We start from the raw sequence: 120,111 nt of genomic DNA, 5'->3' as shown, positions 1-120,111 counted from the left end.
AGCAAAATATCTAGATCCTGCTGCTACAATTCTTGACACCTACCTCTTTTCTATTCTTCTCCTTTCCAATTCTCTCATCCTAGAGAGGATACAGTTCCTGAAGACAACAATCCTTGATATCCTTTCTTATAGATCTTGTTACTCTGATAAAGAATTTTTTTTTAATTTTTCCCAGGTGCCATCCGATGAGCTTTACAACATTATCTTCTTGTAACTATATCTGAACCTAGTCCATTTAGTTTTTCAGTCTGGTATTAATAAGTCATGCTCGTCTCTAAATCTTTGATTCTCAGGTAATTCAGAAACACTACAGGCTGTGTTTGGAAAAATAAAACCTCATTTCATATTTAACAAAATAATTATTTTTTCACAAGATCTCTGTACATAAAGATTCATCTTCCTGTAGGTCCTCAAATGCAGTGGTTCCCAACTGTGGCCCGTATACCACTGGTCTGCGGAGTACTTGCTGGTGGGATGTGGAGAGCTATAGTTTTAACTTTGCTCATCTCCATCTGCTAACTCACGTTGAAGGGCAAGTTTAAATTTACCTAACTCTCCATGTAAGTAGTTGCTATCATTGCCACAGAGAAGTTACACAGTAATGTTAATGAGAGTGTTGACATGGTCCCTGAGACTCTCTTTAAGATGCATTCCACACTGTGGAAACTTTAAGAACATCTGTACTAGGATATCTGGAAAACCTTTTGTTTTATTCATTTAGTGCTGCAAAATTCCTTATCCTACTGACATGTTTCTCTCAGTAATAATGTATCATATCTTTGGTACCCAGAAATGTAAGGGTTGCAGTATTGGTGTTGCAGCACACTCTGGTTTTGTTTTTCAGAAACTCCTCCATAGCATTTCAGTTGGGTGGTCTGCCCATCTTGAATTTTTTTTCTGGGGACGAGGACCCAACAGCATCCAACAAGCCTTTAGAGCTCCCCAGATGATGTAAATCTGCAATATGAATCATAGTACTCCAAAGGCCAAACTGTACCCCTTTACTAGAATACATCTTTGTAGCACATAAATTAGAATTTAGGAACTAAATTCTTCTTCATCTGGTATGTGTAGAAGAATTGCCCATTTCAAAGGGTCCTGTGAAGCTTGCAATTGAAGTTGTATATTCTGTTTTGAGGGTTTCCCTAGGTAAAGTACATGTTGGCCAAAAAGATGGATCAGACGAACCCTGAAAGTATGTGTGTTAAGAGCCTCAGCATCCACATTCTCAGCATCCTTTGTGCTCTTGTCCCATTAACTTATACTGAGACTTAACCAATTAGGTTGCTGGTTTCTGACTTTCAACAAACACTAGTGTTTAGGTTTCAGAGTAGCAGCCGTGTTAGTCTGTGTTCGCAAAAGAAAAGGAGGACTTGTGGCACCTTAGAGACTAACAAGCTTTAAGCTTATGCTCAAATAAATTTGTTAGTCTCTAAGGTGCCACAAGTCCTCCTTTTCTTTTTACTAGCGTTTAGAGACCTGAGTGTCTTCAGATACAGTTTTAGGAGCTCTTTCCTCAAGCCAGTGATACAGGCTCTTTATTTCATAGCACATAGTGTTTTTGAAGGATGAGAGTGGATGACTATTTACTCTTAACATTGCAATCATGCTCTGATTTATGTAAATGGAAGCCATTTCAGACTCATTGTTTTAAATCCCAGATCACCTCCTGCCAAAATTAAATGTAATCTCAGAAGAAAAGAGAATCCCATTTTTAAGAGGAGCACCCAGCAATGATAGTTCTGAACTAGTACTAGTGGTATCTTATATTCAGCATTACTACAGATTAATAGTAGTTGTCTTGCTATTGTGTGAAAGGCACACACACACCCCGCCTCCAGGAACAAAGCTCTGTGTTTCTCATTACTATATAAATTTCAGTATTTAGACTGATGCAGAAGATAGAAATAAAAGGAAAAGGTAGTAAATCCACATCTATGTAGATGTACTCATAAAATTCACAACAGGTAAAAGTAATGAGCAGTTACAGCCTGTTCATGACATTTTTGTCTGTGCCAAAATTATACACTGTGCAGTGTTCAGCTTTTGACCTGAAATAGTTAACTTTAGTTTTGTACTTTTAAGTCTGGAAAATACCCTTACACTTAATTTTATATTGGACACTGTATCTTGCAAGCAGTTTTTTAAATGTGGATGTGCATTAACAGTCTACCTAGTCTTCTGACTATTACTATACACCACAAAGGCAGACTTTTTTTTTTATTATGGTGCACTTCAAGAAAAAATAAAGGCATTATTAAAATAAAACTACACTTAACACTGACATTGCTGTGTGCCCATTTTGATTAATTGCCTAGACTGGCATGCCTCAGATGGGAAAGTAGAAATCTTGTAAAGTATGTTATTTGTTCAACAGCAGGGAACATGGAGAGTTAAGAATAAGCATCTTTTGTGCACCAGCACACTTCGAATGTCTGCGTGATGCAAATTAGCTAGTTGCTTGTCTCTTTATTCCTACAACTATAAATGTTTTTTTAATACCATACTTAACCATGGCTTGGTAATATTCTGTCCGGCTGCAGCTGGGATCTGTTGGAGATCCTTTATGTCTAAATAGTCAGCCCAGACAAAGCCCCAGTCCTTGGCAGTGGCCAAGGATTGCAAGGCATAGCCTGGGGGCAGCAGAGCAGAAGTGACTTTAAGCCACCTTTGTGTTCCTCAGAATTGGGCTGGCTGTGCACCATGCTAGGTGCCTGGCTTAAGTTACAGCAGCCTGAGGATCACACTAAGGTTGATTGTCAGGGGTGGCTGGGACATTGGAGTGTGTGTCTGGGGATTCCTTATTTTGGCATTTGGGAGAGGGTTGGCACGGGGTGATTATATGAGTTATTCAGCACCAGGGGACCCCACTGCAGCTTGCGTGGAAGTGAGTCTCCTATGGCTGGGTTTAGAATCCTTCTGCACCAGCAGCACAGCTGAGGATTGAAACCTAAATCAGCCTTTTAGTGTGTGAATATCATGTGCCTGCTGCTGCAAGCCCTCTTGTTGACTTCAGTAGTAGCTGTCATGCAGCTCTTTGGGGGTACAGAGCCCTAATCATTGTCTGTGTTCTTATATCATTCACATCATTGCAGTGCTTGAACCCTGTTGACTCAACCGAAAATAGTTTCCCAAGCTGTTTATGGTCCATGGAGACCTGACTGAACATGGGATGCTCTTCCTTGTTTCTAGTTATTTAATTGCATTAAAAAAGGCTAAAGTAAATTTCCTGATATTATTTTTCCATATAATCAGTTGCTACCATTGGGACTGTCTGTCATGTGAACCCCCATTCCTCCCAATCTCTTTGCTAAAATGTGCTCCCTCCTAACGGGCAAACATTTTGACAGCCTTGTCTTAACCATTTACGTCTAACTTTACTACTGCACCAAAAGTAAATTTGACACTAAAAATGCTGCTATTTCAGTTTTCTGTGACTGTCACAGGGATCGGCAGCCTTTGGCCCGCACCCACGCCACTTCCTGCAGCCCCCATCGGCCTGGAGAGGCGAACCGCAGCCAGTGGGAGCCGTGATCAGCCGAACCTGCGGGCGCTGCAGGTAAACAAACCGTCCCAGCCAGCCAGCAGATTTCCCTGACGGGCCGCGTACCAAAGGTTGCCGATCCCTGGGCTATAATAGGCTTGCAATTCATTTTAAATATAACAAAATGCATTGCTGAAGTCTCTATTTTAGGCATCATCCCATTTCAATTAAGGGCCAAGCAGAAACTTAACATTTTCTCATAAACTTGGTTCATGAAACAGAAAACTGCACTTTGTGGAGTGTGGGGGAGGGGTGAGAAGAGTTTTTGAAGCCAGGGACTCATGAGACTCTTGATTCATAAATCTTGGTTATGGACTCAAAAAAATAAAGTAAGGGAAAAGGTGAAGCTATTGTTCTACCAGCCTATTCTCAATATTTGCTTCCTCATTTATCATTGATTTTGCACACTAAACCATTCTTTAAGGGAAAGCAAGGAGTCTCCATTTTCATTGTATTGAATCTAATCTAAAAGTAATTTCAACATGTCTGTTCTTGAGAAGCTGATACTTTGTGAGGGCCCAATCTGAATGGGTGCTGAGCCTCATCTCCTGTTGACTTTAGCGTCCGCAGTTGCCAGCACAGCAGAGAGCTCCTCAGCATGGAGCCCTTAGCAATTTCACATTTGCTTTAAAGAGATCTTTGCAAGTAAGGAATGCAATAAAAGCGTCAATACTTTAGAAACACATTTCTTCTGCAATGGATTTAATATAAGTAGATAACACTAGAGCTGTGATAACGATAATGAGTAGAACAGTTTGACTTCCATCTTGTTTTATGGACTTAGATGTCTTCCAGGCAGTGCATTACCTGTAATGGTTACATTTCTTTGTTGACAATTACAAACTTACTGGCTGGCTTTTAAAGCAGTAAATGAGCAGCCTCTGCTATTTTGTTTCAGATCACACCTCTTTTTTGTCTTTTCCATGTCAAAACTTATTCCTTAAGGGGACACTATCAAAGTGCAAGTTAGTGGGGAGGTTTTCTTTTTTGTTTTAAGTAGTAACAGGTGCTACACCTACCCCTTAAAACTTTGCAGTCACATTTTCCTAATTATAAAATATTTTCCTGAATGTGTGAAAAAATGCAATAAAAGGGGAAACTGTGAACCTGAGGATGCAAAGTATTTTTTTTCCCACTCTAGTGCTCTTCATTGTTCCAAATCAAACGATTTTTTAAAGGTTATTCCTTTTAGCATGTTGTCTGCCCTCTGACAGGTAGATAGGAAGGGAGTGCATTTCAAATCTAGGTGTGAAAGCACACGCACAATACTTGTGCTTCTCTATACTCAGTGCAGTAAAAATGTAGCCTAAAATATTGATATGGCAATGAGTTACTAAGTAACAAACGGGCTGTAATATTTTCTTATTGGGTTCCAGAGGCAAGACTACTAAATTTTAAATACTGGTGGGTGATTATATAGGCATCTAGACAACCTCAGGCATAGGCCACAGACGCTTTCTTGTTAATGAAAATGTCCAACACAATTTCAAGACCTCTGTAACATTTGACAGTGAATGTAAATACCAAATGGAGTTTAATACTGTTTATATATTCAGAGTAATTATGGCTTGCAAAACTAATATTGATTTTGTATGCCAGCTCTCAATAATTCATTTAACCAGAATTTAAACTCATAAGTGCTGCTTAAGCCTCCTCTGTATAGCAACATGCTGAAATCACATTCCAGTATTAATCCCTTTGCAAGCTACTGCATGTTTATTGTTATGTAAGTGTTGTGAATTGTGCTGTCAACAATTTTTATTGTAACTTTGAATGTCTGTCTCCTCTTTATTGTATTGTACCTTAACGTTGCTTTTCTATAACTATATTTTATAAAGTAAAAAAAAAATCCCAAACCTGCCATTACTCTGTTTGCATTTGTCAGTGTTGTCCTAAGATTAACTGTATGTATTGACATTGAAGACAAAGAAGTTTGAACTTTTTTTTGGTTTTCTACAGTTGTTATGCAACTATTGCATCTTGGCCACTGTACCCATAGGCTAAAATCAAAAAAACTTTCCAGAGGTGGAGATGTCTCTTTAACATGAGATTGAGCAAAAGGATGTGAGTATATATTGGAGCACCGGCTAGACTGGTGGGCACTGAACTCTTTTCTAGTTGCTTATGTCATGCCTTTTACCACTCTGGTACTATGTGACAGTGGCAACTGGTCTGGGAGACAGTGTAGCCTAGTGAAAAGAGTCATGGGCTGGGAGTCAGAAAACCTGTGTTGTATTCGTGGGTTTACTTGACTAGATGTGACACTGTGGGGGCAAGTCACATAATAAACTAGGTATTGTCAGGAAAGAATATGCCATTGTCTGATAGTTAGCAGAGAACTTGTTGAAAGTTTGAGGATAGAGTTCCAGGCAGCGTCGTTTGTGACTAAGTTTAGTGGGAGTAAAGATGTCAAAATCAGGCCTTTACTGGAAGGCTACAACCCTAATTGAGTAATACAGACAGATATGCTTATTTTCCAGCATGTTGGGCTTCTCCCATGGAGGAATTATAATAGTCCATGTAAAATCTAACTTGTTCTGATCTACATGCGATGCATCCTCAGCCAAATTGTGTTCTGACACTTGACTTCATGAATGACCAACGATGTGGTGGGGGCGCAAATGGCTGTCATTTAGGACAGAGTGTGGCCTATTGAGAGTTTTTCCGGCGAGGCAGGGGGTTGCGTAGCAGCACCAGGGCCGGGCGGGCTGTGGCTGCCTCTGCCTCGGAGCAGCCCGAGGAGCCGGGGCTCGGCACCGTATGTGGGGGGAGGGGGGGTTAGTAGGACGGGATCTGGGGGGGGGGTTGGTCGGGGGAGGGGGGTCGGTTGGGGGAAGGGGCGGGGGGGCTGGGGGAGGTGGCCAAGGACGAATGGTCTGGTGGGGGGCTGTGGAGAGAGGCAGAGAGGGGGCCCTTAGGACGCTGTCTGGTTATACAGGGCCCCCCAGGTGTGTGGGGTGGCCACAGGGACCTGGCTCATTCAGGGCAGTGACTGGGACACTTGCTGCCAAAACTGTTGGGAGGGGGAAGGGGAGGGGGGTCGGTCAGGGGAAGGAGGGTCGATTGGGGGAAGGGGCGGGGGGGCTGGGAGAGGTGGCCAAGGACGAATGGTCTGGTGGGGGGCTGTGGAGAGAGGCGGAGAGGAGACCCTTAGGGCGGTGTCCGGTTATACAGCGCCCCCCCAGGTGTGTGGGGTGGCCACAGGGACCTGGCTCGTTCAGGGCAGTGACTGGGACACTTGCTGCCAAAACTGTTTTTTTTGTAAGTTTAGTGATTAAGCAAATAACCCGATTTAAAAACCCCAAGATCCTTCCCCTGCCCTGTGCCTCGGCCCCAGGAAACGAGCTCTAATTCGTCCTGACGAGTGCCCTCTGACTTTAATGTCTGGTAATATTTCATATCCTCCGCATCAACCTGGCCCAGGCTGGTGGAGTCTGAGCTGCTTGGGCTGCTGCTAAATTGTTGCTGAGAAAATGGGGTGAAATCACTGTGGTTTGGGGCATAGGAAGGTTCTGCCTCCTTGTGTTGCATCATAAATGACTGGTGCTGCTCACAATAAATGCTCTCCCAATAGGTTCCCACAATTACTTTTTAATTGGGTAGGGAATTGTCGCTGTTATGGTGAATTATTGAAATGTGTAGCCTCTGGGTGCTACTTTAATTCAGGCAGGATTGTGGCCCTTTTTTTTCTATACCCCCTAGGAAAGCACAGTCTAGAACACAGTGGCATACAGAGACAAGAGGTGAAGGAACTGATCAAATATATACAATGTCTATATATGAACTATATAGACACTCTACACTGATAAAAGGGAATGTGGAGAACATTTAGCACAGGGGTCGGCAACCTTTCAGAAGTGGTGTGCCGAGTCTTCATTTATTCACTCTAATTTAAGGTTTCGCGTGCCCGTCATACATTTTAACATTTTTAGAAGGTCTCTTTCTATAAGTCTATAATATATAACTAAACTGTTATTGTATGTAAAGTAAATAAGGTTTTAAAAATGTTTTAAGAAGCTTCATTTAAAATTAAATGAAAATGCAGAGGCGCCTCCCCTCCCACCCTCCCCGACCGGTGGCCAGGACCCGAGCAGTGTGAATGCCACTGAAAATCAGCTCGCGTGCCACAGGTGGCCTACCCCTGATTTAGCACGTTGTGGTTTTCTAAGTGCTGTATGAATCTGTTGTCTTTCAGAGCTCAGTTGTTTGCTCAGGCCTTTGAGGAAGGGTCTGGGGCGCTGTTCCCTCTAAGCTGGGCGCGCACACACAGATCCTAAACCCCGCGCACACAGCAAAACACCACGCACACAAAAATTGGCACAGAAGAAATTTTTTTGTGCACACGGGCTGTCAAAAATTAGAGGGAAGTTGGTCTCGGATATGGGGAAGTGGTGACTGAAGTGGAATAGAGTTTATGGAGGGTGTGGTATAAGTTTATGGAGGGGATGGTATGATGGCATAGCCTAATTTTGGCAATTAATTGATCTTTGACTATTAGCGGTAAATATGCCCAATGGACTGTGATGGGACACTAGATGTGGTGGGATCTGAGTTACTACAGAGAATTTTTTCCTGGGTGTCTGGCTGGTGAGTCTTGCCCACATGTTCAGGGTTTAGCTGATCGCCATATTTGGGGTCGGGAAGGAATTTTCCTCCAGGGCAGATTGGCAGAGGCCCTGGGGGGTTTTCGCCTTCCTCTGCAGCATGGGGCACGGGTCACTTGCTGGAGGATTCTCTGCACCTTGAAGTCTTTAAACCATGATTTGAGGACTTCAGTAGCTCAGACATGGGTCAGGGGTTTTACAGGAATGGGTGGGTGAGATTCTGTGGCCTGCGTTGTGCAGGAGGTCAGACTAGACGATCATAATGGTCCCTTCTGACCTTAAAGTCTATGATTCTATGAGTGCAATAAAGTGGAGAAGGAAAAAAAATGAAAAGCTGAAATACTACTTCTAACAGCGTTGAGGACGTACGTAAAATACCTGGAATGGGAGTGAGTATAAAGAGCTGAGGAGTGTAGCTCTTTATACAGAGGAGAATATATTGAACACACTAATAACGAGAAAATAACTTATTCATAAAATTCTGCTCTTAAAAAGTTAGACCCAGTGTTCATGTGCTAAAACTTTTACCCACTTGTTCTGCATTTACTGTACTCTCACTGCAAATGAAGTGATGGAGACACACAAAGCAGACTAAATAGCCATTTGCTTTGCAATCACAGTTACAGCCCTTGCAACTGTAAAATTTATATCTATGCATGGAAGACCACAGGCTTCCCTTCCTTAAATTACCTGCCCACTAAGAATTTGGGACTAAACAGATAATTCTTTGTGGCTGCAATTCTATTGACTTTTCAAGACTGATCAAATCTCAGCATACCTGAGCTTGCCTTTCTTAGACAACTTTTTCTGCTTCTTGGGGGGGAACCCTCTTACGTTAAGATAAAACCTTAAAAAATGTATTTTACTATGGTAGTGTCTATTGCCATGGCAGGTAGACATTTTGCTTTATATATCATGAGAATGGAAACTAGGGGCAGAACAAAAAGCAATGGATTATATTAGAGGCAAAATAAATGTATCTTAAGACTTAGTTAACATGGCGAATGTAATCTAAAGAGTCTATATGAAGAGAGATGGTAGCTAACATACGCGACTGGGACAAAGGGAGTCTGGGTGCTCCTAGCTATGCCATCAACTTGATGTATGACTTTCTGTAAATCACTTAAACTTTCTACATCTCAGTTCCCCAATCTGTAAAAGGGGATGTCCCTTACTTTCTATGCTGAGATTAAAATCATTGTTTGCAAAGCATTTTGTGATCCTCAGACAAAAGGTGCTGTCAGTGGCTTTCATTTTCAAGAGTGGCAACTGAGGACAAGTATGGGGTGGGAGAAAGTGGCAGTTTTCTCTCTAGCAGGGTATTTGCTGACTTCAGTGGGGTCGTGTAACGTTTTACCAAGAGCTGAATTTGACTCATCTTTAACACTTGAGTTACATGTAGTCCAATCATGAAAACCACTCTTTCCCCACAGTTTGTATTATTTCTATTTCCCAAATGTCTTACACCACCAAATAAAATAAAATGGAACAGTAAGTAAAGTTCACCATAAATTGGGGCACAGTCTATACTTCAGTGTTAATTAGCATATAATTCAAATAGACTCTGACCCTTTTCCCTTTATAGATAATTCCTGAGAAAGTCTTCAGGTTTAAAATGCTGCTGTATTTTTAGTATGTCATCTTGATAACCCCTTCGTTCCAGCTGGGACTCCTTAAGTAGCTGCACTGGCATCTTTTTATTCTGTATATCGGCATCGTCCACTCTCAAGAAGCATTACAGCTCCTAGGAAGGATGTGAAACCAGTTAGTCTTCATCTGGACATACGATGAACACAGCTGCACTCTGACTGCATAGGCACAAGATCAGCAGTTAGCTTAATGAACAGGGTAATAGCTAGTGAGTGCTGGAAACTTGAACCTACTTATTTAAACAGTTACTGGAACCCACAGAACTGAAAGTGAACGGGGAGTGACGGGAAGGGTTTGCTTTCTACAGGAAATACATACTGATGTAGAACACTCATCAAAACAGTATAACCATGCCAACTTTCAGGGAGTACAGATTTGGCTCCATTAACATAATTGTGGAAGAAAGGAAGCAGGCAAGCAAAGTACAAGTAGGTAACCCTTAGCTCCTCTAAGGGACAAAGTTGGTATAGCAGGCCAGTACTGAAATAGCTGTATTCACAAAGAATGTTTTTATCTTAAACCATCAGTAATATTATCTACTTATTTTTCCTAAATAGATGCACTGTTTATAATTTTTTAAGGTAGTCACTGTGATACACGAAATGACTCCCTGGTCCTTCATGTTCACAAAACAAGAACTAGCTTGGGCCAGCAGCCCCATAGTGTATAGAAAATTAACTCGAAGGTTGAGATTTTTTTCAAAGGAGATGATGGCATTACAGGCCTAGCTCCCTTTGAAAGTCAGGGGGAGCTGGGTTCCTAAGAGTGGTCGGCACATTTAGCAAATCCCAGGCCAACCTGGCTCTGTTGTTCTTCAGCGTGATGGGAGGATGAGACAGTTACTGCCAGCTGAGCAGGAAAGAGAGCAGTTGCCTTGGAATACCTCCCCGGGTCTACTCCATGTTACTGAGCCTGCCTACTGCCAGTCTCTCCCCACGACTGTGATGTTGTTCAGCACTCTGCAGACTCAGGCTACCAGGGGAAACACTGTTTGGACTTTGCAGTACATCAAATGGATACAGAACCTGTCCCTACAAACACTACACAACACTTGGTTTTATGTGTGGTGCTGAGTATTAAACAGCCTAGACACCACAATTACCCTGAGTGGGGGCTGTTCTCTCTTTTCCTGTCAGCACAAAGCAACCTAGAACCTGTAGGTTGCAATGAAGATCCTGTGCCTAGCTCTAGAGACACATTTCTATGCACCCTTTTGTAAGAGACAAGATGGCAACTTAACCCTCACCAAGATGAAGGATCAGACCCCTCCTCTCCCCCATTGCTGTGCTCCCAGGCTCCAGTAAAAACACTTAACCAGATGATGGCAAATAGTCTGGTTGAAGTTCAGTGCTCAAGTAATTTGAGTCCAGGCCCATTGTTCGCAAAATTGGACTGTGCGGAGTTCTAACTCCAGGGGCATATTGCAGCTTCTCATGTATGGCTCCATGTAAGTCATGATGAGAGGCACCACACAGGGCCAGTGCCAGGATCTTAGAATGTGGGTCACATTTCAATAAAATAAATGGAGAGGCTAGGGAATGGGGTGGCGATGATGTCTTTATCCTCATCCGATGAAGTGAGCTGCAGCTCACGAAAGCTGATGCTCAAATAAATTGGTTAGTCTCTAAGGTGCCACAAGTACTCCTTTTCTTTTTGTCTTTATCCTGTAATCGTTGCAGAGGAGGGAATCTTGTCTTCTATTTATTACCAAAGTGATTAGACAGCTTGGCCTCTAAATCAAATACTATGGCCCATTCCCCTGGCGGTGGGAGTGTCCTATAACAGCAAGAAATTGAAGCGAGGCAAATTCAGCTTGGAAATAAGTCCTACCTTTTTAACAGTGAGAGGGATTAACCGCTGGAACACTTTACCGAGGGTCGTGGTCTTTTGGCTAAAAGATTATGCTCTAGGAATTATTTTGGGGAAGTGCTACAGCTGGTATCATGTAGGAGGCCAGTTTCAACGAGGACAAGGGTCCCCTCTGGTATTGGCATCTATGCAAAAGTCTCTGGTCCAAATCAGGCAGTGCAGAGCTTTGACTGTGGGGCTCCTGGCCATTGGGATTCTCATTTGTCATAAGAAAGGGCTGCTCTGGCTCAGAGCCCTACCATCAGGCAAAGGTTCATGGCAGAGCATACCAAGCCTCTATCTGACCTGTCCTTCAGACACCTAAATAAGTGTGAGGCTCAGGGCCTAAGCCCTGCTCCATTCCTCTTCACGTCACTGCTGCCTAGGTGGGGGTAATGTCCAGCTCAGCTTGCTGCCTTGTGAGATGCCCTGAACATGCCCCATAGGTGCCCAGATGCTCTGTGCTTTGTAACTCCTGACTAGGAATTCCCCTCTGTGACCGGGCGTTAGGTGCTACGATGCCTTCATAGAGTTAGCCCTAAATCTTTACTACATAGAGCACGCAAGGGCGCTGACTGGGTTGCACCCCCCCCCACGCCCCACCCCCGGGGACCATAAAATGAGACGGGAGCAAATATACACCGTGACTGCCATCTCTAAACCCACACGTGTGCGTGCCCGGGCCTGCTCACTTTGTCACAGAGCAGCTTTTCAATTTGTTCCCCAAGCCTTCGCTTGCACTGGCTCACCAGGATGATGCTGGGCGTGCCAGACTGGGGGGCAGGCACTACGGAGCAGTGAACTGACGTCAGAGCAGGTTCAGGGGAGGGGGGGGCAAGCGGCCCCGCCCAACTACGTTTTGAACCCAAAGATTAGGGAACCAGAAATTTTCACGTCAGTTCTGTACTGGTAACACCAGCCACAGTAGGTGGCAGCGTGGTCGTGCCCTTGGTCAATGAGTTGGTGTGCCTATTGCCTCCATTGGCAGTAGGTGGCAGCGGTTCACTCAGCATAGCACCTGCCTAGCCCAGCCGCTACATTTAACAATGAGCCATTTTGCCCTTAGTGTTTTGTTCCCTTTGTTTTCATTAATTGCTCTCGCTGGCAGTCAGAGCTTTCACACAAACCCCAACCCCCGCCCGAATGCATAAGTCAGTCCAGGCCCCTCTGTGTGGGTCTGGGTGGCACCAGTAGTGGTTGGCCTGGTTCAAGGAGGCTGGCTCATGCCTTGCCTGGCCCTGGGGGGGAGGTGGAAGCGGGGGGGCAGGTGGGGCTGACCCGCATACTGGGAGGCTGCGAGCATGGAGCTCTGGCTCAGACATTGCTAATGAGCCAGCATTATCTGGCAGCGGTAGCTAGCTGAAAATATTGTCATGCATGTAAGGAGCAAGGTCCCTGCTGTGGAGGCTCCATTTTTTTGGCTCCGGCCTGTGGCAGCAGGACTCAGACGCTTCCTGCAAAAGTGGCTGCAGCTTTTTCCCTTGTGGTCACACATTTCCCACTAGGCATGACCTGCAGATACGTGGAGGAGGGGGAGGTGACATACAACCCCCCCCACTACCATCTCTGACCAGGGCCCCGCCCACCATGCCTGGGTAGGGCTGGGGCAAGGGGGGAAGGTGTTGCTTTGCAACAGGCTGGGGAGAAAAGTTAGGGATTATGCAGCTAGGCACAGTTTTGGTTTTTTTTGCAAGTACAGTGGTCATCCTCTAACAGGGATCCTTGGCTGCCAGGTAACACACTGGGGCTTGGGCTAGGACCCACCCAGCCCCAGTAAGGGTGAGTTGTTTAGCATGTAAAAGCTGACACTGGCTATGATTCACTGGGCTTGCACTGGGGAGGGGCGGGGGGCAGGGCTAGGTGCCAGGCGATCGGGTGCACCCCCACCTCAACATGGCGTTGTCAAGAACAAATTATGCAAACCAACCTCATTTCCTTCTTTGCCAGGGTTACTGAGGGAAAGCTGTACAGGTGTTATAGCATCTGACACACCTACATGCACACTAGAGCCCTATGGTCTCCATGAAATTACTACAAGGTGAATGCATCGTTGCTTGAAAGACCATACTCAGAGTGGCTACCAATGGTTTGCTGTCAACTGGGTGGGTGTGGCTAGTGGGTCTTGCAGCGGGGTCTGGTACTGGCCAACATTTTCATTAATGGCATGGCCTGGCTTGTAGACAGATAAAATTTGCATCTGACAACAAGCTGGGAGGGGTTGCAAGCACTTTGGGGACCAGGACTTGCAGTCAAAATGACCTTGATAAACTGGAGAATGGGGCTGTAACAAGCTGCCAAGCCAATAAAGACAAGTGCAAAGTACTTCCCTTAGGAAGAAAAAAATACAAACTGGGGACTAACTGTAGTACTGCTGAAAACAATCTGGAGGTTATAGTGGTTCACAAATTAAACATGCACCAACAAAATGATGCAGTTGTGAAAAAGATTAGCAAGGTAATTGTTCCCTGCACTTGGCACTGGTGCGGCCTCAGCTGCAGTGTTGTGGCCAATTCTGAGTGCCACAAGGTAGGAAAGATGTGGCCAAATTAGGGAGAGTCTAGGGGAGGGTACCAAAAACGATACAAAGTTTAGAAAAAACCTGACCTATGAGGAAAGGTTAAAAAAAACCTCTGGTCATGTTTAGTCATGCAACAAGAAGATTGATGGGGGGACCTGATAACAGTCACCAAACATGTTAAGGACTGAAACAAAGATGACGATGATCAGTTGTTCTACATGTCGGCTAAAGTTAGGACAAGACATAGTTTAAGCTGCAGTGATGGAAATTTAAATTACATATTGGGAAAAGCTTTTAACTATAAGGGTAGTTAATATCCGGAACAGGCTCCCAAGGGAGCTTGTGGAATCCCCGTCCTTGAAAGTTTTTAAGAACAGGGTCGGACAAACACCTGTCAGGGCTGGTCTAGGTTTAATTGGTCCTGGCACTGTGCAGGGGGCTGGACTAGACAACCACCAGAGGTCCCTTCCATTCCTGAGATAACAGGAAGAGGCTCCTGCCCAACCAGCTGTTAGGGGATGGGAGTCCCCTGCAGAACGTGACCGTGCCTCCTGGAGTCTGGGGCACTCTCAGAGTTTAAGGCTGGTGCTGCAATCCCAGCTAGGGTGGCTAAATGAATTCAGCCCACAGCACAGCTTAGCCATGGTGGGTGTTTTTAAATAGAAGCCTGGCTTTAGGCTGAAATAGTCATAGTTAGGCAGCTAATTGAGTGGTGTGTTGGCTAACAAGTGCTGAGCAGCTGCTACTGACACTATACCCATCTGTTAAGATCCTGGCCCTACTCACTGCAGCTGCTGTGCCGGGAGAGCGAGCTGGAGTGGGCAGGAGCCTCCTGCCACTCACAGTACCAGCAACTCCTTCCAATTCACCCTGTTCTCCCTAGTGAAGGAGCCTCCAACCTGCACCAGACTTTGGATCAGGCCCAAAGTCACAGGCCCGACCACACACCAGAACCCCTCCCTTCCTTCTTCCCACACAGAAGACTCCCCCTTTCTACCCACCAACGCAGAGCCCTCTGACTTCCCCCCAACCCAGTGACCTTCTCTTGTTTCCTTTCCAACACCACCATCTCCTAAGCTGCAGCCCTTCCCCGTACCCACCAACCAGCTACCATTGAGTCCCCGTATCCCCAACAGGCTCATCACAGAGCTGATCAGCTGCCATTCAGGCTCTTATCCACCCACTCCTCCTGCTACCCACCTAGCCTGCCTAACACTCACTCAGCTGGGCTCCCTCCCAGCCTCTCATCTACTCAACCCCCACTTGGCACCTGTCCATCCTTCCTATCTCCCGCCCTCCTTCTCAACAATGACATACCTGGAAAGTTTTCCAAATCCTTGTCCAGGCAGCTGCTGGCCCCGTGAAGTGCTCTAGAGCACACGCACGCACAAACACACACACACACACACTGAATGGGACACCGCTCACTCACCCCCATCCCAGCCAGCACAACAGGGCCCAGGTTTACCATGTTGAGAATCAGGTTAGAATCATAGAATCACAGAATATCAGGGTTGGAAGGAACCTCAGGAGGTCATCTAGTCCAACCCCCTGCTCAAAGCAGGACCAATCCCCAACTAAATCATCCCAGCCAGAGTTTTCTCAAGCCTGACCTTAAAAACCTCTAAGGAAAGAGATTCCACCACCTCCCTAGGTAACGCATTCCAGTGTTTCACCACCCTCCTCGTGAAAAAGTTCTTCCTAATATCCAACCTAAACCTCCCCCACTGCAACTTGAGACCATTACGCCTCGTTCTGTCATCTGCTACCACTGAGAACGGTCTAGATCCATCCTCTTTGGAACCCCCTTTCAGATAGCTGAAAGCCGCTATCAAATCCCCCCTCATTCTTCTCTTCTGCAGACTAAACAATCCCAGTTCCCTCAGCGTCTCCTCATAAGTCATGTGTTCCAGTCCCCTAATCATTTTTGTTGCCCTGCGCTGGACGTTTTCCAATTTTTCCACATCCTTCTTGTAGTGTGGGGCCCAAAACTGGACACAGTACTCCAGATGAGGCCTCACCAATGTCAAATAGAGGGGAACGATCACATCCCTTGATCTGCTGGCAATGCACCTATTTATACAGCCCAAAATGCCATTGGCCTTCTTGGCAACAAGGGCACACTGTTGACTCATATCCAGCTTCTCGTCCACTGTCACCCCTAGGTCCTTTTCTGCAGAACTGCTGCTGAGCCATTTGGTCCCTAGTTTGTAGCAGTGCATGGGATTCTTCCGTCCTAAGTGCAGGACTCTGCACTTGTCCTTGTTGAACCTCATCAGATTTCTTTTGGCCCAATCCTCTAATTTGTCTAGGTCCCTCTGTATCCTATCCCTACCCTCCAGCATATCTACCACTCCTCCCAGTTTAATGTCATCTGCAAACTTGCTGAGGGTGCAATCCACACCATCCTCCAGATCATTTATGAAGATATTGAACAAAACCGGCCCGAGGACCGATCCTTGGGGCACTCCACTTGATACCGGCTGCCAACTAGACATGGAGCCATTGATCACTACCTGTTGAGCCCGACAAGCTAGCCAACTTTCTATCCACCTTGTAGTGCATCCATCCAGCCCATACTTCTTTAACTTGCTGACAAGAATACTGTGGGAGACCGTGTCAAAAGCTTTGCTAAAGTCAAGGAACAACACGTCCACTGCATTCCTCTCATCCACAGAGCCAGTTATCTTGTCATAGAAGGCAATTAGATTAGTCAGGCATGACTTGCCCTTGGTGAATCCATGCTGACTGTTCCTGATCACTTTCCTCTCCTCTAAGTGCTTCAGAATTGATTCCTTGAGGACCTGCTCCATGATTTTTCCAGGGACTGAGGTGAGGCTGACTGGCTTGTAGTTCCCAGGATCCTCCTTCTTCTCTTTTTTAAAGATGGGCAATACATTAGCCTTTTTCCAGTCGTCCGGGACTTCCCCGGACCGCCATGAGTTTTCAAAGATAATGGCCAATGGCTCTGCAATCACATTCACCAACTCCTTTAGCACTCGGCTGCAGCGCATCCGGCCGCATGGTCTTGTGCTCGTCCAGCTTTTCTCAACAATCCTGAACCACTTCTTTCTCCGCAGAGGGCTGGTCACCTCCTCCCCATGCTGTGCTGCCCAGTGCAGTAGTCTCGGAGCTGACCTTGTTCATAAAGACAGAGGCAAAAAAAAGCATTGAGTACATTAGCTTTTTCCACATCTTCTGTCACTAGGTTGGCCTCCCTCATTCAGTAAGGGGCCCACACTTTCCTTGACTTTCTTCTTGTTGCTAACATACCTGAAGAAACCCTTCTTGTTACTCTTAACATCTCTTGCTAGCTGCACGTCCAGGTGTGATTTGGCCTTCCTGATTTCACTCCTGCATGCCCGAGCAATATTTTTATACTCATCCCTGGTCATTTGTCCAATCTTCCACTTCTTATAAGCTTCTTTTTTGTGTTTAAGATCAGCAAGGATTTCACTGTTAAGCCAAGCTGGTCGCCTGCCATATTTACTATTTCTACACATCGGGGTGGTTTGTCCCTTTAACTGCAATAAGAATTCTTTAAAATACAGCCAGCTCTCCTGGACTCCTTTCCCCCTCATGTTATTCTCCCAGGGGATCCTGTCCATCAGTTCCCTGGGGGAGTCAAAGTCTGCTTTTCTGAAGTCCAGGGTCTGTATTCTGCTGCTCTCCTTTCTTCCCTGTGTCAGGATCCTGAACTTGACCATCTCATGGTCACTGCCTCCCAGGTTCCCATCCACTTAGTTGGGATGCATTTAAAAGATGAGTGCACTCACTGGAGTGTGAGACATAGGTGCTGACTTTTGGTTTTGCCTGTGGGTGCCCCATCCCTTCCCCAAGGCCCCGCTCCCAATCTGCCCCACGCCACCTCTTTCTGCCCCTGCTCTGCCCCCTCCCCTTAGGTCTTCTCCCCTGAGCATCTCCTGCCCCCTGCTCACTCCTTTCTGCCCCCCCCGCACCTTGAAGTCGAGGTGTGTGTGTTGGGGGGGCTCAGCCTCCCCCCAAAACTGGCAATTTTCAGCATATTTATAGACTTCTTTTATATTCTGTCATTGAATGTGTCTATCATTGGCATCTTAACAATGTATCATTATTAAAATAGTAATGAAATATATCATTACATTATCATGAATTACAGTATATTAAAAACATTACACTCAGCTACAAGCTGTCTTCACTAACATCCTTGTTTAAAGACATTATGTTCACTCTGGGCTTCACACCTGCTTGGGGCCTGTTTGGGAGCTGAGGCCACTGATGGCTGTGGGAAGAAGGTGGATGGGAGGGCCAAGCAATGGAAAGTCTTTCCCCTCTCCCTGCCCCTTTCTCCTCTCCCTTCCTTTTGCTCTCCCTACCCCTTTCCCTTGTTTCTTCTCTAAGCCCTTGCTCCCCTTCCTGATGTTTCCCCCTTTTTGCTTCCCACTCTGTCCCTTTTCCCATCTCTCTCTGCTCCCCACCTCCTGGTAGCTCTCTCTAGTGCCTGCTCCCACCCACCCACTCAAAGTGGCAGAGGAGGTTCCCGCTCCTTGGGTGGGAAGGTTGCCTAGTAGTTAATGCACAGGCCTTGGGCTCAGGTGTTCTGGCTTTGATTCTCTGCTCTGCCACAGACTCCCTGCTTAGCCTTGAGAAAGTCACCTCTTAGATCCCACCTGCCAAATGGGGCTAATGCTGACCCTGCCTCCTATGCTAAATCCATTCATGGCTGTGATGATGGAGGAAATGGAGATACCGAGGTGGGTAGATTTGGGCTGAATTTCTCCACAGCCAGAGAATGAGAGCCAGCTCCACGGGGGGATAGAAGAGAGAGGGGTTCAGGCCAGCTCCTCACAGAGTAGGGTCAGGGCTTCAGCTCTGCACTTCTGCCACTAGGGTGGCTGGGGCTCCGAGCTGGGGACTTCAGCCCCACATGTTCTGCCAGGATCCAGGGCTTCTCCTCTCCCAGCCCTGCACGGCTCCTACTGGGGTCTGGGGCTTCTCTCCCCCGCAAGCACGTCTCCTGCCAGAGCTTCTCCCCCTCAGCATGGCTCCTGCCGGTGTCTAGGGCTTCTCCTCCCTCCCTTCCCCCTCAGGGAGACTCCTACTGGGGTCCAAGGCTTTTCCTCCCCCTAATCCACTACTGCACCCAGCCCTAGCCTAGCTGGGGTCCCTTGGGTCACCTGGTGCCTGCTGTGGCCAGAGTGGAGCCTGGCTGGCAGGGAGCAACCAGACACGTGGAGGACATGGCCATCAGCCCAAGAGATATGATATGGGGCAGCAGAGGGTGAGGAGGGGCTGGCAGTGCTGCTGCTGAGAGCCCAGCACTCCCGCCCACACCTAATGCTAGGACTTTTTTTTTTTTTTTTTGGTGAGACTCACTCAGCCCTTGCTGGAGCAGGGAGGTGGGAAACAGCTGATCGCATCTGTGCACAGGCTGCCCCTAGGAAACAGCTCAGTTGCCAAGGCACCCACAAAACAGTTGATCCCTGGCTGCCAACAGCTGGTCATCCCAGTGGGTACGGAGCACCCCCTATTTTTTTTCATGGGTGCTCCAGCCCCGGAGCACCCACAGAGTCGGGGCCTATGGTGTGGGTGGGAGGGAGGAAGGAAGGGCAGGAGGGTTGATGGAGAAGCGGTGGAAGGAATGGGGTGGAAGAAGGGCATGCTGAGTTTCCAAGCCACCTCCCTTGGTTTATTTAACCAGGGGAGTGATGAGAAGTTGCACCCATCAGAATCCCCATCCTCCTGGGATGGTGCAGTTGTCACCAAGAGGCAGTCAGGTTGAGTTTGGAATGACTTGGTAAGCCAGCCTCTCTTCCTTGCCCTTTGCCCAGCCTCGGCCCTTCTCTCTGACATGCTCTCCTCTCTCCCCAGGCTGAGAAAATCCAGACCCTTTCTCCAGGATCAAGGGCTCTCAACCTTCTTCTTTCTGAGGCTCCCTCAAAAGGCTATAAAAGCTCCAGGGCCCACCTGTGTCACAACTGGTTTTCTACATATAAAAGCCAGGGCCTGCGTGAGGGGGTAGCAAGCAGGACACACCACAGGAGCCCCTGCAGAGCTACAGTGCTCAGGCTTCAGCCTCAACCCCAGCTAGTGGAATTCAGGGCCCCAGGCTTCAGCCTCATGCAGTGGGGCTTCAGCTGGCCCAGATTGGCAGACCCCCTGAAACCAGCTCACGGCCCCCAGGGGGCCCAGGACCCCTGCTGGAGAACCACTGTCCAAGACCACAAAGCAACACAAAGATGAGAGGGAGCTATGCTTGCATCATTTGTGAGAAAGGTAGCTGGTTACAGGAACACATGTAGCTGCAACTGTGCTAGGTATTTCAAATAGGACCTTGGCTTTCAGACACTGGCAGCTGAGTTCAAAACTTTGACCAGACAGGTCACAGCTGAAGGGACAGGTGCATTGTGGGATTGTTGTTGGAGGAATGTTTGTTGCAATAGGACACAAAATTAAGTATGGACGCATGCCGGGTTGTATCAAACCCAAGGCAAATTTTGCCAGTCAAACTTCCTAGCATAGACTCTGCCTCTCTCTTGGACAGCAGGCTAGGGCTCTAACTCCCCTTTTCTGAATACACAGCTACTCTGGGTTCACTTGTGTTGTGGATATATTCTGAGTGATCATTTTAGATTTTGACCCTTGATTTAAATCTTATAATCAATGCCATGAACACTCTCACATGTTTTCAATCTTTTTTCCTATGGGGCCTGAGGTCACATTAATAGTACTGTTATTTATATTCTTTACCATGGTCCCAGGCTCCATTAGACACACACTTTCACACAGAGTCATGTTTCTCCTATAGATGTTTCTCTAACATAAATGCCCCATTCCTAGGCTACTTGTGGCACCTTAGAGACTAACCAATTTATTTGAGCATAAGCTTTCGTGAGCTACAGCTCACTTCATCGGCTGTAGCTCACTTCAGCGGCTGTAGCTCACAAAAGCTTATGCTCAAATAAATTGGTTGGTCTCTAAGGTGCCACAAGTCCTCCTCCTCTTTTTGCGAATACAGACTAACACGGCTGCTACTCTGAAATCTGATTCCTAGGCTACTCACTGAAGGCACCTACAGTATAAATAATGTGTTCTCACAAATAGGAACTCAGGCTAAAATTTTCCAACTTGGGTTGCTAAAGTCAGGCACCCAAAGCCACATCAGCACCTAAATAAAGATTGGCCTGATGTTCAGAGGTGCTGAGCAGTTGCAACTCTCATTGATTGCAGTGTGTCGGGTCAAAGGATCTTGATTTGGGGGTCTGGTTAAGGGTGGCAGTATGTGTTTAGCTGGCAGACTTCAAACAACCAAGTCTGAAAGTTTTGACCTCTTTGTGCAATTTGATTGGTTAGTGTTTGAACAACACTATGAAAATGTGGTTATGGCTTTCTTAAGGAAACACACAGGTCACTCAGGTACTAGTGTTTAAACCAAGTTTAACTCAGTTCACCTTAGTATTCACATTAATCAAACCTTGCTTTAATTTGCAGGTATTTTCCACAGATACACTCTTTGTAAAGAATTCATGAAGGAAGGGGAGACAAGAAAAGGACCATGGCTTTTTTTAGATACACCAGGAAAGAGTTGTACCATATTCAGCTTCTATTCTTTATACAATTTGGAGAGTAAAGCTTTGGGAACTGTCTACACCATGTATTTACACATATGTTTTAGCCAATATGTTGAGATTAAACAGATTCCAAAACAGTCTCTTTACAGAAGAGGATCAGCTAAGAGGAAACTTCTCCTCTCAGCCCTCCTATTGGAGAGCCTTTAAAGTCTGTTTCCAGAGCTCATTTTCATGGTTTGATTCAAGGGAGATTTACATAACACAGTGGTTTTAATTAAATAGCAAAATGTCAATGCACTGGCTTTTCAACCTTGTAAACAAACAGAAAATAAAATAATCAAACAAGCATGGGAAAAGTTCATATAAGTTTTAAAATTTTAAATACAGAAGTTTAAGACACACAAGCTCTGTATACTTTGGCTACATGATAGAAATTCTGTAATCAAATTGTAAAGATATCAAGTAACTTAAAGGAATTAAATGGGTAATATTTACTTTATAAGCTGAACCAAGACAACAAACTAATCAGTTGGAAGCACAAGGAATATCTGAAAAAGGTACAGAATTAGAATTCCGATAACAACTCAGAGTTCTGACTGAGAATAGTCTGTGTGACAGTTCTCTTTAGGATTGCCACCCATCTGTTTTTTACCCAGACAGTGGAGTTTTTGGCTTGTGTGTCTGGGTGCCATTTACCAGGTGCCCGGTTTTCAGGGATCTGGCAACCCTAAATGGCACCCGAACCAAAAACCTGGTTACTGCGAGGCAGGGGGAGGTGCTGGATCATTAACTCACACCAGCCCCTGCTCAGCCAGGGTTGCTTCCCACCAGCAGGGCAGGTTCCTTGACATGAGCCTGCGAGGAATTGGGGGAGGAGATGGGGGAGAGAAGTGCATGACAGGGGCAGGGCCTTGGGGGGAAAAGGAAGAGAAGGGGTGGGCCTGGGGGAAGAGGCAGAGAAGAAGGCAGGACCTCAGGGGTCCAGTTACCAGGAATTAGAAAGGTACACTGGCAACTCTAATTTTCTTGGGAAATGGAAGATTATACAGGAGTGTTAGAACCTGCAAAGCCCCACTGAGAATGAGGAACTTTTATCTTGAAATGTTAACAAAGAAGTGAAGAAGAGGAAGGACCAAACAAAATGGCAGCAAGCAGGAGACACTAAGGAAACCAGGAAATCCAGCATTAATGTTACAAGAAACGTGAAAGAACACTAGTCTTGCAAACATTAAAACAATAGGAGATAAGTTACGATTATCATTCCAAATGTCCCAAACATTTGAAAGTAAGGAAATCCACAGCTCAGCTCAAACAGCCTCAACTCTGCTCCCAGGGTGATGCTAGCCTCCCTATCTTCCCTTCATACTGGCTTGGTAAGGGTGTTATTTTTGGATCCAGGGCATTTCCCTTGAAGGCTTAGAGAAGTCTATATCCTATGGCCAAGATGTGCAAAAGTTAGTAGTGGTTTTGGCTGCCTTTAATTTTGGACGTCCAACTTGAGACTTCGTAAAGGGGCCTGATTTTCAGAAAGTGCAGAGTACCAGTGCCCACCCTCTGATAATCAGGTGTCAATCTGGGCAACCAAAAATGGGAAATACCTATTCACTGTTGAAAATCCTGGCCACAGGCCACCGTCATCTTACATCTGGAGAATCACTGGACTGTATAATTTGTGGGTCACGCTTTTCAAATATTAACCAGTTCATCACTTTTAAAATTGGCTTCATACATAAATGTGTCTGATAAGAAGTAATATTTTAGCATGTAAAGATGAGGAAAGTAAATTCTGTAGTTTCCTGGTCCAGACTATGGTTCCATTGATACACTAGCACCCTGTCTGAGGACACTTGTGTAATTGGTGGCATAGGCTGTTTGGATGAAATCCTGCCCCCAGTGTTTTGCCATGGACTTCAGTGGGCTAGGATTTCACCCTTTATGAAAATTTATAACAAACTAAATTATAAATGATATTTTTAAAATGTGTCACGTCAGAGTCAGAGCTGGTAGAGTAGCTTATTTGAATTTTACAATTTTACTAAAAGTGCTGTTGACAAAACAAAATATGGAATATAATAAAATTGTATTTTTATTCATGAGTTTTCTCTTCTATATCCAAAGTGGCAAACACTCTGTCATTACCAAAAATTACTTCAGTGTTAACACTGAAAAGTTTAGCACTCCAAAACATTAATATAGTTCACATTTCATATACACAATTTCACAAACATTGTGCTATTAACATATCATTATTAATTTTGTAATGCAACATTTTAAAACATAAGAATTATAATCCATGATCCAAAAATCACATGGCAATTATCACTGAGTCCCATTATTCAAACTCTTTGAGGATGCTTTCGAAATTACAATGTTGGGGAAAGGGCATCAGAGTTAGTTCTTTGAATGTAATAATAATGGGTGAATTCAACTATCATCATACTGATTGGGTAAATGTCACCGCAGGGCATGATGCAGAGATAAAATTTCTACCCACCAGTACTGACAGCTTCTTGGAGCAGCTACTCTTGGAATCCACAAGGGGAGAGGCAATTCTTGATTTAGTCCTAACTAGAGCAGAGGATCTGGTCCAACCAGTAACTATAGATGATCTGATCGATAGAGACCATAAAGTAATTAAATTTAGCATCCTTGTGGAGAGAGGAGGGAGTCAAAAAAAAAACCCATCACAGTAACATTTTAAAAGGGGAACTACACAAGAATGAAGATGCTAGTTAGATGGAAATAATAAAGAGCAGTCACAAGAGTTAAATGCCTGCAAGCAGCATGGAAACTATTTAAAAGCACCGTAATAGAGGCTTGGACTAAATGCATACCCCAAATCAAAAAGAAATGGGAGGACCAAAAGAATAACACCATGGCTAAACAGCAAAGTAATGAAGGCCATTGGAGGCAAAATGGCATCCTTTAAAATTTGGAAGTCTAATCCTAATGAGGAAAATAGGAAGGAGCACAAAGTCTTGCAAGTAAAATATAAAAGTATAAGGCAGCAGGCCAAGAAAGAATTTGAAAAGCAACTTGCTAAAGATGCAAAAATGAACAGGAATTTTTTAAAGTACATCAGAAACAGGAAGCCTGCCAAAAAGGCAGTGGGGTCACTACACATTAAAGGAGCACTCAAAGATGACCAGACCATTTCAGGGAAGTCTAGTGAATCCTTTGCAACAATCTTCACTGCAGAGGATGTGGGGGAAGATACCCACATCAGAAGTATTCTCTTTGTGTGAGAAATCTGAAGTACTGTCCCAAATTGATGTATCAATAGAAGAGGTGTTAAAACAAATTGATCATCTAAACAGTTATAAGTCACCAGGGCCAGACGGTGTTCCCCCAAGTATACTCAGGAACTCAAATATGAAATTTCAGAAACACTAACTATAGTGTGTAAGTGTGGCATGTAGTATGAGAACACCAGATGACTGGAGGAGTAGCAAACGTAAGGCTGATTTTTAAAAGGGGCTCCAGAGGCGATCCTCGCAATTACAGGCCAGAAAGCCTAACTTCAGTACTTCAAATTGGTTAGAAACTATGGTAAAGAACAGAATGATCAGACATATAGACAAAGGTGATTTGTTGGGAAAGAATCAGTATGGCTTTTGTAAAGGGAAATCATGCCTCACCAATCTATTAGAATTCTTTGAGGATGTCAACAAGCATATGGACAAGGGTGATCTGATCAATATAGTGTACTTGGATTTACAGAAAGCCTTTGATACTGTCCCTCACCAAAGGCTGTTAAGGAAACTAAATAGACATGGTGTAAGAAGGAAGGTCTTGTGGATCAGTAACTGCTTGAAAGATAGGAAACAAAGGTCAGTTTTTTCAATGGAGAGAGGTAAACAGTGGGGTCCCCCAAGGATCTGTACTGGGTGGGACCTGTGCTGTTCAGCATATTCATTAATGATATGAAAAAAGGGGTGAACAGTGAAGTTGCAAAGTGTGTCGATGATACAAAATTATTCAAGATAGTTATGTCCAAAGCCAACAGTGAGGAGTTAAAGGGATCTCACAAAACTGGCTGACTGGGCAACAAAATGAGAGATGAAATTCAACATTGCTAAATGAAAAGTAATGCACAGCAGAAAAAATAATCCCAACTCTGCATATATAATGATGGATTCTAAATTAGCTATTACAACCAAATAAGGAGATCTTGGAGTCACCATGCATGGTTCCTTGAAAACTTCCGCTCAGTGAATAGCAGCGATCAGAAAGACTAACAGTATGTTAGGAACTATTAAGAAAGGGATAGAAAATAACAGAAAATTTCATAATGCCACTATATAAATTCATGATGCAACCACAACTTGAGTACTATGTTCAGTTCTGATCACCCCATCTCAAAAGGGATATAATGGAATTGGAAGAGGATCAGAGAAGGGCAACAAATGTGATCCAGGGTATGGAACAACTTCCACAGGAGGAGACGCTAAGGAGGGAAATGATAGAGATCTATAAAATCATGAATGGTATGGAAAAAGTGAATAAGGAAGTGTTATTTATCCTTTCACGCAATATAAAAACTAGAAGTCACCCAATGAAGTTAATAGGCAACAGGTTTAACACAAATCAGAGGAAGTACTTTTTCCACATGCGCATCTAACCTGTTGAACTCACTGCCATGGGATGTTGTGATGACCAAAAGTATAGCTGTGTTGAAAAAAGAACTGGAGAAGTTTATGGAGGACAGGTCCATCAATGGCTATTAGCCAAGATGGTCAGTGACAAAAAACAATCCCATGCTCGGGGCGACCCTAAACCTCTGGCTGCCAGAAGTTCCATCACTCCATAAATGCTCCCGAAGCTCTGGTACTAGTCACTGTCGGGGACAGGATGCTGGGCAAGATGGACCATGGTCTGACCCAGTATGGCAGCTTTTACATTCTTATCTGTTTCTGCGAGGTTTCTTTTAATAGGTTTCTATTAGCCAAACCAAATAATTAAAATACTTAATCAACTCCAGCAGAAGCAGTTAACACTACTTTCATGGAACACATTGGGTACATCGCATCACAGGATTTGGGCCATAAATAACATGATCGCTGATGTTCTTTCCTTTCCTGTATTTTGACAGTAATAAAATATGTGCAGAACAGCCCTACATTATTACATTCATATAATCTTTGGGCTTGCCAAGCTCTCCTCAGCTTAGCTATACTGGCTGCATTGTTCAGCAAAAAACTAGTCACGTGGCATTTACTAAAGATGTGAGAAATAATATATTGCTACTGATTTTATTATTGTTAGTACTGTTATTATTTATTGTTTGCATTGAGGTAGCTCCTAGGAGTGCCAGTCATAGACCAGGACCTCATGAACCACTGTGCTAGGTGTTATACAAACACAGAACAAAAAGATGGACCCGGCTCCCAAAAGCCTACACACTAAGTAGTTTACAATCTCAAATGAATGAAGATGACCAGGGGTGTAACTGCTTGTTGCACAAACAGCTCCTCCCTCTGCAGTTACTGTAGTGCACATAACAGGTTCATTGTGAATGTGACCCCACCCACCTATGCTCCGACGCACGCATTCACCTCCCTGGACAGTGTCTCACACCACTCCGGGTCAGGTTCTCCGCTGTTGTGGAGCAACACCAGTTTACAGCCGTTGAGGCTCTGGCCATTAGATTTCTCCTCTTGAAACATTTAATCCAAATGACATCCTGCCAGTGCACATTCTGAAGGTGTGTGGCTAGGTCAAAGCATTTCACCTGTCTTGACTTATGGATGTTCAGTATATTGGAAGGTGGTATTGCTTACAAGGATAGCACGAGCTGGTTGCTTATCAGTTTCACATATGCATTTGTGTTGGTGTCACCCCAGAGGATTCCTTGAGGCCTTGATACTGGCCTTTTCAGTACAGATGGGCATTAAGTGTGAGGCTTTCTAGCAGAGAAAAGGCTCTATGTAAAATCTGAAATTCTACTAACAATTAGGGGAGTAATTAAAGCAGCAAACACAGAATATCCATATTATTAATTTAAGACTAGAATATAAGTAGTAAAGAACAAGCAAAATGTGAATAAATCAATTGATTAAAACCAATTCTTTTAAATCTTTATTTTTATCCAGGCTGCTTGAAATCAAGGTAAGATCCACAGTGCAAACAGCAGCTTTACCTGTCTACAGCAGAGGTGATAATGGTGCAGCTACAAGCTGGCGGTAATTGAGGTGGATCCCCAGTCTAAGTCTCCCTTGGGGGAGAATTAAAGTTGACTGTGAACTATTTGTAAATAAGCATCTTTAATTTTCAGACCTCAAAGCACTGTACATTACATCTCACAACATCACTGGGGCAAAATGGAGTTAGAGAAGCGGGTTTTGCAGAACAGAGAGCTTAAACTACTAACCAAAGGTAACACAAACTCCGTGCCAGAAATAGAAGCCATGAGTATCCCCAATCCTTTACTCAGCCTAGACCCCTACTGCACACAAACGTGCATCTCTACTTTATGAGAGATACCATGCTACAAACTAAAGGCTAGTCATGCCACCCTTATGAGTTAGTGCTTACCAGAGTCAATAAAAGCTGAGGAATCTAGTCATAAACAGTTACCAAAAAGAAAAGGAGTACTTGTGGCACCTTAGAGACTAACCAATTTATTTGAGCATGAGCTTTCGTGAGCTACAGCTCACTTCATCAGATGCATACTGTGGAAACTGCAGAAGACATTATATACACGCAGAGACCATGAAACAATACCTCCTCCCACCCCACTGTCCTGCTGGTAATAGCTTATCTAAAGTGATCATCAAGTTGGGCCATTTCCAGCACAAATCCAGGTTTTCTCACCCTCCGACCCCCCCCCCCACAAACTCACTCTCCTGATGGTAAATAGCCCATCCAAAGTGACCACTCTCTTCACAATGTGTATGATAATCAAGGTGGGCCATTTCCTGCACAAATCCAGGTTCTCTCACTCCCTCACCCCCCTTCAAAAACCACACACACAAACTCACTCTCCTGCTGGTAATAGCTTATCCAAAGTGACCACTCTCCCTACAATGTGCATGATAATCAAGGTGGGCCATTTCCAGCACAAATTGGAATTCATTTGCAAATTGGATACTATTAATTTAGGCTTAAATAGAGACTGGGAGTGGCTAAGTCATTATGCAAGGTAGCCTATTTCCCCTTGTTTTTTTCTACCCCCCGCCCTCCCCCGACGTTCTGGTTAAACTTGGATTTAAACTTGGACAGTGGTCAGTTTAGATGAGCTATTGCCAGCAGGAGAGTGAGAGTGTGTGTGTGTGTGTGTGTGTGTGTGTGTGTGTGTTCGTTCTCCAGGGGGAGGGGGGGGGTGAGAGAGCCTGGATTTGTGCTGGAAATGGCCCACCTTGATTATCATGCACATTGTAGGCAAGGACTGGCCTGTCTCCCAAGATCTGTGAGAGTGAAGGTTCGTCCTTCAGGATAGGTTGTAGATCCTTGATAATGCGCTAGAGAGGTTTTAGTTGGGGACTGAAGGTGACGGCTAATGGCGTTCTGTTATTTTCTTTGTTAAGCCTGGCCCCCACTAAAACCCCTCCAACGCATTATTAAGGATCTACAACCTATCCTGAAGGATGACCCAACACACTCACAAATCTTGGGAGACAGGCCAGTCCTTGCCTACAGACAGCCCCCCAACCTGAAGCAAATACTCACCAGCAACCACATACCACACAACAGAACCACTAACCCAGAAACCTATCCTTGCAACAAAGCCCGTTGCCAACTGTGCCCACATATCTATTCAGGGGACACCATCACAGGGCCTAATAACATCAGCCACACTATCAGAGGTTCGTTCACCTGCACATCCACCAATGTGATATATGCCACCATATGCCAGCAATGCCCCTCTGCCATGTACATTGGTCAAACTGGACAGTCTCTACGTAAAAGAATAAATGGACACAAATCAGATGTCAAGAATTATAACATTCATAAACCAGTCGGAGAACACTTCAATCTCTCTGGTCACGCGATTACAGACATGAAAGTTGCGATATTACAACAAAAAAAACTTCAAATCCAGACTCCAGCGAGAAACTGTTGAATTGGAATTCATTTGCAAATTGGATACAATTAACTTAGGCTTGAATAGAGACCGGGAGTGGCTAAGTCATTATGCAAGGTAACCTATTTCCCCTTGTTTTTTCCTACCTCCCCCCCCCCCGCCTTCCTCAGACGTTCTTGTTAAACCCTGGATTTGTGCTAGAAATGGCCCACCTTGATTATCATACACATTGTAAGGAGAGTGATCACTTTAGATAAGCCATTACCAGCAGGAGAGTGGGGTGGGGTGAGGTATTTTTTCATGCTTTGTGTGTATAAAAGATCTTCTACACTTTCCACAGTATGCATCCGATGAAGTGAGCTGTAGTTCACGAAAGCTTATGCTCAAATAAATTGGTTAGTCTCTAAGGTGTCACAAGTACTCCTTTTCTTTTTGTGTTATGGGAGTAATGAGATGAAATTATGAAAGGAAAAATTGAGAGACAATCTCAGAGAAAACTTCCTAGAAGTGAAAGTATCCAGCTGTGACAATCTTCCAAAGGTTAGTCACCTGGGATGTTTACATCTAGATTAGATAAAAGACACTAGAAATGTTACTGTGGGGAACAATGTAGGTTAGAGAAACATCTGGACTGAATGACTTAATTGTTTTCTCCATTTCTAACATCTGAGATTTTCAAAGGGAAAACTGTGGTATTCAGGAACAATGGCATCCAGGGTACGTCTAGAGTACTATGTGTGGAGTAAACAAGTAAGGGAGCAACGTGTAGTATGTAAAAAATGCTAGTGCACTGCTGGCAACCTGCCAACATTTTGTCCTATGATTGAACTGGAACAATCACATATTCACAAGACTTATTCTGATGGACAAAGAAATCTGGGTTTGGATGAAAGGCAGACTCCAAAGGAAACCAGCAATTCTAAAAAATGCCTGATATTTGCTAAACATATGTTTTTCTCAGAATTAGAAGAGAAGTGTCTTGTACTTGAGTCTCAATTTTCTTTCCTAATTTCATGCATATTAACTTACACTGCAGGCAACAAAACTTTTCATTTGACCTCATTTCCATTTAACTATTCTGGTTCACAATATTTGTTTGAAAGACAGAACTTTAAAATTATTTTTAAAAGATAGAAAGGACACTCTACTGGCTGCAAGCAACCCAAACTCTCCTCAACTCAGCAAAAGAAACCACTGCCCACGTGCCTGGAGCACATCAGACAACGGACTTGGCATTCCAAAATGTACATGAAAGAGAACAAGAGAAATGGCAGGACGTACTGAGTCACCTCACAGCAGTGCTCTTGGCTCTGGTAGATTGTGAGCTTTGGGTGGTTGAAGAGCATTTGTCAATGCACAAAAGGAAAAGATCTGAGGGAAAGGTCATCTGAAAAAAAGAAACCCAAGCCAGGTCTACATTACAGAGCTATATTGGTATAACTGTGTTGCTCAGGAGTGTGAAAAATCCACACCCCTGTGCAACCTACTTATACCAACCTAAACCCCTACGTAGAGAGTGCTATGTCAGTGAGAGAGCTTCTCCTGCCAACATAGCTACCACTTCTCAAGGAGGTGAATTAACTACGCTCTCCCATCAGCATAGGAGCATCTTCACTACAGAGCTACAGGGGCTCAGTAGTGGTGCTGTAGTGTTGAAGGTGAAGGCAACCCCCCAGGATGCCCTCTGGAAACAAGTCAGCTTAAAGAAATATGAGGATCTTTATATACAGGAGTTAATCTAGGATCACTTCCTTTGGAATCACATCTGTGCCAGAGAGTGGGCTAGCGGGAACAAGGAACTAAACCATGAGACATTAGAGCATGAGACATTTTAGGCATTTCAGATCTTGCTGGAGGGCCATGGGAGAACCCAAAGCCTGCTATAGAAAAGGAATGGTACGCTATATTGCCATTCAAATACCTTGAGTCAGGCTTCAAAAATCACAAAATTGTCTTGGAAGTCATAAGATTTTTTTAAAAATAGTGTTAGATTCTTTTTCTTTGACTTCTGGTTTCTGAATCTGTAGGATCATGTTTTCAAGCTTTTCATTACAGCCATGGGGCATACAATTTTTAAATGAAACATACAATACAAGAAACATACAATTTTTAAATGAAAAAACTTCTTATATAATCACTTGACTCCAGGAGCTGGGGCATTAAGGAAAGACTCTATATTGTGAGAGCTGGCAACACTGGTAGAACCTGCTGGTACTAGATTACAAAGATAATTCAGAAAATTAGACACAGACACAAAGAATGAGGTAGATGAGCTTGATTTTGCCAAACAAAATCCATTAACTATATAAAAATAAAACTTTACACTAGAACAGAAGTGTTGGAAAAAGCTTTCTGGGAAAACAGACAAATGGACCATCCCCTGAGGGATAAACGCACCATACAGAGCCAGCAGCTGCAGTGCAGCTTCTCAGCCATCACTGAAAGAAACCTACAGTTGAGCAATTAGCGGTGATCAGTCTCTCCAGCAAATGCAAAGTCGTTAACTCCTGCAATTATATTAAAAGTCCTATGATATTTGGTGGTGGGTGTTGTCATGCTCCTGTACCAGGTATTGAGTGGCTACAGAGCTTCCTGATACACACCAGATGTGTTCGTCATAAGATCCTTCAACGCTCTGCCAGGCTGCAGATGAGGTTAGCTGAAATGAGGTGTTTTACACACCGCACCACCGAATGGCTGAACAGTAATACAATTTAGCATTTCGTTACATCTCCCTTGTTAAGTTCTACATTCCTGCCGTTTACAATATTTACGCTATCACACTGTCTTTGAAGTTCAGTATGTATCAGTCTGTTAAGTGTCTCTCATTTCAAATTACATGACTTGAACATGAAACAACTTGGTCATCTGGTCGTCCATTAGCTGCAATGATTGGCTGCAGGGCTGTCCCTAGACATTGTGGTGCCTTATGCACTGCCCCCATGGGAGGGGGGGCTGGCATCTCCAAGCCTCCGTGGGGCAGGGACTGTGCCCAAGGTCTGTGGGGGGGGCAGAGCGGGTTGGGGCAGGGTCAATCCACTTCCCGCCGCCCGGTGAGTGCAGGGCCTGCCCGACCCCTGCTGCAGTCCCCCAGGACATAGCTCAGGGGAAGGGGTGGAGTGGGGGCAGGGCTGGGGCAGAGCAGGGGTGGGAAGAGGCAGGATGAGGGTGGAGCAGGGGTGGGAGCTATGAGTAAAGGGTGGAGTGGGCTTGGGGTGGGAGCAGGGGCAGCTTTCCTGGCTGGCTTGGCTGGCTTAGCCGGCCGGGGGATCAGGCTGGCCGCTGGAGCAGCACGCAGCTGCGTAGGGCACCAGGAAATTTGGGGCAATTTGGTGCCCCAAATTTCCTGGTGCCCTACACAGCTGCATAGTTTGCATATGGGTAAGGACAGCCCTGATTGGCTGTGATCAGTCTGGAATCCTTGAGTCACCTTGTTCGGCATCTGCCAGCTGTAGAGTTTGCTCTGTTGATTGTTCTTTCTGAGGAACAAACTGTAGATGCCAACAGTTCCTGTTGAACTCTCCACTGTCAGTCTTGATCACAGATGGTCCGGGCGCTGAATTCTTTTTCTTCATAACAATTGGAACTGTCTATCCCTTTTCTCCATTCAGTTTGACAAACACACTCACCAGGTTCCAGACCCAACAGTTCTCTAACTGAGTGACGTCTGTTGTAAAAGCTCTTTCACCGTTTTTATCCAATTTGGCTACTCTCTTCATATCTGGCCAATTGGGAGAGAAAACTAGTGTTCCAACTTTGGAAAAGAGCCTAAATTATCTTTCTATCAGGAAATCTGCTGGACTAAATCCAAGAGCGGCTGTTGGTGTTGATCCATAACTCAGAAGATAAGGTAATAGCCAAGAAAGTCCTACAGCAGGAGTATCTATCTGCACAGCTCTCTCAGCCTCTCCATTCACTTATGGGTAATGTGGGCTACGAGTAATGTGATCAAAACCCTATTTCATTTGGAATGACTTAAATACTGCTGCAGCAAATTGTGGTCCGTTCTCCATCACTAGTCGTTCGGGAGGTACCAAAGGAGGGAAAATGTGCTTCAGTTTCTCAACAACGTGCAATATGGCTTTCAAACACATCACTGCTATACAGCTGGGAAAACAGCCCCCAACGACCGGGTAATGTCGCCCTCTGAATCCGTGTAAATCTGCAGCTAGTGTCTTTCAAGATCTCTCTGGTAGGTGTGTTTGTACCCCCATAGTTTTCAACATTGGCTCTTCAGTTCATTTGCACTGGATCTCCTTTCAAAAAGTTCAATGTCACCAAATCCCTTCTCGCATTCTTCCCCCTTTCTCACTAGGCCCATCATGACTGCCATGCTACGCCCAAGGAGGCTGTTGATCACATGCTCGCTGAACGCCTAGCTTTTGTCTTCGTAAGTCATTTCTGTGGTGAACTGGCCCATGCAGTTCAGAGTACCTCCAGGGCAAGTCAGAGCTGTGTCAGGTGACTTCAGCTCTTGGAGGGATTGAAGGCAATTGTAAGTCACTTCAGAGTTTGCTTATCCACAGCAGATGTGATCCTAATGAAAGGATCTTACCTTATGAGGGTGACCAGACATCCTGTTTTTAAAGGGACAGTTCTGTATTTAAGCCCTCCTGCAGGTGTCCCGACTTTTTCTTAAAAATGGGCAAATTGTCCTGTATTTTCTGTCTCCGTGCCATCAGTACTGGTGGGTCCTGCTGCTGGCTGGATCCCTGTTCGCCAGCAGTCTGCCCACCAGCAGTGAGTGGGTGGGTCCACTGGCCAACAATGGGGGTGGGTGTGCAAGGCTGGTGATGGGGCAAAGATGCAGCGTGTGGGGCCAGCTGCTCCCCCTGCTGGTCCATCAGCACAGCCCCTGCTGCGTGCTGGCTCTCAGCCAGCAGGGCCCTGCCCTGCATCCCATTTCCGGCCAGCACAGGCTGCGAGCTGCAGTGGTTGGTGAGTTCAGGCAGGCACCAGGTGGCAGCCAGTTCTGTGTCACCTCTGCTGCCCACCCATCAGCCCTTTATGTGCTCCGCCCCACTCCCTGCTTTGCCTCTCCCCACCAGCCCCACTGCTTCTCCATATCCCCTCCGGCAGGATGTATCCCGCTCCCAGCATTGGCAGAGAACCAGCCCCTGTTCTGAGCACTCCGCTCACTAACAGCCTGGATGGCAGGCTCCTTCCTTCCCTCACTGCCTCTCTGGCTAGTCTGGTGCTCCAGGAAACCCCAAGACCCTCCAGCTTCGGGTGCTGGCCAGGAAGAGCCAAGCCCTGCATTACCCAAAGCCCCGCCCAGCACTGGCACAGGGAAGCCTCTCTAAGCTCTGGAGTGGCAGGAGATGAAGCAATTTCCAGCCTGTTCACACCCCGACCCTGCAGGATCCACAGCAGCCTCCAGAGCAGGGGCTTAGCACCCTCTTCATCCGCATCTCCCTCCCCCTGCCCTGGGGCCTGTCCCCGGGGCGCGTGGGGCTGCTCCATCCCCTAGGCACACTCATCTGCTGAGCCACCTCCCTGGCCTGGTTCACTGAAGTTCCTGCAGTCACGTTCCCTGGGCCCTGGTGCACAATGGATCCTTAGGGCTTAACCCCTTCCTGCCCACGCTGTAGACAGGGGACAGGAGGTGGCTGGGTTATGTTGGTGGCCAGCGGCAGCCTGGAGGTGTTAGCTGCCTTTAGATTCTGTGTGGACAGGAAGGGACAAGCTGATTCCAGCCCGGGCCGGGGGAGGGGGGTGGAAAAGAAGAGATGAGCTCTACAAATACACAGGCCAGTTCATCCCTCACCTTTCCCGCCCCTGCCCCTGCAGCAGCTCCTGTCCCTTCCTTCCAACACAGTGCCAAAAGGCTGCTACTGACCACATTCTGGTGCGAATCCTGGCAGAAATCTGGAGATGGGGGACATGTGACCCTACGTGCCCCCTTCCCCCAGTGTGTTGCTTTGGGAAGATGCGGTGACAGGCAGTGTTTCCTCTAATTTTTTACGTCCATGTGCGGAATTAATTTTATGTGCACCAGTGTGGAGGTAATAGTGGACATCACCTTCATGTTGGTGCACATAAAATTCATGTGGTGGGGGTGGGACTGAGGGGTTTGGAGTGTGGGAGGAGGCTTAGGGCTGGGGCAGAGGGTTGAGGTGCAGAGGGGATGAGGGCTCTGGCTGGGGGTGCGGGCGGGGGATCAGGGCTGGGGCAGAGGGTTGGAGTGGGGGGGGGCTCTTTGGTGGGGCCAGGGATGAGGGATTTGGGGTGCAGGCTGCCCTGGGGCTGTAGTGGGGAAAGATGACTCCCCGCCCCAGCCCTTTCTCACCGCAGCAGCTCAGGGCTGGGAGAGAGGCGCCTCTCCCCAGCCGCGGAAGCTCCAGCGGGGCTCGGCTTGGACAGGCTGGGCCCAGGGAGGGGTTCCTCTCCCCAGCAGCTCTGGCAGGCCTGGGCCGAGCTAAAGGAGGGGCTCCTCCCCTGGCCGAGGCAGGTCCATGCTGGGGCTGGCGGGGAGGGGCACCTCTCCCCGCCACAGCCCTGAGGGGGGCTTAATAGGCAACTGTGCAGCCACACAGCTTAGAGGGAACTTAGGTGCCAGGTACTAGGAGAGGCCGGTCTGTCCCAGGGGCCCAACCAGGCACAGAGGGCGGACAGCTTTGGACAGGGAAAGTCAGGTCAATCAGTTATTCCCTGTGTGTGAGAGAGGTGTACAAAAGAGAGAGAGAGAGAGAGAGAAAGAAAATGTCTCTCACCTCTCCCCATGTGTTTGGGGGGGGGAAGGTAGGTTTTGTGTGTGAACCCTAAAGATAAGAAGAATCCAACTACACAGTATTTCTTTTTAACAGGGGCTCAGTCAACTTTATGTTAATTTGAAAGTTTAAACGATTGATTGCCGTTGAACGTGGTTGAATACGAGTAATTTTACCAGGTGTCCTCTATTCATCATAGGGAAATATGGTCACCCTATCTGGAATGCTCTCCCGGGTATGGCCAGGCTTCATTTAAATAAGATATTTTACACAGGGTGCCACCTACTGGCCAAACAGTATAATACAGTTTAGCATTCTATTACAGTTTGGAGGTTTGCTTTAAGTTTCACAAGAACTCATAATTGCTAAAGTCAAACTCAAAACACTTCCTTTAGTTAATAATGGCCATCTCCCATTACTTTCAGTGGGATTTAAACCAAGCTGCTCATCAGTTCCCTGGTCTTTATACAAGGGAATAAGGGTGCTCTAATCCAGTTGTTCTCAACCAGGGGTATGCATACCCTTGGGGGTACACAGAGGTCTTCTAGGAGGGGGTACATCAACTCACCTATTGGCCTAGTTTTACAGCAAGTTACATAAAAAGCACAAGTCAGTACAAACCAAAATTTCATATAGACAATGACTTGTTTATAGGGCTCTATATACTATACACTGAAATGTAAGTACAATATTTATATTCCAATTTATTTTATAATTATATGGTAAAAATGAGAAATTAAGTCATTTTTCAGTAATAATGTACTGTGTCACTTTTGTAGTTTTATGTCTGAATTTGTAAGCAAATGAGGTGAAATGTGGTTTACGCAAAACAAAGACTCCTGAAAGGGGTACAGTAGTTTGGAAAGGTTGAGAGCCATTGTTCTTATCAAGACAGGTGCTGCTCTCTGGCTACATCTACACTGTGAGCTATGAGTGTGATTCACAGCTTGTGTAGATGTACTTGTGCTGGGTCTCATCTCAGCAAGCATGCTAAAAATAATAAACGGGGTGTTTTTTTCAAACCAGTACCTTTCCTATGCACATAGCACTTACCATCTCTGAGGTTCCCCAAGACTGGGAAGAATCTCAGGGAGGTAAAGTCACAAACATATATTACAAAAATGCTATCATGGCCTGTCTGGAGAATGAACAATAATCAGATTTTTTTTTTCATACTCCAAAAGCCACAGCACCTGCAATGGCCAGACCATCAAGGACAGGGCCTCTATCAAATGCCTGGCCAACCTGGAGTGCCTGGCCAACCTGGGGGGGCAAAAAAGAAAGTCGGGATGAGACATTTTCAGACTTCATAGCAGTGTCTTCCCCCCCTTCCCCCCAAATCAAAGCTGGGTAAGAAGTGGAGGCAGTACTGAGGACCCACAGGGAGAAAGAAATGGAGCTCATAAACAAGACTGTGACAGTGGCCGAGGATAGCACTGCAGTAACCAGCGAAAGCATTACCATAGCCAGAGAGAGCTTGGAAATGGACAGGGAGATAGAGACAGTTTATGGAGGCTATATCAAGCCAAAATTCACGGCTTCATCACAGGCTGATGCTAGGACAGCAGGCGCGGCAGCCCTGTGTACTGGGACCCAGCCATGTTCTTCAGCCCCTCAACAATACAATATTGGGACCACCCTGCAACTCCTCCCCGATCTACCCCTGCAGCAGTGGTCCCAGAGGCCATTCTCCTTGTAGAGTCAACCTCTGGACACAGAGGACAGTTGCACTGGGGACCCCAGCACCCCTGATAACTTTGCACTGTGCCACTCAATCCTAGAGGTCCCGTGAACAACAAGAGGCAGAACCGAAGCACGTACTCCCTGGGACTTTCAGGCCCTCCACCCCTTAACTGTTGTTCTGCCCTGCCTTGCATGGTCAATTTTAGCTGCACTATTGTTTTGTTAAATGTACGTTTGACTAAAAGTTGTTTTAGTATTGTTTCTATAACAACTTTATTTTTGGTCTGTTACATTACTGTTGTTTCATAATAAAAAAATTAAAATTCATACATTATGACTCATTATTGCATGAAAGTCAGAAACTCTTAAATAAAGTTAAAATAATGTGCAGAGTTTTTAAAAAGTACTTGAACAAGGCCTCACTTGCATCACCTATAAGCACTGCACACAGTGAACCCAAACCCCCCTCCACGGGCTAATGGCTGATTTTTCAGGGATGAGACTCACAATAGGCATCCCTAACAATATTTCCCCTTGTGTTTCCATTTACAATGGGACATCTGCTGTTCTTACCACTGAGCAAATATTCTCACGAATATTGTGCAGAACACAGTGATATAATGGTTGGCATGTTTTTTTCTGCTGCTTCCAACCTATTACACAAATGGCACCATCTCCCTTTCAGACAGCCAAATGCATACTTGACTATCGTTCTGCAACTACTGAGTCTGCAATTAAAAAGTCCCTTCCCTCAGTCCAGACGGCCTGTGAATGGTACATTAACCAGTAGGGACTAAGTAAGGTCTCCCAGAATAACTGAAGGAACTAGAGACACTTAATTCGAATTTATATGTCCCACCACTAAAACCTGGATCCTCAAAAACCATCAGTACAGCTACATTTCTCACTGGAAATTAATGCTACTTTATATTTGACTTAGCACTTTTTATCCAAGGATCAAAATGTGCTTTAAAATATAGTCTCACTACTCATTTGACAAATAGACATTTTACAGAAGAGGAAACTGAGGTATGGAGAGACTCATCCATCATTGTAGGGAGAGTGGTCACTTTGGATGAGCTATTACCAGCAGGAGAGTGAGTCTGTGTGTGTGTATGGGGGTGAGAAAACCTGGATTTGTGCTGGAAATGGCCCACCTTGATTATCATGCACATTGTAGGGAGAGTGGTCACTTTGGATAAGCTATTACCAGCAGGAGAGTGAGTTTATGTGTGTGGTTTTTGGAGGGGGGTGAGGGGGTGAGAGAACCTGGATTTGTGCAGGAAATGGCCCACCTTGATTATCATACACATTGTGAAGAGAGTTGTCACTTTGGATGGGCTATTACCAGCAGGAGAGTGAGTTTGTGTGTGTGGGGGGGGGGGGGGTGGAGGGTGAGAAAACCTGGATTTGTGCTGGAAATGGCCCAACTTCATGATCACTTTTGATAAGCTATTACCAGCAGGACAGTGGGGTGGGAGGAGGTATTGTTTCATGGTCTCTGTGTGTATATAATGTCTTCTGCAGTTTCCACAGTATGCATCCGATGAAGTGAGCTGTAGCTCACGAAAGCTCATGCTCAAATAAATTGGTTAGTCTCTAAGGTGCCACAAGTACTCCTTTTCTTTTTGCGAATACAGACTAACACGGCTGTTACTCTGAAACCTGTCATCCAAGATTACACAGAAAGGGGAACAGAGCCAGTCCTAATTCCCAGTCCTATGCCTTTCTCACCAAAACCCATCCTTCCTCACTTCTCATTGCTTAGAAAATTTAAGGGTGTGTATTCACATGCTCGAGCAGTAAAAACAACCTACCAAACACAAAAACCCCACTACTACCTTAAAACTCTTACTGATTTATTTTTTAAATAACTGATACAGAGCAGATACATTCAAAAATAAATGGAAACATCTGATTAAAATAGTGCATTAGATATGACAGTTGTGTGACTGCAATCACTTGGCTTTTTTATACACAAGTATTTGACTGTATGGAAAAGATTACAGATTACTGGTCTTGTTCATGCAGTACATGCATTTATGCATGCAGTCCAGTATTTAATAAAGATTATAGTGTAGAGTGTCCTACGTTTTAGACCACTTTCTGTAACTGGTCCATGAACCAATGCTGATCTGTGAAGCACTTACTGGTGGTCTTCAGAAAGCTGGTCACATGTTTATGTCGCCTTATTTCCAGCAGCTAAATTGCATTAATACCTCCCTCATATCACTTCCCCATGTAAACAATTGATACAGATGCCACAATGATATTATTTGATGGTCAATGGGAGGGAAGATGGCCCAGGAGACAATCTCTGCATTCACACTGAATAAGTTTGAGCAAAGTTCTAGGCAATTTGGTGTTTGCAGGAATATGTTTTCAAAGTTTTTTTAAATAGTAAATGTTAGTATCCATTAATTATACACAACAGGCAATGCACACTTTCCCACAGTCTCAATAAGCAGCCTCAGCTCTGATTTGGAGGGATCATCCCTAAGAGTAAGAGGATTAAGTTGACTCTCCATGCACATTCAGTATCCCAGATGAAGAATGCCAGCAAGGATGATGATGATGATTACTGTAGTGCCTAGGAGTCCTAGTCTTAGGATACCAATTAATGCAAATTCTGGTAGCCAGCAGCCCAACAATTCATTTCACATTGGTCTCCCAACCCTTTTCACATTGTAACAATTTCTGTGGGCTACATTCAATTCACTGATTTCAAAATTAATGGCTTTATAGCCCATTATCAGTCCCTGACACCATTTAGAATTTATCTACACTGCAGCTGGAAGCATGCCTCCCAGCCCAGGTAGAGACACACACTCTAGCTCTGCTTGAGCTAGCATGCTAAAAATAGCAGTGTGGACATTGCCGCACAGGACAGCCACCCGAGTATAAGCCCACCCAACTGCTTGGATCTTTACTCAGGTAGCTAGCCCATGCCGCTACATCCACACAGCTATTTTTAGCCTGATAGCTCAAGGAGATCTAGCACACATCTGTCTGTCCATGGGGGCTGGGAGGAACACACTTAGCCGCAGTGTAGACATACCCTCAGTCACCTTCGTTGTGCTATTGGGATAAAATGCAAAGAAAATAAAAATGGTTAATAATATCTTGAAAATAATCAATGGACAAGCCACGTATCTCATTAGGCCTGGCTACCCAAACCATGAATGGGGACTTGAACACCTGTCATTTTAACTTTTAATAGTTTTTACTGAGCTCTGTCAGTGTGATTGGATCTATATAAATACAGAAGGCGGCTTGGCCTTTATTCTAACTGACTTTTTGATTCCATTTTTCAGGTCTATAAAGAACCAGTCCCCTTATGAACATTTTTCTCTTGATTTTTAATGTGCCTCTGGTGTAACCACAAGAGTTTCCCTCTTCCATGCTCAATAGGTTTGCTTACTTTGATTTGTCAAAAACATCTAATACACTTGGCATATTACAATAAAAACATTTTAAAAATTCAGGTGAATTATTTCCAACATTTGCAACCCATCCAAAAAAAATTCTTTCCCTTCAAACATTTCACTGAGACCAGTTTGAGTAACCTGCTCAGGGAAAGCCTGGAAAGACAGGTAGGCCTTGCAGCATGTCTTGGGATGTCAATAAATCGGACCAAGGGGCAGAGGCTGAGGGAAGTCTAGAGTCAACGAGCCATCACAAATGAAATCTGCCACTAACTCCCTCCAGTTCATGGGGTTGAGAACTGTTAGATATTGTATCTCAGTTAATCACAATTAACCGACCTTCCTAACCTGAATAATAGTATTTGAGACATCACCAGAGTGCATACAGAATCATCCCAAAGAACAGGAAGATGGGGATGGTAGAAAAACAAGCAGTAGAAACCAAAGGGAAATTGGAATTAAGTGCTGAAGTATCCACTTACAAGTGTGCATATCTGGGTATTAAGCAACTGAGATGGGTCATTTTTTAATGTTTTTGCAAATCATCAAATTATCAGAATTCTCTATGGGACTGATTCTGATCTCATTTCAAGAGTAACACTACTGAACTCAATGAAGTTATATAGTGCAAAATTGAGTTCAGGACTGAGTCCTACTTGCCTAGACATTTCTAAAGATGGCATACTCAAAGAAGATTCTAGGATTTCCAAGTGTAATTTCCAGAAAGTCTAGGTTTAATGTGATAATCTTCCAGGGACTCCTTTGACTACTCAGTTCGATTAAGCATTTTCCTTTAATTAGAGGAGAAATACTGCGTTGAATATAGATTCAGTGCTCTTTTCTACACAAGAGGCTGTGTTCAATTAAGCCATTTCAGTTAAGGAAGTCAATGCATCAACTGGAGAAGCAGCTGGAGGGCCAGGAGAGAACTACAGTGACAAAAGGAGTAAGATGATAGGATGGGGCACATGGAGTGACAATGAGTGACAAACAAACAGGAGAAATGAAAAACAGAGTAAAATACAGAAGATAAAACCAACAGAAAAGGAAACAGGAGCATGACAGAGAATCCAGTAAAATCTATGGCCACAGATAAAATCTTGTCAGACACAAACAGGAAACAGAACATTCAAACCAGACGATTGAAGTGGCAAGATGAACAGTGAAGCCTCCAATTATTTGACAAATAGCAGGAACACTACAAACAGAACTGAAAAAAAAAGTTAAGGGAAGGAAGAATGGGAAGAGAGAAGTTCTATATCTTGTAACTTTAAGAAAGAAGAAAGGAAGGGATTTGAAGATCCTGGCTGTGTTTGAGTAAGCATGCACTGCCTTAGCAACAGCCAGCTTCAGGAAGAGACTGTCAAGAAGGAAATCAGCATCCTGCTTGCACTGATGGATGCTGTCACGGTAAAAATAAATTTGTTTTAGTAAACTGGAAGGGAAGGGATAAGAAGAATTAAGTGTGCTTCCTTTGCCTTACTACTGGCACATATTTCTCTGTCTGTTAAACAGAATAATATGAAGTCAAAATTAACAGATGATGAAATGCATGAATTCCTTCAAAGTGGTTCAAACAAACTAGGAATTTTCAGTCAAGTAAGTAATGCCAAGAGAACTTGAATGCATGTATGTATGGAAGGCAACACTCCCTCCAGGAGAAAGCAGGAGACCAGCTGGACAGTACAATACCTCAAAATGACTTTGCAGATATGTACTGATCAGCTGTGGTCTGTTCAAAGGATGTCCAGTGTCACATGTGGTTGCCTTAGAGTGTTTCGCTGGAAAGGGGCTAAGACAAGCAACTGGTTTTTGGCTTCCTTATTGTATTCTGGCAAATTCACAGAAATTAGAAATTCCCTTGTATTACAGAATTTTTCAGATATGGATTGATTTTAGTTTCTTCTTTGAAATCTGTGCATTCTAGAATTTCCTCCTTTTCATTCTCTTTGGAATTCTCGACTGAAGAATGCAAGGACTTACATAAGCCCTCTTTTGATATTTCTAGATGCTGATGTTGGATTCTCCTGGTAGGGATCAAAGCTGAAAGCAGCATTTGACTCCTCTGGTCTTGTTCTGTAACTATATATGGAATTGATGGTGATAGTGGTTTTACAACTTCATATTCTTCACCATAAAAAATATTTTTATTTCCATTACCTATGTCCTTTTTACAAACATTTGTATGTTTAGAATCATAGTTCTCATGACTCTTTACTAATAATGCAGTATGGTCTTCAGCAAGAAAGCATGATTCCAAAACACAGATGCCTTCAGGATCTACTGTCCCATCCTCAGATTGTACTTTCTTCAGAGGCGAATTATTCTGTCAGTTAAAAAAAAAAAAAAAAGAGACCCTTGAAACTTACATCAGTACAAAGGAAGATACATTAGAAAGATCTTTTAAAAGAACACCCCCCCCCACACACACACACACACACACTTCAGCTCTGTTCAAGTCTGTATGTTTAAGAAGCCAGTTAATGAAACCTTGATATGCATTTCTCTTGAAATACAGTTTTCCGAAAAGTGACTATGAAAATGGCAGTGTGAAGCTCCACATTTATTGTCTCAATGATTCCATATCAAATTTTCTCAGTTTACTAGTAAAATGACTGTTTTCTAACTGACAAGCCCTGTAAACTCAAACTGTGCCAGGAATCACGCTAGAGTATTTTCATTTTGCATATGATGACCAGTAAATTCTACAGGCAAAATTTTCCCTGAGTTATACCTGCAACCCCATTGTCTTTAAATTACGCTTTTAGTGACATCTGTCCAACTCTATTAGATTTCAGTAAATACTATGCAAATAAATGAAAATGGATCCAGTGGCAAAACTGAAGATATGATACGATAATATGATAGGCACTAAGGAGGAACAGGTCAGTTGGACTCACTCTGCTCTTTATACCATTGGGTGGGGAAGGTGGGGCCTGAGGATAAGCAGGGCACAGACACAGCTCAAAGGACACTGTTGGCCAAAAGATTCCAATCTCAAGCACATGTGCACCAAAAGAAAAATACACGACAGGCACTCAGAGAAGAACCTTGATCTTCCTCCTCCACAGGAAAGCTGAGAGGGGGCCTGGGAAATTAAACACTAAGAACTAAGGGTGACAGAGAAGCACTCTCAGACCCTCTCAGAGACAGGCATACAGACTTCTGCATACCTGTCATCTCCTGTGATGGGTCAGGCTAGAACATTCTTCATGAGTGTTTGTCAGTTTTTGTTAAGTTTATCTTTTATCTTTCTCTGCAACAAAACTTCACAAAAGTATAAACATCTGACAGTTTTAGTAATATGGTTTTGTTTACACTTATTCTGTATGAATTTTGTCTATTAAAAAGGGTAATAAATGCTATAATTTTAAACATGGTACTCTGACTCATATTTTAGGATGTAAACTCTTAAGATATGTTGTAATCTAATGAGAATGGGCGAATTACTTTAGAGATGACTGCCCACTTAACTGGGCAGACAGATGAGCATCTGGAACATAGGTCCCATCACAGGCAGAAACTCATCTCATGCAAGACAAGTTGGGGAAAATGAACTACAGGAGTACAACTTATCATGCTATATTAGAAAGTAGTAAATATAGGTGCCTATGGAGGTATCTATAAAAGAAGGTTACGTTTGGTCAAATTCATCCCTGAGAGAGCATCATTATAATCATCACTGATTTAATTAATCTAGTCCATCATGCTTCAATTGTTTATCAGAAAATTTACTCACATTTACCCACATCACATATTTGTTTTTCTTAACAGCAATCTGATGTTACCTTAAGCACATCAGTAGGCCACTCCACAGCAATGCTCTCTGCAGGATCTGGTATATCAGGCCAGCAAACCTTTTTCAACCTGCAATTCAGAAAGGAGATTTGGCCTTTTGATGTAGGAATTAGATGACTGACATGATGAATGCCATAGGAATACTGTACCAGTACATGAAAGGATTAAATACAGAAAATGTGAATGGTGAACATTTGTCAAGGGAAGTCCTTTCTCTGTATTCATTATCTAATTATTATAATAAGGGGAACTGCTTTCTCTCAAGTCAATTCTCATGGGCTAGAGAAAAACTGTTTAAAAGCAATACCAATGTGTTACCTGGAACCTGAGTTTTTGGTTTAAACCAATGTTTACCATTAAATACAGAAAATAAAGCTGCAATTGTAACTATTCAAGCTACATAAGCCAAGTCTTTATTATGACATGCCTAAATTAGGCTTAGAATGAAGAGTGTCTGGGTTATTTTTTAGAGTATGTCCTCATTGTAAAGTTAACTTAACTCCTCTTGAGTTAATCTAGCTCAAGTGAGAACAGTCGCAGTGCAAAACAATACAGGAACTCCTCACTGTGGTTTTATTAGCAGCTGATGAGTTGTGCTGACTTGAGCTGAATCCAATACCTGAGGCTACAATTCTTGTCACGGATTCTGTGGCAGGACTTGGGCTTTGGCTTCAGGCCCAGGTGGCAGGGCTCAGGCTTCGACTTCAGCTGAAGCCTGAGCCCCACCGCCCTTAACTTAGCTTCACAGGGTGCCCCGTGGCGTGGGGCCCCAGGCAATTGTATTGATGTAGTGAAAACTGCATTACTGTGTGTACGTTTCTGTGATTTATTGTTTATTGCCCATGTCCTCTTCATACCTTTTATTAAAAATACCCATGCCAAAATCATAGCCTTACCAATACCCCCGAGAGGCAAGCCAACTCGAGTGAACGGTTTGTGCATGTGGGTGACATTCGAGTTAACTCGACAGCAAAAATATGCTCTTTGTTTTTTTTAAACTGTAACATAATTATCAGCCTATTTCACAGAAAAGATTGACTGCACTCAGGACACTGTCTCCAAATCAATACTCAGCATTCTGTAGCAGTCAGAAAAAAATTTAAAATTAGAATTTACATGGGAACACAACCTGAACAGTAGGAGCTCCCAGCCAAAATAGGGCAGAGCCAATTCATGTATTTATATATTAAAAAGTGCATAAACCACTTTAATAAACATTAGTAATTAAAATTAGCTTTGTGAATGCTTTAAAGACAAACAGAATTGCTGCCCGTACCAATTATATCCTTGAACTCACAATTATTTACATGTGTGCATAACTTTACTCACATAAGTAGTCCCTTTGAAACCTATGGACTACACATATGAGTAAAGTTATGCAAGTACTTAGATTTTTGCAGGCTTGGGGCCTAGTTTTTCATAAACATATTGAGAGAGAGAGAGACACACACACAAATATAAAAGACAAGAGACTACAACGATGTTGAGGCTATATAAGCTCCATGTTACGGTGGGTACTATGGGTGGAGCTGGCAATGCTACGTACCAACACTACTCGAAGCTTCCTATTATAAGACCCTGTTTTCAATCACTATAACTTTACCAAATTTTAACATTTGGGGGCTGAAATTTTCCACATCAGATGTCTGCCTTCAGCAGATTTTTAAATTTCAGCCTAAACAGCTCAGTCTTTTCTGACAATAAGTTAGGGGAAAATATGTTGTTTTGCAGTGTTAAAAAGTCTTAGGACCATTTCTTTGTGAAGTTCTAGGAATCCTATGCTTTGGAGCAGGGACTGGAAATTTGGCCAGGGGTAGCCTTTACGTCAGGGATATGTTTTTTGCTCTTCGCATGAAAATCTGCCCAAATTTGGCCAAATTGTAACCCTTTAAAAAAAAAAATCAGTTTGCACATGCTCAGTAAAGACTTCTAATGGTTTAGTAGCTAAAGTCTCCAAAGATTTTGTCATCAGTGAGGAGGCACCACACCTCACAGCATCTACATGTGACCAGACTGTGCATGCACTATTCTCACAGAGCAACTGAGCATGTTCCAGCCCAGGACTTCAGGTGCAAAGCCACACTTTCCTTGTAATTCCGCTCCAGGCCAAGGCTGGGACAGGCACCAAATATGACAGTAGGGAGACTCTCTTATGTTAACGGAGGGTGATTAACAAGCAGTACTTAAGTGGGAGAAGGGTGCGAGGATGAGGATGGAATGATCTTGCAGAGAACTGCTGTGCCTAAGGATTCATCTGCCATTGAGTCCTGCACCAAGGTGTAGTGTGCTGCAAAGGTGTGTACCGAACTCCACGTGGCTGCCCTACGTATGTCTGAAGGGAGGCCAGGATTGAAGCCTGCGTTCTCATGGTGTGAGCCCACACCCTGGGGGGGGGGAGGGAGGGAGATGGAGGCCCAATAGTAGGTAGCAGAGTTTAATGCAATCAGAAATCCATTTGGAGATTCTCTGTATGGTGATGACCTGTACCCTAAGTCACTCCGCTACTGCAATAAACAGTCTAGAGGACCTCCTGATTGCTAATGGCCTCTCCAAAACCTAGCAGTTAGTGGGCATGTAAAGACAGAGCAACCTTCCATTGGAGGGTGGAACACACTAATTGCCAGTAAGAGGACTCTCAAAGAGCTGATGGCGAAACCTGATGACTTTAAAGACAGAATGTAATCCAGGATGAAGGTAATTCCCACTGTTGTGCCCAAGACAAGAAACATCTCCACCTGGCTTGGAAACATTGTCCAGCGGAATTCTTCCTGCTGCTGGAGAAAATATCTTGTACAGCCGAAGAACACAACCATTGTAAAGCAGATGCCCATCCAAGTATCACGCACTGAGGTGGAGCGCATGTGGACTGATGCCTGATCTCGCCATTGTACTGGATCAGCAGCAGGGTGACTAGATAGAAAGTGTCAAAAATCAGGACGGGATGGGGGCGTAATAGATTCCTATACAAGAAAAAGCCCCAAATATCAGGACTGTCCCTATAAAATCGGGACATCTTGTCACTCTAGTCAGCAGATTGGGGAAGTTCAGGATGAGAATTGAGGGCAGGATGACATGTGGAGGAGATTGGGAAATCAGAATTGTCTGGTCCAGCAGGGGGCGACCAGAATGTCCATTGTTCTGTCTCATCAGCTCTTGTGCAGCACTCCAGGCAAGAGTGGTCGTGGAGGAAAGGCGTAGTTGAGTTGGTCTGATCAGGAGAGCATTGCCCTAGGAACAATGGCCGAGAGCTCCCCAGGAGCAGTATGTGGTGCATTTGCTTTTCATCTGGGAAGTGAATAGGTCTCTGGTCGGGGTCCCTCATCATGTGAACATGTCATATACCCACTGAGCTGTGAAGTTCCTACCTGACAAGTTGATAGAGCGTCTGATGAGTGAGTCTGTGACTACCTTCTGCATTCCAGGAAGATAGACTGCAGACAGGAGGATCAGGGGACTGATGCACCAGTTTCAGAGATTTGCTGCTTTATATGCAGAGGCGATCAATCTCATTCCCCTTGTTGATATAAAAAACAGTGGTGGCATGGGTGTGCCACTCTGTCCTGGCTGGCTCTGGTATGGCTTCGTTAATCAGTAATGCTATTCTGGCCGATCCCGATGACATTCATTAAAAAATAAGGCATTAATTAAATTTGTGACTGCACTCCTTGGAGGAGAATTGTATATCTCCTGCTCTGTGGTTTTATCCACATTCTGCCATATATTTCGTGTTATGGCAGTCTTCGATGATGACCCAGCACATGCTGTTCCAGAATGGGGATTCAAACCTGAGTTTCCCACACTCCAAGCAAGCATTCTAACTACTGAACTTAAGGTTGCGCAGACAATCTTAGTTCTGACATTTCCTAACTTTTGATTGTCTGACTTTGCAACCTACATGGTCTTTAAATATAGGGTGAGTGTGAGTGAGAGATATAGTTGCAAAAACAAACACTAGTGACGAAATACATCTATTGGCTGCAGTCACAATAATTCTAAACATATGTCTATTTGTTTAATTTTAGCAAATCAGGACATTTTCTTATCTCCATACAGATTTGAGTCTTTAACAAGCCAGCATTGTCTTTAAATAAAAATACTAACCTTTTGTGTGTTAAAATGCATTATTTTCACCTTTAACAAGCACAGAAAAATTTACTCACGTGTGTTTTTTTAGAGTACAGGTTATGCCAAGGATTAATAATAAGAGCATACAAAATCCAAACGGTAATGTTATAAAAATAAAGTCTTCTTCACCTTTAGAGAAAGAACAAGCATTGAAACATTTCTTAGTATATTACACTACAGAGCAAATTTTCACTTTTAGACTATATAATTAAAGCCATCTTAGTAGCACAAGTTATAAAGGCGCTGGTTGTCACATCCTTGACCAACTGACTAAGGTACTGTCTGCCACTGTACAACACATGCTCAGGCCTTATCTATACTACGGGGGAGATCGATCTAAGTTATGCAACTTCAGCTATGTGAATAACGTAGCTGAAGTCGACATACTTAGATCTACTTACCGGAGGGTCCGCACTACGCTATGTTGACGGGAGATGCTCGATGTCTAGTTGGCAGCCAGTATCAAGTTGGTATCAAGCCACAAACAAAACCAGAAAATAATTATTTGGTTCATTTCCTACAAATGTTCAAAATCTGTCATCAAACCGGAGAAGTCTAGGTAGCTTCAGCAAACTGTCTCTGGGCATATCCATTACTCATAATGTTTAGTCCAGTAGTTAGGACACTTGCCTGGATGTTGGAGATCCAAATTTGATTCTCCTTGCTGTAGCAGTAACTTAAACTCAGCATTGCCCACTCCTACATGAGCATCCTAACCACCAGACTACATGCTAATCTGAAGTTGGTTGCTCTCAGTATCTCCTGTTGAAGCTGCTCCACGTGTTATAAATACTTTAATATTCACAGGACCAAAGAAAGAGAGAGTGAGACTGACTCTATATCTTGGTGATCATCTGGGAGGCAGGAGATTTGGATTTAAACCCCTCCTCTGAATCAGGGAGAGAGTACCCCCCCACACACCCAGTAGCTTTTAGCTTTGCGGTTAGACTGCTCACCTGGAATGTGGGAGATCTGAGTTCAAGTCCCTGCTCCAGAGTGGGGATTCAAACCTGAGTCTCCCACCCCAAGCAAGCATTCTAACTACTGAACTAAAGGACAGACACCCTCACCCTGACAGTTTACTGAAGCTGGCCCTGTAAAACTTCTCAAATTTGATTCAATTGCTTTCAGCTGGGAAGAAGTTTTGGGTCAACCAAAAAAACCCATATTTTGGTGAATAATCTATTTGTCCAAAAAAGATTTGCCTAGCTCTAGTCACAACTGCAGAGCTATAGACAGTACTATGTAATGGGCCTTTCCCAGGATCTCAGAACAGCTGCTTACAGTTTTAGCTGCTGCTTTATTCCAGCAGCTGATCCAGTGCCACCCCCGCCCCCCCCCGCACACTACAAAATGAACAGAAAGTCAGATACAGGGGACATGTCTCAGAGTGTTCTGCCAGCAGAAATAAGGAAATGTTGGCATTCATTGTTTCTTCCATTTAACATCTTGATATGACAATTTTAACTTCAATTCATAGCTATCCTATGATCTCCCTAGGAGAAAGATACAAATATAGACAGTAAGAAAATAAGAAAAAGATTTTATATTAACCACCAGTGTGTATTGAGTATCCTACTGGCCAAATTCAATTCAGAGGAAAATGTGGTTGGTTAGCAGGGAGTTGTTCCATATGGGGAGGGGGAAAAAAAAAAAAAAAAGACAACAAGACAATCACAATGCATAAATATTTTGAGCCCAGTTTCTAAGATACACATTTTCCCCTTCTGGTGACATAGTAGGTCCCAGTCCTCTAATTAACAGCACAGAAGCAGACTACTGCATGTGCGCAGAGCGGAGATTCATGTGAGCACAACAGTCTGCCTGTGTATTGTTGCTTGCAGTATTGGGACCTTAGTTTTTAAAACTTTTAATCTTTTGTAGATTTGGCTTACAATGTCTTCCAATGAGCTGAATTAAATTTAAACTATTTTTTTATTTTTCTTTGTTTTGTTCAAAAAGTCAGAGGCAGAGTAGATTGGGATTGGCCTAAGAAATGCCTAAATCAAAAAACTCTGTCTCTTACACAAAAATACTGGAAAAGCAATGACAGTTAACACTGAAAATTACTTACTGAATTTCAAAGTGCTGAAGGTTATCCTGTTTCCATGGGTTCCACCAGCTTTGGTGGCTGCCATGACATGAGCAGTATACTGGGTGTTTGCTTGCAGAGATTTCAGTCTGTATTGCAGAACATCAGAGTTCACAGTTTCATCTTTTCAGTCAAAGATATTATAAATAAAAAAAGATATAGAAATTAAAGAAAAGCAAGCGTTAACCATTACAATTTTACATTTATATAGCACTGTTCACACTGAAAGATCCCCAAATGCTTTAGAGACAAGCTGAAATAAAATATAATCAAAGGGATCATCAGTGTGGAACACTGAAATTTTGTTAAACAGAGCATAACAATACAACATCACAGTTCAGGACAGAAAGTGAATAATTCTATATCCAACTGAAAATTCACTATTGAGTTTAGATAGGTAAAATATAATAACCAGAGCCAATATTTTACCCTTAATAAAAGTACTATGGCATCTCTGTTATTGCAAGCTGTAGAACCTTGGTATTATGTCTGAACTAAAAGACAGCGTTACCATCCCACATTTGTTCAGCACAGCACAGTCCAGTCCACCCTACATACTTAATACCACCATTATATGCCACACCTAGGTGTTTCTTGGATGTCTTCCATTCAAGCAGTGAAACAGCCAAAAAAGTTTTATTTATGAGATCTCACAGAATTACAGAAAAATGGTAGGGCTGAAAATATTTAGACCCATTAACACAAGGCAGGTCAGGCTGAACTGCAGAGAAGAACTTAAAGAACTATCAAAATAATGATCGTTCAAGTTTGTATAATTTTCTTTGTTAGACTATCCACTGTCTAAACATTAATTAGAAATGCAGAATTAAATTGTTGTTAGGGACAAGTGAATCGGTTAAGAAGCTAAGATTTTAAAATATTTGGTAAACTTTATGTTGTATAATTTTCACAATCCTGCAATTTAATTGTTTCTGTGAGAGATTCTGCAGTCTGTCACCGGACCACCCACAAGATGAGAACCCCAGGTCTAAATAATTAAGGATCTGAGACAGAGGTGCCAACTCCAAGGGTGCTCCAAAAAAATTAGTGGATGCTTAGCACCCAACGGCAGGCAAGCTCCTCTTCCGGCCGTGGATCAGCTCTTCTGCGACAGGTAGGAGGCACTGGGATGGAGGAGAAGGAGTGGAAATGGGGCACACTCAGGGGAAAAGGCAGGGCAGGCCTTGGGGGAAGGGGTGGAGTGGTGGCAAGGCCTGTGGCTGAGTGGGGGTTGAGTACCTCCAGGGAAAACCGGAAGCCAGCACCACTACAAAAAAACTTCAAATCCAGACTCCAGCGAGAAACTGCTGAATTGGAATTCATTTGCAAATTGGATACTATTAATTTAGGCTTAAATAGAGACTGGGAGTGGCTAAGTCATTATGCAAGGTAGCCTGTTTCCTCTTGTTTTTTCCTACCCCCCCCCCCCCAGATGTTCTGGTTTAACTTGGATTTTAACTTGAAGAGTGGTCAGTTTGGATGAGCTATTTCCAGCAGGAGAGTGAGTTTGTGTGTGTATGGGGGTGGGGGGATGTGAGAACCTGGATTTATGCAGGAAATAGCCCAGCTTGATTGTCATGCACATTGTGTAAAGAGTTGTCACTTTGGATGGGCTATCACCAGCAGGAGAGTGAATTTGTGTGGGGGGGTGGAGGGTGAGAAAACCTGGATTTGTGCTGGAAATCACTTTAGATAAGCTATTACCAGCAGGACAGTGGGGTGGGAATAGGTATTGTTTCATATTCTCTGTGTATATATAAAGCCTGCTGCAGTCTCCACGATATGCATCTGAGGAAGTGAGCTGTAGCTCACGAAAGCTTATGCTCTAATAAATTGGTTAGTCTCTAAGGTGCCACAAGTCCTCCTTTTCTTTTTGCGAATACAGACTAACACGGCTGCTACTCTGAAAAGAATCATCTTGAAAGCTGAGTGGTCTTCAGAGATGGCATGGCAAAGAGCATACTGCATAAAACCAGACAAGAAATAAGATAGCAAGAATAAGCGTGGAGATGTCTACATCATATAGGAATAGTTGCAACTTCCTCCTTCCATTTACATATTGGCAAGCGTACTATTGGCCCCTACTGTGATTTGGGCATCCAGAAGCAAATGAAGTTCCAATAGGACCCACTGGTTTGAGATTATTTTTTTTTTAAATAAAAGCTAGAATGCCTTAAATGCCTACAGACCAAGAGAGAAGCTTAAAGCAAAAATAAGAAAGAATGCCTAGCAATGGAAATGGACCTTGACACAACAAGCATTTCTGAAATATGGAATGACAAAAAGCAGTGGGATACAGCAGTACCTATCTACAAGACAGGCAGGAAGGACAGGCAATTTCCTACATCCCAAACAAGTGTGTGTACACACACACACACCCATCTGAAGCCAGCCCTGAAAACCTCATCCCAGCCAAAACGTGTGGAGTCAAACTCACTGATAGTTTCCAGTCAATTGAAACTGTGTTTTTTGGTAAATAAACTATGTTAGTTGAGAAAATTTCAAACAACTTTAGTCATCACTATAGTATCTGAATGCCTTCCAGTAGTGCATTAAGCAACATGACTACATCTGTCACATTTTTGTTTGTTTTGGTTTTTTACTGTGTAGACATACTCTTAGATATTCTGGGCCTGGGTTCTACATAATTGAGCCCTTAGCATTATATAATTGCGAAGAGAATGACAGAGAACAGCAAAGCACTTTTGGTGACCATGACAAAGCACACAAATCATAGATAACTCTGCTGCTCCCCCACCTGAAACATAACTATCTGGAAAGTGATCAGTCACCACTTTAGCCTACAAAGAGTGAAATTCTCTCTGGCAAAACTTTCTAGTGTTTTAACTAGCAACAGGTATTGTATGCTGATATCTTCATAAAGTAACAGACATCCTGGGTCAGCACACTGGTGTAACAGAGTGGAGAACTTTTACTTACTTAATTCTTTTCCACCTTCAGGTTTATAAAATATTGTATAGTTAATAATAAAGCCATTTCTTTTATCTTTTGGAATCTTTTTCCATTTTATCATAGCCTCATTTTTCCCCAGATTGTCTGTTTTAGCCACAGGACCAACTGATGGACCTACAAAAAATACAGAAATGTAATAAATGTACATAAAATATTTTAAATGGCACAACTTTACTAATCCGTACAGAGCAGAGATATAAAGGGACAGGTACTATTTACCTAATATACCCTTTATCAGAGATCAGACACTATTCCTAGCTTTTCTCATCTTTTCAGAGATGCCATCTACTTGGGTAATGTTTGCACCTTCTCTCTTGATAATTACTGTGGTGGAGATGGTATGTATCTGAACACCTCACAATCACTAAAGGATTTTATCCTTAACACTCCTGTGAGCTAGGAAACTATTACATCCATTTTACAGATGGGAAACCAAGGCACAGGACAGGTTAAGTGACTTGCCCTAGTCACACAGGAGGTCTGTAAGTGGGGAATTGAACCCAGGATTCCCAAGTCCCAGTTCAACGCTCCATCCACAAGATCAGCCTCCTTACCTATGTAATCAAAACTCTATATGCACAATTCAAAAACTATTTAGCAAGAGCTCTGTATGCTCCAGTCCACTCAAAAGGCATAACATCTCGTCCCTCTCTCAAATCAACCACCACCACCACCAAAGCATCTTAACTATAACTAAATAGCATTCAAAACGAACCAGCAACTGTCCATTCATGAATAAGCCAATACATCGAGGTTTCCTTAACAATTATATGCTCTATTATCATTGTACTGTACCCAGTTCCCTGGAGGCTTCACCAGTCCACAGCCTGAAATCTTGAATCTACCACCAAACTTGGTTCTTACAATTAGCTGTATAATTCAGCCAATTCACATTACAGTTCTACTAAAAACAGTAATCAATGCACAATTTCCGCCCAATGTGAAACGGCAAGATTTTCTACCATTTAAACAAATCTTAATAAGCAGGAACATATATTTTCCATTACACTGTAAAAACAGAGCAAAACTCCAACTTTTCAAACTACTCATTTTAGTCTGTACACCAAAATCACCCTTCCACTGGAAAAAGTAAAATTGAATATAAAAAAATTCAGTAAGTTACATCCTTGAAAAATAGCGTAAACTACGTCTAAATGAGACTGCAATGTTTAAGATTTGGCCCATATTTACAATAATAAAAACAAATTGAATACATTTTGTGGCAGTTTTCTTCTACAATGTTTGTAAAGCACTTTTCTCAAAGTGCTCTACAAACATTACTCAAACCTACAACAACCCTGCAAATTAAGCTCTATACTCATATCACAAAATGGGAAAACTGAGGTACACAGATTAAATTACTTTCCATGAAATACACGGCAAGTCAATACCTGAACTGAAAATAAAAACCAGGAATCCTAACTCACAGTTCTATGCACTAATCACTACTTCCTTCCCTTAGTAACACAGGTCTTAAGCACATAACACAGATGCTATTACAAGATAGAGAGTAATACAGAGGGTTTGACCGTATTGATAGTTTAATATACATACGTCCTTCTTGAACATAAGCTTGTATGGAATGTGGAGTTCCTATTTTATTTCCATAGAGAGGATACACTGAGATATTATAGCATTTGAAAGGTTTAAAGGCACCTGTAAGAAAAAAAAATATTTATCAGATACATGTCCTTCATTTAAGATTTACATAAGGAAAATAAAGTTGTATTTTCCTGCTAGTGTTAGGTGAATTTAGGAATGCTCCATACTGGTATTTTCCCTCAGTTTTTAGGAGTGCAATCTATGCTTATTCTCTTTTATACCCATTGCTGTACTTAAGCATGGAGAGAAAACATAGAATGGACTTTATTTGGCAGCTTTTCTAAAAGCATTTGAGTTCAGACTTATTTTTCACCAGAAATATTTTGACTAAGGAATAATTATACTTTTTCTTATGTAGCAATTTACATGTTCACAGTATCTTACCATCACTTGTATTTGACAAGGCTAATTATTGTAAGTTTATGAGGTAGGACTGAGAACATCGAGTAGCTGATGATCCTTCTGTTCTTTTTCCGAAACGATTTCCATCTTTTTATGTTTATTTCTTATCAAAAAGAAGTATTCTTTAAGATGTAATAAAAGCATTTAAAAGTAACAAGGGAGCTCCTGCTGGCTCCAGCTATGCAGAATGCAGCTGCTCATCTTGTAAATAACTTGACATCAGGACACCTGAACTGAAATCTCTACAGTGGCATCTTATTTCCAGGTATAATTCTTGGCAATTATCGTTCAAACCCCAAAGGTCTAGCAACCAGTTATGTGTGAGGGCATCTCCCGCCCCAAACCCTATTCAGCCAGTTGAAATTCACTGGGAGACACTTACCACTGGAATTAATGTTTGAAAACACTGGACCAGATTGTCTAGTGTAGCCACACTGCCAGCCTAATCTTATCTAAATCTACAACCAGTTTATTCAAGTTAAGTAGGATCACCCCATGATTTATCATCAGTTGTGTAAAGCCAGTGCAGAGGCTCTTGTTCTGTTGCCACTGCCTCTCTCTCTCCTTGGCAAGTTTAGCAGAGAAAAGTGGACATGGCCAGACCCTCAAACTATGTCAATTCTCCACTGCTTTTTCAGCTCATTGAATCCATCGCTGACCACCATAAATTAGAGCAGTCTCATGCTGCTAAAATGGTGCAGGGAGATGTGACTGCACAGAGTAGCACCAGAATCAGGACAATGCCAAGATGAGCTTTAAGCCACCTTTGCATACACAGGCTGACTTGTGCTCTATGTATTTCAGCCATATGCACAGTTCTGCCCCATATGCCTATGGGGTTAGGTCAAATTTAGCCATGTTAGGTTGATTTTAAAATGAATGTGTCTACACAACCAACACCATTCCGTCGACCTAAAGGGCTCTTAAAATCGACTTCTGTAATCCTCCTCAGCAAGGGGAGTAGAGCTAAAATCAACCTTGCTGCGTTGAATTTGGGGTAGTGCAGACGCAAATCGACATTATTGGCCTCCGGGAGGTATCCCAGAGTGCTCCAATGTGACCACTCTGGACAGCACTTTCAACTCCGATGCACTAGCCAGGTACACAGGAAAAGCCCCGGGAAATTTTGAATTTCATTTCCTGTTTGCTCAGCATGGCGAGCTCAGCAGCACAGGTGACCATGCAGTTCCCCCAGAATCGCAAACGAGCTCCAGCATGGACCGAAAGGGAGACACTGGATCTGATTGCTGTATGGGGAGAAGAATCTGTGCAGGCCGAACTCCAATCAAAAAGAAGAAATGCTAATGTATATGCCAAACATCGCACAGGGCCTGGTGGAGAGAGGCTACAACAGGGACACACAGCAGTGCCGCGCGAAAGTTAAGGATCTCGGGCAAGCCTACCAAGAGACAAAGGAGGCAAATGGTCGCTCCGGGTCAGAGCCCCATACATGTCGCTTCGATGATCAGCTGCATGGCATTCTAGGGGGGGACCCTACCACTACCACACCACTGTCTGTGGACACCTTCAAGTGGGGAGTCTCATGCCACAGGGCGGAGGATTTTGTGGAGGAGGAGGAGGAGGAGGAGAATGAGCAGCAGGCAAGCGGTGAATCTGTTCTCCCCGGCAGCCAGGACCTTTTCATCACCCTGGAGCCAATACCCTCCCAAGGCGGGATCCCTAACCCTGAAGCTGGAAAACACAACTCTGGTGAGTTTTAAACAGTACAGGGTTTAAAAGCAATCGTGTTTAATGTCTGATTTGCCCTGAAGAATCGGGATGCATTCGCGACCAGAACAGCTACTGGAAAAGTTTGTTAACGTATCTGAGGATGGAGCGGGAATTCTCCAGGGACATCTCCATGAAGCTCTCCTGGAGGTACTCTGAAAGCCTTTGCAGAAGGTTTCTGGGGAGGGCTGCCTTACTTTGTCCTCCACGATCAGACACTTTACCACGCCAAGCCAGTATCAAGTAGTCTGGAATCATTGCAGCACAAAGCATGGCAGCGAATGGTCCTGGGTTTTGGTCGCATTCAAGCAACATTCGGTCTTTATCTTTCTGTGTTAGCCTCAGGAGAGTGATATCATTCATGGTCACCTGGTTGAAATATGGGAATTTTTGTAAGGGAACAGTAAAAGGACCCTGTTCATGTTGGGTTGTTTGCACTTGGCTAAAAGGGATCATCCTGAAGAATAGCCATGCGGTGGGGGGAGGGGTGAAGGGATCATCCCAGAGAATAGCCACGCGGTGGGGTGGGAGGAGGTGTGTGCTACACATCCACCCAAAAACCGCAGCCCCTCCTTTTAAATGTGAAACCCAACCGTCATTGCTTGCTGTGGGAAAGGATGGCGCTGCAGTTAGAAACGATTTCCACATGTTATGAAGGCGTAAGAAGCCAACCCTGCATACACTAGTTTATACAGTCCTTTAAATGCTTCCATTACAGAAAATAACACAAAACAAAACAGTCAATCAAATGTTAAACAAGCTAAGTGAGTCTTGATTCTTGTTCTGAGGATTGCTACGCTTGGGGTATGAAATTAGGTCGATTTTATAGAAGTCAATTTTTAGAAATTGATTTTATACAGTTGATTGTGTACGTCCCCACTAAGCGCATTAAGTTGGTGGAATGTGTCCTCAATACCGTGGCTAGCATCGACTTACAGAGCAGTGCACCGTGGGTAGCTATCCCACAGTTCCCGCAGTCTCTCCTGCCCATTGGAATTCTGGGTTAAGCTCCCAGTGCCTGATGGGGCAAAAACATTGTCGCAGGTGGTTTTGGGTATATGTCATCAGTCGCCCCTTCCTCCCTCCCTCCCTGAAAGCAATGGCAGACAATCATTTTGCGCCTTTTTTCCTGTTTTACCTGTGCAAACACCATACCACGGCAAGCACGGAGCCCACTCAGCTCACTGCTGCTGTTGTGAGCATGGTAAACGCCTCGTGCATTATCCTGGAGTATGTGCAAAACCAGGCTAAAAGATGTCAGCACGGGGATGACTGTGATGAAGACATGGACACACACATTCCTGAAAGCACGGGCTGTGGCAATTGGGACATCCTGGTGGCAGTGGGGCTGGCTGATATAGTGGAATGCCGATTCTGGGCCTGGCAAACAAGCACAGACTGGTGGGACCGCATAGTGTTGCAGATATGGGATGATTCACAGTGGCTGCAAAACTTTCGCATGCGTAATGCCACTTTCCTTGAACTTTGTGAGTTGCTTTCCTCTGCCCTGAAGTGCAGGAATACCAAGTGGAGAGCTGCCCTGACAGTTGATAAGTGAGTGGCGATAGACCTGTGGAAGCTTGCAACGCCTAACTGCTACCGGTCAGTCGGGAATGAATTTGGAGTGGGCAAGTCTACTGTGGTCAAACTGCTTCTCTGACAAGTCAGTGTTGTCATTTGCTTTTGAAATCTGGAGTACTAGTTTACTGAAAAGAGTTTGCTATTTTTAATTGTGCAATTTTATATAATGGAAATCAGAAAAGGGCCCACTGATCAATTAAGAGATTTCCAATTTCAGTTTACCACCAATGAAGAAATGGATTAAAAACTAAGAAATAATTTTAACAGATAATTTTCTTTTCACTATACTTCCCATATATGTAAAATAAAAGTACAGCAAGATTAGCAAGAATTTCTGTGACCCTTTTTGCACCTACTTCAGTGAAGTAGTAGTTTTAAAAAAATTGATTTAGTTCTCACCTACTGCACACAGTATGAACAATACTGGGGAAAGATTTAAACTGTCTCAAATATATACACTCGACAGACAAATTTCTGTATCTGCAGATAAGGAGCATGAGTTATTCCAGATAAGACGGCCATTAACACGGAAGATTACCCCTTCATATGTTGGTTGTTTTTGAATCTCGATACTATAATACAGTTTAATGTTTTATGAGAATTACATATACCTATAACCAAGCCATGATTGTTTGGGGAAACTGCTCAGCAAAATTATGAAATACACCTCTGTTGAAGGGAAGGATCACATCAGATCTTCAACTACTCTGAAGCCGCCCCTAATGCACTAGGAAACTTCTGAGATTTTTAATGTGGATCGGATGATGTCATATGGCTTTAAGTAGCAGTGTACCAGATGGACCAATAATGATATTTGTTTGTTTCTTCTGGTCTTATTTTCCCCCTGTAGCAGTAGTTTGTACTATATTACTACTTCTCTTTCCTTCTTCTATTTTTTAACCTCTTTGTAATTTTCACTATTTGCAATTTCACTTTTGAAAATCAGGCCATTTAAGCACCTAAACATGAACTTTGGAGCCAAACTTTAGGTCCCAATTTAAAAAATGTTGCCCTTAAATCATAGAAGGATACATTTTCAAGTGCATCTCCTAACGTGCATTAAAAGTACAATCTTGCAATAAGCATGATGTATAAAATTGCAAGAGATAAGAAATTATTTTAGAATTATATGTACAGATTTCAATAAATAAGGCAAATGTTTTTGTAGTTATTTCTTTTTATAAAAGGACCATATGACAAGTTGCATGAGCTCAAACCCAATTAGACAAGTTTGTGAAAAAAATATAAGGTCTTTTAAAATTAGTCGTCCTTCACTTTATAGTGTTGAATCTGCACTAAGACCTTGATCCAGCAGAGAGATTTTCAAAAGCTCCAAGTATACTTAGATGCCCAACTCCTATTGACTTTCAATGTTTTGAAAGTCAATGGGAGTTGAGCACCTTTATGCCTTTGAAAGTCTCCTCCCTCTTCAGTACATGCTTAACCTTAAGCATATGAATAGTCAATGGGACTACTCAGATGCTTAAAGTTAAGCATGTTTAAGAATTTTGATGGATGGGGTCTTATTAATTACTATTTGACAGAATAATGTGAGTTTTATTCTCAGTTTGACTGTCCGGAAATTCATTCTTCTTGATTCTGTTTCCTAAAGTTATTTTGACACTTAGATTAAATAGTTGTACTTTGGGGGTGAAATCCCGGCCTGACTGAAGTCAGTGGGAATTCCCTGGTATTATTGAATTGAAAGCCATCAAAATATTTTTAAATTTCTTTAGAACAGAGACAAGTATACAGACAGCAACAAAACTGCCAAAGCAGTTTACCAGCCTACTGAAAGGAAAAGGGGAAACAGACACTCAAAACTGCTTAAAGAGAATCTTCTCATGCTGAGAATCCTGAATCATCATCACAGGAAGACAAAATATTGCATCAAAGGATTATGCCAAGCAAACATATTGAATGGGAGGAACATTAGCACAGCATTTATGAAAGCAGTTCAAAACAAATGCCTCTACTCAACCTAATACAGTGTTTTCAATGTTAACTTATCATCAATGGATTTCTTTTTATTTTTTATTTTATTTATTTATTTATTTTACAAAGCAGCTTTATTAATCTTCCACTTTTATAAATGTTTCTTTACCTCATTAAAAACACAATATAATGTCAGAGCATATGAAATGAAAGTTGTAGATAGGTCTTCTGATCCTAAAATGTGTCCTGTTTTTCCTCTAACATTCCCAAGTGTTCCAGCAAGGCCTGAAGAGCGATGGGAAAAGCCTTTTAGGGAACCCCAGAGTAGAAGTCTAAATTTTTTTAGAACTCCCATGTGGTGAGGTGGGGAAGACGAGTAGGGTAGGTCAATTGGAACTGCCTCAAGACTACCTCAAGACACTTTTAGTAACTAACATAGGCACCATCTGATGTGCTACTTTCCCATTCACCTCCCAAGCCTAGTCTATTTCTGTGGGGGTGGAAGGGCAGCATGTTGGATTAGTAATACATTGGCTGACAGTTGGACACAGGGATAAAGGTGGGATGGGTGAGATTTAGAGGAAGTAAAAAATTCAAACTAACAAAATATTTGCAGCTTTGATATTTTGCTTGCTTATTGTCTGCCTATTACTGTTTGTCTGTCTTGTCATATTTTCCAGATTTAAGATATGTGAGCAGCGCTGGATTAATGCAGGGGCTTTAGGTGCTGCAGCCCAGGGCCCCAGGCTAATGGGGGCCCCAGCACAGCTCAGGCAGGCTGCGTGCATTCCGTGGCCCCCACACCGTTCCTGGAAGTGGCCGGCTGCTGGCACATCTCTGCAGCACCTGGCGGACGGGAGGCGGTTCCACGCGCTGCCCCCACTCACAGCACCGTCTTTGCAGCTCCCAGCCAACGGGAGCTGCGGGGGAGGAACCTGCGGGTGTGGGCAGTGCATAGACACACACTCTTCCCCTCCCCCCAGGGGAACACAGAGATGTGCCAGCAGCCGGCCACTTCCAGGAGCGGCGTGGGGCCATGGCACGCAGGCAGGCAGCCTGCCTGATCCCTGCTGTGCCACCGGCTGGGAGCCGCTTGTGGTAAGCACCTCCTGGCTGGAGCTTGCACCTCACACCTCCTCCTGCACCCCAACCCCCTGCCCCAGCTCAGAATCCCTTCCTGCACCCAAACTCCCTCCCAGACCTGCACCCCCTTCATGCACCAAACTCCCTCCCAGAGCCCGCACCCCTCACCCTCTCCTGCACTGCAACACTCTGCCCCAGCCTGGAGCCCCTCCTGCACCCAAACTCACTCCCAGAAAGACACTGATGTAACAGCTGTTTTAAGGTAAGGAGTAGGCTATTTTTAATTAAGTTAACTATATTCTACATATTAAGACTGAAATGTAACCACAGAATGGCTTTATGTTATTTAAAAGGCAAGTTTAGTATAGCGTTAATAGCCTTGATGCCATAATTGTGATCATTTTGTTTTAAATTAGGAAAAAGACTTTTACACAGGGACCCCACAATATTTAATAGCCCCAGGCCCACAAGGTAGTTAATCCAGCCCTGTATGTGAGGCAAGGACCATATCTTCCTATATAGAATACTCACAGTGTCATATTGTAGTTCTTGACTTGTGCAATTATTTTTTTAATATTCAATAATTTCCTGTTGCAACGTGTTGCCAAAGAGCTTCAAAAATATGTTCATTTCTCTTTAACGAGAATACAAATTTCTACTCCAAAACTACCTGTCTTCATTTCCCAAGAACTGGAAGACATTCAATTTTGTATTTTCTTGTCGCACTCACCTGATCACACCTAAAGAACTATGTATTTGGTAATTGGCCCTAATAGTACAGAAGTTGAATTTTTATTAAATATCTGTATTTAAAGCTTTTGTTGCTATTTTAAACTACTTGCTAGTAATGTCAATGTTTTGTTTATTTTTTCAAAAGATTACTTAAAATTAAAATTATTTATAAGTCTCTATTTGTTTATATTAGTCAATTTATATGCAAAATAGGTGCTGCTACAAATATTGAATGGAAAGGTTCAAAGGCTACATCCATTTCTGCTTCATGATAACTATTTTGTCCACTGTTTGCTGTCATGTGCCGGTGACTCAGTCTTGTTATCTTACTAAGCAGTGAAAAATAATTGTGTCTGTGTGTCACCATACTTCTGCTAGACACAAAAGAGTATGTTGCCCACACCCCAGAGAAAGATACTACAGTATAACACACAGCCTATGTTAAACATAGAAACAAAATACATTTTCTTGAACAGAAAATCTGTATTCTAGATTTAGGTTAAGTAGTAACTGATGGAGATGTGAAAATTATAAGTTCACGCAAGCATAGTCAACTTACCTTTCTGAGCTGTCCACTTTGTAGTATTTAATATATATTGCCATGATCTACCCAATGGCTCAGTCTCCAATTCCTCATACCATTCAATGACATATCTGCTTACTTCTGAAACTGATGCTTCCCATTCCACAACCATTTGTTCATTTAAAGTAAGTGTCCTCACTGTATCAATCCATTTAAAAGCTGCAAAATAACACTTAAAAATTAACAGAAATAGTTATAAACATTTTAATAGAGCAAACATCCATACTAGTGTACCAATTTAGCAATGAGAGATTCAGATTTTTATCTATAGAACCGTGTTTGACTTAGGAAAAGTCAAACAAGAAATTCAGCTTAATTGTGTAAAGCATTGTTTTATTTATTCATGTACACACACACACACACTATCTGATAACACAGCAAACAATAATGGAATTGTTACAATAAGATCTGAAAGTAGACGGTGCATACGCAAGCAGAGACATGAAGAATTGGAATATATATCCATACAGAGACCTACTTTACATTTTATTGGCTGTAGTAGAACAGAAGCGCAGGTTTTGACTTGTGATTTAATAGGAAATAAGGAATCAATAACAGAGGCCAATTAGTTCAAGACTGACAGTGAAGAAATAGGGAATAATCAACCACAGAAGAGGAACTGAGAGGATGCCAGAGCTGGCAAAGTAGAGGGAGCAAGATGGGGTACAGGGACAAGAGATTAGATCACAACAGGGAAGTCGATGGGAGCACAGCTATAAAAAAAAAAGTAATATTATAGTGGATACAGAAGCGGACAAGGAGACACTCAAGATCAGAAGAGATGTGATCACATCTGCATATACAAGTCAGAAAGCACCTTGCTGTTTTCTGACCACATTGAAATTTGAATATGAGCAACGTTGGGAGGTCAAAGCGGAGGGAACTCTAGTTATCTTGGCATGACAAATGAACACATGAGCAATTCAACAGGATTATCTCAGTATATCTCCCTTAATCATTTCCCTGCCTCTGCAGCGGCCTCAGATTCTGGTGCACCTCAGAATCTCCCATTCTCTGTCTGTGGCGCATAATAGTTGAGCCTTCTGGGGACTGTAAAACTTTGGTCTCATTTCATTTGTTGGGTTTAGTGTGTGGGTGTTGGTGGCCTATAATATACAGCAGGTCAGATTATCTAATCTGGTGGTCTGGCCTTAAAATCTATGATCCTAAGAAAATGACAGAAGAGATCTATGTTTTGTTGGTGTTAATAGGCAGACACACTGTAACAATGTAAAGATAAAGGAGAGTCAAAATAAGACTCTAAAATCATAGAGCTGCGAGGTAAAGGAGGGTTCTTGAACTACTATTTAAAACAAAGTGCAAAGAAAAACAGAACTGTCTGTTTAACATAATAAAACAGTGACTCCTATTAATGGCCTTATAAACAGGAAGCACTATTGCGAATAGGAAAATATATGACAAGCTGAAGTACAATGACATACCAATGCTTTAATACATTCTCTTCCATACCAGAGTATGCTGTTCCATTAGTCTATTGCACTTTTGTTAAATAAAGTAGTGAAACTAGACAATCCTGTACCGATATAGTGATGAGCTAGATGACTTAAAAGAAAACGAGGAGTACTTGTGGCACCTTGGAGACTAAAATTTATTTGGGCATAAGCTTTCGTGGGCTAAAACCCACTTCATCGGACGCATGCAGTGGAAAATACAGTGGGAAGACACATACACACACACACACAAAGAACATGAAAAAAATAGGTGTTGCCATACCAACTGTAACGAGACCAATTAATTAAGGTGGACTATTATCAGCAGGAGAAAAAAAAACTTTTATAGTGATAATCAGGATGGCCCATTTCAAACAGTTGACAAAAAGGTTTTTTTTCTCCTGCTGATAATAGCCCACCTTAATTAATTGGTCTCGTTACAGTTGGTATGGCAACACCCATTTTTTTATGTTGTCTGTGTGTGTGTGTGTGTGTGTATATATCTATCTATCTATCTTCCTACTGTATTTTCCAATGCATCCAATGAAGTAGGTTTTAGCCCACAAAAGCTTATACCCAAATAAATTTGTTAGTCTCTAAGGTGCTACAAGTACTCCTTGTTGGGTTTTTTTGCTGATACAGACTAACACGGCTACCACTCTAGATGACTTAATAGGTCTTCTCCACCTGTAGAATCTAGGACAAAAAAATCTCTACCACAATTTCACTTTCACTGCAACAGTACTTAAGACAGGCAAAATGAATTATCACATGGATACAGAAAAGGTTATTTCAGTGATCCAAGAGAATATCTACCACACCATTTTATAAAACGTACTTTTTTCACCAACAGATGGAATTCTTAGAGTAGCCTCAGGAGATTCTCCAACAGAGTTATATGCAACAAGAGATATCACATAGGCTTCCCCCGTTAAAAGGAGCATGGCCATCTTGTCAGAAGTGTTGTGCGTCATTTTAAAAGAATCATTGTTTTCTGGATAGTACTGTATTTTGTAGCCAAGTAGACACTCAGAAGATGGAAATTCTTTTAACACCTATTAAAAAAATTAATAAAAAGTTGTGTGTGTTTTGTAATACCGATTCTATAATCGAAAGCACATTTAATAAGTATATAAAACATGAATACTGGACACATTGCCAGGACTCCAGAATTTTTCCCTTCTCTACCTCTGGATTATTTTCATGCAAACATATTTCAGTTTTTCAGTAATCTGTTTTCCAGTTTTCCTCATTTGGTTACCCAAAAAAGAGATTCCTGAAAAATATTTGGTGAGCCCATCAGAGGGTCAACATCCAGAATGTTCTTCCAACTACTTCATAACAGAAATTCTACAAACAATTTGAAATGTTTGAGCATGCCAGAGGGTATATTGGATTGCTTTCTGGAGAATTAACTATGTTGCATTCTAAAAACGGATTTTATTGGATTCTAATAAATGTAAAAGCTTAAAAAGTCTGTTAAAATTACAATTGATCAGATAATAGCAGCTGAAAATATTTATACAATGAATATTACTGTTTTTCCATCAAATTTCTTCAAGGAATTCAGTTTTTCGAATATGTTGTTCAACTGAAAACTGCAATACCCAAATTATTCATTTTTCTTGCATTTGACCACTCAAATTAAAATATTTTTAATCACTATTTCAATCAAGATTCTAAAAGCACAATGTTACCATTTAGTTCTTATCTCCAACATAGTCAAGTGGTGATAATTTAATCAAGGAGGTTTCAAAACTGCAAATTAGAATAGAACTGTGAGAAATTATATTAACTAACATTGACTATCATGGCTTAGCAGTCAGTTTTTCCAGATCACGTTGAATATGATGTTGATGGGAACACTGAGCCTTGGGGTGGCTCTGGGGGATCAGATTGTTGCTTTGGTGGGTGTGCATGAAAACTCTGTGGGCATGGGAGGCAGTTACACTTTGTGTAAAATTAATATGGCTAATATAATGTTATGGAGGTTAAACTATATAGAAGGAATGTGCATTTTCCCAGGACGTGTGGAGTGCCTATTGGAGAAGGGGTAAAAGAAATGCAAACAAAACATGGTACTTAATTAAAATCCTATTAGGGCTCCAAAAGGGGCCACAATAGGTTGTGCTTTCCTTTTCAGATCTCTGTGTGTTTTGGAGCAGGAGATGAAAGTGGAAAGTCATCAGAACTCTGGTGGAAGTAAAATGTTTCCCTTTTAAGACAGTGTCTGAGCTGCTAACAGCTTTGGATCCAAAAGCAAGCTAGTAAGCCTCTGTGTAAATGCAAATTACCTAGCTGATGGGCACAAAGGAGCTGCAAATAATGAATACATCTGGTCAGCAAACAAACTACTAGAAGACTCAGATTATGGTCCTCCAGGAAAGGGAGGTGAAAAAACAAGTCAAGCCTGAAAATAAGGGGTGTGTGGGTGGGGGAGATGGGAACAGGGAATGGGGGTAAGGAAATTGGAATCATGTTTTGCTGAAGGGGGAGATGGGAACAGGGAATGGGGGTAAGGAAATTGGAATCATGTTTGCTAAGGCAGGAATGGGAACAGGGACACAGGTGTAAGGCTCTGTGGTGTCAGAGCTGGGAAGGAGGATACCAAGGAAGGGAACTGGAATCATGCTTGCTGGAAGTTCACCCCAATAAACATCGAATTGTTTGCACCTTTGGACTTCGGGTATTGTTGCTCTCTGTTCATGCGAGAAGGACCAGGGAAGTAAGTGGGTGAAGGAATAAGCCCCCTAACAGATGTCAGCAGGGTCATAGAGTAAATCCTGACTGCAAAGTTGTAGTCAACATCGTGTTAGTTAACAGAAAACTTCTGTAGGTTCTGTTCTAGCTTTGTATGGAGTTCATCTGAGCCAGACTTGACAGACCTTTATTTCCTATAACACAGATGACAAAATGCAATTTCTACTGGAAAAGGCAGTTCGGATTTTAACATCATGGGTGTACATACCTTCCACATAAGATGCACATATCTATTTGCAGCTGACGGTGAAGGTTCAATTACTCTCCACAAATCCACTTTTCTTGAGGGAGCTATTAAAACAAAACAATAAAAAGTAGAAAACTTGCTGTTACTTTTTAAAGAAGGTTAACAGCAGTGTTGAAATTTTTTTTCCTTTACTGACCCTTGTATACCTTCTCTCTATGTTGCTATCAGTCTCTTATTTCCATTCTTTATGGTCATTTCTCTCTTCTTTCCTAGCTCTATATTTTTATTTCTTTTAAACAATCCCCTTTTTTCTCCTCCATTCTATATTCCTCACTTTTCAGATCTCTCTATCCTTTTCAGTTTGTCTCCTGTTCTGACCTCCCTCTTCTAGTCATCTTTAATTAAATGTATTTGTTTTCACAATTTCAAAGCCAAACTATGACATCACCCAACTGAAAATATGCTGAAAATAGTCTGCTAGTATTAACTTCTGTGCCAAAAGATTCAAAATTAATCCTGTGAAAAACTATGTTGTAAACCATTAGCCTGCCTTGTTGTTCTGTTTTTCCTATTTTCTCTTCACTCCATTCACTCCAGATTTCTGATCCAACACAAACACATTGAATGGCAATAGCATACTCTGTAAAATCCCATAGATGCGTAAGATTAAATGATGTTCTTCTTTTATTTTGATTCATGGTGAAAACAACTGTTACCTAAAAGTGAAAACATGAACACGAAATATGTTGTCTTTATTAACAAAAAAAAAATAAACCTCAGCAGATGGTTTATCTGCTTAAAAACCTCCAAGACCATATCCATCATGCCTCCCAGATCACCCATCCAGTATGAATAAAAGGGAAAGCTACTTATCTTGTAAATAGTGCTTGTGTGTGTAGCATCCTCATTTCTGGATCTTTGCAATTGTTCCACAAGATCGGCACCAGCTTTTAAGGTTACATTTTACCCTTAATGGCAGTAGTAACGGAGTAGACAGCTTGAGCTAGGCTCTCTGTTGGCCACTGCGCCCTACCCTCTCTGAAGCATCAGTACTGTCCTACAACTGTTTCAGTCATCTCCAACTGCATGGGAACCAAAGGTCCCAGCAATAAGACAATCTAAAGATGATCAACATATGATCAAAATATCTGCACCAATGAAGACAGAAAAAGCATGCACCAAGAGAAACTCCCCCTGAAAAATTATCCTCCAAACTCTGAAGGGAAACAGGTAGATGAGTGGCAGTAATGATTACTTCGAAGAAGAAGAATTATAAGAAGAAGAAGAATTATATATATCACCTACTCTAAAGAGGTCATCAGAAGAAGAATCTCAGTCCAGGAAAGCAGGGAAGTGCCATGATTGTCCCAAAACAAAAATGAGAGCAAAGCTAAAACATGCAGTAACCACAAGGCCGACACCAACAGTGGGAACAGGGTGGATTTTTTTTTTAAATGTATACTAAAAAGGGGTAAGATAACCTCTTAAATCAACATTGAAGATACTGAAGTGTGACAATCAATCAATAAGGAAAGGGGGGAACCACTCAAGTCTCAGCCAACTGAAAAAGAGAAATGCATAAAAAACTTTTGGGGTGGGAGTGGGGAGTTTGGCTACCTCTACGTTGGAGACAAGCTTCAGAGTATGGAGAGTCTGAAATCAAAATTCCCACCTGGAGGCCAAATCCAAGAAATAATGCTTTGTAAATGTGGGGAGAGAGGACCAGAAATCTACGATGGCACCCCTGGTGGCTGCCTTGTCTCTTATTAAGTGAGCCTTGATATGGCTTCTTCCTTTCAGCTCAGCCAAATCATAGCAACACAAAATACAATCAGACATCCCTGAAATGGTCTCCAAAACAAAAAGTTTTATACATTGTCATAAATATAAAGGGAAGGGTAAACACCTTTAAAATCCCTCCTGGCCAGAGGAAAAACCCTTTCACCTGTAAAGGGTTAAGAAGCTAAGATAACCTCACTGGCACCTGACCACAATGACCAATGAGGAGACAAGATACTTTCAAAGCTTGAGGGGGGGGAGAAACAAAGGGTCTGGGTCTGTCTGTGTGATGCTTTTGCCGGGGACAGAACAGGAATGGAGTCTTATAACTTAGTAAGTATTCTAGCTAGATATGCGTTAGATTCTGTTTGTTTAAATGGCTGAGAAAATAAGCTGTGCTGAATGGAATGGATATTCCTGTTTGTGTCTTTTTGTAACTTAAGGTTTTGCCTAGAGGGATTCTCTATGTTTTGAATCTAATTACCCTGTAAGGTATGTACCACCCTGATTTTACAGAGGTGATTCTTTTTTACTTTTTCTTCTATTAAAATTCTTCTTTGAAAAAACTGAATGCTTTTTTCATTGTTCTTAAGATCCAAGGCTTTGGGTCTGTGGTCATCTATGCAAATTGGTGAGGATTTTTATCAAACCTTCCCCAGAAAAAACGGGGTAAGATTTTGGAGGATTTTGGGGGGAAAGACATTTCCAAATGAACTCTTTCCTAATAATAATAATACCGGTGTTAGATGTTTGGTGGTGGCAGCGAAAGTCCAAGGGCAAAGGGTAAAATAGTTTGTACCTTGGGGAAGTTTTAACCTAAGCTAGTAAAAGTAAGCTTAGGAGGTTTTCATGCAGGTCCCCACATCTGTACCCTAGTGTTCAGAGTGGGGAAGGAACCTTGACATGCATCTTCTAAAAATTTGAATTCACTCCAGTTAGAACCCCAAAGACTTAACACTGAGCATATGAAAAAGCACTTCCTGGGGAAGGATATGTGATTATAGGAAGAATGTTGGATGATAGGCTCATTAACAGGTGGAACTTCAACACTACCTTGGAGAAGAATGTCAGTTAAGTCTGCAGTCCCATCTTATTCTTATAAAATCTAGTTAAGGTAGATCCATCAGTAGGGCAACACTCATTGTGCAGACTGAAGCCATTGCAGCCAGGAAAATGACCTTCCACGTAAGAGACTTAAACTCACAGGAACTGGGTGCCTCAAAGAACTTTCTTTTGTCAGCGCTCTCAGGACCAATTCATAACCCTGTGACAAAAGGGTTTGCTTTTTTTTAAATGAAAGGTTTTAAAAGTATCAAGCCATGCAGAGACCTTCAGCTAGTTTGTGATAGGCTCAAATAGCTGCTAAATGTATCTGGAGTTATTTTTATAAGTTGGACTCAGACAGGTGGACAAGCTATTTTTGTGAAGGGAAAGCAGAGGGGCCCACAGCGAACCATTTCCACTTACAATTGTAGATCAGATGGATTGTGAGATGCCAGGAAGACATAAGCCACCTTCTAGAACACACTGCTTACACATTTTTATCCTGCCAGAAGCCAGGCTGTCAGAGAAACATCTCCTACATTTGTTCTAATCTAATCTTGAGTGAACATAATTATTTTATTTGCCAGAAAACAATAGGAAGAAAAACATGTTTCATTGCTGGACTGACTGAGGGTACCTCCACTGAATTTATCCTAGGACAAGTAAGAAGTAGGATGGGCACTGAGACAGAAGGGCAAGAACAATTTACCCTTGACAGTGAAACAGAAGGTCTTATCCATCTCTATTTTCTAAAATTCCAATATCATGCATGCTTATATTACATTTGAGTAAATATTAGTTATTATTAGTGATCTTACATCCTTGCCTTTTGTCATCAGCATTTAAAAGGATCAACATTTATGTCAGTGACAAATGATCTAATATTCTGAAAATAATGATGTAACTTACCGAAGTATTTGAATTTGTATTTCTGTATCGAAGACGACAATTTAAATCTAGTAATGCTGGATCAGGTTTGTCCCACGTTATGTTAAGTAATTGCTTTACACCAGCAATTTTTTCTACTGAAACTATCTTAGGAGGCTTAGTTTTCACTGGAATTAAGAAAAAAAAGCTCTCATACTTTTAAATAGAAAAACATTCTACAACTTGACTTCAATTAAAAGTTTAGAATAGCTTGAGTATGTAAATTCTAGGAAGAGTTCCTTTATTATTCTAAACAATGTTAGTTGTAACCTACTTGCAATATCAATGCATATCACATATATACCAACTGTAATTATGAAAAACTACATATAGGACAGAGATTACATACACAGCTAACTATACTGATTGTAGACTAATTTCTTTCATATGTAAATGTATTGAATTATTGTTTCTATTTATAATGTGAGTACCACATTCTCCTCTCAAAGGCAGAGGACAGAGAAAACAACAGAGCTGCAGTTGAGTCCTATCCAGAGAAATAAGGGAGAACTCAGCTGGAAGACAGTTCGGGGCGACAGGAGTTTGAGGGAAGGGTGGCAGAACTGGAATGGGCAAGTATTGAGAGGAGAGACTAGGCTAGACAACTGCTGCTGATGTAGTGGTAGGTGTCACAGCTGGGAAGTATCCACTGAGGAGGTTGTACCTGTTTTCCTCAGTGTGATCACTTCACAGACAGAATTTTCACATGAACAAAACTGAACTGTAATTGTCAAGAGTCTTTATGTAGACATAAAAATGTGAACTCCATCCTATTCGTATTCTATCCTAGCTAAGCTATGGCAAAGCATAACAGAGGAAGAAGTGGAATCAGGCATGATGGAGGGAGGAAGAGGTACACAACATAATGTTATGGTTGCTTGGTTTTGTATGATATGCATAATGGACTTATTTATTTTAAATGATTCACTAGAAGAATGGCACAGTGGAGTGAGCAATGTAGGGATTCTGGGAAAAGATAAAGCCATTTGTTTACTTAGAGCCAAATCCTAAAATCCTTTTGGATGCTGAATAGCACTTCAAATCATCCAATTTAAGTCAAAGTGCTACTTAATATGCCAGATAGTTGAAGAATCTGACCTTCATTTACTAATCCGTAAAAAAAAAAAAAAAAAAAATCAGTAATTCACACTAGTTCTTACAGTCATTAGTAAATAAATGTACTGCATTACGTATACAACACTGGAAGGGCGTTTAATCACACATTGGTAATGCACTAATGAGGGTAAAGTTTTTCAATACTGATCTATTGCAATATGCTGAAAGAATTGATATGGAAAGGCAAGGAAGCACAACCATAATCAAAAACCTCTTTCAATGAGAGACATACAAGTCTTAAAACAGTTGATGAGCTCTCACCGGACAAATCTGAACATCAGAGAACCACAGTGTTATTTGACACAATTGACGGTTCCTGTTCAGGAGACACTTAACTTAGGGAAGTGTTGAGGTGATTGTGTAGGCAATGTAATAAGAGTCAGACTGACATAGTCTGCATGTATCAGATTATGAAAAGAGCTTTTGCCAATATAATAATCTCTTCAAATATATAAATACATTTTACGTACTACTTACAGTATATATTACACTTTAAGAGGGAACAGCAAGGTAATGTACTTTGATTAATAAAATTTTGTAAATGTTCAAACTAATGCAGATCCAGTTCTGGATTTTGGGTGGAGGATGCATGGGAAGGGTTTGTTTCTTCTTTAAATAGCATGTTCTTGCTGTCAATCCAAGAACACAACTGCTTTGACTCTGCTTTCCCACTGAATCATCCATAGAGCCCCGCGCAGATACAAAATTTGTATCTACATCCAATCTGCAAAAATGATCCATGGATATAAAGCAGATTTGCAAGGTTCTAATCATCCATATTAATGTATTCCACTGCTAATTTTTTAATGGTAGAGGTGCAAAACCAAAGTAAGAGAAAAAGGTGGCGCTTTTTGCGGTATTTCTTTTATATAGGCCAGAATTTTCAAAAATAAGACCTAAACTTTGGTTCGTAAATCCACATTGAGGCACTCCAATAAGTAGCATGATTTTGAAAAGTGCTGAGCACCCAGGATCTACCATTAATTCCAATCTCCTGGATAAGGGTCTCTTTCTCTGCTACTTCTCCTCTGTGCTTGTGCCCTCAAACCAGCAGTCCAACTGTGGACTGCAGACCAAGGCTGAAATCTGACATGTATATCCCCTTGTGCTGTTCCCCTTTCTCCTCCAGGAACACCCCCAGTTGGTAGTGCTGATCCCCTCATGAGGAGCACAATTACTAAAATGAGGACATTTCTGGAAGGGAGAGGTAGCAATACATGCAGGGGCAGATGCCTAGGAGTATAACTTAGGGAAAGTATAGTCAGGGGGGTTAATAATGTGGAGAAGGGATACAGAGGGGCAGATATTGTAGTCTTAGCCAATAAATCAGCTGTGGTCCTGCAGAGTGGGGCACATTTGTGGGGAGGGGCAGCTATATAAGGGTAGAGAAGAAGGGAATATCTGTTTATAAACTTTAAGGAGGTTTATTGGCTTAAGAAGCTGTCAGAAGACACAGCAAAATCAGTGGAAGGCAGCTCCAGATGGGATGTTAGGGCAAATCATACACCAATACAGGTGCATATTGAGGACTCACTCAAATCAGTGCAATGCAACCAACTGAAGAACAATTATTCAAGTGCTAAGACAGAAAAGTATGCTGTATCCTCAATTTGATATTCTATTTTTATTTTTTGTTTGAATGCTTTTCACTTGATTTTTATAAGAAAGTTATTCTGTATAATTAAATGTCAGCATGGTTTTATTTGATCTCTTTTGTTATGTAGTATTTTATCTTTAAGTATTTTACAAAAGTAGTTACCTATTTTATTCATATTTATAGGAACACAATCAGATATGCCTACACCCAAGACATTTTCAGCTTTCACCTGACAACAATCATCTTCAGCAAATGGAATATATGGGGGGAAAAACGAACATGATCCATTGTTGCTTTGACAGGTATCCTCTTGAAATGCATCCATCAAATTTTGATCCCTGTCATCACAAAAAACAAAGAAAATTTAATTTTCAACCCTTTCTTAAATCAAGGACAACTAAAAGAGTTAATGGGCTTAGTTTTAATTAGAGAGACAAGGTGGGTGAGGTGGTAATATTTATTGGACCAACTTCTATTTGAGAGAGAAAGAAGCTTTCGAGACCTGAAGAAGGGCTTTGTGTAAGCTCAAAAGCTTGTCTCTCTTGTCAACAGAAGTTGGTCCAACAAAAATATTACCTCACCAACCTTGTCTCTCTAATATCCTGGGACCAACCCCACTTCATAAAATGTTAGATTCAATTAGCAATTATAGTTTAAAACAAATATTTACTAAATTCCATACAACAAGCTATGTTCTTCTAGTGAACTTCTCTTAAAGGAAGCTTAACTACCAATAAATGCCATTCCCTCAATGTATTGCCCCTGCAAATCCATACTGTAGGATTTTGTTCAAATCTTAGAACCATTTAAAAGCTGTTAACTGTTAAGAAGGCATATGTGCAGCCAGCACAAATCCAAACAGATGTAACTGCAGTGAAAATAGCAACATTCAAGGAGCAGCAGTGAACAGAAGAATCAATTTAATGGGGAATCCCTGAGCCTTGTTAATACCAGGTTAAAATCCCAAGCAGGAATATTGCAGATAGATGTACACATGTAACACCCCTCTTGAAAAGCATTTCATAGCAGGATGCATGAACACAGAAGCATCCTCCATAAGAAAAAGGCAAGAAGCAATGAACTACCACATACATTTCAAATGTGGAAAAAGACAAGCCCGACTGTACCAGTGACAAGATATACCCTGGAAGTAGGAAACAGAGACTTTTTGAAAGAGTTTGTTCCATTTCAGCATACACTTTCCTCATAGATGGTGTGTGTTGTGAGACTAACAAAACCTGTTTCATTTCATCTGACCATAAACAAAATTCTTCATCAACTACAATGCCTCTCAGTCTACCCACTTCCTCTCTCCCAGTCCCAGTCTCCTTGCCCAGCCAGTACCAGTCTTCCCCACCACCTCCACCAGTTCCTTCTGACCAGACCAGGCTTGTTGTCCTAATCTACTCCTTTCCCTCCCACCAGGTCCAGCTCTTGTCCCCTCTGCATTTAAGTGAAGTGGCTTCCTCCTCCATACTGCCTGGGTACCAGCAAGGGAGTCTTTGAGAGCACAGAAGAGAAAGGCTCACTGCCCTTCATTCTAGTGTCCAGTCCCACTTTGGCCCAGAGTGGACAGGAGCAGCAACTACACGTCCAGCTTTGCACTCCTGGGTTGAAGAAGGTTGCATCACTGTGTGAGGGTAACACAGGCACAGCCCAGTTAGGCCAATGGGAGCTGTGAGGGAGGTGCCTGCAGGTGGTGGGAGGGCGCTCAGAGCCCCCTGGACACCCCTCCACCTAGGATCCAGAGGAACATGTCACTGCTTCCTGGGAGCTGTCTGAGGTAAGCGCCACCTGGATCCCTCACCCCAACCCTCAGCATAACCCTGAGCTCCCTCCCACCTCCAAACTCCCTCCCGGAGCCTGCACCCTGCACTCCCATCCACACCCCAAATCCCTGCCCCAGCCCCTTCCCCCATCCTGAACCCCTCATTCCTAGCCCCACCCCAGAACCCACAACCCCAGCCTCAGGCAAGAGCCCACACTCCAAATCCCTCGGCCCCACTCACAGCCTGGAGCCTGCACCCTCAGCCAGAGCTCTCACCCCCTCCCACACCTCAACCCCCTGCCCCAGCCCAGAGCCCCCTCTCACACTCTTCAGCCCCATTCTAGAGCCCACACACCCAGCCAGAGCCCTCACCCCCTCCTGCATCCCAACCCCCTGCCCCAGCGCAAGGGTGTGGGAGAGCAAGTGATGAAGGGGAGGTCGAGTGAGTGGGGGCAAGGCCTCAGAGAAGGGGCAGGGCAGGGGGCGGAGCAAGTTTCTTTCTCAGTTTTCTGCCATTAGAAAGTTGGCAACCCTAAATCCAGTAACAAGTGAGCTGGTGAAACATGCTCAGTCACTTTGTGGGGATAGTGCATGTGCAGTCTGGTCAGCACCAGGAGCTGTGCGGGGATGGAGCGTACTTGGTGAGGATGGACTATTCAAAGATTTTAGCTGCTAACCTCTAACATGTGTATTGAGACTGTGTAAACTGAGATTTTTCAAATCCTTATAATTTGGTCACATTTGGCAGATTTTCACAGGAACAGCAAAAAGTCACATCCCTAATACTATTGTCATCCCTTCTGCCAAATTTTGAGTCCCTGCCCAAAGCGTGGGGACACCAGAGAATCTCAAAGAAAATGACACTAGAATTCTTTTAACATTGCAAAACAATTTATTTTTTCCTAACCTAGTTTTCAGAAAAGGCTGAAATGTTTTCACTGAAATTTTTCATAAAAGATAAAATAATAATAATCAGCCCAAGGCAGACAACTAAATTTCAGCCCAAATGGTTAAAGTTTGTCAAAGTTAGGAGCAACTGAAAATAGGGTATTATGTAAAGTGTTGGGCAACCTTAGTAACAGGTGTTCCTATTAATCTTGCTTATTATATGTTTTCATTAAAATTTTCAGGAAAAAAAAAATCCCAAATCTATCAACACAAAAGCTGGATTTGATGTCAAGGCTGCAAATACAAGAGAAAGGGTGAAATGTCAGGACTGCTTAGAGAAAGCAGATTATTAGGTAAGAAATAATGATTGGTGTCCCTCTATACAAAACCTGAAATTAACAGCCTCAATAGCAGTATCCAGTGCTAGGGGGTGGGGGGCGGGAATTGGCCTAGCTAGCCAAGAAGAAAACAAAGGATGGGCTGGTCAGGATGCAGGGCTGGCTCTACGTTTTTTGCCGCCCCGAGCAGGCAAAAATAAATAAATAAATAAATAAAACCTGACGAATACACTGCCGCTGGAGAGAACAGGAACATCAGAGGGAGCTGCCGCTGAATTGCTGCCGACGGCAAGACTCGAGCTAGAAGAGTTGCTGCTGAATTGCCGCCACAGGAAACAATGGAGAGGAGCTGCCGCTGAACTGATTGCCAATGGAGCTGCTGCCGGAGTGCCGGCCCTTCAGCAGCGCCGCCCCAGGCACCAGCTTGCTTAGCTGGTGCCTAGAGCTGGCCCTGCATATATGGTAAATGCCAGTGTTACCCAGGGTTTTCAGAACCCACAGCAGGGGCAACTGAACTATTTCACTTCAGGCGGTGTCAAGAATAAATCAGTGGGAACACAGCGATTCCATCTGATAAAAGATTAAAGCAAGTAAGTATGCTCTATCTAAAACTCCAGTTTATTAGATTCTAGTATACAGACAGAAGCAATAGATTTAGAACATTCCAGATATTTACCTCAACTCTGGAACGGTATTGAGTAATTAACAGCAGGTAAGCCAGGGCAGTTGCTTACCCACCAGGGAGATAAGGTGTCAGGAAAAATGTCTCTCAAGATGGCTTCAGAGAATTGCTCCAAAGTACACTGTATTAGCTAATCTTTTAAAACTAACTTTTACAAAAACACAGGTCATAATGACCCCTACTAAGTCATTACTTTTTTAAACTTTCAATAAACATTTAATATCAGAGGAGCCGAGACTCAAGGTCTTCCAACCACCAAGATTTTCAGTCTCACTTCTTTACTTTTCTTTCCCCTCTTCCCATTCTGCTTCGCAGAAACTGCCAGTTAGTTTTGACCTTGCAACTAGAAGCCTGCTTTCCAATTAACCCTTAACTATGTGGTGTTCTATTTTCTTAATTCATGGTGGCTGAATGCATATAATATAGTTGCAATTGTCTTAATTATATTCTGGGGTACACACCCCCCTCAAATCCAAGGTAACACCAGCAGAAGACACTTGCTTTTTTTCCTGTCCATCTTTTGGTAGGAGGAATTATATCCACTACACCTGGGTTGGCAGAGAGGTAGGCGAAAAATGTACCTAGTATTGACCAATAATTTTTTCCTTCTTTGTACTTACAGTAAGATCCCCCTGTTATTTGCTTAAGTATGGCAGCTAATACTGAAGTTAGGCTTGTCAGCAATTTCCTGCAATTTTTTTTTTCTTCTGGTTTTAAGGACTCTATTTACTGACCTGAAATCCTATGTAATATAATGAGTGACAGAGATGACAACGTTCTGCCACATCCCTGGGAGACCGTATTGAATTAAGTTTAAGTATCTTTGGAGTACATTGTATTAAATGAATTGTGTATGTATTACTGTGGGCCAGGATTGTGTGTAACCTTTCTAGAGTGGAGATGTGATAGATGTGAGACCTGGAAGTTTAAAAGACAAGCAAAAATGGACTTTTGGGACAACAAGTGTTCAGTGGATTTCCTGGGGAATACTTAGAAAGAAGTTAATGCAAATTCCTAATCTCTGATTATTCAAAAAAACAGCCTTTTGGAGCTACACCCTGATGAGATGGTGATTGGTTGCTGTTTACTTGTTCACAGAGACTGGAAATTAAAGGCTGTAGCTGTATAAAGGATTGGCTGAACTGCCCAGAGGTAAGACAACTATGAACTTATAACCACAAAGAAAACCCAACTGTGGGTTTTGAAGGACTGACACCTACCAAAGCCTGAGGTAGGAGTTAGGGGTGACCTTTGGTAAGGTTTTTAGTATGCATACAGGTTATTTATTGTTTTTCATGTTTCCTCTGTAACACTTTCACCTTAAGAATAAACGTGCTTGCTTTTATAGATTGGTTTAACTTATAACTGCAAGCAATACTCTGGAGAGATAGCAAAGTGCAGATGCTAACGTTTTAGGCAGTCTGGCTTGCTCAGGATATCATAGCTTAGGAAGGGAACTGTGCCGCTTTAAAGATTGCCCAATAAGGAGGTACTGAGATGAAGGTCTCTGTTCTAGAAAGGTGATGGCTAGAAGCCAGAAACCTAAAGCAGGTGATGGACCATGGAGGGGGAATAATGGTACAATTGCTCTGAAACTGTAACATAACCTTTCTTCTATCAGTTGTTAAAAATGATCTCTAGTGGTTTTTCAGTTTTCTCTGCTAATTCTTTACACTTATATCATCCACCTCTGCTCTTTCATTCAGTTTATCGAGGAATTGTTTCACTACTCTCATCAATCCTTTCAACAGAATTCTCCAGACACTCACTGTGAACTGCACTTCTCATTAAAAAAAAATTATATTATATATATAAGCTGCTGTCAATGTCTGTTGCTTCCACGTCCTCTATAAAGTGGTTTCTTTACTTATTTAGTAGTGATCCTACCCATTCTTCTGTTTTTCTCTTAATCTCAAACTTTTTGATTACTAGAGACCGCAATATTAACAGCGTAAAAACTGACTTTTGCTACACCAATGCAATTATCACTGAAGCCAAAAGAAGTTATATGTGCATATCTGAAGGCAGAATTAAGTCTATTGTATTTAATTTTCCAACCATTTGTATTTATCTAACATAAAATATTAAAACAGTTGTAGATTTACCAAAGCAAGTATAAAACTGAATACTAGGAGATTTATATTTGTACTGCATTTATCCTTGATGCCAGCAGTTTTGTTCTTTCATCATTCTACTCAAATCTGCATTTACATTGGATATGTTGATGTTCATTTCTCAGCAACCTCAATTCCAGTTTGAACAGATAGGGTTAGGGCATGGAAATATATTGCATAATGAATACCAGCAAACTGGTAATAATAAATGCATAAACACATATGAAAGACTGCAGAGGAACAATAGGCAGCACTGTTTCATTAGCTGTGCAAAGTGCTAAGAACTAGATAGTTCTGAATTCCAAATTTAGCTTTGCCATTGATTTAATGTGTGCTCTCGTCAAGCCATTTTACCCTTCTGTGTGTTTGCCTATTTTAGGATAGGATAATACTTGACAATCTACCTCCCGGCTGTGTTGAGGGTTAATTAGTTAATGTTTTACAGCAACCTGAAAATGTAAAGTGTGTATTAATGCCAAGTACTGTTACTGCAAATTAAATATGTACAGTTAGTTTAGACTTCAATCATTCCAAAACTTTCTTATGAGAAAGGTATTAGATACTTACTGAATATTAACCTGAGCATATTTTGTTTTTTTAAGATAGGTAACTTTTCTTGCAGTCCATCTGTGAACACAACAGCCATCATAAAAATAAATGCAGGTAATATTTTTTGTCTTGTCTGCAGAGACTGTAAAATGAAATAAAAACAAGGATTCATCTTCAGGAAAATAGCATGTTGTTATAGTACATTTAATTTTTTCTTTTAGTACTTCTAGTCTTCTGTAGATAACTTTTCTTGTCTTAAACTAATGGATTTCCTTCTTTAGTTGAACCAGCAGAACAGTTACTCTTAGTTATGTGGCGAATGAAAACTATCAAGATAAAAAACACTCTCTGCCCAAACCTGGTATAACCAATGATGCAATGTAAACTGCATCTGCTCTGCATCTAACTTCAGTCTAAAGTATTAACCAAACAAGGTCAATTTCAGATTTGGATATTGTCGTGTAGCCAGTTCTCCAGTAGTGGGGGAGAAAAAAGAACAAACGGTTACTCACCTTCTCATAACTGTTGTTCTTTGAGATGTGTTGCTCATATCCATTCCAATTAGGTGCGTGCATGCAACATGCACAGTCGTTGGAAAGTTTTTCCCCCTAGCAGCACCCGTCGGGTCAGCTGTGGAGCCCCCTGGAATGGTGCCTTCATGGCACTCAATATATGACCCTGCCAACCTGGTGCCTCCTCAGTTCCTTCTTGCCGGTTACTCCAACAGAGGGGAAGGCAAGCAGGTTTGGAATAGATATGAGCAACATATCTCAAAGAACAATAGTTACGAGAAGGTGAGTAACTTTTTTCTTTGAGTGATTGCTCATATCGATTCCAATTAGGTGACTCCCAAGCCTTACCTAGGCCGTGAGGTTGGAGTTATGGAATCACTGATTGGAGCACTGCTCTACCAAAAGTTGCATCATCTCTGGCATGTTGGACGATGGTGTAATGAGAGGTGAATGTATGTCCCGAGGACCAAGTTGCTGACCTGCAGATTTCTTGCATCAGGACCTAGGCCAGGAACGCCGCTGATGAGACCTCAGCGCTCGTGAAGCGTGCCATAAGAGATGGGGTTGGTATTTTGGCCAGCTCATAGAACATACGGATGCATGCTGTGATCCAGGAGGATATTCTTTGAGATGAGACCGGGAGTCCTTTCATCTGGTCTGCCACCACTATGAACAACTGGTTCGACTTCCTGGATGGCTTAGTGCGTTCGATTTAAAAAGTTCATGCTCACTGATCATCCAGGAAGTGCAGCCTCTGATCACGGCTACTGGCATGAGGCTTAGAATAAAAAACAGGCAGGAAAATGTCCTGACTAGTGTGGAAGTGTGACACAACCTTAAGAAGAAAGACTGGGTGAGGTCTGAGTTGCACCTTATCCCTGTGGAAAACCATATAAGGTGGGTCTGAGGTAAGGGCCTTTAACTCAGACACTCTCCTTGCTGATGTAATGGTGACCGGAAAGGCTACCTTCCATGACAGATAGAAAAGGGAGCAAGTCACCAGCGCTTCAAATGGGGGCCCCCATTAGCCTGGACAGGACCAGGTTAAAGTCCCACATAGGGACAGGCTGTATGATCTTGTGACGTAGGTGTTCCAGACCCTTGAGGAACTGACCAACTACAGGGTTGGTGAAGATGGAGCATCTAGATGCTCCCAGGTGGAAGGCCGAGATAGCAGCAAGGTGTACCTTTATGGAGGACGCTGCCAGGCCTTGCTGTTTCAGGTGCCTGACAAGGGGGTGTACGACGTTGGTCACACCAAGTAGTAAATCTTTTCCACTTTTCCAGATATGTGGCTCTAGTGGAGGGCTTCCTGCTGCTGAGTGGGCCCTCCCTTACTTGTTCTGAGCACAGAAGCTCCATAGGGTTCAGCCATGAATCTTCCAAGCCATGAGGTGGAGGGACTGCAGGTCAGGGTGACAAAGGCGACCGTGGTCTTGAGCGATCAAGTCAAGGAGGAGAGGCAACATGACCGGAGCATCCACTGACTGTTCCAGGAGTGTGGTGTACCAATGTGGTCGAGGTCACACTGGTCCTACCAGAATTATCTCTGCCCCGTCCCTGCAGACCTTGAGTAGGACCTTGTGAGAGGGAACGGGGGAAAACACGTAGAGCAGGTGGCCTCCCTGGGGTAGCAAGACTGCGTCTGGGATTGAGCCAGAGCTGTGTTTCTGGAAGGAGCAGAACACTGGGCACTTTCTGTTGCTCCCGGTGGCAAACAGATCAACCTGGGGAAACCCCCACCGGAGGCTTGGCTCGAAGGACCGGGGACTGTGGTGCCATCATGGCAATAAGGTCTCTCATGGCCTCAAATGTGTCCGGGATGGATGGCAATTCCACCTCCTCAATTACCTGGCTCAGGGAGTTCAACGGCACTGGACTCGACGGTCCCCCTTGCAGGGCCGAAGTCAACAGTGCCAGCTCCAAAGTCTTTGGCCCTGGGTGCTCCTCTCTGGGATGCGCTCCATTGGCCAGCTCCAAAGGGATGAAATCTCTGAGTCAGAGATCCACTCCTCCCCTGCTGCCAGTGCTGCTTCTGCATCAGGGAACAGGATCCCTCTGGTTTCGATCCTGGGGAGCGGTGGTGCTGCGGGTCTCTGCCAGAGTCCTTCCATGGTGCCTTGTCTACCACTGCTGCCGGGGCACGGCGCACTGTTGAGCTCGGTGCTGGGTCTTGCCACACTGATGTAGGTTGCAGTCTGAGTGCCACCTCCATAAGGAGCTGCTTGAGGCAAAAGTCTCACTCCTTTTTTGTTCTGGGGCAAAACCCTTTACAAATCCTGCATTTGTCCGCTTGATGTGCTTTCCACAGACACTTTAAGCACGTGTTGTAGGGGTTGCCTGTTGGCACGGGCTTGTTGCAGGACTTACATGCCTAAATCCCAGGGGCTTATACCCTGCAAGTCCCCCAAGGAGAAAGCAGTTGGGGTGGAGGGTTGGGATGTGCAGGGCGGCGGCGGCCAGAGAAAGAAGTGACTTTCCCCAGCCCCAGGGCTGCGGCTGTCGGTGAGAGTCCGCCCCCTCCTCCCAGCCCCAGTTTGGGGGCTGCTTCAGTGGGGGAGAGAGGGCACATCCATCGCATTAGAAAGGTAAGACTATTGATATTAAAATATGAGTTGTGTGCTTTTATTTGTAGAACAAAAAAATGTTTTTATTATTAAGATTTTTTTATATAGTGTTTTTATCCAAAGCACTTTATAATAGTTAGCTAACGATACAAACAACATTTGGAAAGGTCATTAAGTGGTCTGCTGAGACCTCAGCAATTTTCAAGTGGTCCTTGAAGAAAAAAAGTTTGAGAACCACTGTTCTAGATTAAAGAGCCCATTATCAAATTTATGTTCCCCATGTAGGTACTTATAGACTGTAAACAAATCCCATTCATCTTTTCTTTGTTAAACTAAGCAGATTGAGTGCTCGCAGTCTTTTACTAATAAGGCATGTTTTTTAATCCTTTAATTGTTCTTATGATTCTTTTCTGAACCTTCTCCAGCTTATCAACATCCTTCTTGAATTGTGGACAACAGAACTAGAAATTGTATTCCAGAAACAGTCACTCAAGTGCCAAATCCAGAGATAATATAACCTCCCTACTCCTACTTGAGATTCCCGTTTACACATCCAAGGATTATATTAGCCCTTTTGGCCATAAAGTTGCACTCAGAGCTCATGTTCAGCTGATGCCAAATCTTTTTCAGATCACTACTTCCCAGGATAGATTTCCCCATCCTGCAAGCATGGCCTGGATTCTTTGTTCCTAGATGTAGGACTTTATATTTGGCTGTATTAAAAGCGATATTGTTTGTGTGCACACAATTACCAAGCAAACCAAATTCCTCTCTATCAGTGACCTGTTTGGAGGCTGCTATTTCTGCAACAGTCTTTGAAAGCACAAGTAAGTTTGTTGACAGACATTTCATATTAAATTGAATAGTAAAAACACTCCAATTGCCCAACAGTCACAGGTTTTATTGAATGTATGTAGCCATCCCAAAACTGATCTGGACATCAGGAAGTTGGTTTCAGAAAAGTAGTTCCAGTCTTAAATAGCACATTTTGTCTTGGGGTGGTCTTTAAAAAGATGGTGAGCAGATTTTCAGAGGTAGTGGGCACCAACAGCTCCCACTGATAGGAAATGCATATATTTATAATACACATTATTCTATGAACAAAATAGAACTGCTCATTAAATAGCCAGTCAAAACACAATGGTTATGGATTACTTTTAATAAACAACAATTAATATATGGACACAGTATTTGCAAGAAGTGCCTTACTGAGTATTTCTCACTAGAGCTCAGCGGAGGATGGATTTTCCATTTCACACAAGATTTTGAGATTTTAAAGTTTGGCTTCATTCTGAATTGGAAAATTTCAAAATTATTTGCAAAAGAAAATTCTGGAAATAAAAATAATTTCAGATTGACTTAAATGTTTCATTTTGACAAAAATTAAATTAATTGTTTTGTTTTGATTTTTATATAACGAACAATACAAAATTTTAAAACAATTCAAAACAAAGTTATTTCAAATGAAAAACCAAAATTTTTTCTGACAAAAATGTTGAAATGTGATGTTTCAATATTGTCAGAACTTTTTCTCATTTTTCTTCACCACCAAATATTGGCAAAATAGACATGATTTTGCAAAGTATTTCAACCAAACTACATATTCCAACAGAAAATGGTTCAGTCAAAGTTTTTCCAACCAGCTGTATTCTTATCTTATCATGTGTGGGTTCCTTTTAACTGTAACTTAATTGTGAAATTCCTGCAACCTTAACTGTGAATTTCCTGCATTAGTAATACTTGGTTTTGGGTTAACAACAACATCCCAGTAATTTTTTTTCTTTTTTTTGCCCTTAAGAAGCTTATCAAATATGTACTCTCAACACTGGCTCCATCTTAATGTACTTTTTGTCTAGGAATATCCAGGAAATGAAGTTATTAATAACTTAATGAATCTACTCTATGGTCATCAACTATTGATATGTACATCAAATTACCTGATTTTATATCTTGTATAGAGTGAAAATCCATTTGGTCTTCAACTAAAGCATCTTCCTCTCTCACATTAACATAGTCTCGATCAGTGAATGGATAAAATAAATAGCATACACTTTGATTTGTTTGGCAAATACCATCACAATCTGTCGCCATAAAAATGGGTCTATTACCAAAAAAAAAAAGCAGAAAGAGGAAAACACTTAAAATCATTCTAAAACACAGAAAAAAAATACTTAGAGGCTATCTTCAACAACTCTTCATTAAAATTCAGTTTGCATCAAGTGTATATTTTCTCTCTAGATATTTTATCTTGACAGCCACAATAAGAAACTCTTCCAACCCTAATCTTCTATGATTCTATTACTTATTCCAAAACATTCTTATGTGTAAGACACATTACTACAAAGTAATCAAATTTGGTGTAGCCAGACAGGATGGTAGGGAGCTTGTTTTAAGTGATTTTCAGTTGAAAGCCTTGGAGGAAAAAAATCATTTATTTATTCCCATAATAGATGCAATGACAAGGAAAGTTTCTTCACTGTACTCCACCAAGATGCCTCCACCCTGACTTTGAAGCACCACATTTAGTTTGAAAAGGTTAGTTAGGTCTCCATATACATTCAGTTTTTGATTTCTTTGGTAAGATTGCAAATAAGGATATAAATGCCAAATTATGATATGAACATCTGCCCATTAAATAGTGGATTAAAAGCATTAATTTATTTCACACAAGAGACTAAAAAGACAACAGAGTAGGACAACTTTACTAATTACAGGCCTCAAGTTAAACTGGTGACCAAAAGGTGACAGTCTCCACCCACCATAGCCGAAGTCCTATACTTACCGCTTTCTAACAAGAGTATATTTTGTTGTAAGGTATGTTTCTTTTCCTGGAATCCAACTGCAAGTAAATTTAACATTGTAATGGTAAATGCAGGAAATATTCCCCGGTGTGCTTGGTGGAACTATAATCAGATAAAAAAAGAGAATTAAACTCTAAGAAAAAAAACATATAATTGAATACTGTACAGAAATAGTATGATCTCAGCCAGTCAGAAGGCTTAGCTTCATGGCAAATTTCAGTAAATTTACAATATGCACATCCCTACGTTGACTCACTACTGCCCTTAGAACTCAAACAAATGTTTTTACCCAAATTAATTCTCAAAAAATATATAACTAAGCATTTTGGTATAGTAAAAAAAAAGCAGGCTTGGAAGTACTTTCAGTAGCAATCTTATCATGGGCCAATAAACACATTGACTTTCAGTCTCCAAGTTTATTTTGCTCAGGATATATATTTGTGATTCTCTCTCTCTCGATATAGATATACAGATATATATATTACTTGCCTCATAAATAAGATGCACCCTCAAGTTTTCTATTGTATTACAAAACCAAACCATAGAACCAGTGATAATGTGATGCAAAGGCAGGGAATTAATTCCCTGCTTAGACTTCCCACAGATGTACTGGGTTGGGGCTGAAGGCCAAATTAGCTGTTTGGAATAAAGGAAGGAAACGCCATGAAAGTTTAGTAGTCAGGGAGAGAAGCAGCCAGTCTCTGAAAAGGCAGAGTTCCTACTGGTTCCTTCTAAGCATCCGACTCCACATCCAGTAATATCACCGATCTAAGGACCTTGCATGAGCCTTTGACTTTGAGGGTTGGGGGAGTTACCTATATCATTTGTCAGCACCTCACACTAAAGAGACCGCTGATTTCCTCCATCTCCTAAAAGCTAGAATACCCCTACCCTAAAAAGGAAACCCACCGTAACCTTTACAGTTGGGAGTCATCTAGGATAATATGAGACTCCAAAGATGTTTCTGTGTCAAAACCAGGCTCCCCATGAGGAAGAGTGGGAGCTGAGTAGGATGAAACTAGTCTCAATGGAACAACCCAACTGAAGTACCCCTCAAACTAAAGCTGCCCTCCCCCACCCAAGATAACAAAAATCAATGGACCTCTCTTTTGTTAAAGTGCTTGTGGCACACTGGACTTCCTGCTTTCTACTCTCCTCTCTAGTGGTGGACTTTACTGCACTGATCCTTGGATCCCAACTTTACTGACGCATTGGCTCCCTCCAGTGCTCAATTTGTAATGAAAGAGGTGCCAAGGCTCAAGCATCTATATGCTGGGGCCCAGGCAACTTTTTTACTTTCATAATTGATGTGGCAAGCCTAGAGGTGCCGGGGCTATGAACTGCCAAGCCTAGAGGTGCCGGGGCTCAGCCCCAGCAAGCTCTGGCACAAATTAAGCACCTGCCCCCTCTCAGCCCTGTGCATGAATCTGTAGACCCTGCCTTAATTCATCCCCATTCACAGGAGCTTTAGACTGAAATGCATGTTTATTCAAAAGGCCATCACTTTCAGACAGCTTATACGGCAATTATAATTTGCTGGACAAGAGAAGCTTACTCAGTATCTTCCCTGGTGATTGTTAGGGTAGGGTAGACTAGATGTAACACTTTAACATCTAAGAGCTTGAATAAAAGCCCATGGAAGTCAAGAACTATGAACATGCATCAGTAAGGGAAGCAGGTACTCCTGTGTCATTTCAGAAAAAACAGGAAAAAATGCTTGCACATACATGTCCTAAAATACAACAAACTAACAAATGGATTAATAATTTTAAAACATTTAAAGGTTGTCCACTACAACTATGAAGGGCATCATTTACATTAGTATCTTTTAAAAACTTTTAATTTCAAAATCACATAATTCTACTTACAACCAGATTTAACTTCGGTGTGAACAAGAAGTTGTTCTTTATCTAGATATTTAATTAAGCATTTCACATGTGCACTTTCATTGGTGAAATTATGGATGGTTACACGAGAAACAGTTTCATTGATAATGTTGTAGTTTTCTTGTGCAATCAAATTCTGATTCAACTTCCAGATAATGTGACTTGCATTTCTGTAAGGCGTATTGTAGTTTCCCAGAGTGCAAAGAAGTTTTAAGGTCGAACCTCTTTCAATTTCAGGAGACTGAGGAGAAATGTAAGCATTTCTCATAGAAATTCTATCTAAAAAAAAAAAAGAGTCAGATAAATCAAACATTTTTTTAAAAAGATAGCTTCATTTACCATTACAGGCTATGGGTATGTCTACACTGTAATTAAACACCCATGGCTGGCCTGTGTCAGCTGACTCAGGATCGCAGGGCTCGGGCCAAGGGGTTGTTTAACTGTAGTGTAGATGTTTGGGCTCTCTGAGACCCCGGGGGGGGGGGGGAGGGGGAGGTCCCAGAACTTAGTCTCCTGAACATCTACACTGAAATTAAAAGTAAAACTAATAAAGTATTTAATTTGTCCATGTATGTAACTGCCTTAGTTGCCACGGGATCATTAGATGATCCTGAATGGGAGAATAAGCAGTTCACATGATAATCCCCATTAAAACGCATTCCTTACCGCAGCACAGCTTGAGAACTCCTGGTGTCAAATTTAAACGGTATCCTACTTCAACTTATTCAAACAAGTGGAGCCCCCTTGTAAGTTAAACTTTATTTTCCCAGATCTCAGTGAACAGTTGTCACTACAATCAGCAACCCAGGTCCTGTATTAAGGTATTTCACCTTTAACGAATGAATTAAATTTCTCACACTAACACAGAAGTGAAAGGAAAAACTTGAAACACCAAACTGAAGTTGCAATAAATACAGAACCATAATACATTGTTGAAATAGTATGTCCACAGTCTGATTCCAGATAATCCTCTTAAATATACTTCCTATCCCTCTTTCTGGCCCTATTTGCCAATTAGGGATTCCCTTATGTGCAAAGCAAAAATTGCAAGGGCACTGAGTGACAGGCTGGAACATACTAGCGCCTCAGAGCCCTGTGGACCAGCATTCAAGATGCATAGGCCCTGACATCACCCACACCCTCAATAATAGTCTAAATACTAAGATGGGTGAACTTGAGTGCCTGGTATTAAATGAGGATATTGAAATAACAGGCATCACAAAAACTTGATCTAACGATGACAATCAATGGGACAACATAATATCAGGGTACAAAATATATAGGAATAACAGAATAGATTGGGCTGGTGGGAGTGTGAAACTGTATGTGAAAGAAAGCATAGTGTCAAATACAGTAAAAATCTAAATGAATCCAACTGTACCACAGAATCTCTACAGCTAGAAATTCCATGCTTGAATAATAAGAGTAGAGCAGCAGAAATATACAACTGACTACCTCATCAAGATGGTGATAGTAATTGTGAAATGCTCAGGGAGATTTAGAAAAACCACAAAAATAGAAAACTCGGTAATAATGTGGGATTTCAACTATCCCCATATTGACTGGACACATCATCTCTGGACAGCATGAAGAGGCAATTAGAGATGAAAATTGGAAGTCAAATCCTGCTGAAGAAAATAGAAAGGAACAAACTCTGGCAAATCAAGTGTAAAAGTATAATTATGCGTCCAAAAAGAATTTGGAGAGCAACTAGCAAATGACTCAAACAGCAAAAAAATTTAAGTACATGAGAAGCAGGAAGCCTACCAATCAGTAGAGCCACTGGACAATCAAGGTGCTAAAGGAGCACTCAAGACAGACCAGGCCATTGAGGAGAAGATAAATTAAATCTTTGCACAGGTATTCACTGCAGATGTTGTGAGGGAGACTCTCCACCCGAGCCATTTTTAAGAGACAAATCTGAGGAACTGTCTCTGACAGAATACACCCCTATAGTCACACCTTACACCTTATTGTAATAATCTCTGGGCAAAGCATGCCTTGCAATGTATCATTTCAAAACCCATAATTTGCTGGTCAGTATTGTCCCAGTAAAATATGTGTGGCAACATTGTATGTGAAGTTATACAATTCCCCTGTATGGTATTATTAACACATGTTCCAAATGTCACAGCCCTGCCCAGATGGAAGTTGGCAAACAGGTCTGTCCTAAACAAAGAAATGGGTACTCTACTTAATTTGAATTTTAGCAGTAAACAGAGTCATCAAGCAGAAAGTGAAATGAAGAAAGTTCCAACAGGTGAAAAAACCAGCAGAGAATATCCATCTACAACCTCTTTGGCTCCTGAGTCTCAGGTGGAAATGTTTTTCAAGAGGGGACCTGAAACTAAAAAGGAGGGACAAACACACCAAGGCATCCCTCTTTCACTCCCCACTTACCTATTGCATTCACTGCACCTGAAGAGAAAAAGGAAGCAGGCGTTAGATTCTGGGGGAAGGGTACAGAACAAAACCATTTGTGATCATTTTATTACAGCTAGCTGAGCCATGCATCCTGCCCCTAGAGGTTGCCATATGTTTCATCTCTCATAATAGGAGAGGTTGGTATCACAGTGTATTATTAAGGTTGTCTGATACTTCCTATTATAATATCCTGTTTCCAGTTGCTTATAATTTTGCCAAACTAACTATTTGGGTTCAAATTTTCCATATAGAAAAAAATAATTTAAGATATATGGGTAATCTTAATTCTGACAATTCCTAACTTTTTAGTGCTTGACTTTGCAACCTCAATAACATTCTTTTAACATAGCTGATATTATAAACAAACACATTACACACACAAAACTCTCCTTCATTAGAATGACCTGTACTATGAATATGAAAATAAGAAGCAGATAGGGTGGCGGTCTAGCACTTTGAACTAGATAATGATCACTTCTTAATCAGTGGAATAGTCAAATTTTGTTCTGAATGTGTGTCATTTCCCTCTATGCTACACACTATTAACCCAGCTCTCCTCTCAAACACAATTTGTTAGGGAAGTTTCAAAAAGAAAATTTCCTTTACTTTTCAGTGGTGTCCTGTACCATGACGCACAAACAACACTAACGTGACTAAAATACAAAGCTTCCAAAACTGCTTTCATATGTAGGTGATCTTTGATTCCTTTTTACTTCTGCACCCCAACAAAGGGAACTCATCTCTTCCATGCTTTTTGCTGTTTTTCTCTAATGCCATATCTTAACCTAAATGTATACATTTACGTAGGTTGAATTGTCTGTTTACTTCTTTTGTTACACAAGTGTCCAAATCAAAGATTTTAAATACTGGTTGCATAGTGATATATCTGATATGCAACTGTTCAGCTGTACCCCTTTCATGGAGTGTTCTGGCTTCTGAAGACATTTGTATATTTCTTGCATGCAACCCAAAGACAAAAAGAGGCAAAATTCCCTTTACACGTGACCTTGTTGCCTGTCTTGTGATAACTTTGCAAAGATTTTAAAGTAATGCATAACAATTTGCATGTGAACTGCCGATATAGCCACTAAAGACTCCATATTTTGCCATATTAGCACTGTTATTTCCTGTTCTAAGGATAAAGGAAAATTGGAATCTCAAATACTATTTTGCACTGAAGACAAATACTAACTCTTTAAATTGTGAACAATATATGAACATTAAGGTTTATTAAATTTGTCTCTGAATAGGGAATATGAGGCTGTCCACCTCTTGCCTTTACATATTAAATACTGTTAGTTCACATTTGTTTAGTTTAAAATTCTCCAAAAATACTGCATCCTGACTGGCTGACAATGAGAAGCTTTGTCATGGCTTTCCAATACAGATGCCCTCCTCTTCCCTAAGGAACAGGGAAAGAATTATCTAACTAATGTGGTTTGTTCTGTGAGTTTATAATGAGACCAAATAAATATAATGCCAGTATTTGCTATCAGCTTTAATAGTAAATTAAGATCAATTACAATATCTGTGATTACTTCATTTGTTGCTCTGTGCTGTACACTACTCCACCAAATACCATTTCCAATTAATTGGGATACAGCTGAACACAATTAGATATTTAGTACATACCTAATTGAAATCCTAGTGTTTTAAATGTACTTTTTCCATTCAGTTACTCTTCAAAAGATAGCAGTTTTTCCTTTTCTTTGGAAAGATTTCTTAAAATAAAAGATAAGTTAGTAATACAGAAGTGTTTCATCCTACCTGCTTTGTAGGTTCTGCAAAGCACAGTAAATATGCAAAGCAAACAGTAGAACATTTTCTTTACAATAAATGGGAGCAGGGAACACTGTAATAGAATAGACATAAAAAGTTATTTATTTCAACTGATAGGGCACCTCCTCCATCTCTCTCAGTGCACCACTACAATAATCCATACATAAAATAAATACAAAGGTAAATTAACATTTATTTATTTTTAAGTCTTTTTTCTAGTTGACTGTATTTCCCAAAGGAGGAAGTCAAATTGATAATGTTTTGCCTTATTGGAATCCCTAATTACTAATTTAGAAACTTCCTCACATCCTCTTACCAACAAACCTCAACTCTGTTCAGAGAATCATACTTCAACAGGAGGGATGTGGTACATGTGTCGCAATATATGCATTAATAAGCATTATGAAATCAGTTACTCTATTGGGTATTATAGGTCAACACTGCAATGTAGTTACTGTATAGTAATAAGCCTAGGATAGGCACTTTTTAGGAAGATATAACTCAAAATAAAATCTCTTAGAAGGGTTTTCTTTTCTTTCTATAAAGGGGTTAGCTCCATCCATTAAGGCCTTAATTCAGCAAAGCACTTTACCATGTGCTAAACATTAAGCATAACCCCCAAACTCCCACCAAAGTCAGTGGAGTCATTTATTTTCATAAGTGCTTTGCTGAAACATAACCCAGATTCTCAGATGAGTTACTGATGGACAGTAAAAGTTTAAGTGTAACATGCTGATAATAATGTCCTTATTTCCATGTTATTTATTTATGCATACACTCAAGTTATCCTGGATTTTAAGAGGCATATGTTATTTCCACTCTCTCCCATGTCAATAATGGACAATTTTTTGCCTTGTCTATTCCCTGTTTACTAAATCCTTTTTTTTATATTTATTTATTATTCATCACTGATGGATCCAATCAGAATCAGGGCCCTGTTGTGGTAGGGGTTATACAAATGCATACAAAGATGTGGGGAGCTCACAATCCAGGGGTTTGTAACCATGCCCATGTGAGTACAGGTCACTGTGGACTGATGCAATTTTAGATGCATATCCACAGAATTTAGCAACAGATCAGTTTTGACTTTTCTCTCCCATTAGAGCTGCAGAGACAGCTCAATTTTATTTCATTGTTGACGCAAAAGAAAAAGATACTAAATAAGTTTCAACCAGTTTCACCTGTGCAAGACCATTTAACACAGTGATACTCAAACTGGAGCTCATGAGATGCAAGTGGCTCTTTTATGTGCGTCTTACAGCTATGCTTTTACTATGTTATTAACCAATTGTAGTTGATAAAATAATAATACTTGCTGTGAGAATAATATATAAAAAATAGTAAATGAAACAATGAATTCACACTACTCTGGTTCTTTTGGGTAATGTTGATGGCTAATTTGGCTCCTGAACCACTGAGGTCTGAGTATCACTGATTCAACATAACATGGTTGCAGACATTAGAGAGTATAATTTGGCCTGCAGAACGTTGCTAGTGGTGATCCACTTGACTCTCTGATGACAGGCTTAGTTTGCAGGGCCAGCAACTAGAGACAAACATTTTTTGCTTGGGGCCATCCACAAATCTGGAAGCTGGGTTGCTTTTCCCTTTTCACATAAATCAAGGCAGCTCCAACCACTCAGCTGCAAGACTGTGACACTCAGATCTGCAGTCAGCAACTCTTCCCCATTAATGGTGGTTGTGTGTTCAACAGGGATTAGGAAAATTATCCATGTTTTATCTGAAAATTTCAATGAAGTCAATGAATAACCAATGAAGTGCTAATTAATAATCCTCTCTCTTTTCCCAATTAACATTCAGGGTGGGTTGGGTTTGTGGACCTTATTGCTCTAAGAAAGGAAAGTTCAGATAAGGCACAGATAACCTATCCATATTGTAATGAGGTCCACAGATTCCTGACAAACTGGAGTTTCATAACAGTGTCCTTTTAGGAGGGGAACTATATACAGTTACATACAGAAGTGAAAGGGGATGACCCTTTCATGACAGTTACTGGGATACTACAGCGAGGAACACCTGTCTACTGAAGGCAGCATCAGATGATGACTGGATATCCAGTTTGTAGAATTTGAAGGTGGTATGAACAGATGACTGCTTTCCAGATTTCCGCGTATGAACATTCTGCCCATGAAGCTGCCACAGTTCTGAGGGACATGAGCTCAGATATTGGAAAGTGGAGTTTTGGATTTTTGACTCACATGTTCCTGAGATACAATATCTAAACAACCTGGATATGGAGGATTTTGAAGCCTCCTTTCCCTGGCACCAATAAAAGCACAAAAAAGCATGTGTCTTTCTGACCCGAGTTGTACCGTGAGATTTCTACAGACATCTAAAGTATGCCCCTATTTCTCCTTTGGATACGATGGAGCTGGGCAGAAGGAATTAAAAATAAATTTCCTGTGCCCTATGGAGCCTGGAGCTAGTCTTTAGAATCAACCCTGTCTTCATACTAAGTACCACTGTGGCTTTATGGAAGGTGCAGTATTGAGGTTCCAGGAAAAGAGCCTCCAATGCAGAAAAGACAGTTACCTTTTCCGTAACTGGTGTTCGAGATGTGTTGCTCATGTCCATTCCATAATAGGTGTGCGCGCTCACCACATGCACCAATGCTGTAAGGTTTTCCCTCAGCAGTATCCTTAGGGAACCGGCTCTGGCGCCCCCTGGAGTTGTGCCAGCATGGCACAGTATAAGGGGCACCAATTCCCCCCACCCTCAGTTCCTTCTTGCCCGAAACTCCGACAGTGGGGAAGGAGGGCGAGTCATGGAATGGACATGAGCAACACATCTCGAAGAACACCAGTTCTGGAAAAGGTAACTTTCTTTTCTTCAAGTGCTTGCTCATGTCCATTCCATATTAGGTGACTCCAAAGCAGTAACCCCGGAGGTGGGTAGGAGTTCACGGATGTGTAGATTGCAACACAGCTCTGCCGAACCCAGTGTCATCCCTGGCCTGCTGAGTGGTGGCACAATGAGTAGTAAACGTGTGGACAGAGGACCATGTTGTGGCTCTATAGATGTCCTGGATAGGCATGTGTGCCAGGAAGGCCGCCAAAGATGACTGTGCTCTCATCTAGTGGGCTCTGACCATCAGCTATGGTGGAACCTCCGCAGGTCGTAGCAGGTCCTTATGCACAAGGTAATCCAATGAGAAATCCTCTGTGAGGACACCAGAAGACCCTTCAACCTATCTGCTGTAGCGATGAAGAGTTGAGTTGATTTACAGAAAGGCTTTGTACGTTCTAAGTAAAAAGCCATGGCCCTACAGACGTCCAGGGCGTGAAGACGCCTCTCTTCACTGGTTTTGTGCGGTTTTGGGACAGAATACTGGGAGGAAGATGTCCTGGTTCATATGGAAAATGGACACTACCTTTGGCAGGAAGGCCAGGTGGGGCCACAAATGAACCTCATCTTTATAGAAGACCATGTACAGCGGTAAGGACAAGGCTTTAATTTCAGAGACCAGTCTCGCTGACATCACCACTACCAGGAACACACCTTCCATGACAGGTGGGACAAGGAGCAGGAACCCAGCTGCTCAAAGGGTGGGCCAGTGAGCCTAGCAAGGACCAAGTTAAGATCCCACTATGGGACAGAAGCCTGTACCTGTGGGAAGAGTATCTCAAGCCCTCTCAAGAATCTGACAGTCATGTCATAGGAAATCATCATCTGTCCTTGGATCAGCAGGTGAAAAGTGGAAATAGCCATGAGATGCACTCTAATGGAAGAGCACGCCATGCCCTGATTCCTCAAATGGAACAGGTAGTCAAGGAGAGCCTATATGGAAGAACACGAGGGAGAGATGCCACATTCAGAACCCCAGCGGGAAAACCTAGTCTATTTGGCCAGGTAAATCAACCTAGTTGAGGGCTTCCTACTCCCCAGGAGGACCTGTTGGACTCCTTCCAAACAGGTCCGCTCCTCCAGGTTCAGCCACACAGCATCCAGGCCGAGAGGTGGAGGGACTTGAGGTCAGAGTGCAGGCTCCTGAGCATGCCAAACCAATGCTGGCGAGCCCCGCTGCGATGATAACAACCACCTGCGCCTTGTCTCTCTCGATCTTTGACAGGACCCTGATGATGAGTGGAATCGGAGGGAACGGATACATCAGGCTCCCTGGCCTCGCCAGGAGGAAGGCATCAGAAAGGGAGCCCTTACTCAGACCTTGCAGAGAACAAAACCGGTGGCATTTCCTGTTCTATCTGGTAGCCAACAGGTCCACTTGGTGAGTTCCCCACCTTTGGGGGATCATGCTACCTCTGGATGGAGCAACCACTCATGGTGAGAGGAGAAGTCCCTGCTGAGCTGGTCTGCCAGGGTATTCTTGACACCGGGGAGGTGACAAACTTCCAGGTGAATTTCATGGTTGATGCACAAGTCCCATAGACGGAGAGCATCCTAACAGAGAACCGACAGCATGCCCCGTCCCCCGACTAAGTCCCGTTTGGGACTAACAAAGAGTTGAGAACTACTGCTAAGGATAAGTATATACAGTTATATTACAGGTTTTCAAAGTTCGCAAGAACAGAGGACGAAACAACACTAGCCGAAGCAGCAGATGTTCCAGCACCATCACTGGTGGCAAGAAGGAACTGAAGGTGTGGGAGCTGGCAGCGCCCCTTATACTGCACCATACGGGCACCACTCCAGGGGGCGCCAGAGCTGGTCCCCTACGGATACTGCTGAGGAAAAACTTCCGGCACCGGTGCATGTGATGAGCACACACACCTAATATGGAATGGACATGAGCAAGCATTCAAAGAAGAAACAGACATGATTGCTATCAAAAATGCCACATTACTTTCTAAACATTAATGAGGCACCTTCAGGAGTGGTTCAAACAGAGGGCCTCACTAGCACTGAGAACCAGGTAAGATCCCATAAAAGAACTTCATGCATTTCAGGAAGTGAATGCTTTCATAAGAAAAACCACTGGATATCTGGATAAGACGAAAGTCTCTACTTGTCTACTCCACTAAGGATGCTAAACAAAGCACCAACTTGACTTTTGAGTCTGAACTGCCAGGCCTAGCCTCAGTCCATATTGAAGGAATGTGAGAATCTGTGGCACCTATGTAGTAGTGGGGGTGAGATCTTTGTCTTGGTACCAATGGGTAAGCCTTAACTTGGTCCTTCAATACGTAGACGATTTAATAAATTGTAGATTTATTTCTGGAAGCTAAAATAGTGGTTATTGGCTCTCTGAATAACCTCTTCAACTTAGGAGGCTCTGGTTAAGCACCAAGCAGCTACATTCAGACTGTCTGGATTCTGATGTATGATTGGCCTTTGTAATATCTACTGCCCAGAAGGAATATGGTATTTGTACCATGTCAAGGAGATCAAAGAACTAAGATCTCCTTAGCCAGAATGAGGCTACCAGAATTACCAGTGCTGTATTGCTATTGGTCTTCATTAGCTTTACGGTGAGGAGAGGACAAGAGAGTGAAAGCATACATGAGTCCCTTTTGATCATCTTTGTAATAAGGCACTTGTTGGCTTTGCTTTATGATCCCATCAGCAAGAGCAGAACATTGAAACTTTGTCCATGTAGGTAGGCAAACACACACATCTGTTGCTAGTCGACCAAATTTCTTTACCAGGAAATGGAACACCTCTGTGTGTAGTTCACATTCTGAATTTATCTAAGTTTTGCCTGATGAGCCAGAAGGCCATTAACATTCCATTTTCCCATGGAAGTGAAGGGAGTGAATTGACTGCTTATTTTTCTCTGCCCAGTCAACAGAAAGTGAGCTTCTCTCTGCAGAACTGTAGACCTTGTTCCCCTTTGTCTGTTGACATATAACATGGCTGGGTGTTGTCTGTCACAATCAGAGCATGAGGGGAATCAAGACATGTGAGTAAAGCCTTGAGAACATATCAGGTTGCCCTAAGCTTAGCCAAATTATGCTGTGCTTGCTCTACTGTTTGGACCAGATCCCTTGTTCCTATGTGAGTGCCTCCAGGCTTGCATCTCTGATCAACATCCTCACTGGTTTGCCTATTCAAAAGGCTGACTTTAATCTACTGGGACTCAATCACCATCTGAATGACTTGAGAATCCTCCTGGCAAGAGATACTTTTGCTGAGGCATAAATAAGAGATAGGTGAGAGAGTTTGTATTATAAGGCATGCAAAGGAATCCACATACTGCAATATTTGGGATAGCAGACACTGCACTGAAATACAAACCAAAAAAAGGTTTTGATTGCGTTTGTAGAAATAGTTAATAAATCTTAAATGTTAGATGGAGGGGAAAGATTTGCAGAAGCTAACAAAACCTACATTTTTGTTGTACTAGTTCAAAGTCTTGCATTAGCACATACCATTGCCTTAAAGAGAGATCTGCAAATGAGGGAGAGAGAAATGGGCTTCAGAGTAACAGCCGTGTTAGTCTGTATTCGCAAAAAGAAAAGGAGTACTTGTGGCACCTTAGAGACTAACCAATTTATTTGAGCATGAGCTTTCGTGAGCTACAGCTCACTTCATCGGATGCATGCCGTGGAAACTTGTAACTTTTTTTGCTTGTTAACGTTCTCCGCTTTTTAGTTTGTTTGTAAATAAGAAATTAAGGTAATCTGCCCTGGAACACACTATAATGACTGGAGAACTTCACAAGAGTCAAGAGAACTAAATCTGAGCAATTGCTTAAAATTCTTGGTTTGTTTTTGTTAACATGTATTTAACTTTAATTACTAATATTTTGGATACAGGATGTCTTTGTTAAAGACATGGCACTCCCTTCAAGTAAAGGGTTAGAGCTCAAAATAAACATTCTTCAAAACCCCCAGAGGTCATTTATCACTTCATGTAATAAACTACTGCATAATGATAGTGGTGTTATCAAACAGTTCTGTTCTACATCAGAGGCTGTCTTTCAATAGTAAGTGGGGTGGTTCCTGTACCATGTGTTCAAATACTATGAAAATAACTTTAGATTCCTTCAATTAGTACTAAATAAATAGGTTTATAAACATTAGAAATGCCTACCTTGTTAAATGTAAAATGTTTTCAAAGAGCTCATTACAATTATCGTGGCACTAATCTGGCAAACATTTATATACATGGGGGGACGATGCCTCTGTGCGATAAGTATGTGTGTAACTGTTTGTATGAAAGAGCTTGATAAGCAGCCAGTATTCAACAACGAAGGCAAGTGTAGCTCTTTTCTACTTTTTGCTCTTGCAAATTCTTAATCACTAACAGCACATACAAAAATGTGGGAAAAATTTGTTCTCAATTTACTGTATTTGCTTTTCCAGTAAATTAAGACTTTTCAGCTAAATATGTACAACAGATTTTTGTATCAACTGGTTAACAGTTAGAATTTTACATCCTTCAACTAAAAGAAACAAAGTTGAATAACCAAATTTCCCCCTGATGTTTTAAGTCATTGAATAACTATATTTAGCGACAAAAAAGCATTAAGAGCTACAACAAGATCAAGAGCTACTTTTATGCCAGATTCAATTGCCAAATTTATAGGAGTAGCTCAAAAATAAGCAGCTATAGGGGTTGTGACAGAGAGATTAATTATAAAATGGAAGGAGCAATGCCACCTGCAGAAGACAGCTTATGTACCTACTGCTCCAGGCATAAAGTGTTAATTGGATTCCCTACCTCAAAAAGCCACCCCAAATAATCAGAAAGTAATGCCTAATGGCCAGCCCAAGGAATTCCAGATGCTTGGTTCTCCCTATGCAGGATATACACAATCCTCACTAAAGTTCTAGGTGTGGAAGAATTTGACCTCCCATACCTTGGAAACAGTTTCAGAAGCATGAATTAAAGAAGTGTATGGAGATTATGAATGTCCACAAAAGTTAGTTTAAGACTTTCAGGAACCCCACGAAATGTGGTAGGTGGATGCTGACACCAAAGATGATGAACCAACTCATGCAGAGGACAGCCTCTGTTGGCAGCATATGCCCTTCTTCATCTGGGAATCAAATTACTCATTCTGCACAGGTCTTTGATTAAAAGTGTTACCGAAAAAAAAAAATGGCCACATGGCTGGTACCTGAACATGGGAACTGCCATAGTGGTCCAAATCCATAGTCCAGTACCCTGCCTCTAAGAATGGCCAGCACTAGGTGCTTCAGAAGAAGGTGCAAACAACTCTGCAGCAGACAGAGGTGGGTTAGTTTCCCCTGCAAAGAAATCCTCTCCAAATCTCTAAAGCTTAAAGACTGCCTTAAGCACTGAAGAATTAAAGTTTAATATCCAATTAAAACTTATTTTTATTATTATAGGCTGGACTGCTAGTACAGTCTATTACTAATGCAGCCTGACACTTTCTATTATAAAACTCTATTTTCAATTGGTTATACCTCTGCCAAACTTCAACTGTTTGGGCTGAAATTTTACATGCTAGTTATCTACCTCAGACCTAATTATTCTGGAAAATTTCAGCCCAAACAGTTTAGCCATTTTTGAGAACTAGGTTAGGGATATGTAATTGTTTTGCACATTAGAAAATTCTTTAGGGATCTTCTTTGAACAGCTCTCGTGTCACCATACTTTGGATCAGGGACTTGAAATTTTGCAGGGAAGTAGCCTTTATATCAGGGATATGCTTTGTGCTGCCCCTGTCAAAATTCTGCCCAACTGGCCTATAGCGAGGAGTAGGGTTGCCAACTTTCTACTTGCACAAAACTGAACACCCTTGCCCCGCCACTTCTCTGAGGCCCCGCTCCATGCTTACTGCATTCCTGCCCCCGCCCAAGTCGCTCACTCTCCCCACCCTCACTCATTTTCACCAGGCTGGCTCAGAGGATTGGGGTGTGGGAAAAATCAGGAAATTTGTTGGGTGTTGAACAAGTATGAGAGTTTGTTTACCTCTTCCAATCTGTGAATAAAAATGAGACATGGAAGGGATGTCGAGAGGTTATCAAGACCAGCCCATTGTGTTGAGGCAGAACCAAGTATACCTGGATCACCAAATAATTCATAGAATATCAGAGTTGGAAGGGACCTCTGGAGGTCATCTAGTCCAACCCCCTGCCCAGAGCAGGACCAATCCCAACTAAATCATCCCAGCCAGGGCTTTGTCAAGCCTGACCTTAAAAACTTCTAAGGAAGGGGATTCCACCTCCTCCCTAGGTAACGCATTCCAGTGTTTCACCACCCTCCTAGTGAAAAAGTTTTTCCTAATATCCAACCTAAATCTCCCCCACTGCAACTTGAGACCATTACTCCTTGTCTTGTCATCTGCTATCACTGAGAATAGTCTAGATTCATCCTCTTTGGATCCACCTTTCAGGTAGTTAAAAGCAGCTATCAAATCCCCCCACTGTCATTCTTCTCTTCCGTAGACTAAACAATCCCAGTTCCCTCAGCCTCTCCTCATAAGTCATGTGCTCCAGACCCCTAATCATTTTTGTTGCCCTTCGCTGGACTCTCTCCAATTTCTCCACATCCTTGTAGTGCGGGGCCCAAAACAGGACACAGTACTCCAGATGAGGCCTCACCAATGTCAAATAGAGGGGAACGATCACGTCCCTCGATCTGCTCTCTATGCCCCTACTTATACATCCCAAAATGCCACTGGCCTTCTTGGCAACAAGGGCACACTGTTGACTCATATCCAGCTTCTCGTCCACTGTCACTCCTAGGTCCTTCTCTGCAGAACTGCTGCCTAGCCATTCGGTCCCTAGTCTGTAGCGGTGCATTGGATTCTTCTGTCCTAAGTGCAGGACTCTGCATTTGTCCTTGTTGAACCTCATCAGATTTCTTTTGGCCCAATCCTCCAATTTGTCTAGGTCCCTCTGTATCCTATCCCTACCCTCCAGCGTATCTACCACTCCTCCCAGTTTAGTGTCATCTGCAAACTTGCTGAGGGTGCAATCCACACCATCCTCCAGATCATTAATGAAGATATTGAACAAAACCGGCCCCAGGACCGACCCTTGGGGCACTCCGCTAGATACCGGCTGCCAACTAGATTTGGAGCCATTGATCACTACCCGTTGGGCCCGACAATCTAGCCAACTTTCTACCCACCTTGTAGTGCATCCATCCAGCCCATACTTCTTTAACTTGCTGACAAGAATACTGTGGGAGATCGTGTCAAAAGCTTCGCTAAAGTCGAGGAATAACATGTCCACTGCTTTCCCTTCATCCACAGAACCAGTTATCTCATCATAGAAGGCAGTTAGATTAGTCAGGCATGACTTTTCCTTGGTGAATCCATGCTGACTGTTCCTGATCACTTTCCTCTTGTCTAAGTGCTTCAGAATTGATTCCTTGAGGAATTATCCTGTTTATCCTGTTCTGTTCATTCCCTCTGAAGCATCTGGCACTGGCCACTGTCAGAATACAGGATATTAGGCTAGACAGACCATTGGTCTGACTGTATGGCTGCCTTATGTATGTTGATAATTTTAGACCATCCCGGACAGCTGTTTATCTAACCTGTTCTTAAAAACCTGCAATTATGGGGATTCCACAGCCTTCCTTGGAAGCCTATTTGTCTTTAACTATCGTTATAGTCTCCCTTGCTGCAGATTAAACCCATTACTTCATGTCCTGGCTTCAGTGGATATGGAGAACAATTGACTACCATTCTCTTTATAACAGCCCTTAACATATCTGAAGACTTATCAGTCTTCCCTTAGGCTTGTTTTCTCAAAACTAAACATGTCCAGTGTTGTTGTTTTGTCTGTTCGTTGTTTTTTAAACTTTTCCTCAGGTCAGGTTTTCTACATAACATTGATCATGCTACCAAAGAGTGTCATGAAACTCTTATCTTCATTATTTCTTTTCCTTTATCTGTAAGAAGGAACAATATTGCTGAAAAACAGTCTTACGGGTACGTCTACACTGAAATTAGACAGCTGTGGCTGCCCTGTTTCAGCCAACTTGGGCGAAGGAGTTGTTTAATTATGGTGCAGGCATTCAGGCTTGGGCTGTAGGACCCTGCAAGATGGGAAGATCCCAGAGTTTAGGCTACAGCCTGAGCCAAGTCAGCTGGCATGGACCAGCTGTGGGTTTTTAATTGCAGCAAAGACTTACCCTAAATTACTTAAATGATGTGTGGATTTTATGTCAGCGTTCCAGGGGTGCTTGATTTTGGAGCTAACCCCATCTTACTCCCTGGGCTGAACTGGGGGGAGCCACATGTTCAAAGGACAGTTTAGTATGACCCTCAGCATTGGACTCTGCCCCATAAGATGATTTAGTTAAGTTCTTGCACATCATGCTTCCTTTGTGCATGAAACCCACCTGGCACCCAGTAGCTAACTATAGATTGAAACAGGAACCTAGTCATGAACTCTTTTAGGCAATCCGCTTCAGAAGACAACACCCACGTAACCAACTCTAAAGGGAAAGTTTAAGGATGCTTTCCTAGGTTCTACGTGTGGTGTTTGTGAAAGCCTTATATTCAAGCATCAACTCATTATGTGTTCCTCCCCAAGGCACAGCAGCACCAAATATGTTTTTCTGCTCTAGACACTGTATTATTATAAGAAAAGGAGTACTTGTGGCACCTTAGAGACTAACCAATTTATTTGAGCATAAGCTTTCGTGAGCTACAGCTCATGCTCAGATAAATTGGTTAGTCTCTAAGGTGCCACAAGTACTCCTTTTCTTTTTGCGAATACAGACTAACACGGCTGTTACTCTGAAATGTATCATTATAGAAATGAGTTGTCTGGATGCTCCACAACAGCCAGAAGCAGCTCAGTAGAATCATAAGCAAAACCAAAATGCCCTAAGCAACAAACATCTGGCAAAAAGCCTACACTACATAAAACTAGCAATTAAACTTTTCAGAAAAATGGTGCTCAAAAAGAGACTGACAGCTAGTGACAGAGCTGAATTTCAACTTTTACTGATATAGGCAGTGAAAAAAACTGAATAGTTGCTTAAGCTGCAACCCTCATATATCCTCTGGTCAGACCCGAAAATATAATCAGGCTGCTCAGCACCAAAGGAGACTGCTATCTATTCTAGACTGTTCTGAACTCATGTAGGCATCACAGACAGCAAAGATCAGTTACTTTTCCACACCAGACATCCTAGAAGATTTAACAGAAACACCACTGTTCATAAGTCTACTTTATTGTAACTGTACAACAGGGATTTCTCTTTAAAGAAGTGCATCCTCCTTCCCCCTCTGAAGGAGGCTATAATGAAATAGGAAGTTACTAAGCAGAGTACAAGTAACACTTTTTCCTGTTTGGACCCAAAGACAAATAGTTAAAAAAAATAAAAGGAAAGACAAAAGAAAGAGAGAGCGCACCACCTCCAGTGCCAGGATCTGGGGCCCTAGGGAGCAGAGGGTATTTAGGAAACAAAATCCAGCAGTGCAGAGATGCTGCGCCTTGGGGGTTTGGGCATTTAAGAAACTAGCATTTTCCTCCATATATGATGAATGCTATGCCTTAGGAAACCAACACAATACAACTAGCATTTATACATCATCTTTCATATAAATTACATCCCAAAGAGATTACAGAGTTAAACAACAAACAGAGAAATCCGGAGTTCTTAAGAAAGATTTTCAGGTGGGATTTGGAGAAGTGACCAAGTGTCAGTGTGGTGACAAGACAAAGAGGCTCTTCCTCAGAATAGGAGCTAGAGCTACACCCAGTGTGCCCACAGCGTTACAGGAGCATGGTAGACTGATAGTAGACATAATGAAAGAGGAAAAGCAGCAAAGAGAGAGAAAGGATAGGTGAAGTCTCTGGAGCAAGTGTACAACCACACTCCAAAAATGACACTCAGACCTTACAAAGGTCCCAACCCCCGGGGCATCCCTCCAACCCACCCAAGACACGCCGCCTCTGAGTGGATCCCAGCCCCTGGGGTATCCCTCCTACCCACCTGAGACATGCTGCCTCTGAGTGGATCCCAGCCCCCGGGCATCCTTCCAACCCACCCGAGACATGCCGCCTCTGAGTGGATCCCAGCCCCCAGGGCATCCCTCCAACCCACCACCTCTGAGTGGATCCCAGCCCTGGGGCATCCCTTCAATCCACCTGAGACATGCCGCCTCTGAGTGGATCCCAGCCCCCAGGGCATCCCTCCAACCCACCACCTCTGAGTGGATCCCAGCCCCCGGGCATCCCTCCAACCCACCACCTCGGAGTGGATCCCAGCCCCGGGGCATCTCTCCAACCCACCCGAGACACGCCGCCTCTGAGTGGATCCCAGCCCCCGGGCATCCCTCCAATCCAGCTGACAAACCTGCCAAGCCCCGCAACAAGCACGAGCCTCGCCCCTCAAGACGCTGCCCAGACGCCGACCCGCCCTGCGCTGAGAGAGGCGCTTGGAACCGCCGCGCGCGCTCTCACCTGAGGATAACGGCCAGGGAGCGGGCCCTGCGCGGGGAGACAGTGCCCCTCGGGCACAGCCGCCGCCGAGCGTGCCCGGCCCGCGCCGCTCCTCAGCTCGGCGCCCCCAGGACAACGCCCAGCCGTGGGGCTGCTGGGGGTAGCGCTGGCCCGCGGGCTGAGGCTGCGATATATACCGCCCTCGGGGGAGGGACAGGACCCCGCTGCCGGGAGCCCCGAAGAGCTGGACGGGATCAGGCAGCTGCCGACAGATCACGTACCTTAAATGAAACAGCTGCCGGGGGCGGGGGTGTCTTTTCTCCAGGGCGCAGCTTGTCTCCACGCGCGGGAGGACCGGACACTTAAGTCTACGCGAGCCGTGATGGCCCTGACCCGGCGCTTCCCCTCCCTCCCCACCACCACAGCCCCTCTGTCCCTCCCGCTCAGAATAAGATCAGGAGAGATGGCAGTGCCAGGTCCCTGTCCCCCGTAGCATAGGCTGGTATCCCGGGCATAGGTCCCTGGCCACCATAGCTACGGGGAGGAGGGGGAAGAAAAGTACTGACTAGGTAGTTAGGGCATCAACGCTGTAAACCAGAAACGATAACAAAAAATGGTGCCCCCTTTCCCTGCATATACATTTTTCTAAGCTTAAAAGTGTTTTACAGTAGAAACCCCCTCACCCCGATTTTATGAACTAATGAGGAATTGAGTTAATTAAATCAAGTTAATAAAACTGAACATTTCAAAATTACAGTAGGTACAGCAGAAGTTGCAGGATGCTTTCTTCCCTTGTCAAACTACTGCAAAGAGATTTCAAACACATTGAAAGAATTGGAATGGGAAAGGATGTTAAGTTTCAGAGTAGCAGCCATGTTAGTCTGTATCCACAAAAAAAGGCATATTTGGGGCACCTTAGAGACTAACATTTATTTGAGCATAAGCCTTCATGAGCTACAGCTCACTTCATCGGATGCATGCAGTGGAAAATATAGCAGGGAGATTTTATATGCACAGAGAACATGAAACAACGGGTGTTACCATACAGACTGTAACGAGAGTCATCAGATAAGGTGAGCTATTACCAGCAGGAGAGGGGGAAAAAAAGATCTTTTGTAGTGATAATCAAGGTGGGTCATTTCCAGCAGTTGACAAGAATGTGTGAAGAACGGGGGTGGGATGAGCGCGGGGCACAGGGGAATAAACATGGGAAAATAGTTTTACTCCCAGTCTTTATTCAAACTTAATTTAATGGTGTCCAGTTTGCAAATTAATTTCAATTCAGCAGTCTCTCATTGGAGTCTGTTTTCAGGAAGATCACCAATGGATTGTAGTTTCCTCAGGAAGTCAGTGGTGTCTCGAAGATAGCTAGGAGTGCTGGTAGCGTAGGGCCTGAGGAGGAATTCTATATAGCCAGACAATCCTGCTGTCAGGGTGCCAATGCCTGAGATGGAACGTCCAGGATTTCCAGGTTTATGAATCTTGGGTAGCAGATAGAATACCCCTGCTTTGGATTCTAGGGGTGTGTCTGTGTGGATTTGTTCTTGTGCTTTTTCAAGGAGTTTCTTGAGCAGATGGTGTAGTTTCTTTTGGTAACCCTCAGTGGGATCAGAGGGTAATGGCGTGTAGAATGTGGCGTTGGAGAACTGCCTAGCAGCCTCTTGTTCATATTCCGACCTATTCATGATGATGACAGCACCTCCTTTGTCAGCCTTTTTGATTATGATGTCAGGGTTGTGTTTCTGAGGCTGTGGATGGCATTGTGTTCTGCACGGCTGAGGTTATGGGGCAAGTGATGCTGCTTTTCCACAATTTCAGCCCGTGCACGTCGGCGGAAGCACTCTATGTAGAAGTCCAGTCTGTTGTTTCGACCTTCAGGAGGAGTCCACCCAGAATCCTTCTTTTTGTAGTGTTGGTAGGAAGGTCTCTGTGGGTTAGTATGCTGTTCAGCGGTGTGTTGGAAATATTCCTTGAGTCGGAGACGTCGAAAATAGGATTCCAGGTCACCACAGAAATGTATCATGTTCGTGGGGGTGGAGGGGCAGAAGGAGAGGTCCCGAGATAGGACAGATTCTTCTGTTGGGCTAAGAGTATAGTTGGATAGATTAACAATATTGCTGGGTGGGTTATGGGAACCACTGTTGTGGCCCCTTGAAGCATGTAGTAGTTTACATAGTTTAGTATCCTTTTTCTTCTGTAGAGAAGCAAAGTGTGTGGTGTAAATGGCTTGTCTAGTTTTTGTAAAGTCCAGCCACGAGGAAGTTTGTGTGAAGGGTTGTTTTTTTATGGGAGTATCCAGTTTTGAGAGCTCATTCTTAATCTTTCCCAGTTTGCTGTATAGGCTGTTGATCAGGTGGTTCCGCAGTTTCTTTGAGAGTGTGTGGCACAATCTGTCAGCATAGTCTGTGTGGTATGTAGATTGTAATGGATTTTTTACCTTCAGTCCTTTTGGTATGATGTCCATCTGTTTGCATTTGGAAAGGAAGATGTATGAGTTTTTTCATGAAGTTGATGGATTTCCACTCCATACGGCTAAATTCAGTGCCTTGCATAATGACAGGTTTCAGAGTAGCAGTCGTGTTAGTCTGTATCCGCAAAAAGAAAAAGGAGTACTTGTGGCACCTTAGAGACTAACAAATTTATTTGAGCCTAAGCTTTTGTGAGCTACAGCTCACTTCATTGAATGCATTCAGTAGAAAATACAGTATATATGTGTATATAAAATCTTCCCACTGTATTTTCCACTGCATGCATCTGATGAAGTGAGCTGTAACTCACGAAAGCTTATGCTCAAATAAATTTGTTAGTCTCTAAGGTGCCACAAGTACTCCTTTTCTTTTTAAAGGATGTTACGTTGTTATTCAGTATCACTTTGTGATTCCCTCCCACCCCCAGGGAAAAATGGTTCATACAACCAGTCTTTCATAGGAGTCGTGTTGATAAAATTGAGGTATACTGTTTTTTAAAAGACTTAAGCCCCGATTCAGGAAAATGATCCACCCTTCAGCATCACAAAACTATGGAAGGCATAATGTGACTGAAGCAGGGGGTACAAAACAGGGGGGGAGAAAAGGACTATGTTTGCAAGGATGTAGATACCATTACCCTTTTTGATCCAAGTGGTTAGCATAGGTTCAAGTCTCCATGGATTGTTTTCATTAGGGGAGAAACAGATACAGTCTGGTATCTTTAATGCAATCCTGATTATTTTTTAGGATGGCTGAATAGTTCAATCAGTCTTAGGATTCAGAAGGCTACCTCTGTACAACAGCATTAACGGTAGCCTTTTGAACCCTCAGATTAATTGAATAGTTCAGTCATCCCACCAGATTGTCAGGTGGTGTGGTTTTTGTCACTTCCAAGAATCTCACAAGCCTACAGAAACACTCTGGATTCAAAGTTTCTCCACTGATTTGAGTTTAACTCACCTAGGAGAGACCCCAAGTCTGATGAAGAATTCCTTCACTAGAACCACTACTACTTTCACAGCCTCTTGGTTTCTTATTGGGCAAACTTCAGTCCCTTTTGTGAAGTAGTCAGTAGGCACCAGCAAATATTCATTGTCAACCTCAGTCTCAGGCAGAAGCCCAAGCACATAAATAGCAATGCACTGAACCAGTGCACCATAACACTTGGCTGCATTTGAGCTCTTCCTGTCTAATGGAACAGTTCTTTGTAATTCAAGCATCACATTGATGCAGGGCATTAATATCTGCATCCTGACAGCATTTCCCCAGTAGAAATTCTCCCTTAGCTTGGCTAAAGTTTTTGAAACCCCAAAGTGTTCAGCAGTTTTAAAATCATGACAACCTCAGAACCTCTCTTTTCCTTTCTGCTACAATCTGCTTGTCTCCCCCACCCCTACAGTATTTAATCTTTCAAGTGCAAGCTTTTCCACTGTGACCAGAAAGCTTTTATTTTATTTGAGGTGATGCTACCTTCCAAGATGGTTGCATTTGCTAAATGATTTTCCAATCACACTGTATGCTGATATCAGGTTCCTCCCTTTGGGAAACTTTTAGCTATTCTGCAGTCCATTCCTGCAACCTCCACATGCACTGTTCCAATGGATGAACCAAGAACATTTGTACTTCTACAAATGATGTGAAGGGAGACAGACATCTCTTGCTAAGTACACACGTTCCCTTGAACAAATTCCTTGCTCTTTTTATTACAGTAGTGTCTGTAATTAGCCTCCCAACAAAGCAGTCTGGACAAGGCATCAAGCACTATCGTGCTTGTAGCCAGGTCTGTGTGCAACAGTAAAATCACAGCACTGCAGTTCCTCCATTCACCTAAAATTGAAAGAGCCATGGCAAAGGTGCATTCTCTGTCCTGACCACAAACTTCCCCTATAACTAATATTGGAAGCGTTCTACAGATTTAACCACTGACAGGAATTCAGTTTGGATGGTGCAATAATTTCTATCTGGAGAACTTAGACTTTTGATGTAATAAACCACTACCCGCTTAAGTCCTTTTTGTTTGTCACGGGATCCACTCACCAGTGTCTCCTGCTGGTTGTCCTGGGAATTAGCTCTGCCAACTTGCGCTCTCCCTCTGGTGGCGTCTTCCCCACATCCTCTCAGTCTGCAGCTCCACTCACTCCTGGATCTGCAGCCTCCTCTTCATGGCTTGGCCATCTGGCCAGGTCACCAAGGTTCTCCCCTTCCAGGGAATTCAGTCTTTCAATACCTGCTGGCTGGCTGGCATCTCCCATGCCCTGGCCACTCCCCAGTGGTGAGTAGGGGAATTCAGGCCCACCCTCAACAGTGGACCCTCAGCTCAGCAGTCCTGGGCTTTCCTCTTCCAGCCCTCACTGCTCCTTCCCTGGACTGCTTCCTACCACTGGTTCCACTCCTCCCCCTTCCCAGGGGGAGGCTGCCCTTTCCCAGCATCCTCTATCTGTAGCCCACTACCTGGCTTTATAGGACCCACTTGTTCCTGCACAGGTGAGCCTCTTTCTAATTAGCCTCCAGCCCAAAACTCTTCTGTTTGCAGCATAATTAGCTGACAGCACGCTCCTGATCTAATTCAGCTCCTGAAGGGCTAGTGTGGCAAACACCCCCCATCACAGTGTTCTTTCAAAACTGCCCCCAAACCATAAATACAAGCATTTGTGTCAAATATGAAAGGGGATTTGTAAGACATGTAATTGTAAGGTAAAATGGGAGCAGTCACAAGAGCCTTTTTTTTTTAAACTGAAAATGCTAAATTGCACACTGTTGACCACAGAAATGCTTTTCCGGTCTCACAACCTATGCAGTGGTTTTGCAATGTTGGCAAACCCACAAATAAGCCTTCTTGTAATAGGAGCAGAGTCCTATTCTGCACATCTGAGTGGGGAAGTGACAATTTCTGTACAATTTCCATTTTCTCTTTCCTCAATGGAAATTACCCCTTCACTGATTGTGTGCCCATGGTAAATATTTTTATAACAACTTTTCTTTGGGTTCAGTTTCAGATTGCCAATCTTAAATTTACCAAAGATTATTTGTGTATAAGTGCATCAGCTCTTGTTCAAAGGTTTTAGCATGCACCAAGGTATCATCTAGGCATAGCAAACTGGCTAAGAGGAGCTTGTCATGTAATACCCTCTCCATTAGCCTTTCAAATGTGTCTGGTACATTGCACAAGCCAAAAGCCAGCACTTGAAATTCCCACAGGCCTTGTGCTGCTGTGAAGCAGTTGTTTCACTGATCTTTGACTCAGTTTCTACTTGCCCACATTCACTTTTAAGATCCAGTGTGGAAAACCAGATTGGACCTGTCACAGCATCCAGGGTAACATCTGTTTGTGGCACTGGATAAGAATCCTTTAAAGTGACTTCATTTAATTTTCTCTATTTCAGAGTCTGGTGCTGCCACCTTTTTTCTTAACCAGAACTATAGGTAAGACCCAAGGACCAGTGGAAGGCTCAATCATGTGTTGCTAATACGTTTCCTCAATGGTTTGCAATGTCTCTTCCCTCCTGGTTACTGATAAACAATAAGGTGGTGGTTTAATTGTCCAGTTTTTCCCAGTATTTAAATGAATCATTTAAATGAACAGCACTGCACTGGAACTAGTCCAACAGAAATTCTGGGCACTCACTTGCACCCCCTTCCCCTTATAGTTTTACTCTTACAATTTATTAGATTCACTGGTTCATATTTTGTAACCATGGTTCTCCTCTCTCCCCCCCACCCCTTTTTTAAAAACTATTTATAGCTGGTCAAAAACCATTCAGCAAAATGGTCAGGAATCTGTTCTGGATCTGAACACAGAATTTTAGCAGCTAAGAATTGCTTGAGCTCTAGGTTGCAAAATGGATTACAACTACTCACCATTTTACTTTTGCTGGAAAGCTACCACAAAATGGAGCTGATTTCTGCCCCTGGAAACAATACAATTAGTTGATTGCAAACCAATTGCCTACAAATCATCTGCTTCACCACAGACAATTTGTAAGACTCCATTCCTGGTATTTATTACTATTATTAGCCATAATAAAATCCAGACTGATTATTAGCTAATGCACCATTTTGGCTATCCAGACTTCCGACTATCCAAATTCGAGATCCAGTTTTCAGACAAGTGCAGGTTCCCAGTCATAGTCTCCATCTGAAACCAATTAGATAGTAGGCTTTATCCTCTATTCGCTAGCCTTTTCAGCAGGTCTTATGCCTTAAATTTACGTTTAACCACCATGTGCTAACCCCATACCATTCACAGATCCTATTACACACGCAATAGTCAAGCTCATTACTGTTTAACTGCCCAGATCTAAAACTGTTGGGCTGATCTTTGTACTTCCCCACATCCCCCATTTCCTGAACTGGATGAAGAATCTTCATAAACACTTGTGATGCTCTGCCCTAGGCAGCCTTAAATTTATAACAATCCTTTCTGAGGCCAATTTTTTCCACAGTACCAGCACATTTAACTCAATTGCTTTCCTTAATTTTTGCATTATTGCCAATTTCCCTTGTTTAATAAACTGAAGTCATCACTTCTTCTAATCCTTCTAAAACAAACCAGATTAGAATCCCTTTTTCCCGCATCATACATATTAGACATGGAGCTGTATGTACAAGGTTCATGGCAATCAGATTCCATCTTTCTCACTAGAAACTGCCTACTCTTCTGGTGCACTGCTGCAAGGAGAGTCAAGTTCCATGGAAAATACTAGGGCCGCTCAAAGTGCCTTTGACCTCCTTTTGCTGAACCTGATCTGCAAGTCTAAATCCAACTGAGAGTGTATAAACTGTCCATAACAAATTAATCCTGGAAGTCCTTAGTGGAAATCTGGATATTCCAACAACAGAAGTCTCCTCCAGTCCTCTGCCAGTTCAGGTGAAGTATCTTCTTTTCCTCACCTCCTATCCAGTTTGGGGCCAGCTTAAATTGATGGCTGGTCCCAAACTGCACATCAAGAGTTTGTACCAGATCTAAACAACAAAAACATCAATTTCACTCTGAAGCTGCCCAGGCTCCTAAAGTCTGCAGCTCCAGAGAAGCTCCACTATGCAGACTCACCCATACTTTGCAGAAAGCGAAATTGACAAGAGTTGTCCAGACAGGCGGTCAGGGAATCGTCATTTTGATTTTTTTGATGGCAAATTGAGTATTTTTGGCAAAAGTTAGGTTTTCTAGTACAAAATTTCCATTTTGTGAAAAGGACATTTTTCATCAGAAAATCATTCAGATGAAAAAAATTTTGACCAGCTCTAATTCCATGATTCTACTGCAGGACAGAGTTAAGTTTGTTTGGGTGCACTACGTGGACATGTTTGGGTCACGTGGTCCAGGAGATACTTTTGTTCTAGTTTGTTTCTGCATTAAAATATATTAAAATACTGCTAAACAGTATTTTAATTTGATAGTGTACTCCAACATTTTAAATGTCTTAGGTTTTTTTTTTTTTAATAACTATTTAGATACTTTGCAAGCCATAAGCTCTTTTGAATCAATAATTTAACAATCAGTGCTGACCAAAATTATGGACTAAACCTGAGCTCACTATTTATTCAGACAAAACTCCCCAAGGTATCACAAAGTTCACGGTTTGGGCCTATGTTTTTATTTTTGTAAAGTCAGCAGCTGTATCCTGGATTTTGTCTAATGATTCTCTGTGCTGACAGATTTAATGTCTTGTTTTAGTTAGTACCATCAAGAATGGCTCTAGTCCTGGTCAGTGCCGAGCACTCTAACCAAATCTAGCAAAGTTTTGAAGCATGTGCTTAACTTTAAGGACTGAGAGTCATCCCTTGACTTCTATGGAACTACTCAGATTCTTAAAGTTAAGCACATATTTAAATGTTTTGCTGGATTGGAATAGAGTGTTAATCACATGACAGGATCAAATCCACAGGCAGTTAGTGAAATCAGCATAAGTTACCCAGGCTGTTAAATCTATTTGTAATGATTCAATGGGAAGAAATTAAGTCTTTTTTTTTTTTTTTTTTTTAAAGTGTCTCATGTCATTTACCAAATGGAAGCACTAGAATCTATCAGACTGAAGGACATAGAAACTAATACACTCAAACAATAAAATTAAATAGGAAACGTAGAGAAAAAGTACAATCATTGAAATCCGTACCAGAAACACGTTTTCTGGTCCACAGTGTGCACTTTGGCATTTATGACACAGCTACACAGTGATTTGTGGGAATCCGCTCAAAGGGGCAGACATCTCCTCCCATCCTGAAATTGTCCTACCTGCATGGTGGGCTAGTCAGGCTGGAACTGTATTGGCTAGGTTGCTGTTCCTGCAATGAGGGGGGAAGATGGTGACCTTGCAGGGGAAGGCCCAGCACACACACTCCTTTTCTCCACTACCCCAGTGATGTCCTAGCTGGAAAATAGGGAGTGGCTGGGCCATAGCCTTGCTAGTATGGCTGCTGGATCATGGCTGCTGCTCCCCTCTGCCAATTATACCCTTTAAAGAGGGCAGACCCCCATCTACTAAAATTGGCTCTCATAGATCAAAATCAGTATCTGCTTGACAATTTTTATCCTAAATGGTGATGAGGAGTCAATGAGAAGTTAAATCAAGAAGCAGGAGCAGGCCTCAAATATCACACAAAAATTTATGGAAGAACCAGGAACAGAAACCAAGTCTCTCACTCCAAGTTGTGGTTTAAAACAGTTTTAGCTGAGTTGGCTTGATGGGACCAAATAGTGGTTTTTAAAAAGCAAAGGCCATTGCCCAACATACTATGGGGGGTGTGTGTGCTTCTGGTCACATACTTTTGAATCATAGTTGCTAATCTCAAATTAATGCTGGGTTCCCTTTTCCTTTGAATAAAAATACTCTCTTCTTATAAGCAAACTTGTTGCTTGTGAGTGGGGAAGTACTGCCTTTTAGAGGCACCTAGCAGTGGTGTTTAGTTTTCCCAGATTACTGGGTGGGTGCTTGAGATGGTATGATTTCATATTGCTAAAAGGAAACCCCTGGATATTGAACCAAGAGCTTGTTGCTATCAGCTCTACCTGGCAGAAGGGTTACACAGACTGAAATACTGCTTTCCCAAACTTGGCATCAGACCTAGCTTCCATGTCAAAGGCATAATGTTTCACAAAAGTCAGTGGATTGCTCCACATTGCTGTTCTTCAGATCTCACATACTGGCATGTTCCTGAAGCAAGCTGAAAATACTACCTGACTCCTGGTGGAGAATGCCTGGACATTCAGAGCAAGATGCTCGCCAGCTGATATGGATCATGCAATGTATCTCCACATCTTGGAGATTCTCTGTGATAAGATGGCTTGGTGTTTCAAAGAGCTCAATATAGCCACAAAGACAAAGAGACAATCTGTCCCATCAATGTAACAGAGCAGGGTTGGAAACATCCAAAGTACATAACTTCTTCTCTTCTGGCATCAAGTGTAGCTTTGGGAAGAAGGATGGTAGGTTAATCGGTTGAATGAGATGAAAGTCTGAGACCACCTTAGAAATGAATTTAGAATGCAGTCTCAGAACCACTCTGTCCCAGTGAAAGGATGTGTCGAGAGATCTGGCTTGGTGGGGCTTGGAGCTCACTGACCCTCCATGCTGAGGTGATGGTAATCAGAAGGATCACATTGAGGATGAGGCGACATATTGAACAATCCAATAACAGCTTAAATGGAGGCTCCAAGAGTTTCAAGACAACGATGTCACAATCCCATGTAAGAGTTGGGTCTCTGACAGCTGGGTAAGAATGTAGGAGGCCATCTTGGTACTGTTGGATGTGAGAATACAGAGTATGACAGCACTGAAGCATGACAAGCAGATATTGCTGCAAAGTGGACTGTCAGAACTAAACGTTAGTCCAGTGTGTTTCAAGTGCAGTATATAGTCAAGGATCTTTGACTGGGTCCAAATTACCTTGGATTGTCCAAATGGAGAACTGTTTCCATTTGGAGGAGTAGGTTTTCCTAGTAGATGGTTTCCTGCTCTGTATGAAAATTTCTGAGCCTGTCAGGAACTTTGTCAATAGGGTTCAACCATCCAACATCTAAGCCATCAGGTCAATAACTGTGGTTCTGGGTACAGTAGACGAGTGTGGTTTTTTGAGATCATGTATGGGGGCAGGGCACTAGGTGGTAAGCCAAATGGACATCTACAAGATGCCTAGCAGCCAAAATGCCTTAGCCAGTTATCAATGTGGCTCTATGATGGGGCATACTGGGTCCTTTGAGGCCCCTGGCTGGAGTCCTCACAGTCCTACCACACGCTGCCCCACAAAAGGAGCAGTGAAAGTGGGTCCCCCAGGCCTGATTAGAAAGGTTGCAGGAAAGCAGCAAATAAGAGTGCAGCAGGCTCAGTTAAATGAAGCTTCAGGGTCTGAGCAAGTCAACTTCTGACTGGGACCAGAAGGGTGAAGGAGGACTAAAAGGCTGTGAAACTCCATAGGTAAAGAGACTGGGGAGAAGGGACAGGACTGTGAAGCACTCCAGAGAGAACCCTAACTAAAAGGGGACAGACAGACAGCAAAGAGGCCTGAGAAATCAGGTCAGAGGCTGAGAAACTCTCCAGGCAAGGAGGTCTGAGAGAGACCCTCCACAAACAGGGAATAGAGAGAGGATCCAAGGCGGTGATGGGACAGAGTGGGAATCAGTTCAGGGAATGCAGCAGCAGCAGCAACTATTAAAGATAGTAGCAAGGGACTTCTATTTGTAGGGTCCCTGGATTGGGACCCGGAGTAGTGGGCGGGCCCAGGTCCCCCCCATCAGTCACTGGGGAAGTGGCCCTAAGCCCCAAGAAGGGGATAAGACTCAGTATTAAAAGCCTGAGAAAAGGACCAGAATTTAAAGCTGACAACAGAGAATCATGGAGGACAAAGTCTCCAGGGAGAAAGCCCTGGGGGGATTTCTCTATACAAGGGCAGGCACAGACTTAGAGTTAGCCCAGAAGGGGCTGAGAACTGAGCCAGGGATGGGGCTAAAGACATCAACAAGGTTCAAGGACAGACCCCATTGGACCTTTCACCCTGGAAGGGGTTCCTTCATGCGTTTAAGACTATGTGCGACTTAGCCAGAGGCAGAGCCACTGAGAACCTACCTAATAAGATTAACAGCCAACAAAGAGCACCGGGAGCACTCATGTTCATGTGATACTTGGAGAGGGAGAACACTGACCTCAGCCACAGTTGCAAGGCTGACAGGTAAAGTCTGGCAAGCAGCATCATATGCATGCATGCCATGTGGCCTAGTAGCCTCAGATATATATGCACCACTGCTATCAGATTGGATTATAGGACTTGTGTCACTGACTGGAGACTACAGAACCTATCCTCTGGTAGATACGCTCTCACTGACTGAAATTTGATCATAGCTCCTATAAACTCTGCTTTACAATGTCTGATGGTGTAAGACAAAATTTCTCATAGTTCACAGGAGTCTTACTTGGGAGAAAAGGGAAAAGATGTACTCTAGGGCTGCTGCAGTCTCTTTCTGGAACCTACCTCTGATGAGCCAGTCATGCATGTATGGTAGACATGGATTCCCGTTCTCTTTAAAGGCACTCCTATCATAGAAGTCATAGAATATCAGGGTTGGAAGGGACCTCAGGAGGTCATCTAGTCCAGCCCCCTGCTCAAAGCAGGACCAATCTCTGCCCCAGATCCCTAAATGGCCCCCTCAAGGATTGAACTCACAACCCTGGATTTAGCAGGTCAGTGCTCAAACAACTGAGCTATCCGGGCAGGCATTTTGTGAATAATCATGGTGCCATGGAGAAGCCAAAGAACAGTACTCTGTATTGGAAATAGCCGGATCCCACTATGATTCTTCGGTGCTTTTTGTAGGCTTGGTGGATGGCGCCATGGAAGTATGCATCCTGGAGGCTGAGAGCCACAAACCAGTCTTGAGCCTCACGAAAAGGGGTCAAACATTACACCATCTCTGGTTCATGATGGTAATGTATTTGTTTAGTCTTCTCAAGTCTAGGATAGAACAAAGATCTCCTTTCTTTTTTGAGATAAAAGAAATACCCTGAATTCTGGGGGCATCTTTTCCATGGCTCCTAGATGAAGCAACAAGGCCACTTCTGTTTGTAATGGGCTCTTGTGAGACAGTCCCTGAAGAGAACTGGGGAAGCAGGTGGATAAGGAGTAGAGAGAGAAACTGGATAGGAGAGCCATGGCAATGATCTATGAGCTATGGCTGGCTTGTTTAGTATTGGCTAGTCCAATGTCATTCCCGACAAGACAGTGGCTGTAATGGTAGTAATGTAACTGCCAGCAGGCCTTTCTGTGGTGCCATCCACCAATCTCAGAGGAGAGGGTTCTCTGTTTAAAGGTGGTAAGAATATTTGCCTCCAGAGTCTGAGAATGGAGAAGAGACATCCTTTAGGGCTGGTGCCAAGGTATACAGTGCTCCTGGTATAAGGATTCTGTACCAGTAGGTGCCTGGGTAGCAGAGATCACCCTATCTCTTTCAGAGATACATTTTTAGCTTGGGTGTTGATGCCAAAGGTTTATCGCCAGAGTTGGAGTATATATGGGAGGGGGTCTTCCTCTATGTCTCAGGCTGCTCCTTGTCACCAACCCTTGATGGAGCAGGGCTTGGTGCTTCTCCCAAAGCTGTAAGTAGTCTGTCCTTATGGGATGACATGGAGCTCTGCTTGGAACATCTGCCTGTGTTTGGTGTAAATTTCATTCCAGAGGTATCAGCAGCAGTGCCGGGGAGTCTTCTTTGGTGCCAGGTCTTTTCTTGCAGGAGTCCTCTCTGTGCTGGTCTCAGATGTCACTAGCCTGTTAGCTGGAGTGCTGAATGAAGCTGACATGTTCACCACCAGGACTATGGAGCTTGTCTCCACAGGACCCAAACAGACCTTCACAGATTACTCCAGGAGATGAAGCTTCAACCAACCATTCCATGATTTGCACATTCTTGCAGAGAATGATAGGCACAGTGAACACTGATTTGGTATGAAGGACTCTAAGGGCTTGTCTATACTTACCGGAGGATCAACGCTGCTGTGATTGA

The 120,111-nt window shown here is 42.7% G+C and overlaps 1 protein-coding gene across 1 annotated transcript; it reads right to left on the bottom strand.

Annotated features, from left to right (window-relative positions):
- Positions 1-40,062: 40,062 nt before the first annotated feature.
- Positions 40,063-106,956, bottom strand: IL31RA (interleukin 31 receptor A). The gene is given in 20 exon segments (XM_084629141.1): positions 40,063-43,422; positions 43,425-43,881; positions 45,344-45,422; positions 49,514-49,607; positions 51,553-51,693; positions 54,511-54,657; positions 56,098-56,199; positions 64,166-64,348; positions 66,479-66,695; positions 68,609-68,691; positions 69,138-69,303; positions 72,320-72,465; positions 75,213-75,388; positions 81,408-81,531; positions 86,406-86,569; positions 87,251-87,371; positions 89,138-89,434; positions 91,556-91,573; positions 93,347-93,431; positions 106,938-106,956. Coding segments are annotated over 19 exon segments (2,901 nt in total). The 5' UTR covers positions 93,402-93,431; positions 106,938-106,956; the 3' UTR covers positions 40,063-43,291.
- Positions 106,957-120,111: the final 13,155 nt, after the last annotated feature.

This window comes from Lepidochelys olivacea (assembly GCF_965140295.1).
Source record: "Lepidochelys olivacea isolate rLepOli2 genome assembly, chromosome: 5".
Taxonomy (NCBI): domain Eukaryota; kingdom Metazoa; phylum Chordata; order Testudines; family Cheloniidae; genus Lepidochelys; species Lepidochelys olivacea.
Note: the sequence above shows the minus strand (reverse complement) of the source record. Positions and strands in the feature narration are given on the sequence as shown.